We start from the raw sequence: 144,179 nt of genomic DNA, 5'->3' as shown, positions 1-144,179 counted from the left end.
CGAAATAGCCCCTGATGAACCGGACTTTATGTCTAGTGAAACGCGTAGGGAGGGAACTAGCGTTCAGCATCAGGGTTAGACTGAGAATCCTGCTGGGATTTCTAATGAAACAAGGGAACAGGTGGGGAATGGGGAGCTGATATATATAGGGGTGTCATGGAGTGTAGTTAACTTGTCCTCGTGATGCCTCTGAAGACGTAAGGCTTCCTATTCCGTGTTTACCCCGATGGTTTGGATATTTCAGTAATCCCCTGATGACTGATTTTATTTTTCGGTGACACATTGTGCTTACCTGTTACAATGTGGGCACTTTGTTACTGAGACCACCTGAGTGGGTACTTTTAAAGGGAGCAGTTGACTCTCTAGAGACCCTTACACACCTTAATAATTTAATTAATGGTGGGTTCTTAGGGTACCTACATATACTTCAACATTTAAATTAATGGTGTAGGGAGGTCCATATCCAGTGGTATTGGTGCATGTTATAGGAGGATAGGTGTGGATGGAAGTTGATATTCAGAGGAGATACAGATTGTTAATTAACTCCTTTGGGTGACATCTAATGCTCCTTCACCCTATACACTCCCTTCTTTTTTACCCACCTTTACTTATTAGGTTACATACCTTAAATAAAGTATTAGAGTGTTCACTTTTGTTTTTTGGCGATTAATGTGGTGAACTATTTTTTAGGGATTATCATCATCATTATTCCCTTTTTCTTTTGTTTTTTTATCACGTAGGAATAGCCTTAAGAAAGGCTATTGTTCTCCTACCTTGAGAAGTCTTCTCTGGGCCGCAATTCGGTTAAAATCCCATTTTTCGCCTGTATGTAAATGAGTTCTCTTGCAGCACTGGGGGAGTCCCCAATGCTGCGAGAGAACTCTCCAGTGCTGCCTCCATCTTCTTCAGGAATGGGGTCTTGACACATCTTCTTCCGGGCGTTGGCTTCAAACTTCTAGGCCTAGGGCAAAGTCGACTGCGCATGCCCGCTGGCCACAAGAAAATGGCCGCTTACACAGTATTGGAGGTGGCGCTGGAGAGTTCTCTCGCAGGATTGGGGACGCCCCCAGTGCTGTTTGAGCGCTGGGGCCTGTCCCTAGTGCTGTGAGAGAACTCATTTGCATACCGGCAAAAAACAGGACTTTAATCGAACAGCGCCTCGGAGAAGATATCTAAAGGTGGGAGAAGAATAGCCTTCCTTAGGCTATTCCGATATGATAGGCAGAAAAAATTGAGTTTAAATGATAGGATCCCTTTAAAAAATGCCTGAAAATGTTAGGTAAAAACAGATGTTATTAAACCCCTTCCCATCACAGCCAGTTTTTGAGTCCCTAACTGCTCGATTTTTCAAATCTGACAAGTCACTTCATCCTTCCTCCTATCCTACTAATCCTATCCTACTAATTCTATCCTACTAATATCCTTCCTACTATAATATAAATGTGAAAGTTTGTGTGTTTGTTACTCAATGACGCAAAAACAGCTGAACGGATTTAAATGAGATTTGGCACATAGATAGTTTTTAACCTCGATTAACACATAGGCTACTTTTTATCCCAGTAAATGACATGGCTTCACGACTGTTATGAATTTATGTTCACATACTATATTAAACTGCTCTTGCAGCAGCTTATCTCAGGTTCCGACAAAGCCAGGTCTGTTATCTCTCTGTGTAAGCACTTAGATAACCCTCAGTCCATTGTGTTCAAGCATTTGCATATTATCTGATATGCTCCAGGCAACATACTGACACACTGGATGGGAAAACACCTTTAATCCAAATTAGCAGTTTGCTACTTATAAACATCCCGGGAAACAGAAAATCTAATTTATCGCAAAATTCTAAAACAATAACAGCTATGAAGGTAGCCAGAAGTCAACAGAGTTCTCCTCAAGTGGAGCTGAGGGGGATCATCGACGCCAACAACACACTCATTATATGAGCTACTGAGATGCCGGAAACAATCACGGGCATAACGCAAGGAACGAGTTCAGCGGCAGGCCAGCTTGACAGCTGCCGAAATGCCAGAGCAGGTGGATCATCAACACCAACAACACGCTCATTATATGGCATCCCAGCGAGCTCCTGAGATGCTGGAACAATCACAGGCACGGCATGAGGAACAAGTTCATCAGTAGGACAGTTTAAGAACTGCTGAAACCCCAGAGAAGAGGAACCACCAACGGCAGCAATTTGCTGAATATAGGCAGATCATTGACGCCAACAACACTCAGACGAAGTCACAGGCAGATGCTAGTGCAGTAATAACTTTGGAAAGCTTTAACTCAACAAAGTGATTTTCATACAGATAGTCATACTACCCAAATTAGTTAAGAAATCTAATGTATCATATATCTGCTTTATGTTGTCATCAAACTTTAATCAACCTTTAATTTTTTTATGGCCATTACAAGTCCAACAGCAATTTTCTAAATTTTCAAGAACATTTCCAAAACCCATTTTTCAAGGGACTAATTCAGTTCTGAAGGGGTTTTGAAGGTCCCTGTGTTAGAAACCTTGATAAATCACCCCATTTATAAAACTGCACCCCTTAAATAAGTCAAAACAGCATATACGAAGTATCTTAACACTATAACCCTTTAACAGGAATTAAGGAATTAATGGAAATGAAATTTACTTGTTTCATTTTCTTTTACAAATATGTTCATTTAGCCCTAGCACTTGTACGTTCACAAGGGGTTAAAAGATAAAATGCATCAAATAATTTGTTATGCAAGTTCTCCCAACTACTTTAATACCTCGCATGTGGATGTAAACTGATTTATAGGCACACAGCAAGATGCAAAAGGGAAGAAGCGTTAATTATATTTTGGAGGGCAGATTTACCTGTAATCAGTTTCAGGCACCGTGTCACATTTGCAGAGCCACTGAGATGCCAAAACAGTGGAAATCCCCAGAAAGTACCCCATTTTAGGACCCTCCAGGAATTTATCTAGGGTTATAGTAAATATTTAACCCTACAGGTTTTTCACTGAGTTTATTATCATTGAGAAATGAAAATAAAATTTCACTTTCTGATTGTCGCTTTACCACCAAATTTTTTATCTTCTCAAACAGTTAAAGGAGAAACAACGACTAACATTTTTCTCCTGAACACAACAATACCCCATATGTGCTGGTACACTGGTGTGCGTGCATATGGCAGGGCTTGAAACAGAGCACAAATTAGCTTTTGGAGGACAGATTTTCCTGAAGTGCTAAAACAGTGAAAACCCCCTAAAGTGACCCCATTTTGGAAACTAGACCCCTCAAAGAATTTATAAGTGGTATAGTGAGTACTTTGACCTCATAGGTCTTCAACAGAATTGGGCCATGAATATGGAAAATTACAAATGAGAGATGAAGATCAGCGAATTGAAGCTGATGAAGTGGAATTTGATCCAAATTTCAGAAAAACTTTGAAGCTGGATTTCCTCACACTTTGTGGTATCATCTTAGGCGGTGGGAAAGGAACTCTGGGAATGTGGGATCACCCACAATTCCATGCGTGCAGCCAATCAGCAGCCAGCCGGCCCTGTGATGTCATAGCCCTATAAATACCCTCCCTTTGACATTGTACTTAGTGCAGGGAGAGATGTGAGCAGGTGCTAGGGAGGGTGTTAGAAACAAAAAACACAACAAAACTCCAGAGTTATCTGTTATAAAACAGCTATTATAAAGCTGTTATCCTACTAATATTTTAAATGTGAAAGTTTGTTGGTTTGTGTGTTTGGATGTTTGTTCCTCAATCACGCAAAAACAGCTGAACAGATTTGCATGAAATTGGCCACATACATAGACTGTAGCCTGGATTGAAACATAGGCTACTTTTTAGCCAGGTAAAACACATGGCTTTGCGGCCACTATCAGCGATTTCATGTTCACACTACACTAAAGGACCTTGATGACATCACCACAGGCCCTTGAGCAGTTCTCGGATAGGATCCCGCTATGGTGTGGGCGGAGCTACCCGCTATGGTGTGGGTGGAGCTATACAGTATACCATTGCAGCGGGCACCAAGAAAGCCGCACACAATGGACTCTCATGGAAGGTCAGGAGAGTGCAGCACATGCAGGCTGTGTGTGGGAACAAGCAGTATACGTGGGCTTCAGTTTGTGTGCGTAAGACAGTGGAATGTGGTGTTCGGCCTCTGATGGAGGGGGCGAACTGTGGCAAATGTCAGTAACAGCCATTCAGACATTTCCAGCACAGAAGCTGCTCACACACTGACAGAAGACAACCCCTGTAATCCAATTTGCCTGATGTAGCAGAGCTGAGGCAGCGCTGTAGCACAGCTTACTCTGCTCTCCATAGGGATGTACATACCGCTGAGTCTGCTGTGCATATGCACAGATGTAGCCGAGCCAAAATGCGGGCACTGCTGGGTCTGCTGCGCATATGCACAGATGTAGCAGAGCTGAGACGCTGGCGCAGGCGAATCATCGCCGAGCACATTTTGCTAAATATAGGCGGATCATCGCAAACAACAACCCGCAGACAAAGTCGCAGGAAGAGGCTATTATGTTATAAACAGTGGCGTAACTAAGAATGGCGGGGCTCCGTAGTGAACTTTTGGCATGGGCCCCCCCAACCGACATCGATGCCGAAGACCTCGACCAACCCACTCTATTATGTCACTCTTAGTAAGCCATGCACACAGTATTATGTCCAATAGTGGCCCCTGCACACAGTATTATGTCCATTAGTGGCCCCTGCACACAGTATTATGTCCATTAGTGGCCCCTGCATACAGTATTATGTCCCTTAGTGGCCCTGCACACAGTATTATGCACCATAGTGGCCCCTGCACACAGTATTATGTCCCATAGTGGCCCCTGAATACAGTATTATCCCCTATAGTGGCCCCTACACACAGTATTATCCCCAATAGTGGCCCCTGCACACAGTATTATTCCCCAATAGTGGCCCCTGTCATCGGGCCCCCTAATGGCCCGGGCCCTGTGGCAGCCACCTCCACTGCCTCTATGGTAGTTACGCCCCTGGTTATAAAGCAGAAAGCAGTTATCTTTTATAAAGCAGGAAGCAGTTATCGTTTATAAAGCAATTAGCTATTATAAAGTAGTTATCTGTTATAAAGCAGAAAGCAGTTATCTTTTATAAAGCAGCTCTTACAAAGTAGAAAGCAGTTATCTGTTATAAAACAGCTATTATAAAGCAGTTATCTGTTATAAAGCAGATATTATAAAGTAGAAAGCAGTTATCTGTTATTAAGCAGCTATTAGAAAGCAGTTATCTGTTATAAAGCAGTTAGCTATTATAAAGAAGTTATCTGTTATAAAGCATGTGAACATGGCCATATGTCGAATCTGTGGGCAGAAGGTGAACCGTAGCCGAGGTGCCAATGTTAAAAACAGAGCCCTGCATCAACATATGCAGCATCACCATAAATTGGCCTGGGAAAACTATGGCTCCAATATGGTGGTCCAGCCTACCACAGCAACTGCTGTATCACCTAGTGGCACGCACCCCATTTCAGCTTCTACCTCAGCCGAAAAAAGCTGTTTGTCCTTCCCATCATCTGCTGGTCCTGATGCTCCTCCTCCTAGTCAGTCATTGTGTCCAACACTGAAGCGATTTCAAAGCGTCAATAGTATGTGCGTACTCATCCAATGGTGCAGAAGCTGAATGTGCTCCTGCCCAAGGTGCAGGGGCTGCTGTTCTTCCCTTCTAAGTGATGGACTCTGCACCTTTCAGAGAACTGATGGCTTTTGCCAAGTCAAGGTGGAGCATTCCAAGCCATCATTTCTTTGCCTAGAAGGCAGTACCATCCCTGCACAAATATGGAGAATATGGTGGGCCAATCCTTGAGCCTATCGATGCCTGCCAAAGTGCATGGCAGCGCCGACGTGTGGAGCTGTAACTACAGTTGAGGACAGTGTGTGTCATTTACAGCCCACTGAGTGAATGTGGTTCTTGCTCAGACACACCAGCAACTTGGTTAGCTGCTTCCGTCTCCAGGTTCTAATGCCGTTGGTCCTTCAATAATGTCCGACTCATCCTCCACTGTGTCCTCAGCCTCCACAGCAGGGACAATTCACAGTGTTACTCCAGTATACCACATATGCAGGGCACAGCAGTGTCATCCTGTTCTACACCTCATTTGCCTGGGCAAATGGAGTCACACAGGTGAGGAACTGCTCCGTGTCCTGCATCAAGAAATGGAATCCTGGCTTTCTCCATGACAACTCAAAATTGGAACCATAGTGACCCACATCAGGAAGAACATTGTGTCAGCGTAGCGTCAAAGAGGGCTGAGCCATGCACTCTGCATGGCTCATGTGTTCAATGTGGTTGTCAAACGTTTCCTTAAGTGTTCCACCCATCTTCAAGACCTACTAAAAACAGGCAGGAAGCTTTGTATGCCCTTCAGCCACTCATAGACTCCCCAGCACACCCTCCTTGAGCTGCAGCGGCAGAACGGCCTCCCCCTACATAGGCTGATATGCAATGTTTCCACCCGTTGGAATTCCACCCTCCATATGTTGGACCGAATGTATGAACAGAGTAGGGCCATAAACAATTTCTCGATGATCCAAGCGGACAGACGTACTCCCCTGTGTAACTTCAATGTTAGCCAGTGGCAGCTCATGTGTGAAACCTGCCACACAACGCACAACGGAACCTATCTGTATAGCAGCTGTTAAGGCTTGTATGGTCAGAATTAGCTGATGAATTGGTTACCAAAAGCAGGAGGGGGTATAACGTACAGAAGACATGCAAATATTCCATTCACGTGTCATCTCTGTTTTGGATCCACTCCTGTTTATTTTTGGCATCAGCAATACCGAGTGAAGATGTAACACCCAGGAGGGCCAGGGCTGGTATCACGGGTAATATATCAGGTGTGGCCGGCTTTCAGGGGGTCCCTGGGTCCCAAATGTGCACAAAATCTCCTTTTTGATGTCCCCGACTACCCTCCCCCGCGTGATATCTGACAATGACAACAGACAACCAGGTTTCGGGGGTAGCCATTGCTCTTTTACTAGCAGGACAAGGTAATACAAATGTACATATGGAGTAATTCTTCACATACAATACAGCGATCTTTGTAGGTAGTGTCCAATTGAGCAGGTGATAGAGTTTGGAGCAGGAATGCTTTGGATAGTTTAATTAGTAGTTGCTTGGGTATTTAAACTTGTATATACTTGTAAAGATGGCCTGTATCCAGGGGGTTAGTCCTCAACAAACTGGGTACACGTATGTAGAAGAGCAAATACAATTCAGCAGTGGGAGACCCTCCAATTCTGCCAGACTAGCTATGGGCTTCTTAAATATGGATTTGTCCCAAAGACTTACGTGAATAGAGAGATACGTGTGAGGTTCCCAGATGTATGGATAAGCAGGTCCGTAAGCTTTAGTGCTTGTAGGCTTGGAGCTTCAGAGGAAAACACTCTCTGAGGAGAATCTTGAGTACAGAGGAAAAGCCATCTCTGTTGGAAGTGCTCTCAGACTTGGCTGCCATTTTCAGCTCTCCATGTGCTACTCTACAGCTGTCTTCACACAAAGGACTCAGACAAAAGGTCCCCAACCCCCCTAGAGGGGGCTGTAACTCCTCCTCCTCCAGGCCAGTCAAGGGAGCTTGATGGGTCCCGAAGGTCACCTGATCATACTGGACACTCCTTTACAGTGCCAACTCAAATTACAATGGCAAGTATAGGCAGGTGTAGTTCACAAAAACATCCACAAGATGGCGCATTAATAGACCCACTGTGTGCTGGCTCCGGTAATATATACAGTCCTATGAAAAAGTTTGGGCACCCCTATTAATCTTAATCATTTTTAGTTCTAAATATTTTGGTGTTTGCAACAGCCATTTCAGTTTGATATATCTAATAACTGATGGACACAGTAATATTTCAGGATTGAAATGAGGTTTATTGTACTAACAGAAAATGCGCAATATGCATTAAACCAAAATTTGACCGGTGCAAAAATATGGGCACCTCAACAGAAAAGTGACATTAATATTTAGTACATCCTCCTTTTGCAAAGATAACAGCCTCTAGTCGCTTCCTGTAGCTTTTAATCAGTTCCTGGATCCTGGATGAAGGTATTTTGGACCATTTCTTTCTACAAAACAATTCAAGTTCAGTTACGTTTGATGGTCGCCGAACATGGACAGCCCGCTCTCAAATGATCTGAAAACAAAGATTGTTCAACATAGTTGTTCAGGGGAAGGATACAAAACGTTGTCTCAGAGATTTAACCTGTCAGTTTCCACTGTGAGGAACATAGTAAGGAAATGGAAGACCACAGGGACAGTTCTTGTTAAGCCCAGAAGTGGCAGGCCAAGAAAAATATCAGAAAGGCAGAGAAGAAGAATGGTGAGAACAGTCAAGGACAATCCACAGACCACCTCCAAAGAGCTGCAGCATCATCTTGCTGCAGATGGTGTCACTGTGCATCGGTCAACTATACAGCGCACTTTGCACAAATAGAAGCTGTATGGGAGAGTGATGAGAAAGAAGCCGTTTCTGCACGTACGCCACAAATAGAGTTGCCTGAGGTATGAAAAAGCACATTTGGACAAGGCAGCTTCATTTTGGAAACAAAAATTGAGTTGTTTGGTTATAAAAAAAGGCGTTATGCATGGCGTCCAAAAAGAAACAGCATTCCAAGAAAAACACATGCTACCCACTGTAAAATTTGGTGGAGGTTCCATCATGCTTTGGGGCTGTGTGGCCAATGCCGGCATCGGGAATCTTGTTAAAGTTGAGAGTCACATGGATTCCACTCAGTATCAGCAGATTCTTGAGAATAATGTTCAAGAATCAGTGACGAAGTTGAAGTTACGCCGGGGATGGATATTTCAGCAAGACAATGATCCAAAACACCGCTCCAAATCCTCAGGCATTCATGCAGAGGAACAATTACAATGTTCTGGAATGGCCATCCCAGTCCCCAGACCTGAATATCATTGAACATCTGTGGGATGATTTGAAGCGGGCTGTCCATGCTCGGCGACCATCTAACTTAACTGAACTTGAATTGTTTGTCCAAAATACCTTTATCCAGGATCCAGGAACTGATTAAAAGCTACAGGAAGCGACTAGAGGCTGTTATCTTTGCAAAAGGAGGATCTACTAAATATTAATGTCACTTTTCTGTTGAGGTGCCCATACTTTTGCACCGGTCAAATTTTGGTTTAATGCATATTGCACATTTTCTGTTAGTACAATAAACCTCATTTCAATCCTGAAATATTACTGTGTCCATCAGTTATTAGATATATCAAACTGAAATGGCTGTTGCAAATACCAAAATATTTAGAACTAAAAATGATTAAGATTAATAGGGGTGCCCAAACTTTTTCATAGGACTGTAGAAGGAATGAAGGGGGAGGAAACTCTTTACCTTATATGCAAATGTCCATACCATCTCGGTCTGCAAGGACTATTAAAGGGAATTGGACGAGCAGTACCGGGACATTACAAAGACAGATGCTCAACAGAAAAGATCCGTTTTTTGGGGGGGTTTTTGTATTTGGTTATTGTATTGACGTATCAGAGAAATGGCAAAATAATCGGTGCCATCAACACAAACTTACTGCTAACACCCTCTCCACTCTGTAAGGGGGGCTCTACTTGTATAAGCGTTTAATAGAGAAGGTTCTGTAGACATGTAGATGACGGTGTAGAAGAGTAGGCCCAAGTAGGATCTTGGGCCTCTGCACAGTTCTTTATTCTTGGCACTAACATCAAGGTGTAAGGCTAAGTTTACACGAGTTAATTTGTCAGTTTTGGGCCTGTAACTGGCCAAATAAGTGAAGTGTGCAATGATTCTAAGAGCAACGCCTGTTTCTATATCAATTCCCCACAGTTTTCTAGATTTTTGCTTGCTGTCATTCATTTTACATACAGTGGATAAAAATCAGTCCACGGTCATGTGATGGACACATAGGTGCACAGCTCGTTACCAGGTGATGTCTGATTACTGTGCTGTGACTGTAACAAGCTGTGCAACTGTGTGTTTATCACATGACATGGACTGTATATCACATGACCATGGACTGTACATCACATGACCATGGACTGTATATCACATGACCATGGACTGTACATCACATGACCATGGACTGTATATCACATGACCATGGACTGTACATCACATGACCATGGACTGTATATCACATGACCATGGACTGTACATCACATGACCATGGACTGTATATCACATGACCATGGACTGTACATCACATGACCATGGACCGATTTTTACTCACTGGAAGTAAGCAGAATGAATGACAGAAAGCAGAGTTCTAGAAAACTGTGAAGAATTGATTCAGAAAGTATATTGGAAAATTGTAAAACTTTTCATTATACAAATAATAACATTTGTCTCTCAATATTTGTTTGAAACTGGATAAACATTTTAATATCACCACATATGTGGTGTAGAAAAGTTGCAAACCAGTGCTTTGCAATTTTATAAAATTCATTTGCATGCCACTGTTTGATAGCAAAAACTGTTTGACTCTGAGACCCCATTTTGTGGATTTTTTGTTGCAGTTTTTTTTAGACAAAGCAAGATCTGGATTGTAAAAAAGGTAGACGTATAAGGACTTCCTATATATTTATCATTCCTTCTGTGGCCATTCTTGCCTTGGCTCAAAGAAAAATGCAGCAAAATCTGCAGCAACAAAAAGCTACATTTCTGCAACATGGGGCCTCTACCTGAGAGCATGGAGTGGCATTGTTTATGTGTAAACTGTATTTTATTGAAAATTTTACAACAAAATAAAAGGAACAGACATGTAAAACCACAATGTATAGCAATAACGCAAAATGAGGACCAACCATGGGCAGGTCTAATAGCGCAAAAACAACCACACAACGCCCAAAATGGGCCAAAAAAAAAAAGACAAACATGCACCATGAGCATACAACACCAAACCACACAGAAGGCGCTACCACAGGCACAACACGGCCCCAAGGGCAGGACCAACAAAACACACAACCAAAGAGGGACAAAACACCACAAGGACGGAAACACAGGGGAAGAAAGAAAACAGCAAATGACATAGAAGCAAGAAGAGCAAGAAGACGCCAAGAGAGACCCCAAGATGGAAGAAACCAGAAAAGTTAGGGGAAGAGAGAAGAAAACTCCGAAGAATCCTGAAATATGATCCACGGCCGCCAGAGGGACTCAAATTTAGACGAGTCCACTAGGTCCTCCGCAACTATAGCCTCCATCCTCCTAATGAGGAGAAATTCGTGAAGCCACTCTGATAAGGAGGGAACTACTGCGCTGCGCCAGTGGCGTGGAATGATCGTTCGGGCAGCTGTAAGGAAGTGGCGCAGCAAGTCGCCCTTTACCCTGGAAATCTTTCCAGGAATAAGAGAGAGGAGGGCCAATTGGGGGGAGGGGGACACACTGCGACCACTAACCTGAGAATACAGGGAGAAGATAGACGTCCAAAACTCCTGAATCTTTCCGCAGTCCCACCAAATATGAAGGAGGGATCCCACCGCGGATCCACAGTGCCAACACTCCTCCGGCACAGAAGGAAAAATGCGGTGCAAAAGGGTTGGACAACGGTACCAGCGAGACAAAATCTTATAATTCTTCTCTTGCGCACTACAGGGCATAGGAAGTTTGTGGGTCAAGATAAAGGAGCGTTCCCAATCAGCAGCAGATAAACGGGAGCACAGGTCAGAGTCCCATGCCCTGGTAAATGGAGGGAGACCCGGGGCAGAGGCCGTTAGGAGAATATCATATAAGATGGAGAGAGCCCGAGTCGGTACCACAGGGCGAAGAAACTCTTTCTCCAGGGCGGTCGGGGCAGTGGAGAGAATGGGCTGCAAAGAAAACCGTTGAAGGAACGCGACGAGCTGATTATACTCAAGCCATGAGAGAGAGAGGTCCGGATAAGAAGCCTGTATTAGACTCAGAGGGGGTAGAGAAGAGGAGATAACAATAGACCCAAGCCGGACATCGTCGCCAACAGACCAACAGAGGAATCGACGGGCAGTGCGACCAGGGGGAAACATGTTATTCCGGAATAGCGGAGTTAAACAGCCCGGGACCGCGGCCAAGGAAAGAGAAGTGCGGACCGAGTCCCAGGTAGTTAGGAAGTGAGAAGAAAGAAGAGAGGCGCGCGGCAGGGCCGGCCGAAAATGAGAAGGGATCCACGGGAGAGAGGCAAGATGGGCAGAAAGAAGCTCTGCTTCAATGGAAACCCATTGTTTATCCGAGGCCCGAAAACGCCAGTCAAAAAGTCGTAGCAACACCGCTGAGCGGTAGTACAAAAAGGGGTCGGGGAGCCCCGTCCCCCCGTTATTCTTGCGTCGAGTAAGGGTCCGGAATTTAATCCTACTACGAGAAGAGCCCCAAACGAATTTACCGAACATCGATTGCAGAGTCCTAAAAAATCGCCTGGGCACGGGGACCAGGAGAGCCTGAAAGAGGTAAAGAAATCTGGGCACTACATCCATCTTTAATGCATTGATACGACCAAACCAAGATAATCCAAGGGACCCGTACGCCCGCAAATCGGCAACAGTTCTCTCGAGTAGGGGAAGGTAGTTCAGCGTAACCAGATCAGCGGGGTTGGTAGGAATCTGAACGCCCAGATATTTAATAGAGTTGGATTGCCACTTAAAAGGGAAACTGGCGGACAACTGCAAGACCTCCGACTGAGTGAGGGAGATATTAAGGGCCTCGCTCTTGGAGAGGTTAACCCTAAAATTAGAGGCATTACCATAGCGCCGAAATTCTTCAAGGATTGCAGGGAACGACTCGCGCGGCCGAGCAACATATAGTAAAAGATCGTCAGCGTAGAGAGCTAAACAGATCTGAGACCGACCCAGTGAGAAGCCCGAGATATCCGCGCGGGATCGAAGAGCGACTGCCAGGTGTTCCATTACGAGGGCATAAAGCAAAGGAGATAAGGGGCAGCCCTGTCTCGTACCATTGCGCACGGGGAAGGGATCAGACAGTAGGCCGTTAGCACGAACCCGCGCCGAGGCGTCGCCATACAGGGACAGAACTTTATGCAAAAAGCCAGGGCCAATATTCACTTGTTCCAAGGTGGCTCGTAAAAAGCCCCAATGGACGCGATCGAATGCTTTCTCAGCGTCGATAGATAGGAGACATGGGGGGTACCCCTGGAGCGCGCCTCCCCCGTAACTAAGAGGGTCTGACAAATGTTGTCCCTCGCTTCGCGACCCGGGATAAACCCCACCTGATCAGTATGGACCAGCCGGGGCATCAAGGGGGAAAGGCGATTTGCCAATAATTTCGCATAGAGCTTAATGTCAATGTTGAGAAGAGAAATTGGGCGGTAACTCGCGCAACTATGGGGATCCTTACCCGGTTTAGGAAGAACCACTACCGATGCAGAAAGGGACTGGCTCGCAAAGGGGGTATCCGCATCCAGACTATTAAACACGTGAAGAAGGAGAGGGGCCACCTGAGCTTTACAGGTTTAAAAAAAACGAGGGGTAAAACCGTCAGGGCCCGGAGATTTGCCCAAAGGGGTCAACCGAATGGCCTCCGACAGTTCCTCCTCAGTAAAAGGAGAGTCAAGGGCGGACCCATCCTCCGCATCCAAAGTAGGGAGAGCGGTGGAAGCCACATAATCCCTTATCTTAGCCAGAGCAATCTCCGGGTCCAGGTCGGCATAATGCCCCTTCAGGTTATACAAATCCTGGAAAAACTCACGAAAGGCCCCCGCTATAGAGGGAGGGTCATGCACCATCCGCGCCGTACGGTCCCGAACGCACGGAATGTAGGTCGTCGAAAGGCGAGGGTGAAGGCACCGAGCAAGGGGGCGGCTACACTTATCCGCATGTTCATAGAAATGCCTCCGCAACCGATCCCGCTGACGGATAGAAATTTCTGCAAGAAAGGAACGAAGGTCCTCCCGAGCAATGAGGAGTTCATTAAAAGTAGAGGACGCCAAGGTCCGCTTATGTTCAGATTCCAAAGAATGGATGCGGGCCAGTCGGGTAGCTATCCCATTCGACCGCACTTTTTTGAGACGCGAACCGTGTTGTATGAAGACGCCGCGGAGAACGCACTTGAGAGCTTCCCACCGAATCGGGAGAGGAGTCAGATCCTGAGCGTGATCAGCTTCAAAGTTACGGATAGCATCTGAGATCGCGGAACAACACGTCGCGTCTTTAAGGAGACTATCATTAAGACGCCAATTAAAGGGACGCGATGAGAGGCCCGGAATTGTGAGAGAAAGGAAAACCGGAGCATGGTCAGACCACAGAACCGACCCAATCTGCGCACTCGGGGACCAGGAAAGGGCGTGATGGCTAACCAAAAAATAATCCAAGCGACCGTACGAGCCGTGAGCTGGGGAATAGTACGTATAATCACGACCCTGTGGGTGAAGTATACGCCAAACATCAACCAAACGGTGAGAGTGAAGGGAGGACCGGAGTTTACGTAGTTGAGTCGGAGCGCACACCGCCCGAGGGGGAGAAGCATCAGTCAACGGGTCTAGGACAAAATTAAAGTCGCCCCCTAGGAGAACCACCCCATCACTGAAGTCAGCTAATTTACCCAGAAGGGACCTACAGTACATCATCTGCTGCTGATTGGGGAGATAGCAACCCGCGATCGTGACCACAGCGCCGCCGGTGCGCAATTTCAAAAAGACAAACCTGCCCTCAGGATCAAGCACAGAGTCCAGTACCTCATGTTGAAAGGAGCGATGCAGGGCAATAGAGACCCCCTTAGACTTCGAAGATGGGTTGGAGCTGTGGAACGGAGTGGCATTGTTTATATCAGTTTTCTGGTAGAAATGGTTTACTTGCTGGTGAAGATTTCAGTTTAGGCGTGTATCACAAATTTAGCATATCCTCCTGTGACAAAGGGAATATCAAGAACGGAGTTAAAATCTCATTCTCAATAAATCTCCCCAAGGTGTAAGGGCACACTTAGACTTTTAAAATATATATTTTATGTTAATTGTAAATAAGTAAAAAACCAAAACATTGTAATGGAGTTTTTTGCAGGCCGATTTTGAAATGGAATCCACCTCAAAATCCGCCTGCAAAAATGGCTCCCATTGTCCCCGGCTCAAGACATGCTCCTGTTTAGGCCCATTAAATCGGGCCTAATCAGGAATGGTATGTCGCGATGGAATGCCAATGCTGCATTGGCATCCCATCACAACTAGCCGCGCAGAATGTTCACAAGGTGGAAAAGGTTTCCATGACCTTTTCCTCCCTGTGAACATGCCCTAAGCAATCTAGTAGATGTCACCAGTGGTACTGAGCTGGGGGTGGAATTTGGATACTGCAGTGGATGGAGGGCTTGTCACTTTGTTTGTCCTCACATTCATTATAATCAGGACCAGCTTCAAGTTTGTGGGGGTCCTTGGGCAACAGAGCCCCAGTGGGGCACACAGAGAAGATTGGGGGGCGTTGAAGCGGTTTAGGGGGCGATGGCTAATTTAAAGGGGTGGTATCATAACAATGATCCTATCTATACTGCTTGTTAATGTGGATTTAAGACTTTTCCTAAATACACTGCTTCAGCAAAACTGCTTTGTTTATCCACTATCTTACTTTATTCACTTCATTATGGACACTAGCACCTGGCCCCCTGCTCAGTGCTGAGGGAGCCACATGACGTAGCTCCCTGCTGTGTGGGGGGAGAGAGGGGGGGGGCTGAGTGTACGGAGCCAGACTGTGTCTGCACCACACATACACATCACCTAGCTCCCTGCTGTGAGATGGGGGGTGGAATAAGTGCTGCTTTCTTATATAAAGCAGTCTAAATCCTACTGGGCTAAAGGACCTGGTCTCTCTGTTCACTAGGATAAAGCTTTATTATATAGAGCAGGCTGCTAGTGGGCAGAGGAACCAGGTCCTTTAGGAAACTCCGTACAAGGAAAATCCAAGTCTACAGGACCTTTTGATGACATCACAGGCCCTTCAGTCATGCCATAGGATCACGCTATGTGGTGGGCAGAGCTACACACTAATTTGGGGGCGGGGATAATTGACGCGAGCAAACAGGAAGAAAGAAGATTTTTAGGCAGCTTAGAAGGCAGATCAAGCTTCATGAGGCTACCCCTTTAAAATTGTTTTTTTTTGCTTTTAACACAAACTTTACCGCTCCTTTACGCTTAACGCGCGTTTCCTCGTGTAACGCCATCTAGGGGACTAGACAGTAACTATTTCCTGTCCAAAAGTTGTCAAACTGTACCATAGATGGCGGTAAGCTCCAATATTAACATAATGACTGCGATTGTGATTCTTAAGATGTAGTAAAGTAAAAAAATTGGAGGGGGGCGCTAGAAAATAATTAATTCTCGAAGTGGGTGGTAGACAAAATAAGTTTGAGAACCTCTGGCCTAAATGAACGAATGAGTCTAACCAGTGGGGAGTCTGAAGACGCAGCCTCCAAATCAGCTGCAGAATCTCAGCAGGATCCAGCAATCCTCCAATTAGTTTCAATATTAGGCAGAATGAGGGAGGAATCTGCTGCTGATTTAGGTGCAAAATCTGCTGCAAAATCAATGCCAGATTCCACAGTGTGAACAGGGCCTAATACTGTTAATAGTGCCAATCCACAGTGGCCCCCACACAGTATAATAAGCTCCACAGTGGCCCCCACACAGTATAATATGCATCTCAGTGCCCCCCAAACAGTATATTATGCTTCACAGTGGCTCCCATACAGTATAATATTCTCCACAGTGGCCCCCACACAGTATCATATGTTCCACAGTGGCCCCCCACCAAACAGTATATTATGCTCCACAGTAGCCCCCACACAGTATAATATGCTCCACAGTGCCCCCCCCCCCACACACAGTATCATATGCTCCCTAGTGGCCCCCACACAGTATCATATGCTCCCCAGTGGCCCCCACACAGTATCATATGCTCCACAGTGGCCACCACACAGTATCTTATACTCCACAGTGTCCCCACACAGTATCATATGCTCCACAGTCGCCCACACACAGTATCAAATGCTCCACAGTGGCCCACACACAGTATAATATGCTTCACAGTGCCCCCCACAGTATAATATGCTCCACAGTGCCCCCAAACAGTATATTATGCTCCACAATGGCCCACACACAGTACCATATGCTCCACAGTGGCCACCACACAGTATCTTATACTCCACAGTGTCCCCACACAGTATAATATGCACCACAGTGACCTCCACACAGTGTCATATGTTCCGCAGTGGCCCACACACAGTATAATATGCTCCACAGAACCTCCCACAGTATTATATGCTCCACAGTGGCCCCCACACAGCATTATAGGCTCTTCAGTGACTCCTACACAGCATTATAGGTTTCGTAGTGTCATGACCTGATTATTTGTTTATATTGGTGTAGGTTTTTTGGGGGGGTTTGATCCGGTGGTCTGGGGTCTAGTGGAGTTGTTCTTGCCATTAGGCTATCTGCTTGGATCGAACCTCAGGTGTGGGCCATTATCATTATTCTATGGGACTATCCTGGGGCCTTTATTAGGAGGAGGGCTGGCTGTCCCAGTTGCCAGTTTTCGTGGTTACCACCTAGAACTCTTGGCTCTGGGAAGAATATTGTTTGATAGGTTTGCAACTGTCTAAGAAGTGGTGTGAGTGTTTCTTTGTGTGTGAGTCTGGTTTGTCCCTCCACACTTCCACTCTACCCTGTCCTTCATTTCTGTTTGCCTGACACTATCTGGTTGTTTGTGTGGTTCTGGGTTCCAGTTTGTTTTGTCCAGTCTTGTGTTAACCCTTGCTTCACCTCTCCACTGTTCCTCTCCTCATTCTCTTGTTGCGTATTGTGTTGTGCTGCGTGTCTGTTGTCCAGCACACCCCATCCTGTTTGTTGTCTGCAGCTGCACCTTGGTTTCTGCAGGGGTGACCACCTTAGTATCCCCAGTCCCTAACTGTCTTGTAGCTCTCTCCCTATCTGTCGGCTAGGCCTTCGTGTTAGAGAGCCAGGAGTTGTCGGGGCCAAGGCTAGCTTGGGAACAGCTGACCACCACCTGCAGCAGGGCCTAGCTAGCCGCCGTAGTGTCAGGGATAGTCTCCTTTCCCTGTTTCCTTTAGCAGTGCAGTCTGCAGTCCAGATTCTGGGTCTGGACATAGACACGAACGTAACACGTAGTGGCCCACGCACAGCATTATTGGCTCCGCAGTAGCCCTCACACAGCATTATAAGCTCCGCAGTGGCCCCCTCATAGCATTATAGGCTCCACAGTGGCTCACACACAACATTATAAGCTCCGCGGTGGTCCCCATACAGCATTATATGCTCCACAGTGGCTCCCACACTGAATGATATCCTCTGTGGTGGCTCACACACAGTATTATAGGCTTCGCAGTAGCCCCCACACAGTACTATAGGCTCCATAATGGCGCCCACACAGTATTATAGGCACTGCAGTGGCCTCCACACAGTATTATAGACTCTGCAGTGGTCCCCACACAGTATTATAGGCTCCGCATAGGCCCCTACACAGTATTATAGGCTCCGCAGTGGCTCCCCCTCCCACAGAATTATAGTCTCCACAGTGGCCTCCAGACAGCATTATATGCTCTGTGGTGGCCCCCACACAGCATGATATTCTTCATGGTGGCCCCCAAAAAGTATAATAGGCTCTGAGGTGGCCCCCACGCAGTACTATAAGCTCCGCAGTGGCCCCCACACAGTTTTATAGACTCCATAGTGGCCCCCACACATTACTATAGGCTCCATATTGTCCCCCACACAGTATTATATGCCCTGCAGTTGCACCCACACAGTATTATATGCTACATAGTGACCCTAACACAGTATTATATACTCTGCAGTGGCCCACACACAGTATTATATACTCCAACGAGCTCTCCTAGAGTGTTAATTTTATACTCTGGGGTTTCCTCAGACCCCAGAGTAAAATAATCAGAGACCCAAGGGAAGTAATTAAAAATAACAAACACTTATGCTCACCTTACCTCACCTCTCCTGGACATCCTCGATTCTTCCTCGGTCCCCTTCTGCCTTGTGACTGAGGTCCCGCTTCCCAGATGTCACTGCTGGGGCCTGTGATTGGTCCTCAGCAGTCACGTGGGGCACGATGACATCACTACAACGCCGTGCCCCACATGACTGTTCAGACCCAATCACAGGCCCCAGCAGTGAGGCGGGAGGAGCAGGACCTCAGACTTCGTAAAAAGAGCTCCGGAATTGTTGCTGAGCCCGGGACAGGTGAGTATAAGTAGTTTTTTTTATTTTTAATCACATTCCCTGGGCTGGCATCTATTGGAAAGGTGCCCAGCAATTGTATGGCCCCTTTCCACTAGCAATATATATATTGTTCAGGAAACCAGGTTTCCCTGAACGCTATTTTGGTTGTCCGGGGTGCCGGACATTTCCAGCTGGCTGTGGGCCCTGTACCCTACACCACTGCTGAGTAGGCCCCCTTAGGAGCTTGGGGCCCCGACACATGCCCAGGTAAGCCAGATACTAACACTGACCCTGATTATAATTATACCCTGACCCTGATTATAAAGATTTCTCTCGTGCATCCCCCATACTCTGGAACTCCTTACCAAGACACTGACCCCCACAATCACAGGCTTCAAGAAGGCCCTGAAGACTCACCTATTCAGGAAGGCTTACAACCTCCAATAACACTATCACCGCACCACCATCTGTACAGTCTCCCCCTCTCCTTCTGTCTCTACCCCCCTTCCCTCATAGATTGTAAGCCCTTGCGGGCAGGGCCCTCTACCCCACTGTGCCAATCGGTCATTGTTAGTATTATATCTACCTGTATATTCTGTGTATTGTATGTAACCCCCAAATGTAAAGCACCATGGAATTAATGGTGCTATATAAATAAATAATAATAATAATAATTATAATGGTTATGTTAATTAAGTTATGTGTTACTTTGCAGAAATTTTGATCCATCACTATCCAGGCTTGTGTCCAGTGTGATCTGGGCTGCACTTCAGCTAAAGACAGAAGTCCCAGAGCTGATGAAGGTGAGTTTGCATAATAAAAAAACCCACAATTTTTACTCTTCAGCTACTGTAGAAATTCCAATTTATGACATTACACTCAGTGAACAGCGCCATGTACAAACCTGGGCAAAGTTTGGGAGGAAAAAGAAAAAGGTATATATAGTACTATAAACAAAGAAGTGGGTGCCCTCAGAACATACTAAAATATAAATTTTATTGTTTAGTTAAAACAAATGGGCGACAAACTCCATGTATAGTAGTGTGAAAAGATGCAAGTCACTACAATGTCAATAAATGTCACATATTAACTAAGTTATCGATAAAATGTATATTTTAGTATGTTCTGAGGGCACCCACTTGACTTCTTTGTTTATATTTGATCTCTGGTAGTCCCTTATCCAGTGTATTACATTACTATATATAGTACTAAAACTAAATAGGTGCAGCTTTGCACGTTATCGCTACATGTGAGCCTAGCCATCATTAGTGCTGAATCCTGTTAAAAAAAGGTGATCAATTTTTTAAGTCCCTAAAGAGGTTGTCCAGAAATTAAAGCAGCCCATGTGGAGGCTTGGTTGAGTGTAAAATAAAATAAACCATACCCTGATGCTCCGTTGTCCACTGTTGACATCTGTTCAGTCTCATGTCAGTGCCTGTATGTTGGATGTCCTCGGCCTCATATGACTACTAAGACCAGTCAGTGGTCTCAGTGGCTGCTAGCAAGGAACTGGTGATGTATATGAGTGACATCACCGGTCCCTGTCCAGCGACAACTTAAGTCACCCATTGGACACACGAGGATGAGGATATTCAGCATCTAGCCACCAGCACAAGACCAGACATACACTAATAGCTGACAATGGAGTACCTGGGACAAGTTTGTAAATACATTGCAGTGCAGTGCTTTCTTGCCACTTTGCACCTCTGCTAATATGCTAATGTTAAAATAGCACTGCACAATGTATGTAATCACAGTGTTGATGTACAACTCTGACCACACTTGCATAATAACTATGTTTAATGTAAAACATACTGTATATACTTCTTTCCTGTTCTAGGTGTCTGAGCAGCTTTTCTTTAAGTATGGCAAAGAATTTGGTGAAAGGAGTGAGAAAAACAAGAATCGTAACGTCAATGAAGAGGTAACATTAATTTCACTAATTTGTAGTTTAAGCACTAGTTCATAGTTTTCTAGTTAGGGCTACCACTGGGGTAGATGAGTTAGCAACCACCCAGGCCACAATCTCAAAGTAGTTATAAGGCACAATTACATAAAAAAAAAAAAAAAAATATATATATATATATATATATATATATATATATCTATATATATATATATATATATCCTATTAATATTCTAAATGTGAAATGTTTGTGAGTTTGTGGGTTTGTGACTTTGGATGTTCAGATGTTTGGCGGTCAATCACGCAAAAAACGCTCCGCCGATTTGGCTGAAATTTTCCACAAACATAGTCACTACACTCAATTGCGCAATAGGCTATTTTTCGTCACAATAGCACACATACATTTTTCCCAGGACCCCCACAAAACCCAAACTCACATCACTATCTCTGCAATCTCACACACTTTGGACCATAGCAAGCCACAAAATTCATATTACCCCCTACAGCAGAGGTCAGCAACCCCTGGCACACGTGCCAAGAGTGGCACTCCTGCCATATTTTACTGGCACACCAGCAGCACAGGACCTGCAAGAGTTAAATGAAGTCAGTGCTCTGCTAGAGCTGAGGCATAAGGACACTCCCCTTTGAGAGGGGTGCAGGAAACCCAGGGGGTGGAGCTTAATCGCTCAAGTCTCTGCCTGCCTGCTATAGTGATAGCTCCTGCCATCTGCACCCTGCAAACATTCCCCGAGGAGGACAGGAAGCTGCTAGCAAACTGAAAGTAAGAAACACACAGCTACCTTCCTTTAGTTCCTATTCTCATTAGTGTCAGGCATTTGGGGTTATTAGTTTAGTGTTAGTAACTCCATGTGCCTCACATTAATAGGAATAAACCCCATCATGTCCCTCATATTAACCCCTGTGTGCCTCACATTAATAGGAATAAACCCCATCATGTCCCTCATATTAACCCCTGTGTGCCCCATATAAAGGTTACTAATATGTGAGACATATGGAGGTACTAATAAAAGACCTCAATAATGAAGATACTTAATTATTACCTCCAAGTCTCTCCCATATCAGTAACTAGAGATGAGCGAGTACTGTTGGGATCAGCCGATCCGAACAGCACGCTCCATAGAAATGAATGGAAGCACCTGGTACTTCCGCTTGGACGTAGCCGGCGCGCTTAACCCCCCCGCGTGCCGGCTACGTCCATTCATTTCTATGCGAGCGTGCTGTTCGGATCGGCTGATCCGAACAGTACTCGCTCATCTCTATCAGTAACTCTTACACAGGGGTTAATGTGAGGGACATTATGGGGTTAATTGCTATTAATAAGAGGCACATGGAGTTACTAAACTTACTAGCCTTACTTGTCTTACTAGCTCTTGGGGATGTTGGTCTGCAGGGTGTCTGGAGGAGTTTCTCAGTGGCCCGATATCTCTCTACCAGGCAAACTAGCTGGTCTGCTGTTATGGGTCCTGCATGGCTATGTTCACCTTCCCTAGCGGCTTAACAAGAAACTGCCACAACACCGAGTAGGTGATTTTACTGCAAACACTCCGCACTGACTGACTGCTAAGGCGACTGCCTCCGTGAACCCTGCACCACTGCTCTGCGGGCAGGTATGCTCCTGTGAAGTGGGTGGTCAACCCCAGACACGTTTGACTCCCAACTTCCCACTGCTGAACCCTACTGACCTGGCCACACTACCAACTTGCTGACTCTGCCACTGCCTCATGGGCAACCTGCCACCCTCTTCTCCTAATGATGATGATTAAGCCCCTTTATCACCCAGCTCCCAATTGCAATCGGCTACATAGTCATCCACTACTGTCTGCAGGTCACTGCTGTCCTCCTCAACGGTCCCTGAACCAGAAGCCTAACCACTTGCTACACCAGCTCCCACGCCACTCTCCTCATCCCTACTTGCCTGCCTACCAGAGGAAGCAGTGGATGTTTTCTCCAGATATTGGCTGGGTAGTAGCTGCTGACTCAGTGGCGTAACTAGGAATGGCGGGGCCCCGTGGCGAACTTTTGACATGGCCCCCCCCCAACCGACACCAACACCGAAGACCTCGACCGACCCCCTCCTCCGCACTCTATCATGTCCCTTAGTAAGCCCTGCACACAGTATTATGTCCCTTAGTGGCCCCTGCACACAGTATTATGTCCCTTAGTGGCCCTGCACACAGTATTATGTCCATTAGTGGCCCCTGCACACAGTATTATGTCCCTTAGTGGCCCCTGCACACAGTATTATCCCCAATAGTGGCCCCTGCACACAGTATTATCCCCCATAGTGTCCCCTGCACACAGTATTATCCCCCATAGTGGCCCCTGCACACAGTATTATCCCCAATAGTGTCCCCTGCACACAGTATTATCCCCCATAGTGGCCCCTGCGCACAGTATTATCCCCAATAGTGTCCCCTGCACACAGTATTATCCCCCATAGTCTCACCTGCACACAGTATTATCCCCCATAGTGGCACCTGCATACAGTATTATCCCCCATAGTGGCCCCGGCACACAGTATTATCCCCAATAGTGTCCCCTGCACACAGTATTATCCCCCATAGTGTCCCCTGCACACAGTATTATCCACAATAGTGTCCCCTGCACCCAGTATTATGTCCCACTGTGGACACCCATAAACAATTACTATACTCTAGGGTCTTTTCAGACCCTAGAGTATAATAATCAGAGACCCGGGGGAATAAAAACATAAAAAAAAAAAACAGTTGCTTACCTGTTCCCCGGCTCCTATGCTGTCGGCCACCGCTCTCATCCTTCTTTAATGACGTCGAACGGGAAGCAGGCCGGGTTCATGTGACGTCAGAGATGTCAGACAAGTATGAAGGAGTACAAAATTCTAAAAAGAAAAAATTCTGAGCTCACCCATGTTCAGACACTCTTCGCAGTTGTAGACTCTTCGGGGTGCACGGCACATTCAGGATGAACGAATGTCTTCCAAACAGTTAAACAAAATATCAAAAAACACTGGCAACTCTTCCGAAGTCGAATATAAAATATAACTTTTAATATAAATCCATTAAACAAATAAAAAAACTAAATTAAACAAACAAAAACCTAAAAAAAACGCCAACGCGTTTTGGAACAATGAGCCCCTTTTTCAAGGGACTTGAAAAAGGGACTCATTGTTCCGAAACGCGTTTGCGTTTTTTTACGTTTTTTTTTGTTTAATTTAGTTTGCTTATTTGTTTAATGGATTTATATTAAAAGTTATATTTTATATTCGACTTCGGAAGAGTTGCCGGTGTTTTTTGATATTTTGTTCAGGTATGAAGGAGGCCTGGCAGGATCGTGGAGAGGTAAGTAACAGTATTTTTTACGTTCCCTTACCTCTCTCGGGCCTCCGATCATTATACTCGGGGGTCTGCAAAGACCCCCGAGTATAATGATAGTATTTGTGGGGCCCGCGGTGTCACTTACCGATCCCGGCCCAGCCAGGATCGGCAAGTGAATAGGGCCCGTAACGGCCTATTGAAAAAAAAATCAAAAACGCAGCGGTAGCGGCTGTCACCGGCCCCCCTAATGGCCCGGGCCCTGTGGCAGCCGCCTCCGCTGCCTCTACGGTAGTTACGCCCCTGTGCTGACTGTCTTCTAGTAGCTTGCCCTCGCTGTTTAGTGGATCTGAGCCCGTGGCATAGAGTACTTCTTTGACTGAGGGAACAGCAAAGGGCTGAGGGAACAGCAAAGGACAGAGGCAGGTTGATGAGGGGTGAGGGCACAGGGCCTGCTCCCAGGCCATGCCAACTAAGGGTTGTTTCTGATAAACCCACAGATTCTTTGCTGTGAGTGTCTGATGTGGCTTTGGAAGAAGTGGATGACCGAGTCACCCATTCTAGAACTGATGCTGACTGATAGCTGACACTTGGAGCTCAGGCCTCTAAAAGTGACCCCTGCTAACACCCCCACCCCCTTACTCTGCTGCCACCCCACTTTACTCTGCTGCCACCCCCCCTTACTCCCTTCCCTGTGCAGGGCCTATCGCTTATCTGGCTGACATATTGTCAGATCTAATGAACAGATAACTGCTTTATAACAGATAATTGCTTTCCGCTTTTATAAAGCTGTCATCTGTTATAAAGCAGAAAGCAATTATCTGTTATAACGGACGACAGCTTTGTAATTGTTTTCTGCTTTATAACAAATGACAGCTTTATAATAGGTGCTGTATAACAGATAACTCCAAAGTTTTGTTGTGTTTTCTGTTTCCAACACTGTCCCTAGCGCCTGTTCACGTCTCTCCATGCTCTAAATCAGGGGTCCTCAAACTGCGGCCCGCGGGCCACATGCGGCCCTCCAAGCACTTCTGTCTGGCCCCGCCCACAACGCCAGCAGGCGTGCATTTATAATGAAGCTCCTGGGGAGCTCGGGCCAGGCCATGGAGCGCACTTCACTTTACCTATTGGAGGGCACCGCTCCCAATGTCTGTGCGACCTGCTCTGCCTCCGGCCCACTGTTTAAAAAGTTTGAGGACTCCTGCTCTAAGTACAATGTGAAATGACTGAACCTAAAATGGGGGAGGATATTTATACATGCTGACTGCTGACTGACTGCACACATGGCATTGTGGGTGATCCCATATTCCCAGAGTTCCTTGCCCCATGTCCTCACATGAAAAAATGTGATTCACTGCCACGAAACATGAGGAAATCTGGCTTCGATGCGAATCAAAATTTTCCTGAAATTCGGATCGAATTCCACTTCATCAGCCTCGATTCACTCATCTCTAATTGCAATAATATTGTTATTATAGGAATCAAAATACTTGTCATGATCCTATTGATGTGAGACTGAGGTATAACTTGGCAGAGGCCATTGGTTTCGACATTTTGGTTAATGCATGGTGGTATTATTTGTAGTCTATATATGGCGATATTATATGATCACTTTATGATAGGACTGGATGGTGAAAATATGGTACAGCTATTCACTTTTTCCATTTTGTCACTTTTATTCATAAAAAAAAAATTGCTCATCTTTCATAGCTATTGGCAAAATTGAGTGGAGATGTTCCAGACAATCCAATTATCCGTCAATATCTGAAGAAAATTTGTGATGAGTTTAACTTGGAAATGAAAGAGGTATGTATAAATCATATATTTAATACTTCCATTAATACTTTTAGTTTTTGCCAGCCCTATCACATCTGTTATAAAGAATAACATATTGATATAAATTATTTTCAAGCAACAAAGGTTTAACTGTTAAAAATAATTTTGCAAGTTTTTTTTTTTTTTTCAGAATAAGTTAATTAAGTTATAACTGTAATATTTGTGATATTTCACTTTCAAGAAAGATATCCAGGTCCTTTGTGAGCTTATATAAAGTATCAACCACAACCACATCCTCTAGCAGTTAGGGCTAGTTCACACGGGGGCAAGGAGGCAGATTTTGACAGCGGATTTCACCTCAAAATCCGCCTCAATACAATGGTGGTCTATGGTGACCACTAGCGTTCTTTTTTCCGCTAGCGGCATGTTGCCGCTAGCAGAAAAAAGAAGCGAACTGCCCTTTCTTCAGGCGGATTCCGCAGCTCTCTGAACCACGGCTTTTGCCTGGCAGCAGCAACCTCCGGAGTCGGCCTGTTAATGTGAGCCGATTCTGGAGGGAGAAACCGCGACGGTCGTGGCAGGCGGGTTTTGACCCGAGGGTAACGTGGCTTCCCGCGTCACTCTCGGTGCCAAAATCCGCCCCACCGTCCCCCGTGTGAATGAGCCCTTACATAGTCTCACAGCTCTTAGAGAAAAAAACAAAACGCTGTGGAAAAGACTGAGGTGGAAACGCATCATATTTTTTTTCAGCAGCGTTTTTCACGAACGAAGGAGTGGCTTTGTAAGAAGCATTTCAAGGTCCTGGAGTGGCCTAGCCAGTCTCCAGATCTCAAACCCTATAGAAAACCTTTGGAGGGAGTTGAAAGTCCGTGTTGCCAAGCAACAGCCCCAAAACATCACTGCTCTAGAGGAGATCTGCATGGAGGAATGGGCCAACATACCAACAACAGTGTGTGCCAACCTTGTGAAGACTTACAGAAAACGTTTGACCTCTGTCATTGCCAACAAAGGATATTTAACAAAGTATTGAGATGAAATTTTGTTACTGACCAAATACTTATTTTCCACCATAATTTGAAAAAAAATTCTTACAAAATCAGACAATGTGATTTTCTGGATTTGTTTTCTCATTTTGTCTCTCATAGTTGAGGTCTACCTATGATGTAAATTACAGACGCCTCTCATCTTTTTAAGTGGTGGAACTTGCACTATTGGTGACTGACTAAATACTTTTTTGCCCCACTGTATATGTCCCCCCTTCATCTCTCCCCCAGTTTCATATACACCCTTCCTCTGCCCCCAGTTTCATGTTCTCCCTCCATCTCTGCCCCCAGTTTCATCACGTTCTCCCCCTTCATCTGCCCCAGTTTCATGTCCCCCTTCTCTGCCCCAGTGTCATGCTGTTCCACCCCCCCATCTGCCCCAGTGTCATGCCGTCCCCCCCCTCCATCTCTGTCCCCAGTTTCATGCCATTCTCTCCCCACCCCCTTCATCTTCCCCAGTGTCATGCCGTTCCCCCCCTCCCCTTCATTTGCCCCCCCAGTTTCATTGGGCCCCCTCCATCTCTGTCCCCAGTTTCATGCCGTTCTCTCCCCACCCCCTTCATCTTCCCCAGTGTCATGCCATTCCCCCCCTCCCCCAGTTTCATGGGCCCCCTTCATTATGTTCCACCTTAATAATTAATACAAAAAAAACACACTCACACTTACACTCACCTTCCATCGCTCCCCCGACGCTCCTCTCTCCACTCTCACTCCATTCACATAGGCGATTAAAGCAGGAGTTGTGTGTGAGATCAGCTCCTGCTTTAAAGCCGCGGCCCTACTTGCGTCTGTAGGCGCGATGTGATGACGTCATCGCGCCTACACACGCACGCCGGGCCACAGCTTTAAAGCAGCAGCTGAGCTCACACACAGCTCCTGCTTTAATCGCTTATGTATTTAATTCAGCTCATCGGCGTCCGTCCGACGCCGATGAGCTGATATTGGGACAGGCAAGTGCTGGGGCGGGCAAGTGGCGGGGGGCCCCCAGAGGCTCTGTGGGCCCCGGCACTTGCCCGACTATGCCGTGCGCTGACGCCGGCCCTGGGTAGGGAGGTAACCTGTTCTACATACAGCTCTGAAAAAAATTAAGAGAGCACGGCAAAATTTTCATTTTCTCTGATTTTTCTCTTCATTAGTATATTGTTGAGTAAAATGTACATTGTTCTTTTATTATATAAACTACTGACAACGTGTGTCTGAAATTCAAAGCAAAACATTTTGTATTTAGTTACAGCAAATGAGAAATCATCAAAATAATAAAAAGAAACAGCGCTGTCAGACCTCAAATAATGCAAAGAAAGCAAGTTCATATTCATTTAGAAACAATAATGGTTTACCTCAGGAAGAGTTCAGAAATCAATATTTGTTGGAACAACCATGATTTTTAATCCCAGATTTCATGCGTCTTGGCATGCTTTCCACCAGTCTTTCACACTGCTTTTGGGTGACCATATGCCACTCCTGGTGCAAAAATTTAAGCAGTTCTTCTTTGATGGTTTGTGACTATCCATCTTCCTTTTGATTATGTTACAGAGGTTTTCAATGGGGTTCAGGTCTAGAGATTGGGCTGGCCATAACAGAGTCTTGATGTGGTGATCCTTCATCCACACATTGATTGTCCTAGCTGTGTGGCATGGGGCATTGTCCTGCTGGAAAAACCAGTCCTCAGAGTTAGGTAACATTGTCTAAGCAGAAGGAAGCAAGTGTTTTTCCAGGATAACCTTGTATGCCCTTCACAAAGATTAACCTGCCCAATTCCAGCCTTGCTGAAGCATCCCCAGATCCTACACAAAATTTCACAGTGGGTGCAAGACATTGGCTTGTATGCATTTCCAGGTCTCCGTCTAACCATTAGATGACCTGGTGTTGGGCAAAGCTAAAAATTAGACTCATCAGAGAAGATTACCTTTCTCCAGTCCTCTATGGTCCAATCCTTATGGTCTTTGGCAAACTTCAGCCTGGCTCTCTTTGCTTCTCATTGATGAAAGGCTTCGTTCTGCTCAGGCAATGTTCCCCAACTAATCCCAATATGTAATCCTTACATATGTTTGTGGAAGTGTATCATTAACAAACAAAAGAGATTTCTAAGGACCTCAAAAGAGTCACACAAGTCATTCTACCAAAGAAGGGTTAAAGAAGAATAAAGTTTTTAAAAGGCCAAATCAAAGTCCTGACTTTAATCCAATAGAAATGTGGAAGTACCTGAAACAAGCAGTTCATGAAACACCTGCAAGAGACAAGAGAACCAAGAAGCTAAAAGACATTGACTTGTTCTCACTATTCACTTTGGATCAAATGGAGAGCCTTTCTTTCCACAATCAAATACAGATGATGCTGTACAGAGGGATGGGAGAATTAATAAAAGATTACCAGATAAGTTTAGACACAGTTATTGATGCATAAGAAGGCTACTCTAAATGACCAAGTCTAATATTTTTGACTAATTTCTTTGGTTTGATCCTCTGTGCACTTTTAATACTTGTGTGAAAATCTAATGTCATTTTTGGTCAAATTTATGCAGAAAAAAAACAGTGAACAGTCACAAAATTTCAAGCTCCACTGTACTGTACCAAAATTAGTAGAAATAATGAGAATACGTACTGTAGTACTTTTGAGAACATAATATTTTGTTTTCCTTTATTAGGAGGACGTATTTGAGGACCTTAAGTGCATGAGTGCCCCTAAACAAGCGGCTGCTGATGTAAGTATTTTCAATAATAGTAATGCCCCATAATTGACTATTGTATTGTAATCTTTGAAGCTATAGCAATTTGTAATAAATCTTATCTTCTTTGCTTGCTTTAGCAACAAACAGTCCTCTTGGTAGATAATATAAAACTTTAGGTTGGATTCACATTTGCTTTGTAGTCAAGTCCTGCAAGGACTTTAGTAAAAAAAAAAAACCTAGGCTAAACCTGGGCTTTAGTATAAAACCCAGAAACCCAGCAGACTCCATTATAGTCTATGGGGTCCATGGCTTTCTGCATGTAACTGCTTTTTAGCAGACAGGGTCTCCATCTTTTGGGACCCTAACGATGGAAACTTGAATGCTAGTGTGAACCTAGTGGAAATTATGCGGGTTACGCTAGGTTCACACCCGCGTTCAGCTGTCCGTTCTGTGGTTTCCGTCTTCTGCATGCCAGAAGACGGAAACCACAGACCGGGTCCGGCCGTGAGCGGCGGTGAGCGTTTTATGCTCTCCGCCGCGAAACCGTTTTTTTTAATCCGGACACAGAGTACTGCATGTCCGACTCTGTGTCCGGATTATAAAACCCGGTTTCGCGGCAGAGAGCATAAAACGCTCACCGCCGCTCACGGCCGGACAGCTTTCTCACCCATTCAAATGAATGGATGAGAGACTCCTGCAGGTTTCCATCTCCTGCTCTGTTTTATGCAGGAAACGGAAACCTGAAGTACAGAGTGCCGGGTGCAGATGTGAACGAGCCCTTATTACGTTTGCACAGATATCAAATATATTATTTTAGTCAAAATTGCTACATTTATGGAAACAAATGTATTTATTCTTTTTATGTCTGTCTTTTAAATACCTTAATACTTCTAATATTTTATATTTCACAAAATGCTCCAATGTACTGTAATATAAAAGAGACAAAAATTATAGGTTAATATAAATAGTAGGCTTAAAGTAATCAATTTTTAACTTTTAAGCCTATTAGAAATATAGTAACCTAATATTTCCCATTCATGTATAGTAAAACTTAATGTTTATTTGTGCAATTATGAAAATAGGAAAGGGAATAAAGCAAAAAAATACCGCCATACCCTATTACCCCTGTTACCTGTTAGCAAGCAAAACATGTTGAGGGCTTTGTCCTTGTTTTAAGCTTAGTAATTGCACCTAGGATATAATGACCTTATAGGTTCTATTTATGCTGCAGAATAGTTTCCTTTACTTTATTTCACCACAGGAGTAGTACTTTTAGTAATTATAAAACGTATATGAGTTTTGTACATATATTATATCAGGAGGCTTAGCCCTCCTTTGAGCCTTACAGCCTGATAATATATTAGGATAATATATTAGAATATCTGTAGATACTTTCGCTAGGTTAACAACTGCATTCAGGTTTCCATTCGGAGGGTCTGCTTGGGGGAAATCCCGCGTACTCTATAGACTCCGCCCCAAAAGGGTGAAAACTGAAGAGAGAAAAGCGCTGCTTGCAGAACTTTTCTCTCTGTATTTTTATGTATAATCAAGTTTTATTAAGAGCTTAATCATGGGAGAGGGGGAGCAACACAGAAAAGTAATAAACAACAAATTAGGCACGCAGGCATCGTAAAATGACAGTGGGTCAAGCTAGCTACCCTGATCAACAGAGCACAGTTTAGTACAATATACTAGTATCAATACAAAGGCTATTAATAATGTAGAGTCGTAGGCATGTAGCAAAGGATGGGGAAAAGGGAGGACCAAGACAAACGCAGGGAATGACCGAACAAGACAACAAATAGGGGAACGAAGACCAGGGAGACAGAGAAGGAAAAAAGGGGGGAGGGAAAGCAGTAGGGGAAAAAGAGGGACGACCAGCGACCGAAAAAGGGAAAAAGAGAAGAAGGAGAAGACGAAGAGGCCCACCGTCAGGAAAACGAGGAGGAGAACTTCGCAAACTCCTGGAACAACACCCAGGGCCACCGAAGACTGTCAAACCTGGAGGGATCTGGGGATTCTTCTGCAGCCAGGGCCTCCATTCTCCAAATAAGGAGAAGCTCCTGCAAAAATTCAAGCAAGGACGGCGTAGTAGTACTACACCAATGCCTAGGAATGACAGCTCTGGCGGCCATAAGAAAATGCCACAGGAGGTCCTTCTTAATCTCAGAGATCTTACCAGGGATGACCGAGAGGAGAGCCACCTGAGGCGACGCAGTAACAGCGCAGCCACACACCTTAGAGTACAATGAGAAGACCACATCCCAGAAAGGCCTAAGGACATCGCACTCCCTCAAAATGTGGAGCATTGTACCCCTCTCAGCACCACAGCGCCAACATCGGTCAGACACAGCAGGGAAGATCCTGTGAAGGAGGTCAGGACACCGGTACCATTGGGTTAAGATTTTAAAATTCCTCTCCTACGCACTACAGTGCAATGCTAGCTTATGTGTAAGCAGAAAGGACTTTTCCCAATCAGCTGGCGACAGACTCAAGGGAAGGTCAGAATCCCATGAACCTGTATACAGGGGAAGCTCCGGCATGGCATCATTGAGAAGGATATCATACATGCGGGGAGGAGTCAGGAGCGCATGCGGGGAGGAGTCAGTATGTGAAAGGGCAGTCTCCAGAGCGGTCAAGGGTGAGGAGAGAGGAGGTGACAGGAAAAAATTCAGCAGGAAGGACGAGAGTTGGCTGTACTCCAGCCAAGAGAGACGGAGGTCCGGGTGGGAGACATGCATATGGGCAAACGGAGGGAGGGGAGGATCCCCAGCAGCTTGTCAGAGGCAGACATCGTTGTCCCTGCGCCAACAAAGGAACCTATCGATTAAGCAACATGGGGGAACATAGGTTTCCAAAGTGGGGAGTTAAGGGGACGGGAACATGAGCCAGCCTCCCATTGGAGCACAACAGGTCCCAAGTTTTAAGAAAGTGTAGAGAAAGGAGGGAGTGTCCCACGAAAATATGCCGGAATCCACAGCAAGGAGGAGAGCAAAGGTCAAATCAGGTCAGCCTCAATAGAGACCCACTGCTTATCATCCTTTCGGTAGCGACAATTGAAAAGACGGAGCAGTACCGCGGAACGGTAATACAATCTAATGTCTGGCAGATTCGCACCCCACCTATGCCTATGGCGGGTTAACGTCCAATAATTTAATCTGCTCTGCGATCAGCCCCACACGAACTTCCTGAACAGAGACTCAACAGTGCCTGGAACAAATACAGGAACCGAGGGACCATGTCCATCTTAAGTGCATGGATGCGGTCAATCCAGGAAAGGGCACGGGTGCCGTATGTCCACAGATCGGAGGCGACCGTCTCGAGGAGCGGGAGGTAGTTAAGAACAAGTGAGAGGGATCAAGGGGGTTTATACTACCCTTGATCCAAAACTCCATGAAGCACACACTTCAATGCCTCCCATAGTAATGGCAGTCCCCGATGGCAGTATCGACAGCCACTTTGCAGGTAGCATCCTTTAATGGTCTTTCATTCAGCCTCCACGTGAAGGGGCGGCACGCCAGACCCAGAAACTCCAGGAAAAAAATACAGGAGCATGATCCGACCAGAGGGCCAAGTCGATATGACCATCAGGAGACCAGGTAAGGGCGTGATGACTGATCAGGAAAAAATCAATATGACTATGAGTTGTGGACGGGGGAGTGAAACGTGTAATTCCTATCGCGCAAGTGCAGAATGCGCTATACATCGACTAACAGAGTTGTGAAGCGCAGAAGCTAGATGACGTAGTTGTGATGGGGCATGAGGGGGATGAGAAGGAAAAGTCAACCAGAGGATCCAAGACAAAATTAAAGTCGCCCCCGAGCATCACCACCTCCTCACTAATGTCTGCCACCTGGCAATCAAGGTCCTACAATACGGTAACTGTCCCTGGTTCAAAAGGTAACAGCTAGCAATGGTAAGGACAGTGCCCACAATTTAAGGAACACAAATCTACCCTCAGGGTCAATCAGGGTGTCTAGTACCTCGTGTTGTAGAGAGCGATGAAGAGCAACAGAGACCCCCTTAGACTTGGCGATCGGGTTGACGCTGTGGAACCAGAGAGAGTAGTGATGACTGTTGATATGAGTGAAATAATTGCAGGTTTATATTGGCTAATGAGGGGGGAGTCATTGTTTTGGGAATGCTGTATCTCAGCAAGGATACGTCCAAGTGAGTTGAGGCCTCATCTTAAACCTTCCCGGACACCTGAAGTATCTGTGTGCCAAATTTGGTGAAGATCGGTCCAGTAGTTTGGTCGTGTAGACAGACAGACAGACAGACAGAAATTCATTTTTATAATATAGAGAGAAATAGGGCAAGGAAACAGGAAGAACAAGAAAGATGGAGGAACGAGAAGGGTAAGAAAAAGGCCAGAAAAGAAAGGGAGCGGAGAAGAAAGAAATGTCAGGGGTGCAGTTCTGGAGGGGATATGGGAATCAGGAAGTCAAAAGATGGACAAGGTACCTCACGGCTCCCCGGGGACAGGCAGAACCCCAAGAAGTGTAATAAGAGACCCAGCACAAGTCCACAAAATCAAGTATAGGGAACCGAGGCAGCACTCAAGTGGTCAGACGAAGTTGGTGCCCGCTCCTATAGACATCTTCTGGAACGATGTTGGGGTCGGACAGGAGGAGCCGAAGGGAGATCGCCAGTCATGGAAGGCCAGGACAGGGCAGGAACTGAGGGGAGTCCCAGGGCCGCTGCTCATCTAGATGGGATAAGGACACAGTGCGGCCTCCATGACGGACCTGCAGTCAAAAGGGGAAGCCCCAGGAATATGGTGCTTGGTCTTGAATCAGCACTTCCAGGAGCGGCTTCAGGGCACGCCACTTAGTGAGGGTGAGGCGGGACAAGTCCAAAAGCAATTGAATGGCAGTGTCCTGAAACTTGACCTGGGGAGACTCCCTGGTCCTACGCATAATGGCCTTCCTCAGCTGGTATCTATGTACTCTACTGATGGCATCCCTGGGATTCCAGGAGTCAGGAGGGCGCGGGCCCAAGGAGCGATGAATACGATCAAGTTCAAGCGGTGAGCCCTATGGGGAGCCAAGCAGAGAGTTGAAGATAGAGAGTTAAAGGCGTAAGGTAGTGTTCAACAGTTGGGGCTCAATAGATTCAGGGAAGCCCCTAACCCTGATATTGTTCCGCCGACTGTGGTTCTCAAGGTCATTCAGGAGATCTGTCAGGTACTGCAGCTGTTGAGTATGAATAGAGATAATGGAGTTGTGAGCGGAAAGCTGGTTTCCAAAGGGGGTAGAGGAAGACTCGAGGCTGTCAACTCTCCCTTCCAGATGTTGCAAAGTGGAACGAACAGCAGAGAGTTCAGATTTGTAAGACTGCTCCAACTGGGATACATACTCCTCCATGTCAAACTTAGTAGGAACAGCAGCCAAATGAGCACTCTGGTGATGGAGCTCAGTCAGAGTATCCGTGATAGAGGCTGAAGACACAACTGCGACGGGAGCCTCAGGACCGCTACGGGGAGGGGACTCCAATGAGTTAATGCAAGTAGACAAGAGACCCGTGCCAGAAGGAGTTGTCCGAGGGACCTGGGAGCCCGAATATGCAGAGAAGGGTGGCTGAATTGCAGAGTCAGTAGAAGGAGGCACTCCAATCTGGGAAGGGAGAGCGGGGGCCACAGGGTCGTGAGCAGTGCCAGGCATAAGATCCAGTGTGCCAGGAGGAGCAGTCAAGGGAGTCAGAGTCCGGGGCACAGGGCCAGATGAGGAGGAAAATGCTGTCCAGGGAAGAGAGGAGTTGTGAGATGACTGGGTGGGCCTACCTCTGTTGCAGGAGGATGGCTGAGAAGAATCCTGAGTAGGCCTGGGGCACGACGTTGAGGCAGGAGGTGCCACTGGTGATGGCGGCAGTGAGGGCCATGCAGCGTCCAATGCCCCCGCTGACAAGGGGGAGGGGGGAGAAGAGCGGCAGTCAGAATCCCCCAGGATCCAGGGGGCCTGAGGGCTGGAAGTGAAGCCGGGCTCGCCCAACATCATTGGGAGTTGGGCATCATCATCATGCAGGGCCCGGAGAAAATGTTCAATAGAGGAGTTGTGCGAGACCCCGGGAGGGGTGGAAGAGGACCTCTGGACATTCCGGTGGGGTTTGACCATGGCGGGGTGAGTGTGGAAGCATCGGTCATCCAGAAAAAACGTTTAGTTCAAGGAGCCAAGGAAGGAGCTGAGGCAAGTTGTGTCCTCACTCCATCATAGCCAGGCCACGCCCCCCTCTCTGCATTTTTAAAGCGGAATGGGGAACGGAATTATCAGGCGGAGACCGAACACAGGTGTGAACCTAGCCCTTGTTGCATCCTCCTTTCTAACTAGTGAAATATTAATGCTGTCATGCAATGTATGTCATTCTTGAAAACTGACTAAATTCTAATCATCGCTCCTCCAATGTGATGATAGGCATATTGTCTGGATTAGTGGACAAGTTGGCCACTCTTCATCTTAGAATCTTGGGTTCACTGCTAGAAATTTTTGCTTTTTTTTTTTTTTTTTTTTTGCTTTATTTCCTCTTCCAACTATGCTGTAGTTCTAAATTAGTAGAAATAATGAGTACTTAGTACCTATACATTTCGAGAGAATAAAATGTTCTTTTCCTTTCATTAGGATATAGTTTACAGTAGCACTGCTTACAGTTTCCAAGATTTCCATGTAAGTATTTTCAATGATAGTAATACCCTGGAATTGACTCTTTTATTGTAATCTTTGAAGCTATAGCAATTTGTCATAAATAGCAACAAATAGTTTGTTAATCAAAATGTCTACGTTTATGGAAATAAATGTGTCTATTCTTTTTTTTTTACGTTTTTTTTAACACCGTTCTTAAACTTTGCTTAACTTTGTATTTGTCCTTCTAAGGGACAATTAATTATAATTTAACTTTCTCCCCAATGCATTGCTGTATGCCAGTGACAAACTATATTTTCAGTCCCTAACTGCAATATTTAGTCAGTGACCTGTGTGTTTACGGAAAAGGGAATCTGTTCAAGGATAAGTTCTGTGTGGGGTGCTTGACCGTGGTGTAAGATCTCACTCAAGGATGCTGCAGTGAAAATGCTGGCACATTTCTGTTAAACTGGATTGAACTTTATTCCTACTGTTGTACAATACTTAAAGATGTTGTACGGGCATTTTTTTTAATGCCTGTACAACACAGGGAGGTGAAAAAAAAAAATCATACTCCCCTGTCTCTGTTGCTCCTGTGTCCTTCTAGTGTGTCCTGGGCCTTTTGCTCCAGCGTCTTCTCAAAGTGCAACAACTATGTCATTTGTCTTGGGCGGAGAGATGAGTTCATCCCCAGGTCCGTGGTTATGGAAACCCAGTGTAAACAATGAAGTGAATAATCTCAGATAGTATGTTTCAGTTTATTGAGGTTTGTGGGTATTTGTTTATGCATAGATTAGCCTTACCTCTTACTCACTGGCCATAAAGAGAGCCTACCACCTCCCCCTAGCATATTCTACTGCCACCATGAAAATGTAACTCCCTTTTTCTTTTTCTTTTTTCGCTATTGTGTTGTGGGGTATTTAGTGACCATTTTTGTAATATACTTTATTAAACTATCTAACTTCCTTTTTATTATAACATAAGCTGTAACATTCTCCTTGGCAACCCTATAAGTGATCTGTTACTAAGGAATGTACACAGCTGTATTGTGAATATGTAGAGTTTAAGCATTTACCAAAGGGGGCTTGGGCACTTCAAATGGCTGTTTCTTCAGTTTTAAATCAAATGGTTCTGATAAGCTGAAGTTGAAGTGCCAGTTATAATAGAACCTGAGATATCACTAGTTGGAAACATAGTTGGAAATTTGAATTTAATATTCAGATCATTGTTAGGAAACAGATGCATCACTGAGCAAAATAGTGAGTCCCAGCACTAGACACACTAATGAAATGGCACAAAACTGCGCTGAGCGTTCTCTGCACTCCGAACCGTATCAAACCCGACCCTCCAGAGATGTTCACCAGAGCCCCTGATGGTGGGGATGGAATTGAAAGCTACTGTCTGGCATGACCAAGTTTCAACTAAATAATGTTGGATGAATGGCCTCATATTTGACTCTAGAATACTTTGGAAACATAAGAGTTCATGTTCGACTCAAAGACTGCAAGGTAGTCAGGTCCTGTGGCTGGAAAACAAGTGCAAATCATCACCTCTCCACCACTTGGACTGGTTAGTTGGCTCAGGTGTTTGTGATAATACACTGAGTTTGGATTTCACTCAGGGGCGTAACTAATCAAGTGACATAACAAACAATCAAAGTAGAAGGCATTAATTATAACACATCCCCACCAAATACAAAATACAGTGCCCCTCTCAGTTGAGCACCGCCAACATGTATCAGGGACCTCAGAAGTAAAGATGTGGACCACATATGAAGTAGATATTCCATAACTGGTGGAGGAGGCGGAAGGGAAGCCATGAGTATGTAAGATGATGGGAGTCACAGACGGTAGTTCAGAGATTCTTCTCAAGGGACAACCAGAGCTACCAGTCACCATGCTGAAACCAGTCAGTCATCTTGGTCAGCATTAGAGATGGGCATACCTCTCAGGCCAAAATTTCTCATTTTGAGATTTTTGTAACTGTGTTCTTTTCTCTTTTCAGGCAAAAAAATTCCCCAAATCTGACGGTATGTTTACAATTAAATACATTTAATAGTGCTTCATGTATATAGCAAATTGGCCAATTACTGTAGTAAATATTATCATTAACCTAAGCTGTTTTTTTTTTTGTTTTTTTTTTTTTTTTTGATAATTTTCATATCCTATCAGGTTAATTTTAATTAATAAGTGTATTATACACTTGAAAAACTCCTAAAGTATATGCCAAAGGTTTCCATAGAGCTCATTCACCTAGCAAAGGCCAAAGAAGTGTCCTTGTGGACTCGCACTGGTATATGTCTGTATACTTTTTTTAACTGTATGAATAAGGTATCTTGCATTTATTTGTTTAGGCTACATGTAGTTAACATTTATGCCTATGGGTAAAATATGCAATTACTGTATAATCCACATGATATATACCTTGGATGGAAGGCTCAAAGGTGTTGTGAACAAAGCATAATGCAACCCTAATTCCTGTTTGTAACTCGAGAGATATATTTCCAGTGTCAACAATGTAGAATCTCCCACCTCATAATCTGCTATTTACAGAATCTCAGTTATTAGACTGGCAGAGATCTGGTGGATCTACTGTATATATTCACAAGGGATACAACAAAAGGAGGATAACCTAGCTAAGAACACAAATGGTGAGTGTCCAATGATAAGCAAGACAGAGAAGGTATAAAGACTGTAGGTATTAGAGATGAGCGAATACCGTTTGATCGAGTAGGTATTCGATCGAATATTAAGGTATTCGATTTAGAAAAAGTCATTGGCTGGCTAAATCAGGTGACCTCGGATTTATAAGACTAGTGTCAGCCATATTCGTGTCAGATGCGGTTTGGTGAGATAGGGAGAGACTTACTACTGAGGGTCAGATAGCGATTAGCTTCTGCTCGGCAGGAAAACTGAAAGCAAACAGCCCTTTTCAGAGCTACACTTTAGGAAGAGTGTATATACTCAACCGTATATACACTCAACCTGCCAAAATTTCACAAATGCCCTTTTTAGAGCTCAAATTCATTACAAGTGGTATACACTATAAACCTGTCCCATTGGGGTGAGAAGAAAGCTTAATACTGTCATCACCTGTACACATCTGAAAATGGGTATCACAAAGGGAAGGGGACGGGGACGTGGAAATCCAGCTGGGAATCCAGGCCGCAGTCCAGCTACTGCGGATCCAATGACTACTGGAGAGGGGCAGCCAGTAGTGCCCTTATTCACAACATCAAGCAGGGTGCAGGGTACCCCACTGACGAGGGCCGATCACCAGGAATCGATGTTACAGTGGATAGCGGATATTGCTTCCAGCGGCATTTACACCAGCCAGTCAGCCACTACCTCCAGACGTGTAGTAACACAACAGTCTGCCTCTCCTGCCGATGTAGTGGCTGTGGACCCGCAACCAGCATGTCCCGTCCTCAGTGCTAATGACAAGACACAGTTCCATGTTTCTGTGCCAGCTCACAAGTTCCTTGTCCTCCTCCTCCTCCAACACCACCACCATCACAGTTAAAAACTAATTAAAATAACCCCATTAACACTCACCCCAAGGGCCTTACAAATATATTTTTAGGGCTCACCCCAAGGGCCTGAAAATTTATATTTTAGGGCTCACCCCAAGGGCCTGAAAAATAATGTTTTAGGGCTCACCCCAATGGCCAAAAACTAAAACTCTGCTGGTTAAAGGCTCAATTCACCCAAATGGCCTAAAACACTGCTGGTTAAAGGCTCAACTCACCCCAAGGGCCAAAAACTAAAACACTGCTGGCGCATGGCTCAACTCTAAACAATGAAAAGGGGCACCCCCACTAGAGAATATTAAAACTTAACCTTTATTGGTGGTTCATTAAAAATAGGTGCACAAACACAGAATACGGCCCCCATGTATAAAGCAACGGGTATATATGTGTGTGTAAAATTGCCCTGTCCCTAGTAGTGTTAGGTATTTACTTGTTCCCCTCCCTATTCCACAGCAAAGGGATTACTATAGGTAGTAAACAGAGTGTTTTTAGCCAAGATGTTTAAGCTAATTACCTAAGTATCCCTAGCACTGATACATGTATCACATAGGTGTTAGTGACAACAGTGCCAACTTGGATTTATCAGAGAATAAAGGAGGGTGTCACATTAGACTCGTTTATGAACCTAACACCTACTATTCATGACTAGGTCTGTCTTGTTGCATACAATTAGATTATCACACCCGCCACCCCAGACCTCATTGCTGGTACATTTCAGCAGGTTCTAGTATCTGCCATGTAGCTACTACCTTCAGGCTTGGCTGTTACCTTCTGCCAAAATCTCAAAGGGAGCTACACAAACAATTGCATTAAAAATAAAACAGTTTGAAACTTTTCTCTGTCTCACTTGTCTCTGTCTCTACGCGTTTCGTTCATTTAAACTCATCAGGAGACATAAAATATCCTGCCTATGATTCCAGGCTAAGATTACAATACACCCTAATCAATCTAGTGGTGTGCGGTCAAAACCGCAGTTCTCAGGACCCAGATGGTGGGTCCTGATACTTACATAGAGGCCTTGAATAGTCAAATATTGAGGGTCTACTCGAATCGAATACTTCACTACTCGCTCATCTCTAGTAGGTATCCAAATTACTTCAGGGGTGTAACATCCAAAATAAGGTCACATATCAGGGGATTCCACTTTACTGGCATTTCAGCAATTCAAAAGTGTCATGGCATCCAAAAACCAAACCATGTAAGTCTGTGCTCCAAAAAACAAATAACCTTTCTTTCCTTCTTTGTCCGGCTGTGCCCTAATATCATTTTATACCCACATATGACATTACGTACATTATCCAGGGCACACCAATGTCATACATGGGGCATAAACTGCAGTTTATGCACACAGCCCAAGGGAAGGAGCGCAGAACGGAAGGAACGCTATGCGGCTTTTGGAGTACCGATTCAGATGTTTGGTATCTGGATGCCATGTCATGTTTGTAGAGCCTGTAAGATACCAGAAAAGTGGATTCCCCAAAGGAGTGACCCCAGTTTGAAAACTGCACCCCTCAAAGAATTATGCTGCATCCATTGTGCTGCATTGTGTTCTAGTGATTTGGAGATTTTGGGGGTTTTTGTCTTCACATTGTAGAAGCTATATTTTCTTTATTTTTCTGGTGACGTGGCCATATAAGGGGTTGTTGTTTGCGGGATGAGATGCATTTTGTAGTTACACCATTTTTGGGTGCCTACAACTTATTGAATACATTTTATTAACTCTTTCTTGCTGGATTAAAAAAATTAATCAATTCTGGCATTGCGTATTACCTTTTAAATATTTTGCCATGCAGCGTACAGTATAAGTAACATGTGACCTTTATTCTGCGGGTCGGTACGGTTACGGCGATACCTCAGTTATATTATTTTTTTATGCAATACAATGTGGTCTTTTGGTGGTTTCCTTTCCATTGGACCATCTGTTTGTACATTTGGTATCGGCCTTCAGAGTATACCTGGGGTTCTTTAGATTGAGCCTCAGGTGTTGGTAGTTACCAATGTCCTATCGGACGCTTCTGAGGCCTGTATAAGGAGGAGGGCTGGCTTCACTTGTTGCCGGTTTTCATTGTATCCAACATAGAATTCGTGGCTCAGGGAGGAGGAGTGTTTTTGGAACTATAGCTGACTTGGAAGTGGTGTGAGTGTTGCCTTGTATGTGAGTCTGGTTTTCCCCTCCACACTTCTACTCTGCCCTGTCCTTCAGTTCTGATTGCCTGTCACTGTCTTGGTGTTTGTGAGGAAGTTTGGGTTCCAGTTTGTTTTGCCCCAGTCCTGTGTTAACCCTTTCCTCACCTCTCCACTGTCCCTCTCCTCATTCTCTTGTTGCGTATTGTGTTCTGCTGCGTGTCTGTTGTCCAGCACACCCCATCCTGTTTGTTTTGTCTGCAGCTGCACGTTGATTTCTGTAGCGGTGACCACCTTAGTATCCCCAGTCCCTAACTCTCTTGTAGCTCTCGCCCTATCTGTCGGCTAGGCCTTCATGTTAGAGAGCCCAGGAGTTGTCAGGCCCAAGGCTAGCTTGGGAACAGCTGACCACCACCCGCAGGCAGGGCCTAGCTAGCCACTGTAGCATCAGGGAAAGTCTCCCTCCCCTGTTCCCTTAGCGGTGCAGTCTGCAGTCCGGATTTTGGGTCTGGGCATAGACACGAATGTGACAGCCAAGCTGATGAGATGCAACACATTGAAACAGCTGTCCTTGGCTGAGAGACTGTACCTGGTAAAATCCCAACATCATTGTAAACAAAGGCCTCTGAGAAGGTCGGCATGATGGTTTGCTTGACTGAGGCTCTGTCTTCCTAATTACATCATGGAAGATAGACTTGCACATTCTCAGTCAGCGTCCTCTATTGGTGTGCATACTTGAGGCACTGGCTTCCTAATTACATCATGGAAGTCAGATTAGCATATTCTTCCCATGTTTATTGTTTTGGGCAGTGTAGTAAGCTTTAGTTTCCCAGAAGTGAAAATGTAAGCTTTCTCTCTAGCTCCTTTGACTGGGAGTGGAACATTCTTCTGGGTCAGATCTGGTGTTTTTTTCTCTTGACGACTCATACCATTTGCTGTATCCTGATATATGCTCACACAGCATTTCCCTTCCTGCTGCCTCCAGTTCTAAAAATATGGTAGTGTTTTGATTTTTCTGATCACAGACTTGAGGCCATGGAACAGGCCCTGAGCTGCTGAAAAAATGATGGGGAAGCAACAAGTACCTGGTTGGTATGGCAAACCTTTAAATGCCATGGTCATGATTGATGATGGCATCATAGCTCATTTCTAGCTGTGGTTGTTACATGTGGGTGATAGCTGTTTCTTAAAGTTAACACCCATTCTCGATGTCACCAGCTTCTGAGTGGATGAAATTACCATGACCTAATGGTACGGCATGGTGTGTTAAGGTATTATTACGTCATGGGTCGGGAAGGGGCTAAAGTGGCCTACACTGGTACATAAATAACTGCCTATCTCTAGTTAAAATGTTTTTTTCTTGTAACCTGTCAGGGAGAAGCTTTGTAGCTGGTTTAATGTTTAGTAAGTGTAGAACATGCAACGATTTTCATATGCAGCGGTTTTGCTTTATTTTATTGTGCTTGCAACATTATCAATAAGTATGCATACTCATGGAATGGTAGCCACATGCAGCCAAATCCCTGTTTACATACAGCTGCCCATGATTATACAGTATAATTGTGTGTTCAATGGCAAAAGCATATGGGCAGGCTTTGGGCAGTTACTGCTGCAGGAGAAAGCACCCTAATTCTGAGCTCATGTTTATTTCATCAAAACCAGGCCAAAAGCAATAAATATGCAGCCGTCCCATTCAGCAGAAGAGTCCTGGATTCCGGGTCCTGTTCCACTGTCCTGGGAGCTGTCCCCGCGCTAAGTCCCAGTATCAACTCATCTCTGGACGTAGATGAGTTAAATACAATGATGAAGCAGGAACCACCTAGAGACAGCTCCTGCTTCATAATTGTGTACTCCGGTCCCAGGAGCTGTAGGCGCGATGTGATGATGTCACTGACATCGTGCCTGTAGCTCCCTGAACAATCCAGAGAGGGAGACCTCAAACCGAGCAGTGTTTTTATTATGTTACACTATGGGGGCAAATGGAGTTTTAAATAAACCATGTTGGCTGGTAAAAATTCACATACTATTATGATGGTAACATGATGTCATTATTTTGTTTCCTTTAGATAATCTAAAACATTCAGATTACATGAGACTAAAGGAAGTTGTTGAGAATGATAAAAAACGTCGCTCCCGCATTCCACCACCTATCCCAGACAGGAATTATGAAGACATAGCTAATACTTATGGCTAAGCAATGCAATGGAAATCAGCATTTCATCCAACCCAAACAAAGGACACCATCATCAAGCAAAACTTACTAGTCTGTTTCTTGCATGAATTAAAAGATATAGATATATTTTTGAATGTTTTTGTTTAAAAGTTAAATATCTTCAACCATATATATTTTAAAGGATTTTAAATATGTGTATATATATTAATATATTTCAAGATGATTGGTAAGTCTTTATCTACCTGTGACTACATAATGATAACCTTTCCCTAGATATTGCCTTACAATTAAAATGACCAAAAGTTACCTGTACTAACAAAAGTTATAATGACCTATACCAATGAATATTATATCACTGAAATTGCTCTAGTTTAAAGTCTCATTAAAAGACTACATTTGATGGTTGGCTCTTGTGAGCTAATAGAGATCCATCCAGGGGTGTAACTTAAGGGGGTACAGAGGGTGTAATTTTACCTGGGCCAAGGAGCTTCCCAATATGAGACTTACTATAAATGATGATGTACTTGGGGGGCTTGGTACTGCACATTTTGAATTGTGGTACAGAAGCATCATATTGTGCCTCTGATTCCCTCAGTACTCAAACTTAGCATGGGCCACTTTGGTTATCAGAGATTTTACCATTAAATCCCTGTGCAGGGATCTGGTCTTCCCACTGTGAAACCCCAGGTTATGTCTGCAGAGTAGCAGCTGACCAATGGAGCAACCAGGAGACCATAACCTTAAAAAAAGCAGCCTTTCCGTAAAGTGGGGCCTCACCGTAAGGCCAGGCCCCACATGGTGGAAACGCAGTAGAAAAAAATATGGCGTTTTACAGTCAAAGCAAAGTCGATGGGATTTTAGTGAATCTCATGCCCACTTTGCAATAAAATATATGCAGCGGATACGCTGCAATTTACAAAATCGTAGCGGTTTTGGAAATCACAGCATGTCAATTATACCTACAGAAACACCGGTGGTTTCCCTATAGGTATAATTGAAGCAGAAAGTCTACAGAGGAAACCTCTGTGCACTCTCTGTACAATGCGTTGCAGGAAGAACCCATGCATTACCGCTGCGTTTTTTCCCGCAGCACATTTTTGCTTGGGACACCACCTGAGGCCTTAGTCTAAATTTGGAAAATTGCTTTTAGATTTGCAAGAGGGCGCCACTGATATAATTGAAGCAAAAAGTCCACAGAGGAAACCTCTGTGCACTCTCTGTACAATGCGCTGCAGGAAGAACCCATGCATTACCGCTGCGTTTTTTCCCGCAGCACATTTTTGCTTGGGACACCACCTGAGGCCTTAGTCTAAATTTGGAAAATTGCTTTTAGATTTGCAAGAGGGCGCCACTGGTGAACAAATAATACTGTGTGGGGACCACTGTGGAGCATATAATACTGTTTAGGGGCCACTATGGAGCACGTAATACTGTTTGGGGGCCACTATGGAGCACATAATACTGTGTGGGGTCCACTGTGAGCATATAATACTGTGTGAGAGCCATAGTAGAGCGTGAATACTGTTTGGGGGCCACTGTGGAGCACATAATACTGTGTGAGAGCCATAGTAGAGCGCGTAATACTGTGTGGGATCCACTGTGGAGCGCGTAATACTGTGTGGGATCCACTGTGGAGCATGTAATACTGTGTGGGGTCCACTGTAGAGCAGATAATACTGTGTTGGGTCCACCGTGGAGCATATAATCTGCCCCAGTATTGTTTACATGCCGGGCGCTGCATTGCTCACTCACTGTATTCTTCATAACTGCAGTTGTGGGTACTAAAACTGTACCCCTTTCAAGTATCTGAGATATCGCTTCAGTGCCCGTAACCGCCACTATTAAGAGTTTGCTCTAGGAAGGGGGTAGGAGGCCACTGGTCTTCACATCGCGCCTACAGCTCCTGGAGCCAGACCACATGGGGAGGGGCACAGTAGTGAGGAAGGAGCTGTTTGCTTCTGCTTCACCACTATATTTAGAGTAGAAGTAGAGGAGTTGAATCCAGGAGGTACCTACCAGGACATCGGGACAGGACTCCGAATTCAGGACTGTCCTGCAGAATCCGGGACAATTGGAAGGTATGCATAATGTGTTACATGTACTATACCTACCATCCTTTCACAGATGGATTTGTCCATTTGGGTCATTTATATGCAATCATTGCAATAAATTTTATATAACACCTCAGGCATCTGATACTTACTGGAGCATATAGCGCAAAACATTATTCAGGAGAATGCGATAGATTTTTGGCTTTTTTTTTTTTTTTTGCTTGTGTCGCTTTAGTTAGAGAATAGCTTCTCTGCTGTTCTGAGCATGTGCTACAGCCACACAAATACACACCCACCCAGGTGAGGTATGTTACAGTATAGTCATACAAATCACATGATCCCCACCCAGTGATGACATCAGAAACAGAACACGTGCCCTTCTCTCTCCACATCAGTAAATATACTCACATATCCTGTTAGACTGCCCAGTGCCGGGATTACTTCCTGACGCCTGTCTCAATTCTCTGCGGCTTCTGGTAGAAAGCACAGGTAAATTTACTACTTAAATAAATTGTATAGTTTATACTTGTATCCAGTATGTTGTATATAAAAGTATTGCTGACTCTAAGTATTTGGATGTATGTTGTCAATTGTCTATTAGTAGATGGCACTAGTAGGTTATTTATGCTATTATTACATTATCAAAATTATACATTACATTGTAGTGCAAAGTTCTATAATTACAAAGTATTACAAGTTACAGGACATTATTTATAAAACAGACATTTCTTGGGCTCTATTCACATCGTCTTTGCATTATAGTATGGGAAAATACGTTAATACATAGAGAGATATGTCTGACAAGCCTTAGGCCGGGTTCACACGGAGTATTTTGGTTCGTAATGTGGAACGTAGACGCCGGGGGATCTTTTGCGGGCTATATACGCTCCCATTGTTTTCAATTGGAGCCGCTACCGTATACGCGGCGCTATTTTGCGGCCGTGATTTTGCAATCCAAAGTACTATTAGGCTGGATCAGTTTTTGAAACCATCTCAAAATCTTCAAAAAATGATCTCGACTCGTTTTAAAATCTATTGATTTCAATGGGTTGTAAAAAAAACCAAACATCCGCAGGTGTGCATTTGGAGCATTTCCATCTGGTATCCGCTCTTTTGGGCAGAGAAAAAAGTCGGACTTGCAGGACTTCTTCTCCGCTCAAAAAATAAAGATATCAGACGATCAGCGACCAATCCGTTATTGTTTTATTTTCATTTTTTTTTTAACATTGAGGTCTATGGGCGCTGCTTGCAGGACTTTTCTCTACGCCTATTTTAAACCGAATGGAGGACGGAGTCCCCAAACGCTGTTGTGAACCTAGCTTGATCCGTCTAAAAAGACGGATTTGGGTATCTGCTGTGTAACATTTGGAATCTTTTTGGGTCCAAATCTTTTTTTTATTTTTTAAACGGTCTGCAAGCATGCAGATACCAAGCGCAAGTGTGAACCTAGCATAAGCCAGATATACTGGATGCCAAAAGTGTGTTTTATTGGCATATACTTGGCCAGTCTACAACAATATATCTTTAGTGGACAGCATGTTATAATCTTCACTTGTAAGAATGGCAATCATTAGTGGAGGTAAGCAGCTGTCTATGTATATGATTGCATATGTCTGAGGCTAGGTTCACAGTTGTGCTGGGCTCTCCGTCGTTCGGGTCTGCTGGGGGACCTGAATGACAGAGCGCTTGTCTGCTAAATTATTGGTTATCTGCAGACCCCGTAAACTATAATGGGGTCCGCCGGATGACTGTCAGGTTTCTGATGTTTTTATTTTGAAACTAGTAGAGAGAAAAGTCCTCCCTGCAGGTCCTTTTTCTTCGCCGATTTATGGAGACTCCAATACAGATGTGAACCTGGCCTGAGGCGTACATTTAGTGTCAATGTTCAAACGTACTGTATATGAAGCTAGGCTCTGTATACACTACCCTACAATTTAGATTGTAAGCCTCAATGCAGTCACTGATTTATGTAAGTGCTGCCAATCTCTGTAAAGTGCTTGAGAACGTGTTGGTGCTAAATAAACTGATAAAAATAATAATAAATGGCACTTGTACTCATACTATATCTTCTGTATATGTATTGATTTACCCATAGACATACACTCACCGGCCACTTTATTAGGTACACCTGTCCAACTGCTCGTTAACACTTAATTTCTAATCAGCCAATCACATGGCGGCAACTCAGTGCATTTAGGCATGTAGACATGGTCAAGAAAATCTCCTGCAGTTCAAACCGAGCATCAGTATGGGGAAGAAAGGTGATTTGAGTGCCTTTGAACGTGGCATGGTTGTTGGTGCCAGAAGGGCTGGTCTGAGTATTTCAGAAACTGCTGATCTACTGGGATTTTCACGCACAACCATCTCTAGGGTTTACAGAGAATGGTCCGAAAAAGAAAAAACATCCAGTGAGTGGCAGTTCTATGGGCGGAAATGCGTTGTTGATGCCAGAGGTCAGAGGAGAATGGCCAGACTGGTTCGAGCTGATAGAAAGGCAACAGTGACTCAAATAGCCACCCGTTACAACCAAGGTAGCCAGAAGAGCATCTCTGAACGCACAGTACGTCGAACTTTGAGGCAGATGGGCTACAGCAGCAGAAGACCACACCGGGTGCCACTCCTTTCAGCTAAGAACAGGAAACTGAGGCTACAATTTGCACAAGCTCATCGAAATTGGACAATTGAAGATTGGAAAAACGTTGCCTGGTCTGATGAGTCTCGATTTCTGCTGCGACATTCGGATGGTAGGGTCAGAATTTGGCGTCAACAACATGAAAGCATGGATCCATCCTGCCTTGTATCAACGGTTCAGGCTGGTGGTGGTGGTGTCATGGTGTGGGGAATATTTTCTTGGCACTCTTTGGGCCCCTTGGTACCAATTGAGCATCGTTGCAATGCCAAAGCCTACCTGAATATTGTTGCTGACCATGTCCATCCCTTTATGACCACAATGTACCCAACATCTGATGGCTACTTTCAGCAGGATAATGCGCCATGTCATAAAGCTGGAATCATCTCAGACTGGTTTCTTGAACATGACAATGAGTTCACTGTACTCCAATGGCCTCCACAGTCACCAGATCTCAATCCAATAGAGCATCTTTGGGGTGTGGTGGAACGGGAGATTCGCATCATGGATGTGCAGCCGACAAATCTGCGGCAACTGTGTGATGCCATCATGTCAATATGGACCAAAATCTCTGAGGAATGCTTCCAGCACCTTGTTGAATCTATGCCACGAAGAATTGAGGCAGTTCTGAAGGCAAAAGGGGGTCCAACCCGTTACTAGCATGGTGTACCTAATAAAGTGGCCGGTGAGTGTACATGACCATTCAAAATTCAACTAGACTCTACAAAAAAGGCAAAGTATAAAGTGTACGGTGTATTTATCAGTTCTCTGTAGTAAATGGCAGTGTCTTGAGAATATGAGCTCTTCCTTGACTATACAGACAAATGGCAGTGTTGTGATTCTACAGCAATGTATTTCACATCAGCTACAGTTCAGTCCTAGGAAATGAGTCACACACTGGTCTTTCAGGTTCCAGGACTCTTGTCCCAGTCCTATTATTGATGTGACCTCAGAGTTTCACATTGTAATGAGCTGACAGAAACTGCCACATAAACAAAGCCTGACCTCGCTGTTGATAATAATTTTTCCACTACAGATCAAAGTAAATACCTTTAACTTGTTTTCCATTGTAGCAATAATACGACATCCTTACCAAAACCACAACAAAACTATATGTACTCCAGTAAAATATTTTTTGTCTCCTACACTTATAATAAGCCTGTGATCCTCAGTAACTTGCTGACATCTTTATTTTAAAGTTATGTGCTCTCCTCTGGAGCAGTAACTTCCTCTCTACTCCCCTGATGTATGCAGTGTTTCTTAAATGAACAAAGGGTCAAGTTATTAATGCAGGCCTAATGAAGATTGAGGATGAAAAAGGCTTACATTGTGAGTTTGCTCCTACAGAAGACACTGGGACAGATTTATTAATACTGGTGTTTTGTTTGCCAGACTTAATAAAGGGTCCAACAAGCGCAAGGCAACCCTGATGTATATAACTCATATCAGGAAACAGGTGGAACTTATAACAAATATGTCGAGCTGAGGGGTCCCCGCCCCACCCCACTTTTGTGCAACGTGGTGAATGAGGTACAGAACATGAGATTTGCTGCATCTTTGACACGAGAGAAGGCTTTCCGCCAATGATGCAACACATTATCGCACATCTACACCAGAAAACTGGCACAGATGTGTTATTGAATACTCCAACTATGTAAACAGGAGGAGCAGAGAGAAGATCTGTGCTCCAGAGGGGATCATATAACTTCACAAAGCTGTCAGTAAGTTGTTTGTTAGTATTACACTGTACACAGTATGAGGATTTCACCTACCACTTGAGGTGGTTTTCATGTTGGTAGCAGCTGATAAGTCAGGTCAGGGTAATGGTGCTGCACACCACAGGAACAGATAATGCTTAATGTGAATACAGGCTTAAATCAGGTCAGGAAAACAACAGTAATTCAGGACTAGTAACAGTACTATATATAAGAGAAGCCCATAGATCACAGGTAGCAGAGATACAAGCATAACAGAAGAAAATACACATCCACACAGAATCCTGGAGGACCAGGTGTCAGAAGTACTGCAGCAACCCAAAGATCACAGGTCACAAAGTTATTGCAGAAGCCTGAAGGCCAGGGAGACCTGCATTGTATTATGAACTAGCTGCCGGAGTGGGAATGAGAGATTGTATGCACCTCATGGTGGTGGAAGAATGCCCCTATGCATATATTTCCTATGTATAAAGATGTGTGCTATGAATAAGAGTTGATTAGTAGCATCTTGTGTCCTTTGCATTTGCTATAAAGATCCAAGAAAGAAAGACCTGTTTCGTCCATCTATTTATTGGACTGGATGCTGGATTATTTTCTTTCTCTTATATTCTGGATTCCCACAACTTCTTCGTATCCATTCATACCTGGTGAGATAGAAGCTGTATGTATGTTTGATTGCCATGGAAGAAAGCTGCAGTCAGACTCATCCGACTGTGTCTTATCTCCAAATTATTGGGCAATTGAAATCCAGTCCAAACATCATCTTCCTTTGGGGGTGAGCTGAATCTCAAACCAGTAGGAGATTAGCATAAAAAGCATAGCAACATCTCAGGACATCTCACCTCAAACAGTCTCATGGCTTATTACAACTCTTTCATTTAAGGAGCTGCATTCCCATGTTTGATGGACATGAGATGAAGGATGAGATGAAGGACTCTCAGTCACTGCATGTCAAAAAGAATGTTTCAATTCAAAGAGAGCTAGGTGTCACAGATATTGAGACAATGGTGAAAAAAAGGATCTAAACTGAGATGAATTGTATATATATTGTAGCGTGTTGTAGGCAAATGTTTTTTTTTCTTAAACAAGTCATTATAGTCAAATAATAACTATAATCACATCAGAATATAATAAAATAATAAGTGTTTAATAAATAAAAAGAGATAATACTTATCTGTGGTTACAAATGTAGTAATAGCTCACTGGATGGGATGCCCTATTATACATCTTGCCCTGATTTTTACCCATCATTCAATGACTTCCAGAGTTGCCTGACACGCATCCATGGTACAATGCCAAAGCTGACTAAACAATAGCCCCCATAGCTTTTATAGTGCCCTTGGGGAGGCTGAGGGGTTGACATGGTCAATTTGTAATATGACCAATTATGGTACAAGAATTTGAAGAAATTCTTATCTACTGAGCACATAGTCTACAGAAATACCGAAAAAAGTGAGACGTTAACTCACATATCATATCACATGTCATATCACATCAATAAGACACTACGATGTTGTGAATTTCTTTCATTGTAGTGGGTTTTTTTTTTGTCTAATGTGCATCTCTGGGTCAATCATGTGGAGCACTAACATTCATAACCACCCCAAATTATTTATCTATGGAAGGGAATATGATTTTTCACTTTCATGTGCCTGGACATGTAAAAACACTTTGCATCACTTGCCAGGCATATCATTCGCACTCAGAGTCATAGCATATTCCCAAAATAGGTTCTAACTCTCTTGATTTGGCTCATGTAATTATCCAGCCCCAATAACGCGGGCTAGGAGGCTCCTAAAAGGAGGCTGGGATAGGGATGATGGATAGGACCCTCTTTGCCAGAGACCTGGAGATGTAGTCTGTCCAACTTCCTGCCATGGCTAGGCTTGGTCTGTTATATTTTATTCCTTTTTTATCTTGTAAACTGTTTGCTTGTTTTTCTCTCTTTTTATTACACATTTTTCTGTAAGCACTTCTTTTTGTGTATTTTAAATCATAAAATGTATTATAGTCCTTGGCTCCTAACTTTCCCAATCCCTAGGTAAGAAAATGCCACATAGCTTTGTTAACTTTTGTATGACAGCGTGGCCCAGCTAGACTGTCAGGAATGCCCTTCTGACAGTGGGCAGAAATCGGTGGCGAAACTAACGCACCAATATCTCCAGCCTGGGGTACATAATAGGAAATCCTGCAGTGCGCTGAATTCAACATGCTGTCGTCTTCCTAGCGGTATATAAAACCGCATGGGCATGAGGACATAAAAGGTCCACTTTAAAGATGAACAGATTTCTGAGTACAGATTTGATCTGGGGAATAAGGAGGAAAATAAGTGAAGAAACAGGCACTTTTCATTTATAAAGTATTTTATAATACTATCACTGGCACTACTCATTTATAGAATAAAAGAGAACATCTAAAGCTTTGACAAACAGAATCTGACATTTTTTATTATTTCTTTTATTTAGAGTAAAGGGCAACATGTTGAAGTCTGGGTTCAAGGGTGAGCGCCTCCGGGTCAACCTGAGACTTGCTATCAACCGTCTGAAGTTGCTAGAAAAGAAGAAAAGTAAGTCTGGGACTGAAACTTGTATTAAAAATGGAAGAATTTTACAAATTTTCATTTTTTTTTGTGACCAGATAGAACCCAATAAAATAGAGTATCTATTAGATTCTGTAATCAAATTGCAAAAGCAGATAAAACCCATTCCAAACTGCTGAATGGGGCGCGTGTGACACAGATATACCATTGTCTTCTATAGGCACTAAATTATCACATAGACACATAGTCCTTCTTGTGCAATTAAAGGGCGATTAAACTAATTTGGAAATTAATTTGCATACAGTATCTGCTGTTTAGGGTATGATGTGTATTCTAGCTGTAGTATCTTAGTCCTCATGCAGATGACAGTAGTTGTTTTCTGTACACTGTCCACAATGCAGATATTTTATAGACCCACTCATTTCTATAGCTCCATACACACATCCATTATTAATGATCATTGACCAGGCCAACTTCATGTGGATCCATAATAGCAGATAACATGCTAATACAATGCAGTTATGTTTTTGTGGCTCAGTATAGGGAAAAAATGTTAGATAAATTGATTCCTTGTAGTTGCACTACCATTTTAATGACTGTACATTGTTATATCTATAGCTGAAATGGCAATGAAAGCTCGGAAGGAGATTGCAGACTACTTATCATGCCGGAAAGATGAACGAGCACGTATCCGGGTGGAACATATAATCCGAGAGGATTACATGGTGGAAGCTATGGAGATCCTGGAGCTGTATTGTGACCTGCTCCTGGCTCGGTTTGGGTTAATTCAGTCAATGAGGTAAAGCTAGACAGTCAGAGCTACACACAGACAAAACCCCAACTATATACAGCAGCCAATGGCTGAACAATTCTGTAGGCAACACTAGAGTATAACCTTCTAAATCATGCAGCTATTGGCCACTGCAGGTAGGGTGGTTTTGCCCACATGTTGCAGCATGACCATTATGTTCTTAATCTAAGGCTATGGCTACACGCTGACTTTGGCTGTATCACACTTGAGAGTAAAAGAGAATCATAAAGAAGGCATATTCTCTGCAGCTAATAGTTTTTTTTTTTTTTTTTTTTTTTATCCACGACATACCTGTTCAGTTCTTCTCTTTAATGTTCAATATGATGATGGTGCTACTGCTTCTAAATGAGTGAGAGAGTTAGGGAGCAGAACCTCCCCTGTTGTCTACAAGAGACATGCTAGCAGTTAGTCTCCTCCCTGTAACTGAAGGCTAACTGAGAATTAGAGAGAAAGTATATGCTATATACAGATTTTTAGTTATTACTACTTGATCATGTGACAGCTGCAGATCACAAGATTCCATGCATTTCAATGTGTGGCTGTGTACTGCAGGGTTATCTCCATATATTGTAGTGGTTATGCACTGTCTAGTATTAATATTGTGGATAAATGGAGGCTTTTGGTAAAACAACTAATTGGTTCTAAAGGGGTTATTCACTTTCTAACATTATTGGCTTATCCCTATTCCCCATCAGTATTAGATTTGTGAGCATATAACACCCATGGCCCCTATAGATCATCCCAGGTGTCGGGCACTCACAGATCTAATGTTGATGGCCTTTCACAGGCATAGGCCTTTAATATCAGAAAGTGAATAATCCCTTTAGAACCAATTAGTTGTTTTACCAAAAATCTCCATGTAACCCATACATATTCTAGGAGGAACAGGACGATCCAGAATTTTGACATCATGGGTAATACAAGCATTTCCTATAACAGACACTTCAGGAGTGTTGACAGATGATCTGTAAAATCCAGTGACTCACAAATGACTATCTCTGATTATAGTAGTTCTCTGTTCTTTTCTTCTCTATTTGACCAAATCCTCCTTGACAACTTCACCTTACAAATGCAGAGTTTGCTGCAGAGACATTTTTGATCTCTTGCTTCCACAGCCATCTCCAGCCTTCGTAGCAACATAAATGAATTAAACTCCCACACAAAACCCCCGAATTTATTCTGACGCAGACCCATATTCTAAAATTAATTTCTGCAAAACAAAAAAAAGCAATAAACACTTTAACAAAGTGAGCTGACCCACAGGTAGTTAAAGGGATTTAATGGGATCTGGGTAAGGCCCCACATTGTGGAAACGCATCGTTTTTCCTGCTGTGAAAACGTAGCAGAAAAAAAAACACTGCATTTTACAGTACCAGCAAAGTGAATGATATTCTGGATAAAACCATCCACACATTGCTGTAGAAAAGCTGTGTTTTCAAAAATGCAGCAATTTTACCTGTGGGAATACTTGTTTCCCCTATAGATTTAATAAGGAAAGAAAAATCGCAGAGAAAATTGAAATAAAAAACACTATGTGTTTCCACTGTGTTTTTTTCCACTGTGTTATTTAGCTGCGTTCCGAAAGGTTGGACCTTGGCCTTGGCCCCCTTGCACATGACCATATGAATGGTCAGTGTGCTATCCAGGTTTTTCTATGGGCCTGTACACATGACTGTGAATTACACGGTTACGTGTTCGGCCGACAGTCTTGGCCGCAAAATGTGGAAAGGGTCCTTGTCACGGAGCAAAGGTATACGTCTTCCTCCGGATGGTCTTTTGAATCAACACGGACGCAAGAGGTCGGGAGACAACAGCAATTTATTGTAATCCACAAAGTTAGTAGCCGGCGGCGGTCACATCAACCGTAATAACAATAAGTCCACAGAAGTCACAATCCAATGATAACTTTGGTTCCTTGGTCCTGTAACTAAGTCCTGGCTCTCTGCAGAGCTGTGCACAGGCCGGCTAACACATACTAACTGCAAGCTACAACTATATACTAAACTGTTACTTCCTCTATCTGTGGGTGGGAAGGGCTGAGTCACAGATCCTTCCCCCCTCACCTATACCAAGGAGAGCAGACTCCCTGTCTACTATGGACAATGCACCGTCCAACATCTTCTTGGAGACACTGATCAGATTATCTCCACCCATTGTCCTCACTGGTCCTCACTAGTTAGAGGTATTTGCATACAATGTGCTAACACACTAGACCCTAATCAGCCAACTACACATTGATGTATATAACAGGTTAGAGAATACATTCCACATGAAATATATATTACACATTGCCTATAGTATAGACTCTAACCATCCCGTGACAACCCCTCCCCCTCTCAAAACATGTGCATGACACAATTGGCCTACACAGGTAAATTGGGGAATGCACATCAGTCTCTATAGCTCATATTTCCTCCTGCCGGGATAACCCATCTGCGTTCTGGTGTTGGTTCCCTCGGCGGTACTGAATGGTAAAGTTGTAGAGTTGAAGGGCTGGCATCTGGCAAAAAATCCGGTCGATCCATGTTGGCGTCTCTCTGAGCTTGGCTTCGGGTCACTGCTCCCACAAAGTGGCACTGTAGATTTCCAACATCGTTGCCTAACAGAACATCGGCCGGCAGCCCGCTCATCACACCAATTGTGCATCGTTTTGGTCCATAACCATAGTCGAGTTCCACGGTAGCTTTAGGAATACGTTTCCGAGTACCTCCTGCCAACTCGATAGAAAGGCCAGGGCCCTCCTCTAGGGCCTCGGGTCGAACCACTCGGGGGTCCGCTACCGTTAGGAAAGCTCCCGAGTCCCGGAATCCAACAACTGTTCGGCCATCCAGTAGGACCTCCTGCAAGTGCTTCCGCTGAAGGTTTGCGGGATGTGTGGCGGAAGGCTGAATCCCATAGACCCCTGGAGGTGGAACAGATGGGTCATTCATGGAGTCATCTGGAAATGGGGCCAAACTTTCAGTCCTAGGGGTGGTTCCCAGGTAGTGAATAGGCCGGGATGCCACGGTGGCCCGTGCCCCCATGTTAACAGGGCAACTAGCTTGCAAATGTCCAGGCCGCCCGCACCCAAAACATCTGCGCTCTAGCATTCTTCCAGTAGGTCGTTGTCTAGGGACAGGGTTGTTCATAGCTGGAGGCCGATGGGCTGGGGCAGGGGTAGAGGGGGAATTGTAATCCTGAGGCCGGGCACGAAAGGTGGATGGCTGGATGAAGGGTGTCTGGCGGACTGTGGTAGTTTTCCGCTCCTCTGCAAACAACCTCTTCCACTGCGGCTTGATGGTCAGGCCCTCATCTGCAAGGGAAGCAGCTTGCTCCACTGTGGCTGGGTTCCGTTCCAGCACCCACTCACGGATCTCAGCGGGGCACTGGGAAAAGAACTGTTCCTTAAGTATGACTTGGAGGATCTTATCGACTGTGACAGCCTCCTCTCCTTCTAGCCAGCGCTTGCATGCTTGCTTCAACTTGTGGGCGAACATGTGGAAGGAGCTTCCCCCATTGTAAGACAAAGAGCGGAATTGAACTCGGTAGGTCTCTGGAGTGACGGCATAATACTTCTGCACCGCTCTTTTAATGGCCTCATAGTCCCGCTGATCACTAGGGTCCATGGCTCTGAGAGCTTCCGCAGCCCCATCTCGTAGGTGCCCCACCAGATACCGGACCCAATCCTTCTCTGGGACTTCCATCAGGTGGCACTGGTGTTCGAAGTCCTGAAAATATCCATCAACATCCCCAGCCGCTTCATCAAAGGTCTTGAAGTGTTTATGGGAGACATATGGTGGTTCTCTCACTGTTGGGCTGGGGGCCGACGTTTGATTATAATTCCGCGTAGTTATCTCAGCCATTCGCATTTCATGCGCCATTCTTTCCTTTTCATGCGCCATTCTCTGTTCCTCCTTCTCCGTTTCCTGAGCCCTCTGTAATGCTCTACTCCTTTGCTCTGCAGTTGCTCCTAGCCCCAGCACTGCCAACTCCTCCTCATACAAAACAACCCATCTGCTCTTTTGGGTCTGTACCTGCCACTCCCGTATCTCTCCAGTCTCCTGGGGGCAGCCCTCCTCATGGTCGCTTTGCAGGGTCATCTCCTCCAGTGCCTCGATCAGTTGATCTTTCGTTCTTCCCTGGTAACTCAGGTTTAGTTCCCGGGCCCTTACTTGTAGACTTGCCATAGTCCAGTTCCTGTATTCTGAGGTTGTGGCTCCATTAATCGCTGGGCTGCTGTAGTCCATCTCGCTGTCCGCTGTTGATCCCACCGCTGCCACCAGTTGTCACGGAGCAAAGGTATACGTCTTCCTCCGGATGGTCTTTTGAATCAACACGGACGCAAGAGGTCGGGAGACAACAGCAATTTATTGTAATCCACAAAGTTAGTAGCCGGCGGCGGTCACATCAACCGTAATAACAATAAGTCCACAGAAGTCACAATCCAATGATAACTTTGGTTCCTTGGTCCTGTAACTAAGTCCTGGCTCTCTGCAGAGCTGTGCACAGGCCGGCTAACACATACTAACTGCAAGCTACAACTATATACTAAACTGTTACTTCCTCTATCTGTGGGTGGGAAGGGCTGAGTCACAGATCCTTCCCCCCTCACCTATACCAAGGAGAGCAGACTCCCTGTCTACTATGGACAATGCACCGTCCAACATCTTCTTGGAGACACTGATCAGATTATCTCCACCCATTGTCCTCACTGGTCCTCACTAGTTAGAGGTATTTGCATACAATGTGCTAACACACTAGACCCTAATCAGCCAACTACACATTGATGTATATAACAGGTTAGAGAATACATTCCACATGAAATATATATTACACATTGCCTATAGTATAGACTCTAACCATCCCGTGACAGTCCTATTCCTGTCCGATTCTCTGGTTCTTCTTCCACGGCTCTTATTCATTGAATGAAAGGGGTCGCGGAAGCACGGCCGGTGCACAGATGGAACATGAATGACATCTGTGTGCCCTGTGTGCCGCCAGTGGCGTTCATTCACGGCAGCTGGTTAGCACACAGTCATAAGCAACCGGCTTTAGGATAGGCATCAATATCAGATTTGTGGAAGTCCGGATTGCAACACCCTCACTGATCAGCTGTTTGAAGTGTCTGTAGTTCTTGTATTTCTCATTGTTTACCTCAGTCTTTCTCCCTGTTGCCATGTTCATAGTAGCAGTGGCGCAGGGTATTGCAGTTTAGTCAGATTCAAGTGAATGGCATAAAGCTACAATACCCTGCACTGCTGCTATTATATGTACATGCAGGTAGATGGACCAATTTAAATAATGGAGAATACTTTGAAACAGCTAATCAATGGACCTAATCCTAGAAAACCTGGTGTTCATTGTTAACATTTTGTAACGGATGCCTGCAATGGACATTACTAACGGTAGTGTGAACGCCCCCTAAGTGACACACATCGATCATGATACAATGTAGATAAATTATTAAGAAATTTTTTTCTGGGATTTATAAATATTGTAAATTGAGGGACTGCAATGCTTATAAGAACAGAGAACTTACTCAATAAAATAACTACATTATACTATAAAATATTCAACTATGATCTACCACTGTATTTGAACCAGAAGAAATTCATAACTTGTTTCTCATTGCAGGGAGCTGGACCCAGGTCTGGCTGAAGCCGTGTCTACTGTGATTTGGGCAGCTCCACGTCTGGTAGAAATCACTGAATTAAACATAGTAAGTGACCTGACATACAACGTGCTTGGAATACAATTGCTGCATGGCAGATGTGACTGTGGTAATATGTACCATTGAATCCAGAGGCTGCTAGAACGGATGATCTGTGCAGAGTCCTGACAGATTCTACATCACTATCCACATATCCTGTGGTTAGGTTATCATCAGTATGAAAATTGAATTTGGGACTAGAAACTCCCATTTAGTAGCAATCCTTTGTGCTACTTGTGTCCAGCTCTGCATGCATTACAAGCAGATTAATTCTATCACTATCATCATATATCCAGATCACTATACTATATTTTAAGAAATTCATGAAAAGGTGTAAATACTCTTGTCCAGTCCTTTTAAGTGAAGACATATCCCCAGGATAAGATATCAATTAGAGATTAATGGGGTCCAACACCTGGGACCCCTGCTGAACAGCTGTTTGAAGGAGCCATTGTATTTGTGTGAACATCGTGACTCCGTCACTGTTACATTGTATCACAGAAGCCATGGAAAGTAGTTACTTCTTAATCTCATTAACTTCTATGGGCTGAGGTTGTAATAACATCGCACAGCCACTAAGAATCAGGTGACATACAATGTAAACAGTAAAGAGGTCACAGATCTTGCACAACCACCACGGCCTCTTAAAACATCTGATCAGTGTAGGTCCTGAGATTTGGCCCCCTGCTGATATGTGAGGATGGGGCATCTATAAAAAATTACTGGGAAAATCCTTTAACCCCACATCAGCAGATTAATGAACTATTAATGTTTAAAACTCTTAATTTTTGTTACAGGTGGCGAAACAACTCTGTCATAAATACAGCAAAGAATATGGAAACCTCTGTGCGACAAACCAGATCGGAACAGTCAGTGAAAGAGTAAGTCAAACAATACTTCAATATGTAAGCTGACTAGTGGACATGTACTTGGAAACATTTGGGTGACACTCAAGGTTGTACATTGCTTTTCTTCTTCTGTCTGGCCATGATGATAAGTATTTTTGAAGGGGTTGGAGTTGTGCTGTGCAAAAATAGGAGTCGGAGTTGGTGGTTTGGCCTACCGACTTCACAGCTCTGATTATAACTTTAGCAATGTAAAGGTTGAATGCACCCATTGTGATTCCTGCAGGAAATCTCCCCATTTTTTATGTTTTTTGTGAGTGACAATTTTTGAAATGCAGATTTTTTTCTGCATTGTGTGGATGGGATTATCCAGAATGCCACCCACTTTGCAGGTGATGTAAAATGTAGCCTCATACTGAGGCCCCACATTGCATAAATACAGTTTTTTTTTGTTGTTGCAGATGTTGTTGTAGTTTTTTGAGCCAAAGCCAAGAATGGCTACAAAAGGAATGGGGAATATATAGGAAGTTCTTATACTTCTCCCTTCTGCTTAATGCACTCCTGGCTTTGGCTCAAAATACCGCAGCAAAATCTTAAAAATAAGTGTTTCTGCAAAGTGGAGCCTCTTCTTTTACAGGCACTCTATCATTGGGAAAAGTCATTTTTAACTAAGCACATACATGCATAGCCTTTAGAAATACTATTTCACACATACCTTTTGTATGTAAATTGCCTCAGTGGTTTTTGAATGAGCCCGTTTTATTCATATGCTAATTAGCTTCCAGCCAGCACAGGAAGTTCCAAGCAGCACTCGTCTCTTTGCTATTCTCTCCTATCTGTGTGTGTAAGCAGGAAGTCATCAGCAGCAGTAGCCTATGCTGTATACATACATAGGAAAGAAAAGGCAGAGGGTGCACGATGAGACTTCCGGGGTGCACCGAGAAGCTAGTTAGCATATGAATAAAAACGGGCTCATTCAAAAATCACTGAGGTGATTTACATACAAAAGGTAGATGTGGAATAGCCTTTCTAAAGGTTATGCAAGGATGTGCTTATCTAAAAATGACTTTTCCCAATGATAGAACCCCTTTAAAGGTGATTTCCAGCTCTAAGGCTAAGGCTCCACGGTTTTTCCAGCAGCGTTTTCACTGAAAGTCTACAGAGTTTTCCTATGAGGACTTTCTGCTTCTGTTAAATCTATAGGGAAACCACTGGTCTTTCCGTAGGTATAATTGACATTCTGTGATTTCCAAAAATGCAACAGTTTTGGAAATCGCAACATTTCTGCTGCATGTATTTTTCTGCAATGTGTGGATGGAATACGCTTTTGCAAGGCCTGACGTTTACGCTACATGGGGCCCAGGCCTAAATAAATTTTTCATACTGGTGACCTATGCACAGGAACATCTGATTTGTGCAGGGTCAGGGTGTCTGAACCCCAGAGATCACATGCTATAAAAATCGATTTGGGTTCAGATAATGCTTTTAACTGCTTATTCTTCAGCTTATCATTGAATAACTACAAACTTTCCTTTCCCCAGCTGATGCATAAATTGAGCCCAGAAGCACCTCCGAAAATCCTGGTGGAGAGATACCTGATTGAGATTGCCAAAAACTATAATGTCGAGTTTGAGCCAGATGCAAGAGTCATGGTGAGGAAATGTTCTACCTGCTGACAATATAAATCTTATTGCTTTATAACAATATACTTTATAGATTTGCTTATAATTGTTAGACATATTGTTATAACCTATGGTATGGTGGTATATGACTAGCAATGTTTCTTTGCCAGGCTGAAGTTCCTTCTAAGTGTGAATTTGACGGAGGTTGTACCGATTTTACAAATAACAATAAAAAAGGAGGACCCGGTGACTGGGGTGGTGGAGGTGATTTCAGAAGTAATGCCCAGGTTCCATACCCACAGATAACAGTAAGTGTAAAGTATGCGGTATTTTACATTGCTGGTATATGCCGTTGCTGACTCACAGGCAACCACCACTCAGCCAGTAATATAATATATTGAACTATGCACAATGAGCACTGCAGTTACTATATACAATATCTATTGCTTTATTGTGTAATAGGGGGCGCCTCCTGATGTCGGAATCTATGAGGAGTGCACATTTATGCAGCCACCTCCAAGAGGGAGACCACCTGCCCCCGGTTTTGCTACATCCTATGATTTAGTAAGTGGTAAAAAGCAGTACTGATACTTAAAATGAGGAAAGATCAAAGTGTTATGGGAGACTTTACTCTTTATAACTCTTTAGTCTCTGCAAAATCTCTGCAATGATACTCAACATTCTGTTGTTTTTTTGTTTTTTTTTCATCTACCATGTGTTTTCTGCTGCAGCTTTTTTCAGCAATATGTGGATGAGATTGCTTAAAATTTCATCCACTGTGCTGGGAATGTAAAACACTGCAATTTCTTTCAAAAGCTTTATTGCAGTATCCAAAAGGCGGCATTTCTGCTCAATGTGCCTCCAGCTTCACTGTGTTCTCTTTGTGTTTTCTCAGTTGAAACCCCCTGCACCAGGCCCACAGGTTTTTCCTGAACACGATACTGGTAAGTACAGTTTTGAGCACTAGAAAATTGCAAATTGACTGCTGGATTGGTCATGAAATCTACATCATTTTGTACATCCCTGCTTAACGGATCTTTATCCACCTGGACGCATAACCCTGCATTAATGAGGGGCCATTAGTACTTTTCATTGTCCAGCACTGTCATTGCCGTAGTTCAGTGCTTTTGCCACATGACTCCATGACAGTAGGACAGCCTACCTGCTAGGTTCTTTATCAGACTGTCAGACTGCTAATGCCGGGTTCACACAGGAGATTTTGGAACAGATTTTGAGACGGAGGCCGCCTCAGAGACTGGTCCAAAAAGCGGCTAGCCACGACTGGATGCCGAAGCAGTGCATACAATGTACCAGCATCCATTCTCGGCATTCTGCAAATGAATGGGCCTAGTTAGGAGGGAGTGTCGCAAGGCAGGACGGAATCAGCTGCAGAATCCGCCTGAAGAAAGGGCTTGCCACTCGCGGAAAAAGGAAATGACCAGCTCCCATTGAAGTGAATTGGAGGCGGGTTTTTTGAGCCGGATTTTGCCGCGGATTCTGCGTCAAAATCCGGACCGAAAAACCCCATCTGAACCCGGCCTTAGTTTGTTATCTGTGGCAGGAAGCTAGAACCCTAAACATCCTATTCCTCATTACACTGTTTTTATTTTGCTATTATGGGTAATCATGATGTGCTATTATGGGAAACCATGATGTTGCACAGGGTATAATGGATACAAATGGTATTGAACTGTTTCACACAGTCAGTATTTGGTCAGTATTTTGCATTTGTATTTGTAATTCAAAACCAGAAGTTGTTCCAGAACAAAGAAGAGGTACAAATCTTTCTATTATCATTTTAACTCTAGATTTGGCTTACAAATAATAATGCAAAAGAATGATCAAATGTTGACTGCATGAATATAAACATGTCTGGGATACATATCCAGGGTCGGACTGGCCCACCGGGGAACCGGTGAAACCCCCGGTGGGCCCTGAGCCCCTACTATTGATGCAGATTTTTCAATGCAAAAGCATTGTTCAGGGGCCCGATCTAGATTCATCAGGGTCTGGATCGCGAATGTTAGTGGCCCGCTCGGGTCCCTGTCCATTGCATTTGCATTGGCATAATGAGCAGTAATAGAGGAGGCTACGTAAAGATGGCTGACTGCCGGTGTAGCGCAGCGGCGGGAGAACGTTCCTACCTATTTGCGCCCACCCCCTGTAGCCTAGCCAAACTCCTGATGGCAGCTGTGATAGCCAATCCAACATTCAACCAAACATCGCCGTGTCGCCTTGTGACTCTTTCTCTCATGTTAGTGGATGGAGTCGCATTGCAACCTGAGGCCCCCATTCACTACAGTAATGTGTAAAAGAGTCCTAAAGCAACACGTCGATCTTTCGTTGCATGATGGACGTTATAGTGTAGCCTTATGCTAGGTTCACAACAGCGGCAAGCTCTCTGTCATACAGGTCCGTCATGGGACCTGAATGACGGAGAGGCGAACTGTTAAAATGGAGGTTAAAGACGGACACTGGCAAAAAATTTTCACTTGCACAAAATAATTGTCACTTTTTTATGGCTTGTATGGCAATTTTTTTTTTTTTTTTAGCACACAAACTTTGACAAATTAGTCCCATAGTATTTACGCTGTACAAATAGAATGCAGGACTTTTTTTTTTTTATTAAATGTCATGCATCCTATTCATACAGTGTAGTTACTATGGGACTGTTTTATTTCTATGGCAGATTTAACATTTTTAACCAACCCCCAATACAATAAAATTTTGTCCATATGTTGTGTAAGCCGATGGCTAGTCAGGTAATGGAGGGGGTGTACATCTCACCCAGACTACTCAGGTGGGTGAGATGAGAAAACTCCAGGAATGTTTGTTCTCAGCAGACAACTTTCGTCTACTGAGCATTTTGGTAAATGCTCAGTACTTGGCTGGATTTTTAGGAATGACAGGTAGGATTGGTAGTGGGACCTGTCATTCCACCCCCCTCCAGTCCACCCTTTGGGGATGACCCGGCAGCGACTCAGCTGCAGAGAGTCATCTCATCAAGGAGGCTTAAGAAGCCAGCTCCAGCAGCAGACTCTTGGCAAAGCTTTGCTGGAGAACTGACAGAGAGGTCATATTTTTGGAGCTGTGTCCTGAATGATTCTACTTGGTTTTTTTTTGGATTTCTGTTACTCTAGGTGAGGTAACCTATTCTATGTTTAGTTAGAGTCTAGCCGGGCAGGTATTCATTTTTGTATGGTTTCCGTTGTTGCTGCTCTACCTTTGTTTTGGACTAAAAAGACCAGCAGGACTGGGATGACACACAAGCAGCACAAAGAGGTGAATGTGTGTTTGTTTTTTAATATTATTTATTTATTTTCACTTCCCCAAGCCTAATTAAAAAATAAACTTTACCCTGGACAACCCCTTTTAAAGGGATTATCCACATTCTATTATTGTTATCCCACCAACATTAAATTTGCAGGTGTCCAAGATGCAGGACCCCCCCCCCCCAATCAGCTACAGTGAATAGCATGGCTCTCAGTAGTGTTACCATGCCAGGAGCCACACTGCTCACTAGCTATATAAAGTGTAGTGGTGGCTTTATAGGGGCTCTATCATTGGAAAAAGTGATTTTTAACTAATCACATACTTGCATTCCACACCTGCCTTTTGTATATTAATCAACTCAGTAGTTTTTGAACTAGACCGTTTTTATTCATATGGTAATTAGCTTCTCAGTGCACCCCGGAAGTCTCTTCATGCACTGTCTTCTGCATATACAGCACAGGCTGCTGCTGCTGACTCCTTCTCCCTGCTCTCATACACAGCAGGGAGAGTACTGTAGAGCTGGCTGACAACTTCCTGTAATGAGCCTTCTGAATACCTATAACTCTGGCATTGACAAATTCTTTTACCTTGTAGGTGCTGAGACCAAACCAAGAACAAATATCCCTGAAAAGTATGACAACCTACCATTACCAAAACTTCCATCTGTACCAGTTAGCCCTGGCCGTGTGTCACCATCAACTGACCCATCTCCATACGAGGACATAGACTTTGAAGATCTGTCAAAAAGACTGGAAGACCTTAAAAAGAAAACATAACATGTGTGATGATGAACATCATACAACTCTTGGCCTTAGACTTTTTATTGACCCAGCACGTAACGTGTTCTGGGTATCATTGTAGTACCAAAAGTTAGGGTTAATGGACTTCTAATCAATAAAAAAAATTAGTTGATTTGTTAAAGTCTGCATGAAAGTGTCTACATCAGAGGACCAATAGGATGACCAGGAATCCTTTCCTGGTAGTTCCCATTCCAAGGCTAGAACTTTTAGGCTGCATGCACACGGAGTTACTCCGGGCTTGTAAAAATACTCATTCACAGCCGTACACGCGAGCGCTGCGGATGGCTCCTGAACAATTCTCATTCACTTCAATGGGAGCGCTCAGTGTGCAGGACTTTCTGTACACTGTTTTTCAGTGGTCTCTGCAGCGGAGTTTCTTTTGGAGACTCCGGTGCAGATATGAACCTAGCCTTAGAAAGAGAAAGCAGAAATATGATTGCTTGCTTTAGGACACATCTCCACTTCCGAGATAAATGGTTATATTTTTATATGAAGGGGTGATCTAATTCTTTTTTTGCCCCTGCAGAGGCTAAAATAATAAAATATGAATACTTGTCTCTCCATTTGCCCTGGGAGGTGGGGATATGGCGGAGAGTCTCTGTACGTGTCCCCGATCTTCTGCTCAGACATGAGCACATCAGTCAATCAGTTGAAAGCAGTAGGTTTGAATGGCGCATTAGCGTTTGTATGTTACGAATGGCGTGTTCAGTACCCTAAGTATATAAAGGTGCTTCAAGTAGGGTCCCAATCTAAATCACATATATAAACTCCATGCTTCAGGTCCTTTATATATGTGATTGGTGACACATATGGAGACTCTGCTGGATCCATAGCCAAACAGAGAGGTTATTTAGCATATATTGTTATTTTAAGCCTCTATTGGGAGGGGAAAAAGGACTTAGAAAACCTCTTGAATTACACAGTGTAAAATAAGATTCTAATTCTATAAGTAAAAACAATGAAAGCCAAAATGCTACTGTATGATATTACTAAGGAATTTTACTGAAGTACTCTGGCAGTTGGCATGGCTGCAGAATCCCAGAGTGTCACTGCTTACACAGTTTTCATTTTATGTGCCCCTGGTTGTGTTATATGTATGTATTTTGTGTATTTATGTTCTGGAGCTTCCCTTGTGTATTTTCCCCTTGGTTTCAACCTTATGTTGGTCACCCCTTCACCTTCCTATGGTTTGGGTCAGCCCTGGCCAATCACAGGCCATTGACTGGGGTGTTGGAGACTCAAGTCTCTGCAGGACTGTTAGAGTCTGGTTAGTGTGCAGTGAGTGTTGGCACTGTTACCAGGTGAAGAGGAAAACGATGGAGGCGCTTGCACACATCAAAGTAGATGAGTTTAAAAAATGTTTTTAACAATGGCAGACGAGATTTGACAAGTGTATTGTAAAGGAGAGTAATTTGAAGGAGATTGAAGGAATTTTGTTCAAAAAAATAAATACACGCTTGAAAAACAACTTTTCTGGAAACTTTTGGGTACCCCCTCGTATATGCTTTTTCATTGCAGTGGTGAGTAGCACATTTTACAATGCATTTCAGCTAATTAGCATATTTTTTTACTTTGCCAGTAAAGAGACTTTTCAGTTTAATGACCATTACATATGACTTACAGGGGAAATGTATACAACAATGTACTAAGCATTTCTGCAAGTATAAAAACCAGCAGTTCCTAAGTAACCTCTTCCCACAGCTGCACATTTTTTATTTGACAATTTTTTTTTCTCCCTGCTAAAAGCTTTAATAATTTTCTGTTCACATTGTCATATGAGGGCTTCAATCAATCATGGAGATGCCAAATGTATATAGTTTTTGTTGTTTTCAAAATATTTTTGATCACTGTATATTAAATTGCTTTGGAGAGAGAAGTGACCGAAGAACAATAATATACAAATTCACCAAATGGGATTAAAATACCTTTATATTTTGATAGTTTGGGCATTTTTGGATACAACAGTACCTAATATATTTACTTTTTGGTTTATTTTGTATTTGGAAAATGGGAGTACTGAAGAGCAAAAGGGGAAAAATATTTTGAACTTGTGACTTCTAGGCTCCATATTTCACCATCCACTACAGTTTTGCACACGAGACTACCATCATTTTATAGACAATCAGCTTGGCTATCTCATACATATATTTGACTTGCAGCTATTTAGCATATGATTAGTTATGCAGATTCTTGTCATGTTACTGCATTGTTACTGTTTTGCTCCTGGTGGTGGAAAAATCTTTTTCTTCTTGTATACTACAAATTACAACTTGTTCTCATATTCCCTAATAGCTCAGTGTGTTATTAGGTTGGTTCCCAGGTGAAAGGTCACTAGTTCAAATTGAGAATCAACCATGGAGAAGATTTCCGAAGAAAAGAGAAACAGGATCATCTATAGCAGTCTCTCGGCAAAGAAAATTGCCAAACTGCCTCATAGCAGTGCCATGGAAGTTGGAAGAATACAAAATGAAGTCCATCCATCCATTCAAAAGGGGGACGTCCAGGCAAAATGTCGAATTTAAGAAGTCAGCTCATCACAAGGTCTATCAGTTCTGCTGCAACAATCATGGTACTGGAAATGGCTCGTATGCTTTATAATAGTGAGATCACAGATGTTCATGTAAACACCATGTGAAAAGTATGTAAGGGTTGTCTTACTCACCCTTAGCCATGTGGTGGTGTTCGGAAGGGCCTTTATGGTAAGCTCAGGAATGACTTAGTAGGCAGTGGTGCAGTTGAACCCAATTGAAACTTTACTCTTAGAACTCAGAACCTACAACTTGTGCAGCTTCCTGATAGGCTACATGCAGGCTATCATCATAAGAAGCATCTGCTCCAATTTGCAAAAAAGTACAAAAAGTGGAAAGCAGAAGACTGGAAACGAGTGATTTGGAGCAATGAGACAAAAGTCAATAGACTGGGTGCAATTGAGTTTGGAAGAAACAAGAGAAATTGAAGGAATTGTCAAGTATGGTGGAGGAAGCTTGATGATATGGGGTTGTTTCACAGCCAAAGGCATTGAATACTTGACCAGGATTGATGGTAGTCTCAGTACTGAGCTATATGTGAGTATCATACAAGACAAATTATACGACCCAAAGAATATGTCGAGATTAGCAAAGAAATGGTTCAATGACAATGACGTAGAAGTGCACCTTCAATGGGCTACTGTTGTGCATATTTCTGACCACACTTTCAGTAACAGACTCCATGGGGCAGATTAATGGAAACTCTAAAAGCAAATCTGTCTTAGTTATCCTTAGCACCAAATCACAGTGCAGGTGTAATTTTGTTTTCTGTTGCTGAAAATGAAAGTTATATTGCTATTAGTTGCTATATTTTTGTTTTTAGACAGTTTAATAAGTCTTTACCCATGAGTGTGTTATGAGGGTTGTAGTGGACATGTGCTTGCATCCCAGTACAGTGTAGCTGGAGAACACCAGACTTGGCAGGTACACATTGATACTCCCATTTTCTTCACCGATGAGAGCAGGCCTCATGTGGCCCACGTGTATAGACAGTTCCTGGAGGATGAAGGCATTGATATCAATGACGTGAGCTCACATTCCCAGACCTGAAGCCACCTGGCAACTTCTGGCACATTATGAATCAGTGCATTTGATGCCACCAAGTAGTGTGACATGCGCCCCCAGATCTCACCACGGAGTGGAGGGGTGTGAGGGGCAAATATGTATAGTGGAACTCCTAGATGTCGTGGACATGTTTGACTGCGGCATACAAGGATTTAGAAACCCCAATCGGAGTTGGTTGTTAGCTGTCAGTTACAGGTAACACCCACTCCCAGTTCTCTAGAATGTGGCGGCAGCATATAATAGTATGGAGTTTGTCACCTATGAGTTAAAAGACTGTCACAAAACATAGTATATAACATAGACATATTTGGCATTGCTGTAGCTGTTACTAACAACACAAAAGTTTAAACAATATTCACCAAGATATGATGCTGATTTGGTTTAGGACCTTACACAGCAGAACACGTAGCTCAGGAAACCTGAAAAAATAAATTCTAGAATTTGAAGGACACCATCACAATTCTAAGATGTATATCAGGCACTCAATTTTCATGCAAAAGGTTATTTTATTAAATATTGAAGAAGATTAAATGTTAAATATTTTTCGGTCCATCAATGACCCTTCATCAAATCGGGATTGCCATGGAAAATTGGATAGAAGATTAGGGCAGAGTGTCAGTGGGTGATAGTATCGACAAAGTAAGTGACGCCAGGTAAGTATTCTGCCAGCAGAATTACCTGGCCACACTTACCTTGGCAATATGCTCTCAAAGTTTAATATCCCCCATCGTATACCCCCCAGTTTGTCCCCCTCTCCATCTGCCCCCACAGTTTAATGACCCTCTTCATCTGCCAAAGTTTAACATAAAAAACACTGATACTCACCTCTCCTCCCTTCCCTGCTGCTCTGTCTCAGGTTTCTGCTCTTGTAGTCTTCATCACATCGCGCCTATAGCTCCCAGAGCCGCAGCACACTGGTGAGGCAGGAGCTGTCTGCTCCTGCTTCACCACTGTATTCACTTCATCTGTGTCCTCTCTGGACACAGATGAGTTAAATGCGTGATATACCTCTTGCCGACCTGCACTGCAGGACAGGACCTGGTATCTGAGACTGTCCTGCTGAATCTGGGATGGTTGAGAGGTATGGTTGGATTTATTTTACTTGGTACTCTTTGTAACACTGTTATTTACATGCAAAGAATCTTTGAAAAAACTATAGTTCAAGGGGTAGTGAGTATCCAAATGAAACAGCATCACGAAGCCTGAGATGTGGGAGTGATTTTTACTTCTGATTTCATTGGAGGGGAGAGCAGGCAGATAATATAAATGCTTGAATGTTCCTTGTTTTGTAGGCAGTTTTTTCTCTGCACCACTGGGAACCACTGACTTTGATGTGGGGAATCACTCTCTATCTGTTGGCAGTGCCAGATCAGTGAGCCAAAGTCATTTATGACTTGAAAAAAGTAGTTCCTTCATTCAAGTCAGCAAGCCATGTCTGACTGTCCACTTTGCTGCTACTCCTTATTCCCAGATTCTGTTTGGTCCAGACAAAGGCCGGTTGCAGTGTTGTGAATTAAAAACACAGGCTGCAACCGGGGATGTCCCTGTGTGCTGCCCGTGTACGGCCCGTGCCTCTGCGGCTCCTTTCAATAGGAGCCAAAGAAGCACGAGCCACAAAGTAGAACAGGAATAGGACCTGTCCTATCTGATGCGACCCGGACTGTCGGCCCGCACACAGGACCGTGAAAATCATGGTCATGTGTTCAGGCCCATAGAAAAGAATGGGTCTGTGTGCTATCCATGAAATACACTGATAGCACAGTGACCCCACCATGGTTATCTGCAAGGGGCCTCAAATTCAAATGAAGTTGATATGTAGCATGACAATTTGTAGGTTGACATTGAGGGATCAGTGGCCCAAAGTCATTTAATTCTTTAAATCAGTGTTTCCCAAACTTTTTAACATATTGACATATTTTACCTAAAACCTACATAGGTGCCTAAAGATAACGAGCGATATTAACTATGGGTGATGGGGGGGATTTCTAATGAATTGATATTAGATATGACATTTTCTATTAACTTTATTCAAATTTTTTTATTTTTCAGTCACAGTTAAAAAATAAGGAAGTTAGAGAGGACCTTTCATGGATTTGGGCACATGCGGTGTTATATAGGGCATTTCTGACACTGACTGGAACGTCCTTCTGCACAGTGGCACCTATAGCGCTGTACTGTGTGACCGGGGAAAAACGCCCCCTCCCCTCCTGATAATACTCGTCTATGGACAAGTACTGTGAGCAGAGGGAGCGGTTGTTCCCCCCGCTCATACTGTACAGTGCTATAGGCGCCACTGTGCAGAAGGATGTTCCTGACAGAGTGTCAGAAATGCCCTATATAACACCGCATGTGCCCAAATCCATGAAAGGTCCTGTTTAACTACATATAACGAAAAACAAAAATCCTGAAAACACAGATCTTATTTCTTAAATCAAATTATTTCAGTATCAGTAATCTCTTCAACACTGCAATTGAAATGTTGTATCACCCAAATCTGGTTCTGGATAATCACATCCATCTTTTAACATATTTGAAGATACCTGTTGGATGTTGAAGCCGCTGCTCCTACTGGAGGGTCTGTGTCAGTGGTATTAAAGAGGACCTTTAATCACTCGGGGCACATGTGGTTTTATATGCCGCTAGAAAGCTGACAGCGCGCTGAATTCGGAAAGGGTGGTCTGAGACCAGTTTGGAAGAGCCGTCCGACCGTGGAGCATTAATCCACCGGCCTCGTATATTCACCGAACAGACTGTAGTGCCGTGCCGGTAGAATATTAGGAGTGCAGGTGAGCAAGTATTTTAATTTTGAAACCCTTTACATTTATCTATCTTTTAATGTTAACTGTTTATTATCACAGTATTGTGGAGCACCTGTAGATGGTTCAGGGAGCACTTGGTGCTCCCCGGAGTACAGTTTGGGAAACACTGCTTTAAATTAACCAGTTACTCACATATATATATATATATATATATATATATATATATATATATATATATGTCCATCTATCCACTTTGATGACAGTTCTTATGTCCTGAAACTTTTCAGGCCAGGCTGAACTTAAAGAGTTATTACGCTGAGTGATTTGCCAAGATGGGAATAATTGCTGGCAAGACTCAACCATTAGGGCAAGACTTATGGAAACAGATGAGCCATGTTGCACTATGCTTTTTCTATAACTCCCATAGAGGTGAATAGGAGCTATGGAAACAGAACAGCACAACTACTGTCCACTGTTTCCATAGATCTACGATTATGGAACCGATGCAGCTAAATGCGCTCCACTGTATTTATTGTATTGTATTGAAAATTGTATCCACATCACCTGTGCAATGTGAATCCCACTTACTACACGGTGACTTTGGCACTGACTTCCACCATGTGACCAAAGTTTGCTAGGTTGCCTTGTGACTCCTTCACTAATGTTATTGAATGGAGTAGCTTTGCAACTCTGTGAGTTTCATGAATGTGACATAAAAAAAAGAAATCGAGCAGTGTTCAATATTTTGTGAGTAGGAGTCATTGTAGTCACAGCATCCTCAGGGACATTCTTGAAGGGGTTGTAGGTAATTGAAAGGGTTGTAGGGTTACCTGGCGATCATTGATCACAGACGCCACAGACAAAGTCACCATGTAGCATTAGTGTAAATGGGGCTAGAGAACCAGAGAGAGAAAGGCCTTCCAAAAGAAATCAGAGGAATTTTCCACTTTTGACTATGTTTTTGTGTTTTCCCACACTGATATATTGATTGGTGATCTGCCAACCACCTATCTACACCAAGAAGTAGAAGAGGTGGCCAGATGGAGAAAACCGCATGTGTGAGTAATGCAAGTCGCCATAAATCAAAAAGAATGATGCGAATAAAGAAGCAGCAAAACGCACTCAAGAAAACACCCTTCATTACAATTTACCGCAGGGATGTTTAATATCTAGTTGTAATATAAAAAATAATGGAATTGCCCTTTAAATGGATAAAAATGGTAGTGTCCATGACTGACAGTTGTGAGAACGTCATCACTTCACGCCCAAAACGTAGCAGGTGACATCACGGGCACCGCCCTCCCCTACTTCCGGGTCTGGCAGTGACGGGGCACTGAGCTGACGTCATCATTGGCTGCCCTGGCCGCTTCTCTCTAGTGTCCTTCCGCTAGGAAAAAAAATCGGCCCGAGTAGGGAGAAGCACAGCGAGCGGCTCTTCCATCGCGGTCCTCGGCGGGTCCTCTGTCTTCTCCTTATCCCGATCCAGTCACATCGCATCTATTGCGTTTACGGGACATTTTTCACATCGGCCTTATCAGGATCCATCCGCACAGCCGCGGTGCTGCGGCCCATCAGCCGCCATTTTGGGTGTCCCGGAGCCGAGGAAATAGCAGCAGCACCGGGCGGTGAGAGTGACAGCGACGTGGGGGGGGACTGAGGGGACCTGTGACAGCTGGGAGTGGCGGGAGGACACTCAGTGACGGGTAAGGGGTCTGCTGACAGCTGCAGGGTGGGCTGGTAGGTAGGGGCACTGTGACACGGGAGAAAATGTCACGGAGGGGAGTGTGTGGTGAGTGACAGGAATGCATGGACTGAGCTGTGGAGCTGAATGAAACCCCCTGCAGGGTCAGAGGGGGAGGCTGAGCCCGGACCAAGGAGTCCTCTGGTATCTGCCTCATGGCTCCCCCTGACTGGAGAGCCCCAATACTAGAGGGACCCTCACTCCAGACTATTGTGTGCCTGCTTCAGTCTAATGCAACCTTTTTCTGTGAAACTACAACTCCCAGAACATAGGCTAAATCCTGGGTGAGGGGGGTACTTTTGGGATTTGACAATCCGCGGTAGCCATTGTGGCTCACAAATCTCCATGGAGTCAGTGTGGAAATGTTGGCCAATAGATGTTGCAGATTGTGGAAACTTCTGTGACCATTTACCTGACCTTGATTGCCGCCACCTCTTCAATGGGGTAGGGGTGTATAAAGCTAAGTTGTGCCATGTCTCTGCAATATGAAGATGGCAAGTGGTGCCCACATTTTGTTGCCACTAAAATAGTCATATCGGATTCTTCTACCTTTTCTGTGGGGTCAATCGGATGATTTTTTATTTTTTTTTGGACAACCACTGTTTTTGTCGGCTGAGCTGTCGGCATGTGTTTTTTTTTTTTTTTTTTTTTGTTTTTTTTTTCAGTAGCTATCCTGGGTGAGTAGTGTATATAACGTACGGGAAAAATAATCTCTACTTCCTCCAGAAATAATAATCTCATCTGAAATGGATTGTAATACGTAGGCAAATTTTATATTAGAGTGATGGTTTTATAATTTTGGCTACTGAATGTTCAGGCTGGATTCACATAAGTGTTGGAGTCCCCAAGACTCCGCCGCAGAATCTGTAAACCCAAACGCTAGCATAAACCTAGTGTCAGTCAGCTTTACATCTGTCACTGCAGGGGCTATACAGTTGGAGGCCATTTAAAGAAATTTAAGCAATAGCATATGGGCAAAGGTTGTCCTGATGGAGCACCCTCCATTCAATCGAGCCATGAACCCTGTTAGACCTCCTGCTCATGACACTATGCATAGAATACTTTCTCTAATTTTTTTTCTCTATTCTCACGAGGAGTGTGAAAAAGTAATATTTTTCATGTCTGTTTTGCATCAGTTGGGCACCTGTTTTCACTGATCCCACATAGATTTCAGTCGCCTTGCTGTTTCCATTCTGAGAACTTGTCCACTGGCCTAAGAAAGGATAGGCTTCCTTCAAGCAAGTAAATGAATCGTAGTCTAAGCAGTTGCCTAGTTTACATATATAAGTGCTACTGAAAATACCTAATAATTTGTGTTTTGAGCTTTAAGGGTATGTTCACACTGAGTTTCTGGCAAGGATTTCAGTACACTTTCCACACCTTATCAGTAAATACCCACACTAAAATGACAGGCGCTTTCTCTTTTCCTCTGCGTGCTGAAGCACTTTGCCCTACCTTGCTGCGTGGGAACTGCTGCAAGTGACCACTTCTTTATGAGTCCCATTAAATGGGGCCACTCTTTTGATCTTATGTTGATCTGTGGCAGTTCAAGACTGCTGTTTGAACATACCCTAAAGATCAGTAGTCACCTTCTCTACTAGTGGTGCATAAACTCCTGCCCTCCTGGGAGATGTAGTCACACGGAAGCTGGGAGCCTCAGGATGTTGCAATATAGAATGTATTATCTCCTTTATCTAGTATAAATGGTCTGTTGCTGCAATTTAGGGAACTACCATGTTGAAAGGGAAGGACGTCACAGCATGTCCCTGTAGCTGATTATAGAGGAAACTTGTAGGTGTTGTGTACAGAGTAATCCCATTACTCATGTGATGGCTACTAGTGTGTAGGAGAGATTGTCCACAAGGTTGGGCCAGGGAGGGAAGTGGCAAGTGATAGTTACCAGAAGATGAACCTTCCTCCACAGCCCAGGTTTCACAGTCGCTCTCTTGTTGGGAATTGCTGTTAAATCCTACAGAGAAATAAGCTACTTATAACAACAAATCATAATTTCGCTTTCAAGAAATTCTCTGAATATGAGGTTTTTTTTTCCCAAAAAAAGTTTCATATAAGCGTTGTATGTATTCATCTGTTGTGCCTGCCACCATTCTTGTGTTCCTACTAGACCTTAGTGACTTTACATCCAACTTCACAAGGCAGCACTTGCATGGGTTACAATGGGAGAATTTAATGTAGTTTTGCACCGGGAGAGTGGTGTTTTTATTTTTTTGAGCCAAAACCAGTAGTGGAGTGAGTAGAAGGAAGAAGTCTTAAGTATTTCCTATAGATTTTCCTTTCCTTTGATAACCATTTCTCCCTGTGGCTGAAAACATGCAACAAAAAGCTGGTTTTCCACAACGTGAGGCTTTATCTTTAGGCTAACGCCCCATGTAATGGGCCAGAGCAAAAAAGCGTTGTGGGAAAAACCTTGGCACCAATGCATTGCTTTTCACAGACAGTTCACAGAGCTTTCCTGTGCAAACTTTCTTCCTTCCTTTTACCTATAGGGAAACCCCTGGAATTTCCAAAACCACAACAGTGTGTATGGGATTCGAAATTGCAGCGTTTACAGTAGGTGGATCCCTGGCTTTAAAGCGTTTTTTTTTTTTTTTTTCCACCTCATCAACCTTATCATGTGGATAAAGAAAAAGTTGCAGATTGGTGGATGATTGACTGCTGGGACCCCCTGGTGGTCATGAGAAAAGGTTGTCTGAGCTGTAACTTATTCCCCTTTCTGAAATGAGCACTCATTTACGAATGGTTGACATGGGGGAGAGGTCCACAAGTCCTGTTGTCTGCTGTAATCCTATCTGTAAGTTGGGCGTATGGAAGAAGAGGACGTCTTCTGTTTAGCAGCATTTTCCAGAGCAGAAACTTGCTGAGAAGGGCCCTAGAATAGATGAGCACATTACATAGACACCTATTGATTTTAGTGGATGAGTGTAATTCTTTAGTCACACCAGTGCATGGCTACAAGCAGTTTCCCTGGCCTGACTATTGTAATTGAGCAAATTGGAGGAGGAAGTTTTTTCTTTTCTGTTTTCTCCTCTCTCCTTTCTGTGGCTTTCCTCCATATCATTACCTGTTTGTATTAGAATATATTGTACTTCAGGATTCAGGATGCCATGTAATTCTGTGACATTGAATGTATTTATTATGCGTGAGCTGGAGGCCTCCATCTAGAAGCAGTGCAAGAAACTATGGATTAAGATTTAAGCATGTAGCAAATACAGGAATCTTAAGACCCAGATCTCACAGAGTTCCAAGTAATGTGCACTGGAATTTTTCCAATCCAGCAAGAACACAGATGGGTCTGAGTAATACATAAAGAGGTGACCTGGGCACTTGGAGTACATGCTGCCTTGGATCACTTATTTAAAGCCTTTTGTGCACAACCCATATCAGAGGAATTCCAATTATAGTGTTAGTGCCTTTGACACTAGCGTTACACTATTGTCACTTGTCTGTTCTGGTCCCTCAGAGGATCAGAGCAATGGACATGCAGACTTACTGATAGGGAACTCAGATTGTGAGCCCTTTATAGCACAGTGACTCTGTAGGGTTAGTCCACACATGGACAGTGGGAAACAGTCCATGTGTGGGCCATATTCCCTGTACTGCTTTGCCATGAGCATCGGAGTCAGTGCATCATATTTAGTAATGACACAATCGGCTCCTGAATAGACCAATTGCTACAGTAATGAACTAACATAATGCTATCAGGTCATTACTGTACTGTATTAGCATGTGTGTGAGCTGACTATGATGCACTGACTCCTATACACACAGCACAAGTTCAGTCCTGGTACCACAAACTGTTTTCCATGGATGGGACTCTGTCTTGTACATGGGACCCTCCCAGTCCTGCTGCATGTTATTGACTTCTTTTTACTACTGACCTTATCTCCTCTGAGGAGCCCTCCTCGCCATATAAGTTCTCAAATCTTAGAAAAAGCAGCAGGAAAAGTCTAAAGGACTTTTTATGATGTAATGGGCAAAGGAAAAATATGGTATATATTAATCTGCTCAGCATCTCCTGCTCTATATGATACTGCGTATGGATTAGACTTCATTTTCTACGTGACATGGAACAATAAAACATGAGTATAAAAACTGCAGAATTATTCTTATTTTGCTATCTATCAGATTTATCCATACTGCAGTTTTCAAGACTTCTTGAAGAAAACGAGGTGATACCAAGAAGCAGATGAGGCCACGTTCACACTGTCTTCTTGTAGTCCATTGTTGTGATCTATCCTAGGATCAGAACAGTACTTTAAAAGCCAAGACAATGAACAGAATTAGTGCCCTTTGTTTGTACCCATCACTGTTAACTCTAATGTAAAAAAAACCCCAAAACATGGAAACTTTTTTTCTGTCCTGTTTGTTTCTTCTTTCAGGGCTGGATAAAGTAATTTGTGCAGAAATTTGGGACTGATTTATCCTTACTTGTGTGCCAGAAAACTGGTGTGCAAGCCATGAAAAAAGTAGCAGTATTTTATAAGTCAGAATTTTTGTGCAAAAGTTGTGAACTTTTATGGTTTTCGCCCCACACGCCAGCAGGTGTGGTGGGATCGGGGCCATCGCCAGTTTTCTCTATGTTTAAAAAAAAATAAATAAAAAAAATCGTTACATCTACAGTGCAATACAGGGTCCCAGTGTTTGTTACATGGCTGTACTGGGGAGGGATCCATAAACTTCAGAAGAAGTAAAGCCAATTTCTGGCCTCAGGCTGGGTTCATATCTGTTGCAGAGGTCACCAAAAGTCAGTGGAGAAAAAAGTCCTGCACACAAGTCGTTTTTTTTTTTTTTTTTTTTTCCCTTTCTGTCTTTCAGTTTCAAAATGGCAGCCATCATTCTAGTCAGTGGGGTCCACGTGTAACCGCTTTTTTTAGCAGTAAAGGCTCTCTGTCGTTCGGGTCCCCACGACGCTAGTGTGAACCTAGTGTCAGTGTTCACCTGCCATATACTGCTGAGTCCAGTAGTGTTGGATATGGAAGTCGTGTAAAAAACTGCCGGTGGGAGGCATAGAGCTCATTATTGGACGTTGGATCCGTAAGGATATGTATGTACAGGTGTATTTCTTCTTTTATATCATTCCCTGTATTTTTTCCTAGTTTTAGTCCTTACAAAAAAAAAAATTTAATGTTCAGAGCTTGAGGAACGCTGATGACCTCCTCCTTTCTCAGAAACGGACTTATTTAAGACCGTGACTCATGGATTTATATTTACTATTGATATTTATGATTTCATAGGGAAATACTGTATAATAATAGCCAGCACACACCATGGGCAGGGTATTGGCATTCATTAAAGGGAGTGGTGATGTGCCGGCAAGACCTTGATCTGTCATTTGACGATAGGGAGTAGTTGACATGTTAATGGCCGGTGTTTGTCTGTTTTCGCTTCCTTCCAGCAGTTTTGTAATATGCCGTTTCCCGGCCCCACCGCTCTCGGATCCTGCTCCATGGCTGCTAATTAGGAAGGGAATAAGAGCCCTGACTGGAGTGAACACATCCTGTTACATTGTCAGGCACATTGGTACACTAGGAGCTGCCATTCTGCTGTAAGGGGTTGACTGCAAGCTGCAGGAGTCAATTCATGACAAGGTTACAAAGTCACATTCCAGGCAGCGATCCATGGAGGGAAGGAACGCAGGTTTCTGTTAATGGTAAAAGATTACTCCTTGGCTGATTAGTTTAGGGGACTGGTAAACACCTCTTGCCTTTTGATATTGTCTTAGGAGCTTTTATGCAAGAGAGTGGGATTATGCAGCGTTGTATTGAATGGCAGGGGTAACGTAGTTTTCCACTCGAGTGTCGTTTTTAAGAGGTTTACAGTTTTGTTACTGATGTAATATCATTGTATAATAAAAAACACCAGTGAATTTGTAATGTACTTCATTTCAGTTCTTCAGCATTTCACGATCTCTGCCTGTTGTCACTGAATAGGATCGATCTTGTTTACATAGAGATTGAGGACCCCTGCGGACCTAATATCTTTCACAGTCGGGTGTTTGCTACAAGCTTAGCTATGTTCACAACTCATTTTTGCATGCAGCTGAGGTATATGTCATTAGTATTCCCTAATGTATACCTCTGACGTGTCGATAGGCCCTCTTATTTGGATAACATAACACAAAAGAGTGCCATTTTAAAATTTGCTAGGCCAGTATATAGCTATAGGCTATTTCACTTTCCTATCTTCAAAAGATTACGTTTTTTTTTTTTTTTTTTTTCCATTAAAGCTTATGACTTACATATTAGACTGTGTGCCTGCTTTGGATGTACAGACCGGGAAATCTTCCTTAGCTATACTTCAGACAGGCTACAAAGAAGCCTAGACCCTGAGCTAAGCTGTCAGGACTGGCCTGCAGGAAAGCTATGTGTGCTGCTGAAGTGCTTAGCTCACGCGTCATTGCCTAGACTTAATACAATCTGGGCTGTGGAGTCAGAGTTGGATAAAAACTTACCGACTCCAGCTTCAAAATAAAATGATCAATATTTTTGCATTATATTATAATTAATAGTATGGTATAATTATATTTATAGGAATTTAATCACTGGATTTTTCATGAATTACAGGATATATATATTTTTTTAAATAAATCTCGGCTTCTTTAAATGAACATATTCTGACTGAGAAATATCAAACAGGAAATGTCTTGCGTGGTTTCTATAGCTGCTATAGAAGTGAATGGGAATTACAGAATGACTCCATTTACATTTTTTTTTATTTTTTTTACAGTTGCAGGTCTGTTTAACGAATGCAAATCTATTATAGCATTTAGTATAGTATACTTTTGTGTCGAGACGGGACAGTAGCAGGCTTTCCTCTTATCTACTTACATAGATTCCATTGAGAGGTCATTATTTATGACCGAAACATTTGGGACATTTTCCATATGACTATATGTTGACTGCCTGCGAGTTTGTTGCCTGCTCTGTTTAACTTCAATATAAAACTCTTTTTGCATTGAACACCTGGCTTCATTGGCGCCTTTTTTTGAGGCGTTTTTCTTACCTTATTAGCTCTATAGGAAAAAGCGACTGTTTCTGCAGGTAAAATTGACATGCTGCGTTTCTACCACAATGTGTAGATGGGATTAGCCAGTATCTCATTCACTTTGCTGGTACTGTAAAACGCAGCATTTTCTTTCACCACATTTCCCCAGCAGGAAAAATGCAGCGTTTCTGCAGCCTGGGGGTCTTCAACCTAAAGGAAACCTGTGCCCGAAGTTTTTAGCCTTGGGTGACGTCTTTGTTTTTTGTTTTGTTTTTTTTCTTCTGAGGTGGATTGTTACCATCTGGAGATTCCACTTTCTTTCCTTTTTCTTTCCCAGAACTGATGGGGTACATTGATTCCTTTTCATCACCCCTTCTCCAATGAGAAAACCCCCCAAAACTCTTGCATGTTTCTAGACTAGTAGTGTTTGGTAGGGAGAGTGAGATCTTACCAACAGCATTTATGGAGGAAACCTCTCCCAATTGAGTTCTGTTGGTGTACAGCACTGCCAGGATATGGGGTCAGGCTACTGACATACAGAATTCCTATGCGAGTGATTTTTGAATGCATTGGTCGCTGTGAAAGTCCCAGCTGAGTCCTGTATGTGCCTATAAAGTGGTCTCTCTGCCATCTCACCATTCTGTCACGTTCTTTCCACAGCTCCAGGATATGGAGCTAAGACGCAATAGCACATCTTGAGCAGGGAGCTTTCTCTGACGCTGCCAGTAAATGACAGTTTGCTTTGTAAAAGTCTCTGTACTACTGACTCATCTTCACAGTCATTTTTATGGCAGTGCCTCTGCTATTCCTGATATTATAGAAATATGATGTCAATACTATAGACTATAGAAGCATGACCTTCTGTATTACGTTACCGTTACTGGAAGGAGTGCACAGCTCAGTAGTCTCAAGTTCCTTCGGATCTCTTTTCGTCTGTCTAACAGAACCACTTGCTCTAGAATTACCTTTTTTATTTCACGCATCTGATTGCCCCAATTTTATCATCCTCGTAAATATTTCTATTTTGTATAGACTATAAATGACTATAATGTGGTATTGCTTTTTACCTACACCCCTTATCTTGAAGTGTAGGTGGTGGTTGGACATTTTTAGATTCCTCTCCATTTACAAGATTGCTGCTTGCAGTCTGTGAATGAGAAAACCCCTTTTAACAAGAAGGTTGTTATTATGTAAAATCATGGAAAACAGAGGGATGTCACCCTTATGTAGTCCCTCCAGCTTGCTAAAAATGTTGGAAATCATATTAGTGCTGTTTTTGTTTTTTCCCTGTTGTAGGCTGGCATTGTGTCTCTGTGTACATGAATAACAGAGGATGCACCTCACATAACCTCCTTCATTCTTGCAGAAATCAGACCGGTTGCCGCCAGGGCAGTGGGGCTGTTTACGTCCCTGTGTCGCAGGGTTTGAGTTTTGGGTATTAGTATACTAGTAGTAAAGTGTCTCCTTGTAACAGTTAGAAGTTAAATACACACTGTATGTTCATAGCCTTACGGTGTGAATTGCAAAATCCAGGTAGTATTGCTGTTGAGAAGGCAACCATCACCTAGTGTTTGTATGTACTATGATTCTTTAGCAGGTGTATAAGCTTTGCTCCTATTTTCTCCTTCAGTATGGTCCCTCAGGTTCAGATATTAAAGGGGTTGTCCAGTTCATATCTTTATTATGTATATACAATGCACTCGAAAAATAACATAAGAGCCACTCTCACGTGGTATGCCAAGAATCAGCTCATCTAGGAACTATACTGTAGACAGATGCTACTTGTCTGCCGATCAGCATGCCCTTCACTAATACCATGCTGCCATTTGTTGGAACCTCCAACCAGTTACAACAGGCCAAATAAATAGTTAAAACGGACTCTACAGAACTCCCTTCAAACATGTCGTGCTAACAGTCAATAGGGATTCCAGCAGTTGTTCCTTTGGGCCAGGGTCAAATGTGGTGCAAACGCAGCTGTTTGACTGTGGCAGAAATGCAGCATTTAAAGTGGATGGGAGTGGAGTGGATTCTAGTGAATCCCATCCGTACACTGCTGAAAAATATGCGCAGAGGAAGTACTATCATTTCCAAAATTGTTTTGCTCATCACAGCCTGTCAATTATACCTACAGAAACTCTGGCGGTTTCCCAATAGGTATAATTGAAGCAGAAAGTCAGCAGAGGAAAACTGTGTTCTTGCTGCGAAAAGTACTGCGGGAAATGCCGCAATGCTTTTTTTTTTTTTTTTTTTTTTTTTTTTTTTTTTTACTGTGGTTTTTCATGCAGCACTCGTTGTTTTTTATTTTGCTTCCGTCCACTGCGTGGGTCCTTGTTTTATTCCAAGCTTTTGAGATTGATGACCCATCCTTCAAATAGGTCATAAGTTAAAGACAGACTGGGATCCGACTCCTAGGACCCTCCTGGGCCAGCTTTTTGAGGCAACATAACATCACATGACCTGTTGCATTTCAGTCCCAACTGTGCTGACTCTGTGCTTGGTTTTCAGCAATGAGGCCAAGCACTGATCTGACCCTCAGTGGTACCATGTGTCTGACACCCTGTCCATCTTCAATTGATAACCTATCCAAAACATAGGTCATAAGTCTTAAAAGCCCAGAAAACTCCTTTAGGCTAAGGCCCCACATTGCTGAAACGCAGCTTTTCTTTTTGCAGATTTTGTTGCAGTTTTTGGAGCCAAAGCCAAGAATGGCCACAAAAGGAATGAAAAAATCTAGGAAGCTCTTATACTTCTACCTTCTGCTCAATCCACTCCTGGCATTGGTTCTCAGTTTTGTAGGTACCCTTAATATTAAATTGATCAGAAAGTGTCCCCTTGCTGAAACGCCCATCAGTTAAAGTCCCATTTTATTATTTTGTAATATACTTTATTAGCCTATCTAACTTCCTTTTGATAAGAAATAGGCTATAAAATTCCCATTAGCAATGCTCTTAGCATTGCTAGGGAGAGTCTGTTCTGTACACCTGTACTTAATACGGTAGGTAGAATTGGCCATGACCAAATGGCTGTCTCTGCAGTTTTATACAACATGGTATCACATGACAACTGATATTCATGCCAAGAATGCAGCACTAGCTAATAAATATCTGAAGATATTACTAGTTAAAAACACAGTTAGGAATGTGTTGTTGCATATAAATAAAATGTAGTTTCCAGGCGGAGAGGCTGAAAACGCGCACAAGCGGTCACCTTTGAAAACCCATTCAAATTAAAGGGTTTTAAAGCCGACCGCTTGCAAGCCGTCTGCTGTCCGGTTTCCCAGGGGTTTACAGCGGACACCCCACCACTTTAAAAAGTGGTTACCCACGGAAATCCATGGACCCCATAGACTATAATGGGGTCTGTGTGTTTTCAGCGGTTTTATACTGAAACCAGTGGAGAGAAAAGTCTCTGACGATTCTTAACAGATTCTGCGGTGAAGTCTGCTACAGAGACTCTAACACAGGTATGAATCCAGCCTTATCTGTAAGTACCTGGTGGTATGTTCCTTATACTCCTCATAAGTTTTTTTTTTTTGTTGCTGAAATGTCATGTTATACACTTTGATTGGCATATGCAAGCTTGCCCTAACTAGTCACAGGGGACGGGAACAGATTCAACTAATCATTTTGTTAGGTTACACCCTGTATGTAGTGACTGACATGTCTGTGTGACTAGTTAAGGTAAATTTACATATGCTAGTGTAAAGGGTGTAATATGAGTGAGGGGCATTGTAGATAAGGACATTACTTGAGGCGGCAGCCAGATTAGGGTGGAAAATCCACCTGACAGGTTCTCTTTAAGGCTGGTCTTACACGACCATAATTGCGGACCATTTGCGGACACATTATACTTAATGCGGCCTCTTACACCACCGGATATTTTATCTGTGGTGTGGCCGGGCCGCAACCGTGGTCCACAATTTATAGAGCATGTCAGTAATGGCCATGAATTGCAGCACTGCATGGACTCGCCCATAGAACCCTATGGGCGAGTGCAGCAGGACACAGACATCTGCGGAGTGTATGTTGCCGATCAGCAACATGTGGACCGTAGAATCATTACGGCCGTGTAAGACCAGCTTAAGTAGTCGCTATACAAAACGTGTCAAGTGTTTCTGCCTGTACGGCTCTAATGTGCACAGCGACCTGCTGGGTGTCTCGGCACTACCACAGTGGTACATACTTGCTTCAGTGTTAGAGATCCGGACACGACATGCGTGAGAGATGCTCTTTGTAGATTTGAGTATTCTAAGGATGCCCCCTTCCCCTACTAACTCAGAATAAGGTTACATTCTTTGATAAAAAAGCAAAAGAAAAAAAGGCACTCAGATAAAACTGTCAGAACGCTGTGTTCAGTTATGTTGTAGGCCGATAGGTAAATGACTAGATGCTGGGTTTTGCCACAAGAGGGCGTAAGTTTTCTACTAGAAAAGTTCAAACTAGGTCACCTGACTCGCAGATTCGCTAGTCCTTATATAGATATATAAAAAAAAAATTAGATTTACCAACTATTCTCTTAAATTGATCACAAAATACTTATGTGGCCAATGATAATTGGAGGAACAGTTTGCCCAAGTCTATTCTTCTTAGCAGGTCACCCTGACTAATAATCCAGAATATTGTCTAATCCAGCATCTCTCGGGCAGCACCAACTACTCGCTATCCTTCTTTTTAAGATGACTGAAGGCAGAACCTGGAAGTCCAACTAGTGGAGATGTGCACCGTGTCTTAGCCACAGTGGGGGCATCCTGGGCTGTTTTGGCTTGTTTCTCCTACCGTATGTTGCTGGAGTAGCCAAAACAACCACACTGTGGATATCTGGGTTAGCAAGGACTACATGGAGGACACTATAGGATGAATCGACGTAAATGCTAAATCACACTGAGCAGAAGCTAGGCTTTCACCTTAACCCTTTTGATGGAAATTGTAGGTGGCTACAGGGTTAGGAGACCAGTGTATTGGTGACCTGTCTCCCCAATCCTGGGGAAGAATATAGCTTTCCTTGCAATGTCCATAGGGGAAACTTTGGCTGCCTCTTCTTGCTTGCTTGCAAGTGACAGAGTAATCCTGTTACAGAGCATTGACCGTACTGGGGAGAAAAAGGGATTCAGTCGACAACTTAAATATACATGAATAGCTTTGTGTAGCCTCAGCCTTCATTATTATACTGTGTGCTCGCTGTTCACAATACGCTAGACACTGCTGTATCAAGTAACAAGAATGTTGATTTAAGAGGAGCCTCACACAATGATGGTCTTTCACTTTGGGGACTGTGTTAGCATTGCACCCCCACCCAAGGCTTGTTCTTTTCAGCTCTATCTTAGTTATATTTGTTCCTGGGAAAGCTGGTTGTCAACCCACATATGTTATCGATGGGGTTGTCTGGTCACGTAAAATAAATAAAAAAAAAATCTCTAAAACAACTACTCTCGTTTCATAGTGTCCCAAGTTCTCCACCAGTTTCTGTACTTTCAAGTCTCAATTGACACAAAATTGTAACCACCGTGCCACTCGCTGGCTACAGACGTGACTCGCTGCAGCCACTGATTGACTTTCTATGTCAGTTGGAACCAGGTTGTGCAGAGACTCGGGGTGACCTAGGAAGTGCTGCGAGGTCGGTAATATTTCCTTTATTTTAAAGTCTATTGGACTATAAGCTTTACTTATTACACTTTATTCTGATTGCCCCTTGTAGTTTCATTTCTGAGAGAGGTTTTTGTCCTGGTATGCTAATAAACCATTTTGTGCAACAAAGGCATCTCCGTTGCTCTCATGGCACTATAGAACTAGCTCCCTGTTATGATTGACAATGCCTAGGCTGTGTACATGCCCCAGGAGAGACTCAGCACTAGAAAGCATAGCCGGAAAGATCTTTTTATTCATATAAACTTCCTTCTTATCTCTTCTGATCTAGAGGCAAGTCTCTCTTTAAATAATACCAACCCTTCAGCACTTCCTTGGTCCTCCATGAATCTCTGTACTTCCTTGTCCCAGCAGTTAAGCAGAGTAAGGTGACAGACTCCCTTTAAAACTCTTCAGACTCCTGAAGGGTAAATTTTCTTAGTTTACTACGTACTAGGAAGTGATAACTGCAGCGGTTATCACCACTATAAATGACTGAATAACGCATTGTGAAAAACTTTCCAGATGGATGACCGCTGAATATATATTTACTGTTGAATGTTGTATAGAAGATGGAAATAAATGGCTATATGGAAACCATTGGAACTACTTTTTTTTTCTTAATAAATTTAAAGTGTTTTTCCAGCATAAACTGAAAAGCCACTAGTGGCCACAGGAGGGGTAAATTTAAAATTAAGAAAAAAAAAATTCTACTCCCCTACATCCATTCAGACGGCAGATCTTCTGATGAGGCTCTTGTCACTGTGGCGGACTGTCACTTCTGCTGTACTGGTGACATATTGGCAGTGACATTGGATCACTAAGGCCATTGATTATCTGTAGCAGTCACGTGGGCCTCAGCACTTGACCCAGCCTGGCCTGACACTTGAAGGCAAGAGTGACACGCTGACTGAATGGAGGACTTGGGGGTAAGAGGAAGGTGAGTACAACTTCTTTTTATACTTTTTACCTTCCCCAGGCACTAGTGGATTTTCTTCCTGGACAAATCCTTTAAGCAACTTTGCGAGAAGTTTTTGTTAAATAAACATTAACGCTAAATAATAGTTCCTAGTAAACAGGCGGTAATCTCTCCCTTACAGTGTATCAGGTTGTAGTATTATCTGTACACACAGTCTGTGGAGGTTTGCTCTTCTTCTGATATACTTCCATCTTATGCTGGTGGGAGGGCTTAAGGGTTTAAAACTGGCAAAGGGGCGAGGCTTAATGATATTTTCTCCTATTGCAGACAGAGCACAGCAGGGAGGCTCCTGCTCCAGGCAGTTGTCTTACAGTCTATCACAGGACACTATGAATGGGGAGGGGGACATGGCTGCTCTCCTGGCACACAGAAGATATTCCTGTATATGTTTCTAGATGTAATATGATGTAAAGTGGGATCGAAAAGAAGATGAAGGGTAGAAGTGCTAGGATATATATTGTTTTGTACATTTTCTATGTTTATTGTTCCTTTACTAGTGTATCCAGCAGTTGTGTATTTTAGAGCTCTCTTACAGGCGACAAGCAAATCCTATGCTTTGTCCGGCAGTACATTCTTTGCCATCTGTCTTCTACCTAGTGAATGTGGACTGCAGCTTCTTTGTATAGATGCCTATCACACTGGCTTCCAGAGTGGTCTAAGTTGGCTGCTAAGCCCACCCTGCTTACAGATAATCTTACTAGCATGGAGCACATATTTTAAATAATGAGTAAGATTGCTAACAGACTTTTAGTGAAAGAATTGCTTATGAACATTATTTATGAAATAAATTCATTTTCCCTACCTTCTGTTTTCTCCCTGCCGCACCCCCAGGGTCCATACTCCGATGGTTCCACGCTGCACTCCGCTCCTCTTCCGCTCAACCTGTTTGAATTGCTGAGTTGGTATTGTATGACCCTCCCCTGTCGAGTTCCCATTCACCTGAACAGAAGGCTTTGTGGGGAGGGGCATCACCTTTTTGTGAGCCTGATTCAAGCAGGGGAAGGTTGTAGAGGAGAGTGTCGTGTAACTTGGGACCGATGGACTTCTTGGAGACACTGTCAGACCTGGCAAATGAAAAATTGAAGGTAAGGAAGTGACTTTTAGTCTTGGTGGAGGGCATAAACCTCTTTCTGCTCTTAAAGCCGTGGTCTGCAAATGATGCCTCTGCAGATGTTGTGAAACTACTCTCTCTTTTAGAGCATGCTGGGAGTTGTAGTCTAATAACTACAAAGCCACTAACTGCAGACCACTGTCTTTGATCGTTATGAAACTTATCTTGTGCTGTAATATTCTAACCTTTACCTATCGCATTGGCAGTGCAATATAGTACAGCCTTTGCTCTTCTCGCATGGCTCTTTAAGGCTGGCTGTAGCACAGCTTGATTTTATGTCCTTATATAACAATAGGAATGTTGAGAGGTACATTTTTTTTTAAAGAAACCTCTGGTACTAAAGTCAGGATCATAAGCATGTACAGTATCCAAAGGCAGACCATTAAATAAATGCAATTGTGTGGTCGTCTTGGACAAATGTCAAGCATAGGCAGCACAGGAGTGTGGAAGTGAGGGCCTGCTGTCCTATTGTTGTTGTCTATGCCAGTTGGTGGGCATGTCAACAACATTAGAATTTGTGAGGTGGCTCAGTGATCCCCCTTCCCCAGCCTAAAGGTTACAAGGCTTCACACCTGAGGGATAGAAGACACACAGGTTATATGTGTGCTGTTTGTATAAGAAGGTGTGGCACAGTTTCCATGGACACTGATCTATAATGACCAGTGCTGCTGTTCCTGGAACAAAAAAAAAAATCCTGTCTGTGTCGTTCAGTGCCCAGTATTTTCTATCATTCCACATGTACTGTGCACTACAGCACATGCTAGACTGTGTATGGAGTCTGTCATTTTATCCCCTTTTGTTATGCAGAGTGACTGCTATTTCAGGTTGGGGAGAGGCCGACTTGGCACCTCCATTATCACAAATTTATCTCACATACCTCAAAGAATGTACAGATGTAGTACAGTAAAGGAGATGATATGGCACAGCTCATACTGGGAGCAGAATATATGGCCTTTTTTATGTAAGTAAACCTATGCATATGGTCATACCCATAGCATGTTGTGATTGGGTCAAAAGATACAACATAAAATGTAAAAACCCAAAATGCTGTGTATGTAGACTTTATTTATAGTTTTATTTAAAATAAAAAATATAGCAGAAAAAAAGTGTACAGCACAAATATAAAATAAAATAGCCGCAAAATACATGTTAAAATGCAGTGTATAAACTATTCGGACAAGAGAAGAAGCATGGGTGCCCTCCAGGTTGTGGGGGCCCTCTTCGTCTGCAAGGCTGTCTGCATGTCATTATTGGCTGTGTACTTTGTCTACTTAAGTCATGGCTCCAGCTGCACACAGATTTCTGCGAATGTGCGCACGCAAGTACATGCCGCCATTTACAGGTCATGCTAGCAGGCTCTGCTGCACTACACAGATACTTAGTTCCCTCATACAACTTATGACCGGTTGCGCCACATACCATTAGCCAGTCACAGGGAAAATCTGTTTTATGTTGTTTGTATTTTTTTGTTATATATACTACTGCGACTGGCTGATACTTGCTGATGCACGTGAGTTCCACCTATGAGTGGGAGCTACAAACTGCAGTTGTTAAGGCATAGGACAAGAGCTGCTGCAGACTGGGGTGCAGACCCCAAAACCAGCCCCATTTGCCAGAATGTGTAATACTTTTATAAAAAGAGGTCTGTATTTAAATGGGAGGTACGAGAGGGTAGAGAATGAGATGGATGTTTAAATTTGGGCTTCTATGATTGACGACTTCTAGGAAAAAAAAACGCATAAATGTTAGGTGTAATCAATTTTTATTAAACTTTTATAACAAAAAGGAAAAGTAAGGCATAATAAGAAAAGGGCTTTATGCCCAAACATCATACATCAGGCCTCGCAGGGCCAGGAAACAACATAACCTGCATAAATGTTATATAGTTTCCCAATTCCTTCAGCAAAGTTTTTCATATCACATTAGTTAACGCCATTTAGTTGTGTGTTATGGTCCCAGCCATAACCATAAATGACACCCTTCACAGTCTTTGTCTATCCCTGTGAATCCAGTCTTAAAGAGGGATTTTTATTTTGATGTATCCTTAGGATATCAGATTGATGGGTCCAGGCACCCTTCCTAAGGTCAGTGGTTTGCAAGGACTCTGACGATCATATGAGCCTCTTCACTGTCTATCAGGTGCAGCACTGTACATAGTGTAGCAGTTGCACTTGTTATGGCGTCTGTTACTTTTACCTGCATGGGGCTGCAGTAGGGGCAAATGACCAGCAGTCACTAAGGAGAAGCCACATCACAATCCCAAGCATTGGATTCCTTCAGTCAGTTGATCGATGTGAGTGCAGAGTGTGGGACTCTCCATCAATCTGATATTTAGGACCTATTTAACTATGTAAACAAATCTGGAAACTTACTGTTGAACAAGTTATTAAAGATTTTGTTCATGACGACACTTCATCCGTATAGCTTATTTAGTGCATGTAGTTATTATAGAAGGGTATACCCTGTTTGTATTTCCCCTCCATGAGGCATAAAAGAGAGCCAATGTATGAGCTTTTCCTGTTAAGGCCATACTCTATCAAACCTTTATATTACATGGACGTACATTCATCTGAATGACTGCTGTGTAACCTAGATTTCCTTCCGGGAAAATGTCAGGCTTGCTGCAGCTTTCCCTGCTAAATTTACAGTTTACCAAAAGCTGATCACCGAAGAGCCACACTCTAAAAGGGGCTTTCTGATGTGACATTCCCTTTAATGCACAGTAAGCATCGTGATTCCATTATAGCTGCTTATGACATCTGTGGGACTCCAAAAAAAAAATAAAAATCTCTGTATGTGTATAGTTTGTAAGAGTGCTCCCACATAAAGACTAGTATGAGGTCAGCATTGCATCATGTGGTAACTTAAGACTTAATCTAAAAAGTTGATACACAAGATGCCTGTAATCGGCTTTGACTCCCTGTTGCTTTGTATGGCGCAGTAATACAGAATGCCAGTGTCTTATCTCAAATCTAGGGTTGATTAATAGCTGTGCAAGGGGACAGGGGATGACGTCTTAAGATTTCATACAAGTCAGTTAAGTATAGATGGTAGGGGTTCTGAAAACTTTCTGAAGTCATTATGATATAGCTTTGGAATTAAGATTCCTCTTTCTAAGGCTGGGATTCCCAAATTGTATCATATAAACACTTAAGGGGGGTTGTGTTTCTTATTGATATGAGTCACTGCGCTGTTTAGTTCTGCAGTGATGTTTAGGTCATATGACCTCCATTAGCAGCCATGTTTTAAGTGGTCCACACAGCCTTGCAAGCAGGCCGGGGTGTGGGTGCTACCATCAAGTGCAGCACACCATTGTGCTATATCTGTGAGTCAAACACACTTGTGGGTATCTGAATGGACAGTTTGTGAGTCACAGAACAAACTTTTAGGTGGGCTGATAATCATTGTATTAGAACATATGTCTGCAAGGACATTGAGCTATTGCATCTGATGTCTCTCTCCATTGGGCCAGAGCAGAGCCTGTGAAAGATGTTTTGTCCTGTATGCAGGAGAGGAGCCATTAGTGCAGAATACAGTGCTGATAACCAGAGTAAGTAGTGGCATACAGTGCTGAGAAGCAGATAAGGAGACAGGAGAATACAGTTTTGGATACAATTGTTTTTGGTATTTCAGGTACTTTCTTTATAAATAGGCCAAAACAGTATCAACCACAAGTGGTTTCCACCTTCAAGCGTTTGGGAACTGCTGTTCTACTTATACTTTACTTCTGCTGTACATGAGTATAGCCTGAAATGTTTTTCTAGCCCCTATGTATCAGTTTTGGTCGGACGGGGTGTTAAAGCTGATAAAGGATTCCCCTGGAGCTATAAGGTATTCTATAGTGGGCTGTAAATGCAGCTGCAGGGTGTTTCATAATGCTATGTCAATGTATGAAAGTGTGAGGCGTAGGTTCATCTTTGGCACTTATATCTCAGGTCATTGCATACATGGCAATTCTCAGATATACCCGTGTTTTCTTAAAGACTGGTAATATAGCAGGGCAGAGCCATCATCAGGGTACAGGCATCAACAGTTCATTGCAAGTGTCTAATAGAGAAACTTTGTAAATAAAAGTAGCAGTTAGTAATGGTTATTTTAAGATTGTATTTTGTATGCCTGGATACATTCATGAACGTCTCTGTCTATACAGGGCAGCCTTACTGTTGATCTGCATGTGGGCAGGGGCCTTAGGGTGTTGGGCTTTACTTCCTTCTGCTGAGTGCTGGTGCTGTATTGTGTTTGCAATGAAATAACCATTCTCAGGCATTTTCCTTTAACACTATATTCTGTTATTTCTCCTGGAAATGTATGACTAAATTGACAACTGGGTGTTAAACATTCTTATTGTCTCTGGAGACTGTCCCATCTCCCATAAGACTTTAAGTTATGACTTTTTGTTATGTGTTTCATGCAGAGGATGCCGGCCCCTATCAGACTGCGGGAGCTGATCCGCACCATTCGGACAGCACGCACACAAGCTGAGGAGCGGGAGATGATCCAAAAGGAGTGTGCTGCCATCCGCTCATCGTTTCGTGAGGAAGACAACACATATCGCTGCCGCAATGTGGCCAAGTTGCTATATATGCACATGCTGGGATACCCTGCTCATTTTGGCCAGGTAAGCTTGTGGTGTCTCTTTGAAAGAATAACTACTTTACAGATTTGCTATTCAGTAGCCCAGAAAATGTGTGTGGTGTAAGAAGGGCCATAGTGTGTGTTGGTCTTTCATGCTGCATTTTGTACCCGTTGCAGGTATACCTCAGTAGTACTTCCATATGCACACACATTTCATTGTGTATGTTTTACAGTTTCTAGCAACAATTCGGTTGTGTTCATATCAATCGTATCAAACCTGAGCCTTCCACTAGATAAATACATTGCATGCATATCGCAGTGAATGAAAGGCTTTGACTTACAGTCTACCATTGTATGAGTGAAGTCACACATGTAGATTTTAATGTTATAGTTTGCAGTATGCTGCATAAGGTGTGATGCCTCTGCTTAGATAAGTGTGGTTGACAATACCTTTTTATAAACAGCCAAAACAAAAACTTTACTGACGTTATGAACCTGACACGGGCTAAAAGGACACCCTCAGGAGCTGGTACACCCTCAGGAGCTGAGCTGGCATGGTGGACAGTGGGTGTCAACTGACATACAGCTAACTGAAGTACCCAGAGATAATATTGATCATTGATACTTTATTATTGGAGTTTATAATACTGAAACGGCGATCAGAAGATTGCTAGCTTAAAAATATGAAATAAATAATAATAAAGAAAAACTCGGAGTGCATTTTGCTGCAAACTCAACACCACCATACACTCTTGAACGTGTGCGTGGGGTCTAGAGGAGCCACCTTCTTTGGGTTACATTCCCCCCCCCCCCTTTGCTTTTTGTTCTTTGACCTTTTTTAGTTGGATTTCTTCAAGTACTTCATTACATTTTGTTTTTTTGTAGCTTTGTTTATATTTCTATGTATGTAGAACCCTCTAGTAATAACTTGAACTCCAAATTGAATTGTTTTTCCCTCTACAGCTCGAGTGCTTAAAACTCATTGCCTCTCAGAAGTTCACAGACAAGAGGATTGGTTACCTTGGTGCAATGCTTCTGCTGGATGAAAGACAAGATGTCCACTTGCTGATGACCAATTGCATTAAAAAGTAAGAAATCATCTTGTCACATGCACGTGCAGCAGAGGGGTGTTCACTGAATAATTACTCCGCTCACCTCTCTCATTTCTAGAACATGTCTAGGACTGAGTAGTTGTTTCCACCTACTTGTGATAATGTCCATAACTCTTGGGATCTGTGTAGAGTATTCAGTGTAAAAATCCTGCCTTCATGATAAATGCTTATAAACACAAGAGATAGGTTAGTTATGGTGGCAGGACATCACCAGCCGGAGAAACACAATGGCTAACTTTACATCTAATGAGGTAGCAGCAGCCCTAAAAACAGAGACTTGGGAAGTAAATTTTCATTGTGGATCTATTTTGTTTCATTCCGATTGCGCTACATTCGCATCTGTGTCTGACCCCAAGAACTGAAAAACACTCCGTTTATTGACAGACAGCAACAGATTCTGAGAGACTCCATTGTGCTAAATCACACCCCGTAACATCCGCAGACACAGGGTATGCACTGAGGTAGACAGTGAGGGACCGTGTCCATCATGCTACGCATAGGATGTGATTTAGCGCAACGACTCCATGATTAGTTGAAGCTCCACCCTGTCCTCACATGACTAGTTAAAATAAATTTACATATGCCAGTTTTAAGAATTAAATCACAGAGCATGTATCGCTTTACAAATTATATAATGTGCATCACAAAGGGTACTTGCATATGCCAGTCTAAGATTTTAAAAACTTATAATCATTTGGCAAATGAAAACTGAGTGAGGGGCACAATAGGAAAGGCCAATACTTGGAGCTGCACATGCTGGGGTCAGATTAGGGTGCAAAAAATGTGTGACCAGTTTCCTTTAGTTGGTGACTTAGAGTTTCCCTAGTTAGTCTCTGACTGATATGGCATACTACAGACTGGAGGGGTTTTTGTGATGTGAAATTAAATTTAATGAAATAAACATATTACCTTTGCTTCATTGGAAAGTACTTTTGGTCTGGAATATATGCTATATCACAGGGTACAGCAATAGAGATGAGCGAGTACTATTCGAAACGGCCGTTTCCAATGGCACGCACCTATAGGAATTAATGGAAGCGGCCGGCCGCTTAACCCACTGCGTGCTGGCTGCATCCATTCATTCCTATAGGTGCGTAGCAATAGAGTTAGCAATAGAGATGAGCGAGTACTGTTCGGATCAGCCGATCCGAACAGCACGCTCGCATAGAAATTAATGGACGTAGCCGGCACGCGGGGGGGGTTAAGCGGCCGGCCGCCGTCAAAGCGGAAGTACCAGGTGCATCCAGTCATTTCTATGGAGTGTGCTGTTCGGATCGGCTGATCCGAACAGTACTCGCTCATCACTAGTTAGCAAAGTTCGGCACTCCGGCTGCGGTGAAACTACAACTCCCAACATGCTCCATTCCATGGGAGCTCCAAGAACAGCAGAGCAAGCATGCATACTGGGAGTTGTAGTTTCACCACAGCTGGAGTGCTGAAGGCTGCCTACCCCGCTCTATAGCATATTTACCTCTGTCCCATTTCTGGACTTTTAATGTATTACATCGTGGCATATATCTGTTACTTGCCATAGAAACTTTACAGACTTTTGACATGCACTTCCAGGGCAGGTCATGTTATCTAGGCGCAGAGATGTATGCGGTCACAATATTCTTTATTTACACAACATCAGAAGAGAGTCTTCAGCTTTGGATCCAGCAAGTGTTGTGTTAAGGTGAAAATTCTTATCCTGGAAGCTAAAGCTTACTGCACAGTAGTGACTGGTCTCCATGTTCCTTACAGTGCACTTAGATCAAATGGGCTGAATCATTTAGCTTCTCAACTATCTTCTTTTTAGAGTTTGGGTAGGTGAGATACTAGACAGCAAACAAGGGCTGGAAGGGGAGAAAGCAGGAGCTGGTGACTTGCAGTGTTTTCAGGGGATGCTATGGTGTAAAGCGCTTGGGGTTTTGCTTAAAAGTTCTGCAAATTTTCTGAACATTAGCTGTTTAAATGTATATGTTACATGCACAGAGAGCAGCTGATCCATACAGGCTATAAGAATCCTCACATATATCAGATGCCCTGAGATGTTCACTCTGGAATGTGAGGGCAATGTATATTGTGTGTGTATAATGTATAGGATTGTGCAAATGGTTATGTGATTGATTCTCCCCTCTTCTCATGCACAATACATTATTGTTGGCATGCTTACCCTGTTTACAAGAGGGGATGTGCTGCTGACAAATGGTTATTTTTCTGTTTATGTGGAACATGTCTACATGGGCCAATGTTTGGGAAGAAAAGTTGGGTTCTCACTTCTCTCACCTCTAGTGGCCGGTGTTTCTGACAAGTGCACAAGGACAATGCACAGACACACAAGCCTAGTGAAGGCAGGTTTCAATAGGTTTGAGAACTGTTGTCGTGAGCTTACACTCCATGCATATATGTTATGCTCATTGAATACATTATAACCAATTCTTCTGTATTCTGTAGGTTTTCCATCCTCCTGATTAAGTATTCTCTCACTTGTATAAATGTTACCTAAACATAGGATCCTATTTTTTATATTTTTTTGGTTATACAGTTGTTTACTGTATCGATGATATCATTCTGTGTGGGTGGTATGAAAAAAACAGAATATCAGCAGAGCGAAGAACAACTAGCATACATATACATCTGCTGTTTGTGGCTCTGTACTGCACATGCATTGAAGGGGTCTTGCTAGGATATTCCGTTATTTGTTGACACTGATCAGCAGAATGAAGAGCTGCAATGCTAGTTGAGCACTGCTTTTCTTTCACCCTGCAAAACACCCTCTTTGTAGTGGGTAGATCTGAGTGCCTCTGTGCAGGGAACAAGCCAAATCGACCTGTTCTTTTAATCTATTGATCAATGTGATTTTAAAAGGTCGGACCTGACCAATCATAACGGTAATAGTCTGGCATAATAATGTTAGAGGGAGCCCTACAATGAGTAGATGAATGGAGTGTCCCACTTTCATATGAGAAGTTTGTTCGTATTGGGTAAAGTTGCATCCTATAGCTTGGCTAGCTGTCATACTGAAGGACATTATTGCAGGATCTTATGGCTGCTGCTCTAATGATATGTCTTGAATGTTACTGTAAAAAACAGTAAAAAATACTCAGTTCATGTATTCATTCTGTGTATTGCAGTGTATATGTCATACTGATCCATTTTTTTCAGGTTAGTGTAACCTGTAACTTCTTTCTTTTAGTGATCTGAATCACAGCACTCAGTATGTGCAGGGTCTGGCACTGTGCACCTTGGGTTGCATGGGTTCCTCTGAGATGTGCAGAGACTTGGCAGGGGAGGTAGAGAAACTTTTGAAAACGTCCAACTCTTACTTGCGCAAGAAGGTAAATCTATGAAACTTTTTTTCCTCTATTTGTACTATGCCATTGTTTGAGAAGTGTTTTTTTTAGAAAATTTATGCAAAGCCAGCATGGTCACTTCTAGCAACGATTTTTGCTGGGCAACTACTCAAATTCACCCAATTTCTGCTTTTGCACAAACAGCATAACCCATTGCTGTCATGGCCAAGTTGTAGTTTTGTTTCTTTGCATCAGTTATAGAGCTACAGGTTGGAGACCGCCACCCTGCTAGGGGCTCAAAGAGTTTTAGATATGTCTTCTAAATGTCACTTGTTCTGTATACATATTTGCAGGCAGCATTATGTGCCGTTCATGTCATCAGAAAGGTCCCAGAATTAATGGAAATGTTTTTACCAGCTACAAAAAACCTGCTGAATGAGAAAAATCACGGTATGTGTGAACCAAGACTTCTTTTGTTGGCTTGATATAGAGCAATTCTGTTATTAGCGTATTCCTGCTTTCTCTTCCATTCTGCTAAATTCAGTGTTATTTATTAAATACATAATAATGTTAATACCCTTATACAGGAGTGCTGCATACCTCCGTGGTGCTCCTGACAGAGATGTGTGAGAGAAGCCCTGACATGTTGACACATTTTAGGAAGGTAGGATTTTGGGGTCATTCTTTCTGCCGCTGCTCTTGATCCTTCCGGTCCTGGACTCCCTTTGGTCCTTCTATTTAAAAGACTTTATATTAAAGGGGCTAGCTTATTTTGGAGACTTTTTATTTCATGTGCCGTCATAGGGCATGTTTAAATAGTAGTAGCTTGCTGCTAAAGACTCCGCCTTCACACTATAGGACTTCTTGGGTGCATGTTAAAATTACAGGTGGCATTGATACCTATTGGTTTTGCTGATCCTCTGTATGCCCATTCCATCTCACAACCTCCAGATTGTTTATGAACGGTTCATAGGAGCAAGCTCTAAAAGTCTATTCCCCACACTACCTATGATATTAGCTGGTATGCTCTATAATTGTGGTCATATTACAGTTTTTGTTTACATTGTGACAAAAAGCACATCATGAACACAATGTATAGGTTAATCATTTAAAGGGAGTGTCCCCAGCTACTTTAAACCACTCTAATAGTGCTGTAGATGTTGTTTGCAGAATAAAAACTATACCTTTCTTATGTTTCAGGGCCCCAGGGAAGTGTAGAAAAAAACATTTTTTTATTTTATGTAAATGAGGATCTTGAAGCACAAGGGGCGTTTTCTTCTATTACTGAGTACCGCTGCATCATCACTAAACACGCCCATCCTGCATTTTAGCTTCCCAAGGGGTTGAGCTGAATGCAGGATGGGCTTGCTTGTTGATGATGCAGCAGTTTTTATTCTGCAGCATCTACAGTGATTTTAAGTAGCTGGTGGCAGTGAAATTTTGACAACTCAAAATAAGACGGTATGGTACAAAACAAGTAGAACGCTAAAACCAGAAATGGAACAAAATTGTAAAAAGGAAGAAATGTATTGCGAATCAATATTTGATCTGTATTATCTTTTGTGTGAAAACACTTAGACCTGAGGATATATGTTGTGGAAAATCAGTTTTTTTTTTTTTTTTTTATGTAGATTTTGCTGTAGGGTTTTGAGCCTCAGCTAGAAGTTTTGAAAGGAATGGGAAATATGAAGGAAGCAGTTATACCCTTCCTTCTGCAAATTGACTTTCGGCCTTTAGTTCAAAAACCTTAACATAAACTGTAACAATGTGTGGGCTTAGCCTTAGGCCAGGGCTCCACATGGCGTAAACTGTGGCATTTTACAGTCACTGCAAAATGGATGAGGTTCTAGCGAATCCTGTTCACACAATGAAGAAAAATACAAGCATCGAAAATGCTTTGATTTCCAAAACCACTCCGTCTATGGAAATTGTAGCATGCCAGTTATACCTATGGAAACACTGGTGGTTTCCCTGTAGGTGCAATGGAAGCAGAAAGTCTGCAAAGGAAACTTCCATGGACTTTCTGTGAAAAGTGCTGCGCGAAAAAACGCAATGCGTTCCTGCAGTGCTTTTTCACTGAACTTGTCAGGTAAGTTTAGGACACTAAACTACTAACAAGTTCCTGTGGACTGGGGTTTAGTGTCTCTCTCCTCCCCCCCCCCCCCCCCCCAAAAAAAAAAAAAAAAAAAAAAAAAAAAAAAAAAAATTACCTGCAGATGAGACTCATTGCATTGAACTCATCCCTGGTGCTTCCACCCCTGTGTTCAATGATGATGTCTAGTGGAGAATTGTATCTCCTTTATGATGAGGATGCACTCTTATGAATGAGTTGCATCCTCACGCCGGGCTGTGCTCCTTGATAGGAACTCTACGTCACCTCATATCCCATATCATATACACCAGATTTCTGCTGTAAGTATAAATAAGGAGGGAACAATGGCCCTGTTCCCTGCATGCCCTTGCCATGCCCACTTTCCGAGAATATGGTAACACACGCAAACATTTTTTGCCCTCAAAAAATCAGATGTGCACAAAAAAATTCAACTTTTTTTTTTTTTTTTTTTTTTTAATAAATAAATAACCATGTTTGCCAGAAAACTGCCCTACAAGGCATAATAAATGTGCCCGAATGTATTTCCCTTAAGTGATCTGAGTATTGTTTCCTAGAAGGGTATGTTACATTTAAGGATCTCGGGGTGTACTGCTTGTAATGTCTATATACCTGTACATCATGTCAGAACAGCATGGCTCAGGTTGTGCTGTTTGCTCTTCCTAACACCTGCTTCCTGTCTTTTGCTCTCTGCCTTTTTGGGATCCCGCTGTTTGTTAGAATGAGAAGGTAAGCTTCAATAGTTTTCCCCATATTTGTTCCCAAATCACACAAGTAAATCTTCCCTGAACTTGTTTTGTGGCTAAACCTTTCCCTTTTCATTGATTATAACTCTTGCTTGTCTTTTGTACTTTCTGATGTTGTAGAGCAGCCTGTGCTTTGTAATTCTGTCCCAGGACCTATAGAATCTACAGTATATCAGTGTAAATCTAGTGTCCAGTTTGTGCATCAGTGATAGTATTTTGTCTGGCAGGAGAGGTTTTTTGTGCTTTTAACATGTCCTATATCTCCACAGCTTGTTCCTCAGCTGGTTCGTATCCTTAAGAATCTTATAATGTCTGGGTATTCTCCGGAGCATGATGTGTCTGGTATTAGCGACCCTTTCTTACAGGTGAGCATGAATTTGCTTCTTATAATATGATATTGACCCTAGTATGTATGCTTGATGTAGGGAGAGCTCCGAGTCAATATAATCACTGTACAGTTACTGTATATTGGTGCTATGTGCTGTAAATAATAGTTAATATCTGCACGTAGAAGCAAGAAGTGGGAGTCTGTACCATATTCCATAGAAGTGTTCGGAACCTCTCATTTTGTGAGATTAAGGCGTAAACTGCAAGGGACTATGCGGTTATGGCAAAGTTTGGAAATGTTGTGACTTGCAAAGTTGCTTGCAAATTTTCTTTACCGAGAGGGAATAATTGAAGTTGCTTTGTGATCATTTTTCTATTATTACATACACCCAGTCACCTTGTGCCCATATCTTAAAGGGACAAAGACTGAGTGTAAGGAAACTTGTTTGTGTTCATGATGCAACAGCTGCTATCGGACACTGTTGTTGTGGCAGCATCTCATTGCTGTACCAAATGATTATTATTGGCATGCTCTTACAGACTTTACACTTTTCAACTCTGATTTAAAAGAAAAGCATCTGAAATTTCAGATCTTCCTTGATTATTCTCTTACAGGTCCGGATATTGCGACTTCTCAGAATTCTTGGTCGAAATGATGATGACTCAAGTGAAGCAATGAATGACATATTGGCGCAGGTGCATACTTGAAGCAGAGTTATAGGATGCTTTTTGGTGTTTCTAGACATCCGCAGCTGCCTTTACTGACTAACCCATAAGCGTGCACATTGTCCTCATCTAAATATTTGTCCTATTTCAATGGGAGGAGGGGGACTGAGAAATGTTACCCCTACATATTGTATACCTGTATGGTATTGCCTAAGTCCTGGGGAATGATTACATGGGTTACTATCAATATGTCTGACCCTTACTTTCCAAAACTTAAGATTTTAAAGAATAGTTTGACTGTCCCCTTAAACATAGGTTTGTTAGTGGATCCCAGCAGTAAGTTGTGAAATCCACTAACCAATGCCCATTTTTGTGCTCCTCCTAAGGCTTTTTACTTTCATTGTCTTGAGATGTCCACAAGGTATACAATTAGTGAATATGGCCATTAAAGAGGACCTTTCACCTCCTGCGGCACATACGGTTTTATACACCACTAGAAATCTGACAGTGCGCTGAATTCATCACTGGGCGGTAAGCAACACCCCCTCTCACTGTACAACGCTATAGATGCTGCTGTGAGGAAGGGCGTTCCTGACTGACTGTCAGAAACGCCCTTTTGACAGTGAAGAGTTACGGTACCGGCACTGATAGCTCTTCACCGGGGGCACAGAACGTGAAAACCGATTATTGCATTGCACCGCGTGTGCCCCACGAGGTGAAAGGTCCTCTTTAAATGTAGTATTGGGGTTCAGGATATCTGTCTACCCATTCCTTTTCAATGTAACCACTTCCCAATTTCATATATTTTTCATATATATTTTTTTAAAAAAAGCATGCAAATATGTAGCTTTATTCCAGGGCCCCACGTGGCGTAAACTCTGTGGGAAAAATCACAGTGTTTTATAGTCATGGAAAAGTGGATGGGATTCTACCAAATCCCATGCCCACTCTGCGGTAAAGACCACACTTCGGGCACACCGCGATTTCCAAAACCGGCGCGGTTTTGGAAATTGCAGCCTATCAGTCAGGAGTTTCCCCATACTGTAGGTATAAATGAAACAGTTCTCAGAGGAGACCTCTGCAAACTCTAAAGCGCTGCAGGAAGAACCGTGATGCGTTGCTGCCGTGGTTTTTTACGCAGTGCTTTTTTCCTGTGGAATACCATGTGGGGCCTTCGTCTTAACGTCTCTCTTTTTTGTGTCCACATTCTCAAAAAATGACCATTTTTTTCCCCCAAAACGTGAATCCATCATAATACTGCATTTCTATTTTTTCAGGTAGCAACAAATACAGAAACTAGCAAAAATGTTGGCAACGCTATTCTGTATGAAACAGTCTTAACAATCATGGACATAAAATCAGAAAGTGGCCTGCGGGTGTGTATCACGGAAATCTCTTCCCTTTACTGGCATTCTCTGCCCTTCCTCTAGGCGGTATTATCCTGTAATGATGTGACCTTTAATTTCCTTTTTGCTTCGCACTACCCTGGTCGGTCATGCAGAGCTTCTACTTGGGTAGCACCGCTGTCTCTCCAGGCTTTTCTTACGCTGTGTCTCACAGAAATGATGTGAATGTTTTCTAACAGAGCTAGAGGATTTGGAATTGGATTTCTTATTTCCTTGTTCCAGTTTAACCTAGCAGTTATGTAATATATATATTGTCTGGATCTTCCTATTATTGAAGGAGGTTTATACTCAATCAGCTATAAATTCACCAAGAAGATCATTACTTTTTAGCCTTTCCTGTATTTCTAGCTTTGGGCTGTATTTCCTGAGTAGCTTGCCAAAGGGGTGTGGCTTAGAATAAAAGGTTCTTGGCTTAACCGATGGAGACATGGCTTAAAATGTAACATATTGCACCAGAACGTAGTATAAAACTTAGGCTTGAGCGAGGCCAACCAATTGAAGGTTTAAAACTTCAGACAGGCAGGCTATACATCAGATGTATCATGCAACCCGAGCCACAGTGACAAACCTGGAGCATTTTCTGACTGCCTGTTTAACGTTACATTATTTCTATAGGTGGCATGTCAAGTTTTTGCAGTGGGGGGGAGAAAAGTCCCTTCTTTTGATTCCTTGAATCCACAAGGATTTATGATTTTGGACCACACAATAAGTATAAGCTACTTTTTGTAGAAAGACTGGCACTACTTACCACTTGTATTTTAGTGTTCAGTTTGCAACAGAATTCTTAACCCTTTCATGCAGGGTGCTTAGCTCAAGCAAGACCGACTGTCCACATTAGGAGAAAAGAAAATGTTGTGGCATGTGCCAGTTACTTAAACCATCTTTATTCAATATTATAGATGTGGCAGCACCTGGCCAAACTCTGCCACATCTGTAAGGGCTAGTTAATACATAGTTATTTGGTCCGGATTTTGACATGGGAAACCGCGTCAGAATCCGGACCAAAATGCGCCTGTCGCGGCTTTCCGCTCCAGACTAGGCCCGAATGATTGGGCCTAGTCCAGAGGGATTGTCTTGACGCGGACGCCGCGGTGGTTTCCGCATCAAGATAGGGCAGGTCGCTTTTTTTTTTTTTTTTCTCCGCGACCGTTTTTTTTTAACCTGGACTTTGATGCGGATTCCATTGCAAAATCCGGACCAAATAACTACATGTGAACTAGCCCTAATACCTGCCCTGAATAAAGAAGAGGTTTTTAGTGACTAGTGCGTGCCGCAACATTTTCTGTTTTCCTCATGTGTATAATTTTACAGCTATCTGTCATAATATTAGGTAATGGGAATACCTGTAATAGAGAAACAAATTACAATGCAGTGGATTAGAAAATTACATGGAAAGGTATTGGACTTGTTGTAGGTTATGTCTGTATACCATGTTTTGTTTGCTCTTTATTCCTTCTCTTCCCCATCTAACTCTTACCATTTTTTTGTTGTATAGGTTTTAGCAATTAATATCTTAGGACGGTTCTTATTAAATAACGATAAGAATATTCGGTGAGTTCTCTTGAAAGTATTCATTTACTGTAGGCAGGCTGGTTTCGGATAATTGAAGCCATGGATGGGTTTTATATCTTATTTTTGTTTCTTTACAGCTATGTTGCGTTGACATCTCTACTTAAAACTGTACAGACAGATCACAATGCAGTACAGAGACACCGCAGCACCATTGTTGACTGTCTGAAGGATTTGGACGTCTCCATTAAGAGGTAAGAACAACTGGATATTTTTGCTTTAATTCTCATTGTTGGATATCCTGTATTTAGCTGTCCATTCCAATAGCCTGGCATGACACCAGTGAGTGATCAGGGGTTACTTTACAACTGCTGATCTGATTTATTATGGGATTGTCACGTGATGATTAATAAGTGATCCATCGGCTGAGCTTCACTGCTGACACCAAAAATCTGACCACATCCCAAGTTGCGAGATCCATTTGCAGTTGCTTGTATGAAGATATTTCTGACCTTTTTCATATTTTTTTTTGCTTTGTAGGCGAGCCATGGAACTAAGCTTTGCATTAGTGAATGGTAACAACATTCGAGGTATGATGAAGGAACTGCTTTATTTCCTCGATTCCTGTGAGCCAGAATTTAAAGCAGACTGTGCTTCAGGCATATTCTTAGCAGCTGAAAAGTAAGTGCCCACCCAGAGCGCGCATGAAGAGTCTAATGGCACATATTTCAGGAGTTTTCACTTACTTAAATGTATCTTTCTTGTAGATATGCTCCTTCAAAGCGGTGGCACATAGACACTATTATGAGAGTCCTTACTACTGTAAGTATTAGAACCTTACGTTAAAGTTCAGTTTACTTATAGGTTTTTGTTTTGCATATTTAAAGTGTGCACCTAGAAAACTTGTGCTGTAATTGTTAAACATATCCCATACTCCCAAGGTATGCTAAGAGCGAACTTTTGGCATACCCTAGGCCAGTATTTAATTGTAATCTGGTATGCTTTCTTATACAGACATAGTAGAAAAAAATAGCTGTATCAGAGGCTCCTGTCAGCAATATATGCTGGGGAACACTCCTGACAAATATCTCTATCACCACCAAAAGCTGAGACGCTAACAGAGCTCTATGTCGCCTTAAATATATCTTTTGTTAGGCTGCATGCACACAAACGTGTGCATGTGCAAGTCTGTGAGAACTGCTGTTCATGATGTCCACTAATCCATACAAGTCCTAATGAGCTTGTTCTGTTCTTGGTCCCCTGTGATGGTACACAGGGTGTCTGTATAAGAAAATAATGGGTCTGTGTCCTAGCCGTTAAAAACATGGTCATGTGCATGGGGGCTAAGTGTAAACATTTGATTGGTTATTGCTGTTTTTGTTTTGTTTTTTAAATATTTTTGCAATCTAATGGGATAAAAATAGAAGTTCTATTGAGGAGGCAGTTCACTAATCTTATTCCTCGTCATTTGTAGGCTGGAAGCTACGTACGGGATGATGCAGTTCCTAATTTAATTCAGCTGATCACTAATAGCAATGAGATGCATGAATACACTGTACAGAAACTCTATAAAGCTATTCTGGATGACATCTCCCAGGTAAACCCTCAGCATTTCACATACTATATCAAATAACTCTTTTCAGCTTTGTTAAAGTTTATAGTTTAGTAGTCTCCAGCATTCTGATCAATAAGGTTGCTAGTATTATGAGTGGCATACACATAAAATATTTGTTACCCGGATTAGGTTGCTCAGCCCTTAGTTAATTCTCTTAACGTCCCCATACACATGGATGCTGGACTTCCCTTAGCGTGCATGTATATGTCAATGGGAAGACTCTGCACCTGCTAGTCCGATTAGGCATGTTGAAATTCATCTTGTTTCTTTACCTCAGTATATGGCGTTGAGGAAGAGTTTGTACAATTCCATTCACATCAGACCTCTAACCATTCCCAAAATGAGTTCTGCTTGTGTAACATATAAAATCTATGTTTATTGCTGTAAATTTTGCTTCCTGTTTTATTTTGTTTTTTTGTGAAAGCCAGGAATGGATTTAGCACTAGTCTTTTAATAAAAAAAAACAAAAAAAAAAAAACATCTCATAATCTGACACCTCCGCTTAAGCCTTGAGGTGTTTTTCCACCTTAGGAATTTAGGATAGGGAATAAGTTGAATATTGGTGGGTCAAATGATGGGGACCCCACAGAATTCAAGAACAGATTACCGTATAGACTCGAGTATAAGCCGACGCCCCTAATTTTACCACAAAAAACTGGGAAAACTTATTGACTCGACTATAAGCCAAGGGGGTGAAATGCAGCAGCTATTGGAAAATTGAAAAAATTAAAATGATCGTAGTTTTTGGGTGCTGGGAAACGGGAGGGGGTGTTTTGGTTGTCTGTCTGCCCCTTCCCTGAGCTTGAGGACTCCCCCACCACCACTTGGAACTCAGCCTGGCTGAATATAGGGTATCTGCAGTGCTCCTATTAACCCCTTCCCGACGGAACAGGAGCACTGCAGATACCCTATATTCAGTAGACTGGGCACTTTCAGACACAGGGAAACCTAATGTGTTTGTGTTTCACAGTCATTTTCTACTTATATGTATTCTAGGGAAAAGAGGGATTTAGAACTTTTATTTATTTTATTATATTTTTTTAAAGCTTTTTTTTTTCCTCCCCCCCACCCCCACACTATGTTATGGGAGATTCTATACATCACTATTGCAGCTGGTCATAGACCTCCCCCCAAAAAAAATAAATAAAGAAGGGCCTGGCAGAGATTACCAATCTTTGTACTTTGTCCATCTCTGTTGATACCATTGAAAAATTTGAATATGCCTCTTCTCTGAATTAGTGGGGACTTCCCAACTGTTGGATCCCTACTGATGTCCGACTTATTCTCTAAGAAGAAAAAACCATGTAATGATTGTTGTAGAGGGTTGTAGAGGTGCAAAAATATTTTAATATTTGGGCTACAGATGTTTTTAGTCTAACAAGACATTTTATTTGGTGATGGTAAGCCCTCGCGGGTAGGGCCCTCTATACCACTGTGCCAGTTGGTCATTGTCAGTATTATATTTGTATATTTTGTGTGCTGTATGTAAACCCCCAAAATGTAAAGCACCATGGAGTTAATGGTGTTCTATAAATAAGCAATAATAATATTAATAATAATAATATAGGGATATTTTCTTTAAACTTCTCCTGAGCACATGTAGTTCTCGGTTCAACCACTAAGTGGTGCTGCTTTCACATGTATTTTATGTTGGATTTCCTTTCCTTCCTCCTTCTACGTTTCATCTTCTGTCCCCACAGCAACCTCTAGTCCAGGTGGCATCCTGGTGTATAGGAGAGTATGGAGACCTGCTGGTATCGGGCCAATGTGAAGAGGAGGAACCTATTCAGGTACAGAGTATTTGACAATCCAGACAATGTGTAGGTAACTGAGGCAATATGTTAATGAGCTTTTCTCTAAACAGGTAACAGAAGATGAGGTTTTGGACATTTTAGAGAGTATTTTGATATCTAACATGTCAACCTCAGTTACTCGAGGCTTTGCTCTGACCGCCATTATGAAAAACTCAACTAGGTTCAATAACACTGTCAAGTAAGTACCAGTCTTGATAAACAATAGCTAGTCAGATAGGATACCTGCTTGAACTGACCTGCACATGCTCTTAAAACAATCTTTTACAAAGTCCTCTTTCTCTTCAGCCGTATAAAGAAAGTGGTTTCTATCTATGGAAGCAGCATTGATGTTGAGCTTCAGCAAAGAGCTGTGGAATATAATGCTTTATTCAAGAAATATGACCACATGAGGTGAGAAGACTGATGCCATATGTAATTTGGGTTTATAACCGCTGTCCAGTTCTGATGCCTGCTGCTTTCTAGGTCTGCACTTCTGGAGAGGATGCCTATAATGGAGAAAACTATGACGAATGGACCAACAGACGTAGCTCAAACGAATGGGGAAGCAGAACCTGGAATCATAGATACCAAACCAGTTCCTTCTACTCAACCGCCAACCAGCCAGGTAAATTCTGCATTTAATAACTGGACTGTTTTCTGATCAGTAGTTTTTTTTGTTTGTTTGTTTTCAAAATTTTATTGAAAATTTTACATCGAAAACAAGTTGATCAGTATTTCACGTAGAGGCAATCTGCAGTTTATGTCACTTGATAGCAGCAGCAGCTATTACCTACATGATAGCAGAGTTGCAGCCATTACCATTCGGTGCTTCTCGGCCAGTCAGGTAGAGAGGTGCAGTAGTTAGCATATGGTGCACTCTTATGGATGACCGTAGCACTTGCTGATTCATTTTATAAAGGATCTTCCTGTGACGGGTTCCTGTTTAATGACATCTATCTCTGTGTGTGCTCTATAGGACAATGTCTTCACATATAGCAGCAGGAAAAGATTGTTTGTCCACAAATTTGGTAAAGCTACCTGAATTTGTATATTTTGACATGGGCCGTGACTGTTTCTTTTCAAGTGGATGGAATTCTCCCTGTAGTGTAGTGAATTTGCTGCTTCAGCTTAAAGATCTGTTGCATACATTAGTAATTGGTGAGGCCCCGCACATTATTAGAGAGTCGAACAGCTGCTAATAAAATTCCAGCTGCTGCTGAGTCATCCAGACTCATGAAGATTTTTGTTTTCAGGAATACATCTGTTTGTCCTTTTTCTTTACAGGCCAATGATTTATTAGATCTACTGGGAGGAAATGACATTCAGTTGGTTATACCTACTGCACCACCTCCGAAACAATCATCTGTGGGAGGAGAACTTCTAGATTTACTGGGCGATCTAAATCTTGGAGGTCAGTGTTTTAACGGGGAGGACTGTCATGAAGGGGCTTTCTGATTCGGAGACTGCTGTTTAATGTAGTTTAGGATTAGAGATGAGCGAACAGTGTTCTATCGAACACATGTTCGATCGGATATCAGGGTGTTCGCCATGTTCGAATCGAATCGAACACCACGTGGTAAAGTGCGCCAAAATTCGATTCCCCTCCCACCTTCCCTGGCGCCTTTTTTGCACCAATAACAGCGCAGGGGAGGTGGGACAGGAACTACGACACTGGGGGCATTGAAAAAAATTGGAAAAAGTCATTGGCTGCCGAAATCAGGTGACCTCCATTTTAGACGAATAGTGGATTTCAAATCCGGGTCATATGAGAATGTGAACTTTGTGACTATGAGACAGGGATAGCTGTACAGGCAGGGATAGCTAGGGATAACCTTTATTTAGGGGGGAATGTTATTAAAAATAACTTTTTGGGGCTCTATCGGGTGTGTAATTGTGATTTTTGTGAGATAAACTTTTTCCCATAGGGATGCATTGGCCAGCGCTGATTGGCCGAATTCCGTACTCTGGCCAATCAGTGCTGGCCAATGCATTCTATTAGCTTGATGAAGCAGAGTGTGCACAAGGGTTCAAGCGCACCCTCGGCTCTGATGTAGCAGAGCCGAGGCTGCACAAGGGTTCAAGCGCACCCTCGGCTCTGATGTAGGAGAGCCGAGGGTGCACTTGAACCCTTGTGCACCCTCAGCTCTGCTACATCAGAGCCGAGGGTGCGCTTGAACCCTTGTGCACACTCTGCTTCATCAAGCTAATAGAATGCATTGGCCAGCGCTGATTGGCCAATGTATTCTATTAGCCTGATGAAGTAGAGCTGAATGTGTGTGCTAAGCACACACATTCAGCTCTACTTCATCGGGCTAATAGAATGCATTGGCCAGCGCTGATTGGCCAGAGTACGGAACTCGACCAATCAGCGCTGGCTCTGCTGGAGGAGGCGGAGTCTAAGATCGCTCCACACCAGTCTCCATTCAGGTCCGACCTTAGACTCCGCCTCCTCCGGCAGAGCCAGCGCTGATTGGCCGAAGGCTGGCCAATGCATTCCTATGCGAATGCAGAGACTTAGCAGTGCTGAGTCAGTTTTGCTCAACTACACATCTGATGCACACTCGGCACTGCTACATCAGATGTAGCAATCTGATGTAGCAGAGCCGAGGGTGCACTAGAACCCCTGTGCAAACTCAGTTCACGCTAATAGAATGCATTGGCCAGCGCTGATTGGCCAATGCATTCTATTAGCCCGATGAAGTAGAGCTGAATGTGTGTGCTAAGCACACACATTCAGCACTGCTTCATCACGCCAATACAATGCATTAGCCAGTGCTGATTGGCCAGAGTACGGAATTCGGCCAATCAGCGCTGGCTCTGCTGGAGGAGGCGGAGTCTAAGGTCGGACCTGAATGGAGACTGGTGTGGAGCGATCTTAGACTCCGCCTCCTCCAGCAGAGCCAGCGCTGATTGGTCGAGTTCCGTACTCTGGCCAATCAGCGCTGGCCAATGCATTCTATTAGCCCGATGAAGTAGAGCTGAATGTGTGTGCTTAGCACACACATTCAGCTCTACTTCATCAGGCTAATAGAATACATTGGCCAATCAGCGCTGGCCAATGCATTCTATTAGCTTGATGAAGCAGAGTGTGCACAAGGGTTCAAGCGCACCCTCGGCTCTGATGTAGCAGAGCCGAGGCTGCACAAGGGTTCAAGTGCACCCTCGGCTCTCCTACATCAGAGCCGAGGGTGCGCTTGAACCCTTGTGCAGCCTCGGCTCTGCTACATCAGAGCCGAGGGTGCGCTTGAACCCTTGTGCACACTCTGCTTCATCAAGCTAATAGAATGCATTGGCCAGCACTGATTGGCCAGAGTACGGAATTCGGCCAATCAGCGCTGGCCAATGCATTCTATTAGCCCGATGAAGTAGAGCTGAATGTGTGTGCTAAGCACACACATTCAGCACTGCTTCATCACGCCAATACAATGCATTAGCCAGTGCTGATTGGCCAGAGTACGGAATTCGGCCAATCAGCGCTGGCTCTGCTGGAGGAGGCGGAGTCTAAGATCGCTCCACACCAGTCTCCATTCAGGTCCGACCTTAGACTCCGCCTCCTCCAGCAGAGCCAGCGCTGTTTGGCCGAATTCCGTACTCTGGCCAATCAGCACTGGCTAATGCATTGTATTGGCTTGATGAAGCAGTGCTGAATGTGTGTGCTTAGCACACACATTCAGCTCTACTTCATCGGGCTAATAGAATGCATTGGCCAGCGCTGATTGGCCGAATTCCGTACTCTGGCCAATCAGCACTGGCTAATGCATTGTATTGGCTTGATGAAGCAGTGCTGAATGTGTGTGCTTAGCACACACATTCAGCTCTACTTCATCGGGCTAATAGAATGCATTGGCCAATCAGCGCTGGCCAATGCATTCTATTAGCGTGAACTGAGTTTGCACAGGGGTTCTAGTGCACCCTCGGCTCTGCTACATCAGATTGCTACATCTGATGTAGCAGTGCCGAGTGTGCATCAGATGTGTAGTTGAGCAAAACTGACTCAGCACTGCTAAGTCTGCATTCGCATAGGAATGCATTGGCCAGCCTTCGGCCAATCAGCGCTGGCTCTGCCGGAGGAGGCGGAGTCTAAGGTCGGACCTGAATGGAGACTGGTGTGGAGCGATCTTAGACTCCGCCTCCTCCAGCAGAGCCAGCGCTGATTGGCCGAATTCCGTACTCTGGCCAATCAGCGCTGGCCAATGCATTCTATTAGCCCGATGAAGTAGAGCTGAATGTGTGTGCTTAGCACACACATTCAGCTCTACTTCATCAGGCTAATAGAATACATTGGCCAATCAGCGCTGGCCAATGCATTCTATTAGCTTGATGAAGCAGAGTGTGCACAAGGGTTCAAGCGCACCCTCGGCTCTGATGTAGCAGAGCCGAGGCTGCACAAGGGTTCAAGTGCACCCTCGGCTCTCCTACATCAGAGCCGAGGGTGCGCTTGAACCCTTGTGCAGCCTCGGCTCTGCTACATCAGAGCCGAGGGTGCGCTTGAACCCTTGTGCACACTCTGCTTCATCAAGCTAATAGAATGCATTGGCCAGCACTGATTGGCCAGAGTACGGAATTCGGCCAATCAGCGCTGGCCAATGCATTCTATTAGCCCGATGAAGTAGAGCTGAATGTGTGTGCTAAGCACACACATTCAGCACTGCTTCATCACGCCAATACAATGCATTAGCCAGTGCTGATTGGCCAGAGTACGGAATTCGGCCAATCAGCGCTGGCTCTGCTGGAGGAGGCGGAGTCTAAGATCGCTCCACACCAGTCTCCATTCAGGTCCGACCTTAGACTCCGCCTCCTCCAGCAGAGCCAGCGCTGTTTGGCCGAATTCCGTACTCTGGCCAATCAGCACTGGCTAATGCATTGTATTGGCTTGATGAAGCAGTGCTGAATGTGTGTGCTTAGCACACACATTCAGCTCTACTTCATCGGGCTAATAGAATGCATTGGCCAATCAGCGCTGGCCAATGCATTCTATTAGCGTGAACTGAGTTTGCACAGGGGTTCTAGTGCACCCTCGGCTCTGCTACATCAGATTGCTACATCTGATGTAGCAGTGCCGAGTGTGCATCAGATGTGTAGTTGAGCAAAACTGACTCAGCACTGCTAAGTCTGCATTCGCATAGGAATGCATTGGCCAGCCTTCGGCCAATCAGCGCTGGCTCTGCCGGAGGAGGCGGAGTCTAAGGTCGGACCTGAATGGAGACTGGTGTGGAGCTATCTTAGACTCCGCCTCCTCCAGCAGAGCCAGCGCTGATTGGTCGAGTTCCGTACTCTGGCCAATCAGCACTGGCCAATGCATTTCTATGGGGAAAAGTTAGCTTGCGAAAATCGCAAACTGACAGGGATTTCCATGAAATAAAGTGACTTTTATGCCCCCAGACATGCTTCCCCTGCTGTCCCAGTGTCATTCCAGGGTGTTGGTATCATTTCCTGGGGTGTCATAGTGGACTTGGTGACCCTCCAGACACGAATTTGGGTTTCCCCCTTAACGAGTTTATGTTCCCCATAGACTATAATGGGGTTCGAAACCCATTCGAACACTCGAACAGTGAGCGGCTGTTCGAATCGAATTTCGAACCTCGAACATTTTAGTGTTCGCTCATCTCTATTTAGGATGTTTCCTTCAGTCTAAAAGAAAATAGTCTGTAAAGTAGAAGCTGTTTGAATTCTGTGTTTCTTGCCAAGGTGTATCTTGCTATTTTCTAGACATGTTCTTAATAAGTCTTAATATTGAGAACAGGTTAGGGAAACATTGCATGACCATATACTGGCTAACAGACAGGACTCAAGAGTAGGCGACTCCTCTTAGGGCTAGTTCACACAGAGTTTTATGCAGGCAGATTTTGACCTGCAATCTGCCTCAAAATCCGCCTGCAAATATGGCTCTCATTGACTTCAAATGGGAGCCGCTCACTTTTTTTTTACGGCTAGCTAGTAGCGGAAAAAAGAAGCGAGATGACCTATCTTGCCGTGGATTCTTCTGGCTGATTCAGCTGCGGCTCGAGACACGCCCCATTCATTCTGGCCTAATCAGGAGAGGGAGGCTGCATCGGCATCCCGCCATAGCTAGCCACACGGAATGATCACACAGCGTAAAAGGTTTCCACAACCTTTTCCTCCATGTGAACATAGCCTTAATGTGACATCAGTTTACTCCTGCAGAGCACATGGCAGAGTTTGTGGTTGAGACAACTTTGTTTTACCCTGTAACACTTTTGCCAGAGCTCTGCCCAGACTTTCAAAATCTTACCACTTGAGGAACTGTTGCTAGAGCTGTTATTCTACAGGTTGTAGCTCCTGTTATCTTCGCTTTAATACCATACCAGAATCACTGCTTTAATCATGTTTTAACCAGAGCTTAAACTGGTTGAAATGTGAACCGCACATGCTTACATGTGTGCAGAAGACAGCACATAGGGAGGACAATGATTTTTAATTGTCCTATTTCTATAGCTCCATTCTCTCACCGGTCTCCTGTCTTGGGGTTAACCTTTGATGCTGTACTGTCTTTCAAGCCACACGGCCAAATTTCTTTGCTGGCATTTTTTTTGTATAGATATAATTGAAGCAGAAAGTCCACAGAGGAAAACTCTGCAGACTTCTTGTGAAAAGCATTGCGGGAAAACAAGCAATGTGTTTCTACCACCCTTTTTGGCTGCGACTCACTACGTGGGACCTTTAGCCTAAAGGAGGTTTCTAGCGCCAAAATGATTTTTCATACTGATCTACCCACATTGTGATCTGTGGGCGCCCAACACCCAAACCCTGCTTAGATGAAAACTGAAATTCGCTACCTCAACTTGTAAGTCTACCCCTTACAATCGAAACATTCAAGTGCTACCTCTTTAAAACAGCATGCAACATACAGGAAACCTGCTGCCCACTACGTATGTCATATGGATCATGCATGAATGCTTCTGGTCTGTGGTAAAATGGCATGGACAGCACATGGACGATATTTGTGTGCCTCAACAGATTCATTTACTTCCTTCAATGAGCCCAGGCAGCAAAATATACAGCTATGAGACCTGTCTTGAGTTTTCCCCATACACAGGTTGTGATAATACAGGGGCCATGTATATGGGGCCATAGAAAGAAAGTTAGCCAGTGTGCTAACTGTGAAAAGCATGGCTAGCACAATGATGAAGCATATCTTTGTGTTCATGGAGCTTTACCCTCACCTATTATCTCCACACACCTTCCTTTGTAGATTGTAAGTCCTTGTGGATAGGGCCATCTTTCCTACTTGTATCAGATCTGTCATCTAGTCGTTATTGTATTTATTGTGCTTGTTGTTGTACTTTACTATGTATATACAATCCTATACAACCCTGTTACTAATATTCAGTAATCTAAATTTTACTGTTAGTTACCAGTAATTTTATTGTAATGTCTTTATTCATCCATTAGCTCCTCCAGCACCGGTCCCTCAGATGCCTGCACCCCAGCTCTTGCTAGATGGACTGTCAGTACAACCTCTCTTCAATGAAATATCAGGTCAGTATAAAATCCCTTCTCTCAGTATTGAATTAGCAAAGGACCTGTCAGAACTGTTCCTCTTGTCCCTGTAGGTATTCCACCCATCACTGCTTACAACAAGAATGGCCTGAAAATAGACTTTACCTTTGAGCGATCCAGTACAAACGCCAGTGTGACTGTGATTACAACTCAAGCATACAACAGCACAGACAGCGAGATGACAGACTATGTGTTTCAGGCGGCAGTACCAAAGGTATCTCATACTGAGGTTGCAGCAGTTTCACAGTATTTCCATTGTCTTACGGATTTGCTGTTTTTAAGTTCTAAGGCATTAGGCCAAGAACAATCACTTATCAGTGTATTTTTATTTCAGACGTTCCAGCTTCAGCTCCTGTCTCCGAGCAGTAATGTCCTTCCACCTTTCAATGCTGGTAGTGTCACGCAGGTCATTAAGGTTCTGAACCCCCAAAAGGTAAATATCAATGTACAAGTAGTGCTCTTCCTTTAAAGGAGTAATATAGGTTTAGAAAAAAAAGGCTTATTCTTTGTAAAGTTTTAAATTCTATATACTTTGGTATTAGTGACTTTGTTGTCCCGCAATAAGAACCATCATTGTTTGCTGCCAGTGGATGTAAATTTGTCCTGGTCATGTGGTAGACACACAGCTGCATGACTTGTTACATGCCACAGCTCCGAAATGCATGCATCTGTGTCCATCACCTGAAAACTTACCTGAAAAAAATGGAATAACATTATACAAATAAAAATACGTTATCTGTCTGCATTATGATATTATTTTTTGTTTATCTCCTGCAGCAACAGCTGCGCATGCGGATCAAGCTGACATATAATCATAAGGGCTCGGCTATGCAGGACCTTGCTGAAGTGAGCAACTTCCCTCCTCAGTCCTGGCAATAAGATGGCGCTGTGTCTACTCTCACTCCCCCCACCCAAGATGAAGGAACTCTGGGCTGGAGCCTCTGCCCTTGGATTGCCAACGATTGCACTTTGGGCCTTGGGGTAGCTGAAAAGGTTGAGGAACATTCTGTAAATGAGTGAAGCAATGAGCGCAAGGCAAGGACACTGCTGCCTCTCTTCTCCTCAACACAAGAGGGAGCAGCCTAGCCTCCTTCAATCCTCACCCTCCCCGCCGGGAATTAGAGTTGATTTTCCCAGGCTGGATCTCATGGGATTACTTTTTGTGTTCTTCTCTTTCCCCTTTACTCCTTTGTACATTCCTGCAGACATGTTTCCACCCACACGCCCACCAACTGCCCTCCAGGCTCCTTTCTTATTCTTTCTCTCTCTCTCTCTGGACTGGAGAGAAGCTCTTGTGTTTAGAATACTATTAAATTGTAAAACCCTGGTCCTAGGGATAAATCGCTGCTCCCTTCATTTGCTTGCACCTTCTTCTGGATTGTAATGGCCCCCAAAAATACTAGTTTTGCAACCTCAGTCTAAAATGAGCCCCAGAATCTGCCACTTGGCACCTGATAGTAACCTATGTGTAAATTACTACTGCTATTCTCTAGCGATGAGCTGTGCCCAGGTACCAGCACTTCGCACAAGTCGTATTAGTTATAAGGCAGGGAAAAGGTGAAAGCTACAGAGACAGTCTGCTCTAGAAGAGCTAGTCCTGGATCTCTTGTTCTACTGGATGGTATGTAGAGTTGACATTTATGGTACTGAAACCATGACTTTCAGTAGGTAGGCCACACAGATGTAAAGGAGCTGACTACAGCATCTGATTTTTTTTTTTTTTTTTTGTTAGTTGCAGCTGCTAATTTCTTAATGATTTGTAGGTTTGCTGTGCCTGCTGAGGAGATGGTAAAGCAGCGGCACCTCCCAAATGAAATTATTCTGTAAATAATGAGGGAAGTGATGCTAGCTCTGCCATTCTCAGGGGAAGCCACAATAGGGAACAATCTGCCTTCCCTTCCCTGCTGTTAGGCCGCAATGACGTTAAAGGCTACAGGCCTATAGATGGACGTTTTAACGGTTTCATATGAAATGAGCTTGGGTCATCCATTAAGAACAAAAGCCGCAGCGTCACACTGCAAAAAAGGAGACAAGCCGCTACACCAAGCTCCCTCTTCACCCCTCAGTACTGGTGTGGCCTCTTGCTTAGCAGACAGTCTCCTAATACTTGGGCAGACATTTTATTTGCCACATGTTGGTACTCTGTTTTTATTTTTCTTTTGTCTCTTTGCGGCCATCTGGCCCCCCTTTTCTTGTAAAGTCATCTAAATTTTTATTTCCTGTTCTAGTAATTTACAACTTTCTTAAGACCCTCCCCCGGTGGCCTCATTGAAAGGAACATTCAAATTCCGTCTGTGAGTGGGGTGGATAATGAACTGCTATATCCGCAGACTTATTTTTGAGATGTAAAAGCAAACTTGTAAAAAAAAATTATAAAAAAAAATAAGTCATTGGGGAGCATTAAGGGTGTAAACATTTTCATGGGTTACTAGACTGCTGTGTATTATCGTCTTTTGGTTGAAACAAATTATGAAAAGTGACTAATAAAGAGTAAAAAAAAAAAAAATCTGACTGAATATGGTTTTGTGCTAAATTTGGGGTTTCCATGACTCAATATGCTGATTCAGCCATTGTATTACTAGATCCTTAAATTATGCGATTTTAGATACCATACCATTCTTGGGTTGTAACATTTTGTTTATGTTAATTTTTTGACATACCTTTAGGGCTATAATTGCTTATTTTTTCTCATACACAGCACCAAATCCCTGGGCAGAGATGAATTACAAAACTGACTTCTTACAGCCAACACTGCATATTGTTTTATTAGATATTTATCCCCTTAAAGAGGACCTTTCATGGTTTGGGGCACAGGCAGTTCTATATACTGGTGGAAAGCAGCCAGTGCGCTGAATTTCGGCTTTCCCGATCTGTGCCCCAGGTAAAGAGCTTTCAGTCCCGGTACCGTAGCTCTTTACAGTCAGAAGGGCGTTCCTGACAGTCTGTCAAGAACATCCTTCTCCACAGCGGCGCCTATCGCACTGTACAGTGTGAGCAGGGAGGAACTCCCCCTCCCTCTGCTCACAGTGCTTGTCCATAGACAAGTATTATCAGGAGGGGGTGTTCCTCCCCGCTCACATTGTACAGCGCTATAGGTGCTGCTGTGGAGAAGGACGTACCTGACTGACTGTCGGGAACACTCTTCTGACTGTAAAGAGCTACAGTTCCGGGACCGATAGCACTTTACCCGGGGCACAGATCGGGAAAGCCAACAGTGAGCTGAATTCAGTGCACGGTCACCTTTCCATCAGTATATAACATTGCATGTGCCCCAAATCATGAAAGATCCTCTTTTTAAAGGGGTATTCCCATGAAGATAACAATTTTTAAATTTGCAGATAATTAAAAGTTAAACATTTTTGCAAATATAAGTAATTAAACATTTTGCAGAGTTTTAAAGATTTTCTCTAAATATCTTGTGGTCACAGTCTTGTTGTCTTTATCGGTTGCCAGTGGATACGACCATGAATGCAGGGACTTTCTAAGGTCAGAAAATCCGCCATGATTTCTTTATTGTGGCCGGGATATCTTCTGATACATGTAGTGTTCCTGCCAATATCCCAGCTACAGTAAGGAAATCATGGCTGAGTTTCCTGACAAGTCCCTGACATTTGTGGTCATATCCATTGGCAACCAGTTAAGGCAACCGACTGTCACCACTAAGAAAATTAGAGAAAATCTTTAAAACTCTGCAGAATTTTTAATTACTTATATTTGCAAAAATCTTTAACTTTTAAGATCGAGGTCTGGAGTGGTGTCCTTCCGATTTTTGATTACATTATCAACAAATGTAGATATGATTATGTACATGGGAATACCCTTTAATGGATGTCCATTATTTTTGTTTTATTACCTTTTTTATTTTAATGTTGATATATGCACTTGAGTGTTTTTTGTGCAATGAGTTCTTTACTTTTTTTTTTCTGGACCATTTTGGGCCATATTAGCCTTATTAATTAAATTTCATTAACGCTTTCCTAACAAGATGGCAAAAAGTAATTATTGCAAGTTTTATTTTACATTCTGAATTGTGTATGGTGCACTGGGCATCATAGAAAAGATCATGTTACTTTTATTCTCCTATTCTCTTGGTCCCCACGGTTATGACGGCTCCATATTTTATATAGGTTTTTATGTTTGTTGTACTACTTTAGACTTGTTAGTTGAGGTGTGGAAAAAGTGGTTTTGGCATGGTTTTCAATGCAGTTGGGAAGTTTCATACGTGAAAATAAATAGTTGTAGTGTATTACATGCTATACAAAGTATGTGGAAAGCAGGGTAACTGTTTCTGTGAACTATATTTGTACCTGGCATTTGACTACAAAGAAGAGGAGACCAGCCCTTGACTTCTTCCTAAGGTATTTTTTTTCTTATTTATGGGGAAATGTTTAAGGTGAAGGGCTCAACTGATATGTTGTGTAAGGGAGTATGCATGTGGTGTGGTCTTGTCACGTTTTGCAGTAAAGCAGTTTACACCCTATTTAAAAAGAATTGAGTCAATTTCATTATTTGTAGAAACCTTGAAGTAACTACGGTACATATTCCTTCAGGAGAATGGGGGAAATTAATGGGTGCTGGATTATCAAATGTTTGGCTTATTGGACTGTCATGTAGGGATTTATCAAGCCTCTTGTACCGGTTTTCTTCAATTCTGACATCTTTTTTTCAATTTTTGAAGATTCACCATGAGTTTGCCCCTATTTTTGAAGACTTTTACACAAGGCATGTCACGTCGCTTTTTTTGTCTGGGAAAGCGGTTTGTGGTTTATTTGGAGTGACATTCTATACTACATTTCTGACTTGCCCTTTCTTAAAGAGGACCTTTCACCATTTTGCACACAGGCAGTTCTATATACTGCCGGAAAGCTGATAGTGCGCTGAGTTCAGCGCACTGTCGGCTTTCCCGATCTGGGCCTGGTGTGAAGAGCTTACGGTCCGGTACCGTAGCTCTTCTATGGTCAGAAGGGCGTTTCTGACAGTTAGCCAGAGACGTCCTTCTTCACAGCACAGCCAATCGCGCCGGGAGGAACGCCCCCTCCATCTACTCGCAGGAACCCTGCATGCAGGGTTTTTCTGTCCGCTTGAGAAGTCGGACATCTTCTCTTGCGGACAGGGAAGGACGGGCACGGAGTGCAAAAGAACGCACCCGATGCCCATTCAAGTGAATGACAGGTGTCACGGACACATCTAGTGTCCGCTCCTAGTGTCCGTGACAGATTTTGAGCGGACACTACATGTCGGACACCGACGGTAGTGTGAACGCCCCCTTATATAATCTACTTTTCTGAGATGACTTTTGGGTTTTCCTTGCTTGTAATCTGTTAAAGGGGCTCTATCAGCAAAATTATGCTGTATGAGCCCCACTTATGCCTGAATAGCCTTTAAAATAATACCCTAAAAACGAATATGCAAATTAAACTTACCGTGGGCGGTTGAGCACTGTTCGACGTCATCTTGCTGTCACGCCTTCCTCTTCTTTCTTCTTCCAGCAATGCCCTCCTGACCTGGCTCTTCTCCGCCTTCATAATCTTCCAGCGGGTTGTGTTCAAATCCTGCGCGTGTGCGGTAGCACTCCTCTGGAGCGCTACTGTGCATGCGCCGGCGCCATTTTTGTTGTAGTTTTAAGTACTAGAGATGAGCGAGTACTTGCTCATCTCTATTAAGTACCCCTTAGAATTACGCGAGCATACTGCGCATGCGCAGTACGCTCGTGTACTTCTTAATTCCGGAAGAAAAGATCAAGCCGTGGAAGAGCGAGGACAGGAGGACGTCACTGGAAGAAGAAAGAAAAGGAAGGAGTGACAGCAACATGATGTCGGTCAGTGCAGGACCACCCACCGCGCATGGTAAGTATAATTTGAATAATCGTTTTTAGGGTATTTTAAAATGGGGGGGGGGGCTATTTTAAAGGCTATTCAGGCATATATGGGGCTCATACAGCATCATTTTGCTGATAGAGCCCCTTTAATAGAAAGAAAAACAAATTGAAAAAATTTGTAAAAAGTTAGTAATGATTCAATATATATACTTTTTTTCCAATTGAATTTAAAAAAAAAAAAAAGCTTTTTGATATTCTAATTTATTGAGATGCAATAGTATGTGTGTGTAATTTTATATATACCGTATTTTTCGGACTATAAGACGCACTTTTTTTCCCCAAAATTTTGGGGGAAAAGAAGGGTGCGTCTTATAGTCTGAATGTGCCTGCCCTGGCACCCGCCGTAATAGAGAGGCGAATGCCGGCAAGTGATAGACGCCGGGGCCTGAGACATCGCTGCGATCCTCTGCCCTGAATGAAGCCAGCAGCGGGAGGAGTGATGCTATTCCGCTCCTCCGTCCCCCCACTGCTGGCTTCATGCAGGGCAGAGGATCGTAGCGATGTCTCAGGCCCCGGCGTCTATCACTTGCCGGCATTCGCCTCTCTAGTACAGCGGATGCCGGGTCTGCAGTCTGTCAGCGGCCTCTTCTCCCCCGGGGCCGGTCCCCACCAGCCCCGTACCTGTAGAGTTGCAGGCCGGCTCCTGCGCGGCGATATCGCAGGAGCCAACCTGTTCGGGTGACAGCCGGGAGCCTAATGAGGCTCCCCGGCCTGTCACGGCTATATTAGTATTGCGGCTGGTCTATGGCCAGCCGTAATACTAATAGACAGAATGTCCCATAGACGGCAATACACTTGTATTGCCGTCTATGGGACTTGCGATCAAGTGACCGCAGGTTCAAGCCCCCGGGGGGGAATAAAATAGTAAAAAAAAAAAAAAAAAAAAACCTTTAAAAATATATAATAAAAATATGAAAAATAAAAGTTCTAAATCACCTCCTGTCCCTAGAATATATATATAAAAGTAGAAAATCATATATAATAAACCACCGGGTTTTTTTTTTTCAATACAAGGTGATCTAAGCAATAGATATTCCTCAAAATGGTATAACTAAAAAGTACTTCTGGCCCCGCAAAAAAACCCACTCTATACATCCCCGTACAGCTGCAGGGTCACCTGTCAATGTGGTCTTGCAGCTGTTGCAAAACTACAACTCCCATATATTAAATATTTTACCATTTTTTGCTTCAAATTTTTTTTCCCCTATTTTCCTCCTCTAAAACCTAGGTGCGTCTTATAGTCCGAAAAATACGGTATGTACTTTTTGCTAGTTCAACTTCTGCCTTTGCCTTGTACATTGCATGATTTCAGTCTAATAGAATTAGAAAATCCAGGCTTTTGTGAGGTCTTGACAGACTACAACATTCTGACTTGCCCCCACGCAGTCCAGGCATGTTAGGACTTGTATATTCCTCTTAGGTGTAGGTAAATGAGTCAAATTAGTTGAGTCGCAGATTCACAGTACTTACTAGCACAATGGTCTCTGTTGTAAAACTTCAATTTCCATTATGGTCTGTAAGAATATGCAGGACATTTGCAGTTGGTTGCAGACCACTATATATTTGATTTCGGTGGTCTACAACTCCCAGTATGGTGCCTCCGGATTGTGTATAGCACAGAACTGCAATAGAATATAGAAATGTTGAGCCGTAGTCTAAGGCCCGGTTCACATCTGTGTTTGGAGATTCCGTTCCCCACTCCCCATGAGAAGAGCGCTGCAAGCCGCACTTTTCTCTCCGCTTTTTTCTGCATTATAGTCTATGAAGTCCGTGGGTTTCCTAAGGTAACTGCTTTTTTTTATGTGGATTAGGTTTCTGTTTGGGGGGGTTCCAACGGAAACCCGAACGCAGATGTAAACCTAGCCGAAGAGACCCATTTAGAAAGCTGTTAAGGCTAAGGCCCCAGAATGCAAAAAAATATGCTTTTGTTGCAACTTTTTAAAATAATTTTTTAAACCAGAGCCAGGAATGGATTGAGCAGAATGGAGAAGTCTCAGATTTTCGTATATTTCCCATTCCTTTTGTAGCCATGCCTGGGTTATAAAAATAAAAAAAAAATGCAGAAAAAGCTGCAACTCTAGAACCAGTTTTTCCACAATGTGTGACCTCAGCCTAAAGGTTGGTTTCAAACTGTTACATAGGAAGCATTTTAGTTGTCAGGTACCACAACCATGTGCTTTGTCAGTGTACTTCATTTATAACAGCACACTGACCCATTATTTCCTATGGCCCAATACGTACAGTGCCATAGGCCTGGGGCAAAACTGAGTACAAGTCAGGTGGCTGTCCATATGCGACGTGCAGTCTGTGGCGGGCACAAGGGCACACAGATATTTATGTACAGTTCTGCCAGGGGGAGGGAGAGAGATGGATCATCAATATCCAACTTATAGGCTCAGGACTACTCCTTTTAATGGTCAGCCCTTCACCAGTTCCGTTTTTCAGATGCAGTTTTTGATCTACACCTGGTTTAGGCTTCGGAAAACCTGAACGTGTAAACGCAGCCTAATCTATATATTCAGTTTTACTATTGGTGTAATGATTAACCGACCCACTATAAAGCAGGAGCGATCAGAGGACATGTGCCGTGCCAGCCTACCCTGACACAGTTCACGTCGCACCTCTCACGTCATGACAAGGTACAGGCAGCATGTACTATGCCAGCAGTTAAGATGGCGCTGGTGGGCGGCTTAATTTGCGGAAAATAGTATACGCAAAATAGTATACGCAAGGTGGGCGAGGTTATTTTATTGGATTGGCAGCGCAAGTGTCAGCCTGGACGTGATTGGCTGAGAGAAGCTTACTGTCATTCGACTAGGGGGCGAAGACGCCACGGATTGGCTGGACGCCTGTTGGCTGTCAGTCGTTCTGCAAGCCGTGGAAATGGACGGCCAGACACCGGGTCCGCTCGTAGGACCCAACGGGGAAGGAGGGCCCGGGCCTGAACCCAACCGGCCCATTACTAGTACACGGGGAGCAGCAGTTCGAGTGCTGAAGGTGGGCGTCTGTCATATGGTGCTGATCGATTGCATGAACTATATGATGGAGAGCAGTGGCGTGGTGACATAGAATAGCAATAGCTTGTACTCAGTGATCCCCCTAGCTCTACAGCGCCCCCCTACTGTAATAGACTTGTATTGTAGTCTGTAGGTACCTGTATTATGCTGGATAACTGTACAGTATGTGCTCCAGGTATTTAGTGTATATACCGGTGTTTCCTCTACAGACCTCCATATGTATACAGGTGTCTCCTCTATAGACCTCCATGTGTATACAGGTGCCTCCTCTATAGACCTCCGTATGTATACAGGTGCCTCCTCTATAGACCTCCATATGTATACAGGTGCCTCCTCTATAGATCTCCATATGTATACAGGTGTCTCCTCTATAGACCTCCATGTATATGTAGTTGCCGCATTTATAGACCTCCATGTGTATATTGTGTATGCAGGTGTCTCCTCTATAGACCTCCATGTGTATATATAGGTGCCTCATTTATAGATTTGCAGGTATATAGTGTATATATAGGTGCCTCATCTATAGACCTCTGTGTATATTGTGTATGCAGGTGTCTCCTCTATAGACCTCATGTATATATTGTATATTCAGGTGCCTCTCCTTCCTTAGACCTCAATAATGTATCACATTAGCTTTTTATTTCCCTATACAGTAGATATGTCATGTATTATTCATACCTGTATCCAGGTGTAGTTATTATTAGGGGCATACATTGATGCCAATTACATCTTTATCCTTTACTTTACTGTGTTGTCTTAATCCCTTCTACATGTTAATCTTTAATAAAGCTATAGTGCTTCTCTTTGTATTCTGTATATGTACTGCAGTTTCCTATTACTGTATACTGCTATTATCTGAATGACGTTTACAGGAATAATTATTCTTAAACGGAATAGAGATCACCATTTATTCTTGCTGTCAGAAGCCACTGCCTGTTATAAAATGGTCATTACCTGCTATCAAGATGACTGGAAGTAACCCTAATCCGACATTGCTAAAGACTATAACTACTATAATACTGCCCCTATGGACAAGAATCAATGTACTGTGTAATACTGCACCTATGTACAATAATATGGCTAATATAATTCTGCCCAATTGACAACTGATACCATAATGCTCCTTATGGACAGTAATAAATCTACTATATTACTGCTCCTTATGGATATGAATATAACTACAATATTCTTGTCCATAAGCAGTAGTATTATAACTGCTATAATACTACATTTTTTACCACTTCTTAAAATGGGGTGTGCTATGCTCCCAAGGGTTGATGTAACCAGAAAATTTTCATGGCACACACTGCATGTCGTACTTTTGGTTTATCTTACTTAAATGTTGGCAAATAGTGGCATAACTAGTATAATACTGCCCCCTATGTACAAGTCTAGTTTAATATTGGCCGATATAGCCAAGAACATAACTGCTATAATAGTGTCATTGTGTACAAGAATATCACTATTACAATATTGCCTCCTCAGGGCAAGAATATAGTTAAAAAAAACTATAGTCTATAATGGACAAGGGTATAGCTAGTAGACAAGAATAAAACTACTATAATACTGCCTCCTTTGGGAAATAATATAGCTACTATAAATCTGCCTTCTATGGACAAGATGATGGATATTACAGTCCTGCCCCATTTGACAGGAATATAGCAGATATAATACTGCTCCTTATATACATGAATATAACTTCTATAATATTGCCATTCCCATGTGCAAGTATGTAAACTGCTATTATACTACCTCCTATGTACACAAATACAATTACTATAGTATTGTCCTTTTATGTCCAAGAATATACTGTGAGTGCTACATTATGGTCCTTATGAACAGAACATGAATATATCTACTATAATACTCCCCTCCCTTCCCACGGACAAGAATATCATTACTAAAATACTGCCTCCTATGGACAGGAGTATATCTACTGTAACACTGCTCATTTGCACCAGAACATCAGTACTTTAGAATGAGGGGATACATCACAGGTCATTCCATAGCCGCAATAACTAATTTTTTTTGTAAAATATTTTTTCACCCTGAATCCCAAGCAGAAGTTTTTGTATTTAAAACAAGTATGTGTAGTGTACAGAGGCAGTCTTATAGCAAATAATATTGTGTGCAGAGCAGCCAGCAGGGGGAGCTCTCAGAGGAGCAGTAAGCGCACATTATGCCATGCTGTATGTATATTTATCTTCTGCATTACTTCAAGGGGTAGCTTTGCTTTAATCACTTTTTTTTCTCTGTTTTTCGTTTGTTTTTGTTTTTTTAAACAGAGAAACATGAAACGTAGTGGGAGTAAAAATTGCTTGAGCCAGAGGTGCTGTTTGGGATCACGAGAAAAAGACTGGCTGAGGGAAGACCCCAACAGGGGATGTGTTTATGTCTATGGAACAGACCACACGTCCTCCATTTCTGATCTCCATGTGGTCCTCTGCACTGTGGACACTACTGTCGCAGAGATCCTGCTTAGTGAAGGGACAGAGAACCTATATGTACAGCTCAATGGAGACCTGATCAGGTAATAAGACTGTTTACTATTGGTGCCGGGTTTGTCTAAAGTGATCATACATGCCGAAAAAAAATCCATGTGTATCTTTTACTGTGGAACTTGCAGTAGAATCTGCGGCTCTGGTTTCTTTCTAGGTTTGCTGTTTTTACTGTTATAGGGGGTGCACACTGTTTAGCCCCATTAAATGGCTCTATGTTTGGGGCCAACCACCATACTTTGATGGCTCAAATCGCAGCAACGGAAAAAAAATTGTGCAACTGGTATGGTTTCCCATTGAAAATCAGGGGGCGTTATCTTGGGCTTCTTTCGAAGCAGTTTTTGCATGCAAAATTCTCCAAAATCAGTATCAAAGAAACTGTGTGATCATTCCTCCCCCATTAAGCCAATGCAAACTAGTGTCTATCAACATGTTTCTCTTTGATCGACACTTCTCAAGATCTGTCTCTCTAATACAGCCTTTAGTCTTCAAAAAAACCTAAACGTCTGATTTAGTCCTAACTCTTAATGACTATACCCTTAGTATCTTCAGGCTATGCCTCTGTCCATATGTGAGCTATTGGGATTGTCCTACAGCCTGAGTAAGATCTAGTGATGGCTTAAGGACTCTCTTAGTATCTCATATACTTGGCACAGGACTGTGACCATTAATATTGCCCTGTGCAAATATTGTAAGACTCGGCTCATTTGTCTTGTGATTATGTTGCACTTAGATAAATCTGTTTATTCATTAGATTGACTTGCTGGACAGAGGTTCATTATGCAATGACAGGCAAGGGGCAGGGTGGGAAGAATGCTTTAGCTGTTCAGTTGCATTTCTCTTTTGGAGTATGTAAAGAACATCTTCTTTCGCCTTCCTGATGTTCCTCCCTGTCCAGCCCCTGTGCTTTACACTGCAATTCTGCTCATCTAGGTTAACTACTGTGTATGGATATCATGATATGAATTGAGTCAGCGCAAAGGCAGAATTCTACATTATAAGGATAATACGCTACAAGTGAGAAGGATGTGATTAGCGTTACTGTGTACATGTATACATGCTTGTCCAAAGATAAACTGGTAGTTCTTGTGTTAGCGATCCAACAGGACTTCCCGTCAGTCTAGTCAGTGCAGAACACTACTATCACATCCCCCCATATGAAACAGCTGATAACAGAGAACAAAAGATTGCATTCATCTGCACATATAATGAACTATATTTAGGTTTAGTGCCTTTGGCTTTTCATCATGTGTCCAAGATGTAATCTTCATCATGTATACTATACTCTGCAGTATATCATGTGACGTTGTCTTATGTGGCTTTGTTTTTCAGGAGGTTAGAACCTCAAGAGCGACCTCTCCACATGATATACAAGTACTTGTATGATCTGGGATTTCGAGACCCTATTCGGATCCAGGAGGAGGCTGCCCACTCTGATCTTAGCTGCATGATTCGGTTTTATAATGGTAGGTTGGTTAAACCTCTTTTGTAAACCCCCTACTCCATTAAGTGGGATGGGTCCCCTGTCTGGGAGCTCCTTCTCTAGAAACAGAAATGTGGTTCTTTTTCTAGACTCCTGGTGCAGTAAACTGATAGCCCTACTATGAATTACTGGACTTATGGCCACCATTACAGTTGCCTTAAGGGTTGTCATTTCTCTTTCCAGGCTCCTGAATTGTTCCTCTGCTCTTTCCATTAAAAGAGGTTGTCTTGTCACAAATCATTTTTTCATATTGTTGACCTATCACAGGATTGGTCATAAATATGTGATGTTTGGGGATCTGACACCGAAACCCTGCACAGATTATCTCTTTTGGCAGAGTCTGGGCACTGAAAGCTACAGCATTAAAAGTAGTGCGAATGCAGGCTCTTGTATTAAAGTAATAGAATTGGCGCTGCACTTCCACAGAACAGCCACTATCCAGTGAACGGGGCTGCAGTGCACCTCCTTTTCTTTGAATAGGAGAGCTTGCAAATGATTCCCATCCATACCTATATCTACTAGAGCCCAGACGTCGCTGGGGCATCTCATCTGTGTGGGGTCCAGGTATCAGACCACCACAGATCACATACTCATGGTCTTTCCTGTGGATCCTTTAACATCACTTTTGCTAGTCTTATTGCTGACGGTTGAAGAACATGCAGCTCTTTTGACCATAAGCTCTCAACATTACTGTCCTTATGACCGGGGGCAGATGGAGAAACAATGCAGCAGTTCAGGTTTATGAACTTTTTTTTTTAAGTAGGTACAAGTTTGAAGTGCGGTTCCTATGCCCCTCTCACTCTATTGGAAATCTCAAATGATATGGATTGTCTGTTTTATGCACATTTTCAACAGCCTATAAATTGTTGGCATTATATCAATTCTGAAGATTTTCTGGGCTGCTGGATTGTCACACACTGGTGCATTTCACTGTATTATAGGAGAATCCATTTCCGAAGGAATGTTGTATAGATTAGAGCTAACTAATGCTAAAACTGGGATTTTGACCACAAATTATATTCTGACAAGATTTTCATAAGTTTAGATTAAAAAAAGAATGTGTTAAGAAATAATGGGACAATATAAAATCAGGCAATGTCCTGAAACTGTGACCATTCCACTGCTGCTGCTTTATAGATCTCTTATAGAAGAAGAAGAATTAGAAGCATCAGGTCTGAGGGCACTTAAAGGACATTGCGGAGTTAATATATGGGAGTCCTCCTTCAGTTATCTAAACCAGAGAGTGGCTTCATGGAGCATATCTGTGGAGGATCCATGGAGCATGACAGCCTATTGATTTTAATTGGTACCATGCCATACTTCATTTCTCCTGTGGTGGCGCTGCATAGGCACTGCTTGGGGCTAACTGCTAGGGGACAAGTCCATGATATTTGTAAAAGATATACTGTATCAAATAGGAGGAACTAGCAAGAAGGTGTTATCTCCATGTGCCTTGTTATGGTGATATTTATAATGCATCGTTGTAATATTGGGAAGGGGAGGGGGGTTAAGGACTCAAATTCTACCCTCTTGATACCTGAACTACAGACTAAAATTTATTGATGGAAGATTTTCTATTTCAGAGAAACCAAGCTCTTTGGAGCAGCTGGATCGGATTCTGCTGTCGGGGGTTTATAATGTACGTAAGGGCAAAACCCAGCTGCACAAGTGGGCAGAGAGGATGGTGGTTCTTTGTGGCACCTGCTTAATCGTATCATCGGTGAAGGATTGTCAGGCAGGGAAAATGCACATTCTGTCCCTTGTGGGAGGCAAGGTGAGGCACCTGAATCTTCGTGGCTTCTCTGATGTTTGGATTGCTGAGCTTGCAACACTCTTTATGATGTAGTCACCTCTGTACACATTGCTGAGGAGACAGTAAAATGATGGAACAGGGAAACATTACGTGTCTCATGCAGTGTCATTTTCACAATCTACTTTGCATAAGGGTTTATAAATGCAGATATCAACTTGAATGTGAATGCCAGCCAACCGCAGGCGCACTTATTTCACCTTCTATACATAGTAGCTTTCATGAGTACCGTTCTTATAACTATCCTATTCTGAATTGTATAGACCTCAGAATTTTAGGGCCCCTATCATACAGAATATTTATTTCTATCCTAGCACAAAGGCTAAACACGTGGCAGTCCTGTGTGCAAATACGTGTGCTGTCTTGAGGCTTCAGAGTAATCGTAGAAATTGTAGTCCTCTGCAGTTGGCAGCGACATACCCGACTTACAAAAAGTGCTGTAGGTAAATTCAACAGCATAGAACAAATACATTCTTTTAATATTTTAGTTTTTTTGGATTTTTCAAACAGTAATTTTACAGTTCTCACTGCATCTAGCAGAGTAGGAAGCCACAGCATCTCAGGTGCTTGTGGGCCATGAGGGAGGGGAGATGCTATTTTGACAAAAGGCAGATCGGGAGTTTTTTTTTTTTTCCATAAGTGAGCCAATATCAATGGATTCCAGAGGTTTTCTGAGAGACATTTGTCCTAACAATCCTACATTGTTTTGCTCTATACACACCCCACTCCCTCAAGTCTGTTGTCTTGGAGTAACCTTTGATTCTGCCCTGTCCGTTAAACCATACATCCAAACCCTCAACATCTCCTGCCACCTCCAACTCCGAAACATTCTTCATACCCGAGACTGCAACAACGCTGGTCCACACACTCCCTGTCTCCTACGTAGACTATTGCAACTTCCTTCTTTGTGGCCTACCAGCAAATCCTCTCGCTACCCTCCAGCCCACCTTCAACTCTGCTGCTAGCTTAATCCACCTCTCCCCCTGTTTTTCATCATCCTTTTCCCTTTAACCAATAACCTTGCTACCACTACATCGTCATTTAAACAACTTGCATCCTTGTCTCATCTCCCCTTAGATTGTAAGCACTTGTGGACAGGGTCCTCTGTTCCTCTACGCCAGCTGGTCAATAAGTTAGTCTATTGTACTTGTTCTTGTAGCATTTATGTAAACCCTCTTCAAAAGGAATTTATGGCAATCAGAAGATCGTCCTGTGGTCAGATCTATTATTAGTATCATTTTTTTGTCTTCATTTGCAGATAGAGGAGGTAAAGCGGAGGCCACACTGCCTGGCTTTTTGCTCTGCTGAAGCACAAGCTCCCACCTACCATGTCAGCTTTGATTCTGCAGCAGAGTATCAGAGATGGCTCCGCCAGGCAACCAAAGTAAGCAGATAACAAAGCTCTTTACACCAATGTTAAGCTTTGTACATACAGTGCACTTTTTAGATACAATTTTAGGTCTTATTCGCAATTGCAGTTTTGACTACCCTTGGGTACGAAAAGAGGCGAGGAACTCGTAATTACTGACATGAAGCTAGAGACTGTTTTATAGTGTAAAGCTGCATTCTCACTTCTACAGAGTTAATCTATAATTTCCCAACTTAAAGGGGTTTAAATGAATGATTTATCCTTGGATTAGGTCATTAATTTAAGATTGGTGGGGGAATGACACCGTGATCCCACACTGATCAGCTCAGAATACTGAGCCTGTAGCAGACTGCTCCATACACTATGCAGTGGCGAGCCATGTTCGGCTACCATTTACATTGCTATTGAGCTACAGTAGCACATCCAGTGCTGAGCAGGTGTCACATCCCACAGATCTCAAATGAATGATCTTATCCTAAGGACAGTGCTTGTACACATACCTCAAGTCGACAGCGTAGAATTCTTGTCTGCTAACTTAATACTATTTGATTATAGGTTGTATCTCAAAGACTGAGCACTGTAGATCTCTCGTGTCAAAGCCTGGAGGAGATTCCCGAGCACCTGTTTTACTGTCAAGACATCATCAACCTTAATCTCCGTCACAACTTCCTTCAGCTGCGCAGCGCCGCCGGAGTGACCAGTCTATGCAGGTTGGTCCAGGTTTCCTCTTGACAAGAGACACGAATGTAGGTGGTCTAGTCATTGAAATAATTGAACTCTGTCCTGTTTTTCCTGTCCTAAAGGTTTTTACAGCTGAAAGTTCTGAACCTGTCACAAAACAAGCTGGGAGAGTTCCCCCTCCAGTTATGTGATATCACTACTCTTACAGAGCTGAACTTGTCATGTAATGGACTTACATACCTACCATCCCAAGTTGGACAAATGCTCAGGTCAGCTATAATGTTATAAGCAATAATGAAGACCCTGCAGTTGTGGGACAACACCCTCACTATGTCCTAGTGTGTAGGCTTAGGACACCGATATTTGAGTCTTGCTTTCAGTGTCAGAACGACAGATTGAATTTGAATGGATGTCATGTGCAGGCACTTACCTTCATTGTGACCCTACTCTCTACCCCCATTGCCAATCTTGAAACTCCATCTATTAATACTTTTGAGATAATATTTCTAAATCCATATTAACAATCATTATATTCCCAACCGCTTGAGAACGCTTGATGGCAAAACTTGTGTTCCTGATCTGATACATGGCACTGAAGTCTTACATATATAAAATGCCTTTTCTTTCCCACTTGGGTTATATTTATTTTTGGCTTTCATTTTGTAAAATGGCTTCTGTTATTTGGTTTCATAATGTGGTATTTGATATAAAACCTATCTTACGTAGCCATAATCCTTTACAATTGCAGATAAGTAATATCTAATTTGTCCTGTGCATTCTTTCTGCTTCCTTGCAGCCTGCAAACACTAAACCTCGATGGGAACTGCCTGACTTCATTACCAGAGGAGCTTGGATGTCTGCAGCAGCTCTCCAGCCTGGGTCTCTCCTTCAACAATCTTAGTAGTATACCCCCTGTGTTTGAGAAACTTTGCTCAGTGGACAAATTGTACATGGCTGGAAACTGTATGGAGACTTTAAGTCTTCAGACTTTAGTTAACATGCCGCACTTGAAGTCTATAGACTTGAGGTGAGTTCTTGAAGTCATGACGTTAGGTTTTATTGACTGACAGGCCTTGGAGTCTCGCACAATACAGACTAAAATCCTTCCTCCACCACAGGATGAATAATCTTACACAAGTCATCGGTACTTTGGAGGGAATTGACAATATCACTCAGTTTGATGTACGAGATAACCTGCTGACTTCCTTGGACCTCCGATGCTTGGGAAACCTAGAGCAACTGCACTGCAAACACAACCAGCTGAAGGAACTGACTTTATGCGGCTTCTCCCTGAGAGCAGTTTATGCCGCTTCAAACCGTATGTTCCTTCCCCCAAATTCACCTCTACTGTGTTTGCTGGCTACTGCTCATTTTACATTGTATTATTGTGGTTCTTTTTTATAGAGTTGACTTTGGTGAATGTATACCTGGCTCCTACTCAGCTGGTCTCTTTAGATTTGTCCAGGTAAGTCTATGGGTATACTATGTCTGGCATGGGCACGGCTCTGTTGGCAGCACCTCAACGTGGGGGCAGCAGTTCCAATGCAATAATGGTGACATCTGAATAACCTTGTTGACAGTTGTGGTATTGTGATTGCATGAGTTTTCCTCCTGATCTCCAAACCATACAGATAGTTGAATACATTTCTGTACAGACCTGAAGAATATCCTCACTTTGTTAGACTTAATGAAAGCAAGTTATGTGTTATTTCTTAAGGAACTGTTTAACATCAATACCAGATTGGGTCTGTGAAGCGAAGAAGCTGGAAGCTCTAGATATCAGTGGGAACCTATTGACAGACGTACCATTAAGGTAATTGTGGGAATGAACCGTATTGCAGATTACAGTTGGAGTTCCTGTTACTAAATATGTGTCTATTGCTATAGACTAATGGAGTGTTCCAAGCTACGAAGCCTGGTTATCGGATTTAATCAGTTGAGAAACATGCCATGCCCTTCCACTTCCATCTCTCTGGAAACTCTGGATGTCCAGCACAACCTACTGAGACACCTTCCTGACTACTTCTTTTCTGTAGCTTCAAAGTGAGTGGTCACTGTTTTAACTAGTATTAAACAAAACATGAGCTGCATTACCACATGCAACCTGTAGACAGTTGTGACGCTGTTTTATAATCCATTGTATTCTAATCCTGTCTAATTCCTTTAATGCTATACTGCCTATTGTGTTTCTTCAGTCTCAGGTTTCTTAATGCATCTGCAAATGCACTGGAATCGCTGCCATCGATGTGTAGTGGAGAGGAGGGAGGAACTAGGCTGCAAGTACTGTACTTGAGCAACAACAAACTGACTGATCAGTACGTCCCATTCTTGACTATACATCCAAACCTCAGGATCCTGCATATGGCTTATAACCAATTGGAAAGCTTCCCAGCCAGGTAAGATTAGTCATAGAAGCTGATCATAGCGGCCATATAAATTCTTGACTAGTAAGTAAGTTCACTTGGACTCTTGTCTTGCAGCAAACTGAACAAACTGGAACTTTTGGAGGAGCTGAACCTGAGTGGAAATCGGCTGAAGTCCATCCCTAGCACTGTATCCAACCTCAAACATCTGCACACCCTCATTTCTCACTCCAATTGCATCAGCGTGTTTCCTGAGATTTTCCATCTGCCACATATTCAGGTCTCATCCCCCACCTAAAACCTACACATTCAGACCTATCCCAACTCTCCGTTTCTAGCTCTGATCCCCTATTATCTTTCCTCTTCCCCCTCTCTTACCCCTACAGGCTGTGCTACAGCTGTAGAGTTGTGTACATGGTGTCATCTCATTGTCACTGACTCGGCCTTTGGCATGAGATGTTGCTGCTCTTTGTTCCTGCAGCTGGTTGACTTGAGCTGTAACCGTCTGATGGAAATCCCGGCGCCTGATACCCTGCCACCTACCCTGCAAGAGCTGGACCTAAAAGGGAATAGTGACCTGGTTCTGGATCACCAGCTCCATGACATCTTCAGGTATTGTTGGAAGTCCGTTATTTACACTGCAATGACTTTATTAGTGTCTTACAGTTTGCACCATCTTGAATTAAGGACATCATAGAGTTTGCATGTAAGTTCTCTACCAGAGAAAGGTCACTGTCTCAGTAGTGCCACCTCTTAAGGATAACTACCCTTTCAGTAACCAGCCTTGGAACATGACTAGAGATATTGGCCAAGCCATAGACTGCTGATTTGGTAAACTTGCCCGTTGTCATCTTAGAGGAAAGAATCACCAATGACGAAACAAAATCTCCATGTACCTGTATCGCACATGGCTAGGGACTGCTATGTATGGACATTGATGCAGTTACACCATGTCAACACTACCCCTGAAATAAAGAACCTTGTTGTCTTCAGACTCTCTGTGGTGCAGACTCAGGCTTTGCTAATACTAAAATCATGTATTAACTTAGAATAGGAGTTAGAAAAACCACTTTTAATAACTATGTGCCAAAAAATGTGAATCTACCAAATAAGCTGCTATTTACATATTTGGAGGATAACCTGCAGTAGTCCCAAATATGTGTATCTTTAATCCTGCTTTCATCTTCCTATAGTCACATCCCCATTCTGAAAATCGACAACAAGCCGCTGCCTAATGCCGAGATGACAGTACCATCCATTCCCTGGAATCATGGCTTAGCTGAAATGTCTGGGCAGAGGAACAAGTGAGTATTGTACTCAGCCATGATTGTTGGACATCACTGGAACAGCTGCAGTCATATATTTTTACCTCTTTCTGCTCCGTCTACAGGCTCTGTGTATCTTCATTGGCGGTCAGTGACTTTGCGGAAGGAGGGGAGGCTCTTTACGGCATGTTTGATGGGGACAAAAACGAGGAAGTGCCACGTCTGCTGCAGTGCACCATGGGAGATGTGCTCCTTGAAGAAGTGCAACAGTCAAACTGCGATAGGACGTTTATGTGCCATACATTCCTAGTGTCTCACAGGTCTTTGTCTTCTGTATTATCACATAACTAATACACAATGGTGGTATTTGGTCCGTTTTCCTCTTTGCCGTACGTTTCATTCTATGTACAGGAGTAGATGATCACCCAGGAGAGACACATATGCTAAAGACTGTCTGTGCTTCGTGTGATGGACGAAAAAAGAGCCAAATAACCCCACAAAAAAGAAAATAGTATGATATATACATTCCATGATATTGAAATTGCAAAACCAGGAAGGTGTAAGGTTATGTAAATGGAGGAAGTAGCAGGTGTCTCTATTCAGCAATATATTGGGATATTGCCAGACTGCATATTGCTCATACTACTGTGAGCAGCCTGTGTGGCCTAAATGTGCTGCCATGGCCTGCAGTGTCTCCCATTGAGCACATTGGAGATATCAATGGCAAAGGTATTGGCCAGCTGTCAATATTGATGAGTTATGTGCTTTAGTGCATTCACTGTGGCCTAACAACCACTAATAACCCTATTGATGGCATGGATTTCTGCACATGTATTCCATACTCCATATTGAGCAATTTGAGATGTTTACATATCATTAACATGTCTGTCAGTCCTGTGATGTCCATAATTCCAAGATTTTTCCTTCTGGATGTTGCAATTGCATCTATATAATATGCAATCAAGAGACAGATCAGTATAGAAATGGAAATGTGACGGGTAGATAAATTTTAGTTTATAAGCAACAGAGCAATAGTGTTATTAATAACTTTTTGTTAAAGGGAGTCACCAGAACCCAGCATATCAACCCAGGATATATATATATATATATATATATATATATATATATATATATATATATATATATATATATATATATATATATATATATATATATATATATATAATATGTGTGTGTGTGTTAGGGTCATCTGAATCGAACAGCTTTTTTTTTCTGTTGCCATTGCTCCAAAGTGGTAGGCAGCAGCAGTCTCATTTCTCCAAAGGGCTGATTTTCATATTGACAAAAACAGTGATATCTAGCCATCAAAGATGCCGATTCACAAGGTGAAAACACAGTTTAGAGTAACCCGAATCAAACTGTGTGCGTGGCTGGGTTCTGGTGACAGACTCCCATTAGCCTCTAATGACCTTGTGGATATTTAGTTTTCTGTCTGTTATTTCTTCCGTTAGGAAGCTGGGGACTGCAGGTCAGAAACTCGGTTCTTCCGCCCTCCTGTGTTACATGGGACACACTGCACCTGAGCACAGCAACAACATCTCATTGACGGTAGCTAACGTTGGAACTTGTAAGGCCGTGTTGTGTCGGAATGGACAGCCACTAGTTTTATCCCGCATGTTTAGCATTGAGCACTGCCGGGAAGATCTTCTCAGGATCAAGGAGCAGAATGCAATTATCACAGAAGTAAGTACTGCTTTATTTATATTTAAATATTATTATATTCATTATTACTATTTGTTATACTATTATTATAATAACATTTTATTTATATAGTACTACTACTTTGTTTTTCTTAAAGAGGTTGTCTCGGATAGTTTGAGAAAGGTCCTGCACTTCTGAAACGTTGCTATAGAATAAATCCTCACCTTTTTTTCATTTATTTTTGGAGTGCTGTTCATTTGCTGCATTATCTACATGTGATCATATGTGTGATCACTTGGAACTTGCACCCACTGACTGGATTAGGTTTTTTTCTGGTGCTGCTCTGTACAACTGTTTTTGCATATATGTATGTGTGTGTATATATATGTATATGTATATACTCTAAACTGCATATAAAGGATCTAGAGTGCCTTCTCTGTTAAATCTATACTGCCTTTTTTGTTTTGTAGGATAATAAAGTGAATGGTGTAACCTGTTGCACACGTATGCTTGGCTGTACATATCTACATCCATGGGTGCTTCCGGAACCTCATATCACAAAGTTATCACTTACTGTACAGGATGAGTTGTTGATTCTGGGGAACAAGGCATTATGGGAGTATGTGCCAGTAGCAGAAGCTGTAAAGACCATTCGTCACTTACCAGATCCACTTTCTGCTGCTAAGAAGTTGTGCACTTTAGCACAAAGCTATGGTTGCCAGGATAACGTTGGCGCCCTAGTAGTTTGTCTTAATATTGGTGAAGATACTTGCACTTGTGAAATGCATACACTGACTTTACCCAGTCCATCTGGTTTGACCTCCACACCTGCCACAAAGGAATCTCCAGACTCAGTGACTCCATCTTCCAGTAGTGGTATTGCCTCAGAGTTCAGCAGCGAGATGTCCGTATCTGAAGTAAGCAGTGAGGTTGGCTCCACAGCTTCTGATGAACACGCTGTTGCTGGAATAGATGGAAGCCTCATCCTCAGGCCAGAACGGAGATGCAGTCTCCATCCAGTTCCTTCAGCCAGCACTTTTCAAAGGCAACCATCATGTGCCACTTTCTCCAGCAACCAGTCAGAAAATGGTCTGGACAGTGATGATGACCTGCAAGCTGAGGGCCTCAATACTGGTAGCAGGGTGGAAGTAGAGGTGGATATTCACTGTAGCAGACAGCACTCTCCAGAACCTTCTGCACTGGGGATGTTCCAGGGACTTGAGGAAGATTGTGGTGGAATTTCAGTGCAGATCCTGCATCAAAACACTATCAATCACAACCCGACATCAAGCCAAGAGAAGGATGATTTGCCTTCTTCATCCTCCGGGCCTTCTCTGTATCGGAAGAAACACTCCAATGGGTCTGTTGTGCCACTGGAAGAAATCCTTAACCTCATTGAGGTTGCTTCTGAGGCTCCTAAGAAGAAAACTGGTTACTTTTCTGCACCTTCACAGCTGGAACCAGAGGATCACTTTGTAGTTCCCCCACATCTGGAAAACGAAGTTCGGCAGCAGTTAAATGACTTAGAATCTGGAGCCGAAGATAGAGCCAATGCCCTTGAAGAATTTGACACTGCTTTGTGACCTTCCAAAATGAAGAACTTAGGGGGTCACTTCAACTCCTGCTGTCAAAATTGCACATTTTACAACTCACTCCTTATATTCTGTAATGTGTGGCGGATGGATTTGCCAATCACAGCTTACCTCTGATACCCTCCTCCATTTAAAGCCAAATGGTTTTTTTTTTTTTTTTTTTTATTTATTAATGAATTTTCAATTCCTGGTTGTTGAGCCAATGAACAAATGTGAATTTATTCCAAATATTTATATTTTTTACCACTTGGTCCTAAAGAAGGTACGACTGCCCAGCTAGGGCTTGATTCAGTAGAGGTACTCTAACCACCTCAATTGCTTCAAGATATAGGGGGTTGAGGAGGGGGGTTGGTTACCCTTTGAGTGACTGATATAGATTTGTTAAAAGACTTTTGGGTAACCTTTTCAATACCTCTAAGTATACCGAGCAGGAAACCCATACTTGACGAGCCGTGATGCGGACAAAGCAGTCTTTCTGTCCTCTTGAAGCATTGGCCAACCAATGTCATTATCTTAATACCCTGTGGGTAATTGACATACCCAGAAGCTAATGCCCCAGACATGGAGTAGCTGATTTGCATAGTAATCTACAGAATTTTTAGAAATTGCAGCGATTGACTCTGCAGTCATTAATAAGCTTATAATGAAGGATATTTGTGGTAATGTTCCCATCATGGTGGTCGCTTTTCCTGAGCCATTCCTGATCAAAATCAAGCAGCTTTTGATACTTTAGCACTTTCAGATTGACCGGATTTGTCCGTACCTTGTAAAATGTCTTGGTACATCTGGTTCAGCAGAAACAACTTAAAGGAGTGCAGTCATTGTTTGTAGACCATGAACGAGGACTTGTACATTCCCATTAGATTCTTAACACTAAGTTTGATTATTTGATGAACAGCTGAGACACATTAACCTCCGTTATCTATGTAGAATTTGCATTGTTGGGGAAAGGGGTGTTATTTTTTTTTTTCTAGATATGGACTAAACGATTAAAGAATTCTACTGTAGGGTCTAGAACTCCTTCTGGGTAACGTCTCCCGAGGAGTCGCCCAGTTTTATGACAAGTGGACATGAGCCAATTTGTTTTTATATGCACTTTGAATCTGGGTCATAGTACCTGGAAGGAGGCAAAGACTCTGCCTGATGCAACAAGTAACTGTAGAGATCCCGTGGCCTGGACCACGTCTGATATTGCTAGATATCTGTCCAATTTGCACTAAATGCTTTATAAATTCCGCTGTGGGACACTGCATTGCTTTCCCTGGTCAGTGTCCTCATCACATCCAGCTTTACAGACAGACATTTGTAAATGAACCAACATGATCTATATACGACTAAGAACCTTGGCATGGATTGAGCAAGTCTCTACTTGGATTTCAATTTCCATGATTCTTTGCAAGCTCAGGGCTGTCCCTGATGTGAACAGAGTCCTCACTACTTTTATTGTCATTCCTTGTTTTATTATCAATGCCATGTTTCCACAAGAAATATCGCCAATAGGGAAAACAAAGTTGTTGTCTTTTTGTTTTGGTTTTTTTCAGCCACCGGGAAAGATGGGTTGAAATGCAAAAGGGAAAGGGGTTGCTTTGGCTGGTTGAATTAATGCTTTGTTACAGTAGTTGTGTCATTGAGGCATGAGTGATTTTCTACATTTACAGCTCTGACTTTACTAGAGTGTCAACTACCTGGACTTCTCTATATTCTGCCAAGGTATGTGGTCAGATATGAATGAGTATCAGACTTAAAGGTGTGACCTATTATTAGGACAGGCCATCAGTATTAGATCTGTGAGGGTCTGATACCTGGGACCCCCAAAGATCATCTGCTCCAAGACATTGACTCCCGTTCATGTTTATATGCCAGGAGTTGCACTGCTCAGTCGCTATATGATTTGTAGCAACAGCTTTTTAGGTACTGCAGCCCTGCCTCATTGAAGACTATGGGGCAGTACAGCAAGTGAGCAGCGCAAACACCGCCATGTAGACATTACCAGGAGCCACAATGTTCCAGAGCAGATGATCTGTGGGGTCCGAGCGTCAGCCCCTTGCAAATCTAGTATTGATGGCCTGTCCTAAGTATAGAATGTTTTAAGAAAGGGCAGTGTTGGAATAACCACATTGGCCTCTTCACTACTTACCAAACATATTACTGTACATGTAATAGTTGCCATGCTTGGTATTGTAGCTCAGTTCAATGTATTCAAATGCAACTGAGCTGCGAACAGGTAACTTGTAATATTCACACCACATCTCTATGAAACAAATGCAAATGCTCACTTTATACAGTAGATTGGCAAAGTGCTTGCTGTCCAATCCCTGCTAAATCTGATATTGATCTTAATTATAACAATACCAGAAACCCATTTAAGAAAATATGAAATTGAAGTTTCCCATACACCTTGCATAAAAAGGCGGCACTACAGTTGGTATGAAAAATAAAGTGTCGTACTCTATTCACCCAAGCTTGAAAAAATCTGTGGTATAAAGCTGAAATGTTGCATACAGATGAGTGAATAAAATACGCCACCTTATCTTTTGTATCAATTGGAGTGCTGCCTTTTTTGTTTACTTGAAGATGTCTTTGATCTGGAACCTGGGCGTGCACCCAACATCTAGTAGCAGTGCGGATGGTATTTTTGTTTTGCCCATACACTTTAGATGCCTGTTGGCCGAATTCTCCTTCAACTGACAGTCATTCCTCCCAACTCTTATATTTGCACAGCTTGGCCAAGCATGTCCTCCGAGAATAAAGTATCGGGTATGTTGTAATTTTTTCAATAGCATTTGCTGTCTGAGTCTAAACAGCCCCTAAGGGAGCCTTCACACGGAGTAAACGCGCGTGTATTTTTGCAAAATACACGTGTAAAAATAAGACTCCCGTTGACTTCAATGATCTTTTTTACACGTGTAAAAATACGCCTGTAAAATGTCATTGAAGTCAATGGGAGTCTTATTTTTACACGTGTATTTTGCAAAAATACACGCGCGTTTACTCTGTGTGAAGGCTCCCGTACACAATGAAATTGAAGGGTTCAGTCGACTAATATGTGTATCATCACCTCAATCTGTATTCTGCGCCCATGTTTATTTCAATTCAGTTGTGAGAAAGAGGCAGTGGACTTTGTCGCCATTTTAGTGTCCATTTTCTCCTTTGCAGCCACCCTCGACTTTTTATTTATTAAAAAAAAAAAAAAGGTAAGGAAACAAAAGAACTCATGGCATAAATACTTATCCTGTATTTCAGTACACTTATGTGACTGTGTACTAGCGTTCTTCCTTTGCTGTCATACCTGTTTTGTTTTTTTAATAAAGGATACAGTGGTTGAGGGTAAGTGATAAATAGCTAAGGCATGTTTCAGGCAGGGCGTGAGTGCTGCTGGCTGGGTGAGGGGGATGGAAGAATTTCTAAAAAACCATTCAATTGCAATGTTTTCGTTGTGTACAGTGGTCTGTTAGGCAGCATAATGCAGTGTGAAATGTGATTTTAGAAATGACTGATACTTTTATTTCCAATGGATTTCTCACATTAATGGTGCTACAGAGGCAGGAATTCTGCTACTTTCACCTTTCAGGTTTGACTTGGAGGATGACATATGTAGAAGTGCCCTGCTGGTAGGGTAATACTTCCTGGCATGAGACTTCCTGGATGTGCTCTTATATAGGTCCCTCAAGATCGCTTTAGGTGAATTAGTATGGGGCATATACTAGGAAGCACCTTAATACTTGCCTTTATAGCCCCATTTTACTGAACGATGCCCCCCTCCCCCCTTCCCATTCACTGACCACCTTTCTACCGGCTGAATTGGTGTGATATGAGAGGATTTGGAAATCATTGGTGTGGCCTCTCCTATCTCACCACCCATGCAGATCATTAGGAATTGCACATCTTTGTAAACTTTCATTAGATAGATGGAGGTCTGCAGCTAACTAAATCCCAATGGAACAGAATACACTGAATATAATTTTCTGTTATGTGGTATAGGTGATCTGCAGGAGTCACAGGAGACTGAAGCAACTGCTAACTAAGGCCCCTACCATATACACAGAGCATTGTATACATGGCATTTCTGAGAGCTTGATAATCAACATTAGATTATAGGACAGGCATGAAACAGTCTTACCTGTTGCACCAAACACGACTTCAGCAATGAACTGCATCCCAGCTTTATAAGCATCTCGATCCCTTCTGAACAATAATGTTGATTTATAACTAGAAATAGATTATGAAATACATCTGGTCTTGCACTGGTGGTGGTGGGGGGTAATTTTATGGACACTGCCCCCTGGGGGAAGCCAAAGAAATGACAGCCTCTAAAGCCATTATTTTTACATTTTTATTTTAGCAAAAGCAATAATATTGTATATATGTACAAGTTTTCATTTAACATTTCTTGATTTTAGGCTTTGCTGGTGTAGTAAAAAAAAATAAAAAAGTGTTTTCCCTGAAATGTCCAATATATGATCTGTCCCAAAAATAAACCGCTGTTAATTCTGTTCTGAAAAATCTCTTTAAAATTATGTTATTAAAACAAGCTGCCGTCTGAAGTTTCCTGTGTTATCATGCTTCTTCTATAGAGAACCACGTACACATTAGGGCTATGCTATATGTTCATGCTCATAGGAGGCAGTATTATAGTAGTTATATTCATGCCCATAGGAGGCAGTATTATAGTAGTTATAGTCATGCCCATAGGAGGCAGTATTATAGTAGTTATATTCTTGTACATAGGGGACAGTATTATAGTAGTTATATTCATGCCCATAGGAGGCAGTATTATAGTAGTTATATTCTTGTACATAGGGGACAGTATTATAGTAG

The 144,179-nt window shown here is 43.0% G+C and overlaps 3 protein-coding genes across 3 annotated transcripts; all 3 read left to right on the top strand.

Annotated features, from left to right (window-relative positions):
• The first annotated feature begins 46,786 nt into the window (after positions 1–46,786).
• Positions 46,787–66,475, top strand: LOC142213611 (IST1 homolog). Its single transcript, XM_075281992.1, has 10 exons — positions 46,787–46,848; positions 53,169–53,269; positions 53,861–54,041; positions 59,667–59,751; positions 60,540–60,623; positions 62,129–62,239; positions 62,380–62,517; positions 62,672–62,773; positions 63,105–63,153; positions 66,077–66,475. Exons 2-10 carry the CDS (start codon positions 53,182–53,184, stop codon positions 66,256–66,258), a joined length of 1,020 nt encoding a protein of 339 aa, XP_075138093.1. The 5' UTR covers positions 46,787–46,848; positions 53,169–53,181; the 3' UTR covers positions 66,259–66,475.
• A 7,559-nt stretch (positions 66,476–74,034) lies between these two features.
• On the top strand, positions 74,035–118,241 carry AP1G1 (adaptor related protein complex 1 subunit gamma 1). The gene is made up of 24 exons (XM_075281990.1): positions 74,035–74,259; positions 88,809–89,062; positions 93,503–93,706; positions 94,627–94,751; positions 97,954–98,095; positions 98,404–98,500; positions 98,638–98,714; positions 101,176–101,271; positions 101,849–101,929; positions 103,177–103,275; positions 104,801–104,856; positions 104,955–105,068; positions 105,355–105,495; positions 105,582–105,636; positions 106,289–106,411; positions 108,130–108,219; positions 108,294–108,421; positions 108,529–108,633; positions 108,706–108,847; positions 109,507–109,633; positions 115,636–115,722; positions 115,797–115,957; positions 116,078–116,176; positions 116,521–118,241. The coding sequence occupies exons 2-24, from the start codon at positions 89,015–89,017 to the stop codon at positions 116,620–116,622; spliced, it is 2,499 nt and encodes an 832-aa protein (XP_075138091.1). The 5' UTR covers positions 74,035–74,259; positions 88,809–89,014; the 3' UTR covers positions 116,623–118,241.
• A 6,247-nt stretch (positions 118,242–124,488) lies between these two features.
• On the top strand, positions 124,489–142,184 carry PHLPP2 (PH domain and leucine rich repeat protein phosphatase 2). The gene is made up of 19 exons (XM_075281987.1): positions 124,489–124,618; positions 126,924–127,168; positions 128,469–128,602; positions 130,203–130,393; positions 131,688–131,813; positions 132,354–132,508; positions 132,602–132,748; positions 133,276–133,506; positions 133,598–133,797; positions 133,884–133,944; positions 134,197–134,292; positions 134,367–134,522; positions 134,675–134,875; positions 134,960–135,122; positions 135,324–135,454; positions 136,036–136,146; positions 136,233–136,427; positions 137,580–137,811; positions 138,240–142,184. The coding sequence occupies exons 1-19, from the start codon at positions 124,505–124,507 to the stop codon at positions 139,350–139,352; spliced, it is 4,002 nt and encodes a 1,333-aa protein (XP_075138088.1). The 5' UTR covers positions 124,489–124,504; the 3' UTR covers positions 139,353–142,184.
• The last annotated feature ends 1,995 nt before the right edge of the window (positions 142,185–144,179 follow it).

Source organism: Leptodactylus fuscus, chromosome 7 (genome assembly GCF_031893055.1).
Source record: "Leptodactylus fuscus isolate aLepFus1 chromosome 7, aLepFus1.hap2, whole genome shotgun sequence".
NCBI lineage: Eukaryota > Metazoa > Chordata > Amphibia > Anura > Leptodactylidae > Leptodactylus > Leptodactylus fuscus.
This window is presented reverse-complemented; position numbering and strand designations above follow the sequence as displayed.

Excerpts from the sequence above, each read along its gene's own strand:
- LOC142213611 (XM_075281992.1), top strand. The coding sequence starts at position 53,182 with ATGTTGAAGTCTGGGTTCAAGGGTGAGCGCCTCCGGGTCAACCTGAGA. Across the intron at positions 60,624-62,128 it reads TCGGAACAGTCAGTGAAAGA|CTGATGCATAAATTGAGCCC; the intron begins GTAAGTCAAACA and ends TCCTTTCCCCAG. Across the intron at positions 63,154-66,076 it reads TTTTCCTGAACACGATACTG|GTGCTGAGACCAAACCAAGA; the intron begins GTAAGTACAGTT and ends TTTACCTTGTAG.
- AP1G1 (XM_075281990.1), top strand. The coding sequence starts at position 89,015 with ATGGACTTCTTGGAGACACTGTCAGACCTGGCAAATGAAAAATTGAAG. Across the intron at positions 94,752-97,953 it reads ATGACCAATTGCATTAAAAA|TGATCTGAATCACAGCACTC; the intron begins GTAAGAAATCAT and ends TCTTTCTTTTAG. Across the intron at positions 104,857-104,954 it reads AATAACGATAAGAATATTCG|CTATGTTGCGTTGACATCTC; the intron begins GTGAGTTCTCTT and ends GTTTCTTTACAG.
- PHLPP2 (XM_075281987.1), top strand. The coding sequence starts at position 124,505 with ATGGACGGCCAGACACCGGGTCCGCTCGTAGGACCCAACGGGGAAGGA. Across the intron at positions 136,428-137,579 it reads ACATTCCTAGTGTCTCACAG|GAAGCTGGGGACTGCAGGTC; the intron begins GTCTTTGTCTTC and ends TTCTTCCGTTAG. Across the intron at positions 137,812-138,239 it reads AGAATGCAATTATCACAGAA|GATAATAAAGTGAATGGTGT; the intron begins GTAAGTACTGCT and ends TTTGTTTTGTAG.